Source organism: Myiozetetes cayanensis, unplaced genomic scaffold, assembly GCF_022539395.1.
Source record: "Myiozetetes cayanensis isolate MyiCay16 unplaced genomic scaffold, myiCay2020 scf1, whole genome shotgun sequence".
Lineage (NCBI taxonomy): Eukaryota > Metazoa > Chordata > Aves > Passeriformes > Tyrannidae > Myiozetetes > Myiozetetes cayanensis.
This window is the reverse complement of record NW_026086604.1, coordinates 110,057,979-110,161,648: the sequence shown is the minus strand read 5'-3', so window position 1 is coordinate 110,161,648 and position 103,670 is coordinate 110,057,979. Positions and strand designations below refer to the sequence as shown.

Below are 103,670 nucleotides of genomic sequence, written 5' to 3'. Positions count from 1 at the left end.
TGGTCACCTGACTGAGGTGGCATGATTAAGCCCTCCCTGCTGAAATGTCTCTTTCGCAAGTACGCTGCTATGTGAAACGAGGAGCAAAGATCCTTGGCATTTCTTCCAGGGTTAACCATCTCATGTGTGTCACAGGAGAGAGCACTCACAGCTGAAAACACTTCCCCTTTTTTCTCCTTTACAGCAAGGCCTTGCTATGGAAGAGCAATTCACCTTGCATTCTTTTTTCACCCATCCATAGTTTCAAGCCCAGGGTGTCAGCATCCCTGCCCAGCCACTCCTTTTCCTCAGCACCTTTAGATGCCCAAACGGAGAATGCAGTGACTTCCCTCCTGCCTCTGCTTTTGGACTGGGGTGCTGGTCTTTCTCTCATTGTCTCTGTGTCTCCGAACAAGACCTGCAGCAGATATTCGGGTTTAAAAGCTGAACTTGCCTTGCACGACCTCCCAAAGGGCACCTCACCATTGCTTTTGCTCAGGCTTGGAACCGTGCCCTTCCACCTGCCCTCCTCTGCCCCCCAGCCTCATCTTTATCCCAGCAGGGACCACCCTGATCACCAGGGTCTGTTCTTCTCTAGAAACAGCATTTGAGTAAACAAACCCATTGCATACACCCATTTAACACACTGCCACTCTGCTTATTTAGGGCAGGAGCAATGCAGAGGAAGGTAAGCCCAAAAGAACTACACATCAGATGTGTTTCTAACCAGCTTTCATGGAGATGGTGGTCACATTTCCAGCCAGGCTTGCTGTCTTTCTGCTCCACGAGTGGTTGTGTGAGGCTCCTCAGACCATAGTTGTCTCCTTATCTTTCTGGAGAATAGGATGACCACACTGTTCCCTCCTGGCACCCTTGAAGTGAAGCTTCCATCAGTTTGTTATCCTCATGAGCAACTCATGTTAGCCCCACCAACTTCAACTCTCTACTCCCCCTCCCCGTGAATCCCACCCACTGAGCCAGGAATGAAAACACTCCTTTAATATTTCCAGCCCTGTGTGAGCAGGCGTTTCTGTATTGTACAGCTCATTCACCCACCACTGTAACATAGGAACCTTTGAAGTGTCTTGGTTTTTGCAGAGTGCTTCAGCCCCAGCTGTCTGTGTGTGAGGTATAGGGAAGTGCTTTATTTTGAATGAGATAAACTGACTTGGGATGCAGGTCCTGTTATCAGAGCTGTATGGTGAGCTGTAGAAATGGAGCTCTCCCCCTCCCTCAACAAAGCCCAAACATGCTGCTTTCCATACCTCACAAAGAGCTCCAGAAATAGATTTCCTTCTGTTAGAAATATGCCAGGGTCCTCATGATTCCACCTTTCGGGAGACCATTTAAGGTTAGAAAATGTTTTACAGAAGCTATGGGTTGCATCTAATTCCTGCTTTCACTTGAAGGTGAAAACTGTCTTTCTAGTTCTCAAACAGAAGCCAGTATAAACTTCTCCTTAGATAAACATCTGTCTGCCTGTGGCTGCAAATGCTTGGCTCTTAAGGCTGGTCTTTATCTGACTTCCTTATACATGTATGTGAATGCTGAGAGGATCACTGCACTTATCTAGCAAGGCTGTCTATGCTATGACTACCCAGTAAAATAAGATTATAAAGATATCTGTATTAAATTGAGAATACATTGTTTGGCAATGCATAAGAAATGCCTCCCGAGACCCAGAAGTGCCACGGGTTTTTGCCTGAGAGATTGAGATGGAAATACAAAGGCTACTCTGGGCTCTTTCAGTGCATTATCACAGTGATTTTTTGGGCATCATTTAAAGTTAAACACTATTTTTTGAAAGAGTAAAGCTTTTTACACAGGGCCTGGAATGACAAAAAGAGTGTTTCATCTTTGATCCAACAAAACTGAACTAAAGGCTGTCAGAGAAAGAATCCAGTGAAAGAAAACACAAAGCCCATCTGCTCACACCACCAAGAAAACAGCTATGCGGTGCTGCCACCAAGGAGAATTATAATTTGCAGCACATGGTTTAGCAGGCAACATATTCAGGTGCAGCCCGCCCACAAGAGTTCTTCCACTCAGCAAGTGAAAGATGATAGCTTTTAGTATTTGAATCCAGACTTATTTCTGGAAAGGTGAGGTTTCCTCCTTTGGTGAAATGATTGCCAAGGTACTGATTCTCTTCAACTAAGATACTTGCTTTCCATAAACCAACCAGTGCTTCTGGAGGCAAAAAAAAGTAGGTCATACCTATAATTAGCTAAAAGGTTTTGACAGAACATAAATCTCATACCGACACTTTCAATTTTCCAGTTGTTAAGCCTTGTACACTTTTACACAGATTTGCTCATGTGCTTTGGCTATCATCTCTGTTGCTCAACTAATCCCCATGTGAGAAGCAGGAGCAGTCTTTTTCTGACATGACAACACCTCAGCCTCACCACTGAGGAGGAGCCTGCAGAAGCAACTTGTAGGGGATTAGACCATTTCTTGTAATGCTTTGAATGGCATAGAGGAATGATCCCATGTTTTAAGCAAAAGGACCTCTCCCATTAAGCAGCAGGTTGTTTAGCTTCTGGAAAGAACATGTAAGCCTTCTTAAATAATGGGGGAGGGAAAAAACATAATTTCACTTAAATGTAAGAATGTTAACATTAACTTGCTTGCCTTGAAATAATTTCTGGGATAGCTGCTTTAAGAACCTAACCTGAAAAAAGCCATAGGAAATGGAGGAAAGAATTTAAATTAACTTGTTTCAACATTTCTGAATTGTTTAGGTTAATCACAGTAAACCAAACAGGATTCAGTCATACTTAAACACAGCCTTTGCCCAAGTATAAACTGTTTACTATAGCCATGACACGCAACTAGACCAAATTCATTCCTGATCTGGGGAAGAATCTAATTTGGTTTTATTATTTGGAAGAGCAAGGTTCACTTTTCAATGTAAAACAGTCTCAAAATCTTCCAAGAGCAAGTAAGCAATTCAGTAGAGTCTCACCATCTTCACCACATCAACAGCTTGGTCTAAAGTTGGCTCATACAGCCAGGTGAGAGCGGGGCTGCCCAGGGAGCCAGGAGGGAGCCTGAGTATGGGCAGCAAATGGTCAGACAGCTGGAGCTGGGAGGGAAGAAGCCTACTCCATGTGCTTTCATGGGTTTGCATTAGGACCATCCCTTTGCCCCACTGTAACACTGCTGATGTCACTAGATTTGACTTCTAAAATTTGACCTATTATTGTAGGCAGATTTTTAGTAGAGACAATGTGCTTTTCCCACTAACATATGGAGAGGGCTCACAGACCAGCCTAAAGACTGGTTGTTCTTTTCTTTACGTGCCTTCACATTGGTGCTAGTAACACAAAGTATTTGGTTCAAAAGTCCGAGCAAGAAATACAATGGATTTTTACAAAGAAATTTTTGCCTTTCAATTTTCAAATGAGCTTGTTGACAATCCTTGCTGAGGCCTGATTGCCACACATGATGGCTAGGCTGGAGCTCTCTATTTTTGCACTACTTGCCCTGATGTGCAAAATCAATCATGTTAGCTCCTAGAGGAGATGGAAATTTATTTCATGCACAAATGCATGAAATAAGTCTTGGATACACGGTCAGACAGGTCAAACAATGACATTCATCTTTTTCATCTCTTTTTCTGTACGTGTGGCCATTGGAATGTATGAATGCTACCGAGAGAATGTCTCCTCTCACCTTCAGAGCAGCACACTTCTTACTTGAGACACATATCTTGGCAATAATAAAATTATTAACTTGAGGATATCAAATGCTCTGAAGAATAACTTGCATGTGCTTGTGACTCCATTTTGCTATACTTCATTGAAAGAGTTGCATTTTTAAATAACTACTTTAATTGTCTTTCAGAAGTAATTAAAATGAAATCATAAGTATTATGAGCCACATCTTGTGCTTTCATTAAGACAATAATTATGGGGGAAGGGTTCTTAATCAGACAGGGGAAAGTAGTTCTTTTTTTTTAATGTCGTATCTCCTACATGATTATCTCATCAGGCTCAACACTCTGGGGCCAGAGCACTATCTTTGCCTTCCAGTTCTAAAGAAACCTGGCAAACTAAAGGTATGTTTTATGAAGAAAAATATAAAAAAAGAACAAAAACCAAACCAAAACCAAACAAACAAACAAAAACCAAAACAAAACAAAGCAATAAAACCGAGAAAGTAAAACCCATCAGGAAAAACTTCTCTTTAGCTACAATCAAACAATAAAAGCCTAATTAATGAAATAGCACAGGATAAGAAAAGGATGGAAAATGCTTAGTATATTGAATTGTTTCAGCCTGACCAATATGGGTGAAATTCATCCTCACAATTTCAGATCTATTCATGCTTCTCTTTGACTACTCTGACTTTCCTGCATAAAATGAGAGTATATGTCTGGTTCCAAATCTAAATGCATGTTCCAGCAACACTGTGACTCTGTACCACAGCAAGACTTGGTGCTCCCCCACCTTCCCCTCCCCAAACCCTTTCTTTCCCACAGAGTCAGCAGCCAGGCACATGGCCTCAACAGGTCTTCCAGCACTCTCTAGCCTCAGCTCCATCCACAGCCAACCTGAGGTTCAGCCGCTTAAGGGCCAAATCCTCTGAGCTGGAACATGACCCAGTGAGGATTTCCAAGGATGTACAGCTTGCTCCTGTGTTGTCAAAGGAGCAGAGATGGCACTTACCATTTGAAAGGGTGCAAAAGGAGCTGGAGAATCCATTCAGTTTCCTGTGTCTCAGAAAATTACAAGGGGTGGGAAGAATCAAACTCTTTGAAGATGACTGGAAAACAATGAGAAAAGAGCAGGAGTCAAAATGGATTCATTATGATTTTTTTTGCTAGAGAGTAGTAGCTCTTGTAAAATGAAGAAGATACAATAGACATTCTATGTCTTGAGCTTAGGAAGGCTTTTGACACCATATCAAGTGTTGTTCACAAACTAGGGAAATCCTGTCTAAATTCAAGCACTGGTGCTGGCTTGAAAGATATAACAGTTACTATATAGACCCTTAGGCAGCATTGAGTGTGGTTCTAGAGCTACTCAAGTCTAGTTCCTATTCAGCATTTTAAGTAATGGTCTAGGTGATGGACAAAAATATATGCTTTGAACAAAATGCATCATGCTGTGAGAGGCTGCAAGTGTGCTGCACGATGGACTGACAATTCAAATTGTTCTAGATAGACTGAACAAATTCTTAAAAAAATATATTATCCTCTTTAGTGGGAGCACTTAAAAAGGAGTAATTAAAGGTACAAATATCTGATGGGGAAAAGCCACTTAGAGCAGTTGGCCAAAGAAGCACTAGTGCTCAGAGCGGATCACAAACCTGACAAGAGTCAATCGCATCTTGCTGTTACAAAAGAAGGCAAACAACACACTGTGATGTATAAAGAGATGTACAAAGCGATCCTGTGACTCCTTTAAAACCTGGTAAGACTACAGAGGACTGCTCTGTCTTGTGTTGGGCAGCAGAATAATCATCAGATTTTCAAATATGGCCTCCGAGGTAACATGGGAGGAATGACTGCAATTCAGGACTAGAAAAGAAGACAAAGGGTAATAAGATTGCAATCTTTGAATACGTAGAAGTCACAAAGAAGAAAAATATGTGTTGGCCCTAATCATGGTGGAGATCAAACATAGTAGGGAAACATTTAGATTATCCACTATGAAATAATGGGAAGGCTGCAGGTTGTCCAGAATTTTTGGTCATGAATTATAGACTAGGCAAAGGTTAGACACTAGTTCTCTAGTGCATCACTGATCCTATCTCAGGATGGAGGTCATATCTTCTCAATGACATCTTGAGATCTTTTTCTGCTGCAGGAGTTGCAGGTCTCTGTTCAGTCTGTGCCTCCCAAGGTCTGATTTCAGAGTGGTCAAGAAGCCGGAAATTTTGTTGTATGAGAAATTCCAAAATATGCTGGAGCACGAAGGCAGGACATCCTCTTTCGCAACTCCATGTAGAACACTGATATCTCTAATGGAAAGGAAAATATAACAAAAAAACCCAACAGTTGGATTGCTTCAGAATAAAGGTCCCACTTTACTCTGCACTGGTGCAGACTCACATTGAGTGCTGTGTGTACTTTTGGGCACCACAACATAAAAAAGACATTAAGCTATTAAAAAGCATCCAAAGAGGGCAATGAAGCTGGTAAAGGGCCTTGAGGGGAAGCCATTTGAGGAGCAGCTGAGGGCACTTTGTCTCTTCAGACTGGAGAAGAGGAGACTGAGGGGAAACGTCATTGCAGAGTACAACTTCATCGTGAGGGGAAGAGGAGTGGCAGGTACCAGTCTCTTCATTCTCATGACCAGTGACAGGAAAGAGTGCAAAGTAGAGTTGAGGAAGGTTTAGGTTGGATATCAGGACAAATTTTTTCACCCAGAGGGTGGCTGGGTACTGGAAAAGGCTCCCCAGGGAAGTTATGACAGCACCAAGCCAGTTTGAATTCAGGAAATGTTTGGGCAATGCTTTCAGGCACATGGTGTGATTCTTGGGGTGTCCTGTGTGGGGTCAGGACTTGGTGATTCTGATGGGTCCCTTCCCATTCAGTATATTGATTCTATGATAAAATCAAGCCTGGAAACTGAGCACTCAGAGGCCATACGATTTACAAGAGGCTTGTACGATCCTGACTCCATTTTTAGCCTTGGTAAAAAGAAAGGGTAAGGAATTACTGCTCAACTGAGAGGCTCAAAATAGGGAAAGTGATTTTTTCACATTGGCCTGAGTTCTTCACTGCTCAGCTTGGATGCCCCACACACACCAATGTTATCACTGAAATGTCAGCATGGAAATACATTCTGGTCACTATTTAGGCAGGATGACAAGAAATAATCACGTCTGCATATATTTACCCAAAGCTCATTGAAATTCAATGTTTTCACAGGAGGCTGCCTAAATCAAAGCAACATTTTCTGACATTGCGGTCATTTTTTCCTGAAAAATCCCAAGACATTTTACTTCTAATTCCCTCCTCTGCCACATGTGAGACACCCAGGAGTGCTCTTTGGAAGAGACATCCTAAGTGTGGAACAAGTTAGTTACCAGAGGACACACCAGTAGATGGAGCACACAACTCTGCAATGCTCTGCTTTGGCTCTGTGGCACCAATTAAAATTCTCACTGTTCACTGCTCACAGCTTGAGATAACAGAGCTGGACCAGCCACTGAGCCTGCTGCCCACCTAGTGTTTCCTTCCTGCTATCTTCCTGCTAGCTTCCTCCAGATGAGAGGCTAGATCTGCTTTGATGTTTACCACTGAATTTCTTTGGATGGCTGACTTTATTTACATATCATTTAGGCTTAGCTTATACACTGCTATTTATGCTATCATTATACTTATCTCCACAATTTTCTCTTTTGCAAGTGTTTAACATGATCTACCTCTAACCAAGAAGTTCTTGCAGCTTTTTGCAAGTCTCCAAAGATTTTGCACTTTGTTTGACTTCATCTCCCTTGCCACTTGTTCTTAAAAATCACCTAGTTATTCATGAATGTCAAACTCTAAAATTTTCAGCATAGCTTCATCAGCAAATTTCATGAACATATGTCTGATCTTTCTGGAAGGGCTAGTGATGAAAGTATGAAGTTAGATTAGCTCAGAATCAATACCAAGGTATCTTCCTTTCTCAGTTATTTGTTTTCATCTTTCACTAGTCAGTCATACCCACCTTACATTTTCAGTCCTGCTTCCCATCTTATGTAGGTTTTCCCAAATGATACAACAGCAAATACTTTAAGAGTCGAGTCTATAAAATCAATTTTTCTATTCCCAGAAATCTCTCTGGCTAGTGTAGTAGCATTTCCATCTGCTAAGCCTGTATCACAGTATGTCCCATTTTTCACTCACTACTGTCTCCTAGTAGTCACTCGTTCAACAATTTTTCTAAAGCCGTGGTGCAAGTTTTCACAAAAATAGAAGTTTTAAGTTCCTTGTGTATCATTCATCTGTAAAACAGAACAACTAACATTTCTTTCTCCCACTCTTTGTCTTACTCAGTTTCACGAGGCCAAACTGGTCTCCCACGTGAAGTCATGATTTTGGTGTTACCATAGTTCTGACAGAAGTGAGTGATCATCATGTGAGCATCTAGACAAATCCATTGCTGAGAAAAGGAAGGCAAAACATCACATCAGTATACCAACCTGAGAGCTGCTTTTGTTTCAGCTTTCAATCTTACTCCTTTTGCTACTCTGACACTTTCTCTGTAGCTCCAAATACTGAAAATATCCCTTTGAAAAAACGTACAGGCATGAGAGAGGGCACAGAAACAGAGGAAGAATAAAATCTGTATCACCTGGCATGAAAGGGGAGTATGGATAAAGCTGCCAGTATCAGTGCCTGCCAGATTTAAGGAGTCACTTCCCAGAATGACAAGCTGGGTAAAAGTCTCTAGGAAAAACAGTGTTTGGCAGAAGACAATATTGACTGCACAGTCCCAAAGGCAGATGTTACGTTCCATGGGCCTGTGCTATTTCATAGCAAGTATTTCAACACTTGCCATGAAATACTTTCTATTTTTAAATAGTTTTGCATAAGCTACTTACATGAAAGAAATTACTTCATTGAAACAGAACATCTATGTTTGATAGAATTATTAAGTCTATGTCCTTCACTTTCTATTATTTGCCTTCATCCTTGATAAAACAAAAATTTTGCTGGTTTTCTTTAAAAGATTTTAAAAATGTGATCAATTGTTCTTCAGTTGTACATGAGCTACCAACCCTTAAAGTGATCATCTTTGTTGGACCTTTTAAAGATTACCTCTTCAATTCACTTTTATTACTGAGATTGCTTTAAAACAAACTTTCCCTGACATGTACAAAAATCGTTAATGTACTACAAAGTGTCCAGCCTTCTGAAAGGACAGTGGATGGACATGGCATGCTGGGGCAGATTGCTGCAGCGCCAGGGTATGTGCAAATCCTTTGCTTGGTACGGTTTCCGCACTCCACTCCTGCAGCACAGCCACACGGTACAGCCACGTACAACGGATTTAGCTGAGGTTAATCCTTCTGTTGGTTTGCCTTGAAACCTTTGACACCCCCCCATTGTACCTCTTGCAGTGCAAATTTCCTTGTTTTGCTTTGTTTCTCGAAGTAATTTTTGGTTGATTATTGTGTAGTTACAGAATTAGATTAATAACATCTAATTGTACATCTGAAGCAAAACCATGTAATTGTGGGAGACTAGATTCAATTTAAAGAAAGAAAACCCCTCCACCAGGGCTTCTTGTGCTCACAGTGCATTTGCCAGGCAGTGCTGCTGTGATTGCATCTAACCTGCAATTAGCACGAGCAATTAAGACAAAATTAACATGTGCAATTGCATTATTTCAGGATGTAACAGTAGTAATATTTAGCAGTTACTGAACTAGACACAGTGCTTATAAGTTCAAATAATTATCAGTATGTACTAGTTACACCACAGAAAGGAGGACAGGCATGAGTCGGCCCTACCTACAGCAACTGATTTCCAGGATGAACAAGCTTTATTCGCCTGTTAAAGCCCATGGAAGTAGCCAATGGGGAAGAGAGGATGCGCAGTTTTGGCACTGTTGAAAGAGTGGGACTCAAACACCACTTTCAGCTTACTTTTGGATTGTCACAGAGCTCATGTGTGACATAATAGAGAACAAACTTAATATTGAGTATTTCTGAATTATTCTCCTCTGCCTTCAACATTTCATATCAGTTTTGTAAGTCCTATAAAGGTACCCAAGGATTTAAAAGTAAAAATTACTTGAGCATGAATTAATGCTGTGATCTGTGTGCATGAGGAAGCCCCAGGCACACAACAGGCTTTTATATACTCCTACCATTTTGGGAATGCAACTCTACCAGTTCTACCATGCCTTTCTCAAAGGACATTTCTTGTCCTTTATGGACAAGATCAAATGCTATTTGAAAAGCATCTTAATGAACCATTGAAGGATACAAATGAAAATACATTTCAATTCAGTCTCACAGAAATAAAGATGAATCTGAACCTGTAGGCACAAACTTCAACTAGAAAAACCGAGATGTTCAGAGTGCAAAACTGCTGGTATCAAAATGAAAGATCCCAGTCATAAAACTCAGGGCCCAATCCAGGAAGGGTTTCCAGTTACACCTGTGGGAGTTAGAAGCACTAAAATCACATATAACCACACTCTAATGATTAGTACTAATCTAACACAGAAAGTCACAGTACTCAGATGGGGTCTACTGACTCTAGGCATACTGATTTATGTGAGTGATTTTTGCACATGGACCCATCACAGAATGCCCAAAGGTCTCCCAAGATGCAGCCACATAACTAAGAGCAAAAGCTGCCTCAGCATCCCTTCTGTCTAAATAGTTCTTTCCTTTTCTTTTGAAAAAATTGTTGGGGGTAGACAAGAAATTACGGTCAACTCAACCAATGGATCAGGTTCCATACTGATTTATCCATGTACCTCACTACTTCCAGAATTTGGTTTAGCATCCTGAGAGATGGTGCTTGCCAGTAATTAGGAGAGGGAGTTCATGAGCCAATCTCAACTAGCTAGAACAGACAAAAAAAAAATCAAATGCATTTCTGCACAGACAACTTATCCCCTGCAAGAGTAAGATAAATTGTGACATGTTTTCATCCACAACATTTATTAAAGATGATATGGGCGCAGCACACAGATAAACCACATCCTGAAGCAGGGTTAAACCAGGTTTCACATTTTAAAGCCGAAGTGCTATCTGGAGTGTTCATAGGTACCTTTTTTTATATATATGCCCCTGCGGTTTGAGATTGACAAATGACAAACACAGACTATATTTATAAGGGTGTAATTTACTTCACTTTTTATTAAAATCATCAGCTACAAAATAGACATCTTGTACATACTAATCTTAAATAAGCAACAATAAGAAAATCGTGTTAGTCATGAAATATTGTGCACCTGGGACACGATAAAGGGTCAGAAATAATAGAAATTATATGGAGATCAGATAAGGTACTCACATCACACTGGAAGGTAAATCTATAGCTTTGAAGAAACCAGGGTACATATTGATCAGAGACCTATTTTCTGCAAAAGTGAAAAAAATTCCAGTTTGCTCTCATTTAAACATTCTCTAGCCACTACTGCTACAGAAAGGAACTTTGTTACTTCAGTCTGACATGTGCCATAAGTGTCACAGTATATGGAAACAGAGAAATGCACTAAAAACACAAAGAGAAATGAGACAGTAACACTCTGATAGTGGTGGTGTCACAAGACACCATGGACCAAAATCTTAGCTGATGAAAGGTGTCATAACTTCTTCACAAATCATAGATCAAGTACTCACCATAAACAATCCTGACACTGTATTGTCTTTTCCTTCAAGGTCAAAAAAAAAAAAAAAAAAAAAAAGAAGGAGAAGGGATAACAATCCTGTCTATCTCAGGAAGCAAAGTCATCCCATCCATCCAGCACTCCTTGTGTACTTTGCACTCCACCCAGAGTGACTGGGAGGCAAAATAAGCCTTACAGGCCCTGTAAGGTATGGGCTTTCCAAGATCCTGGTAGCTGGTACAGCCAGAAGACAAGTCAATTAATGATTGAGTGATTTGTGAGTATTAAAAGGCAAAATCCAGGGGTCACATTGTGATACTCATTTTTATATTACTATCAACATGGATTTGGTTTAAAGTTCAGTGGATCAATATGATAAGCACAACCGTATTCACCTCCAGGACACTGTTATAGGCATCTGTCAGGGGCTGCAGGATGGCTCTCGCTCCTAACTACTGCTCTGATACTATGACCTCCTTGGTTATCATGACCTTGCTAAACTTTTCACACCATCATCTTGAAGATTGGAAGTAGGAATTTCATGCAATGTTAGATCCTAGTACAGTGTAGAAAATGAAAATAAGGAAGCATTGTGTTTAAAGACAGCTTCCAGGACAGAAAATATTATAGCAGAAAGGTTCTTATTGGTCAGTGCTACCTCAAATACAGAACAAGGAATAAACATTAAAACATTAAAGTTAAGTAGATGTTGATTACAAGGTGAAAGACATGGCTATTTCCATTAGTTTGCTGAAAGAACTTCATCCCAAGAAATACATTTCTATCTTTATAAAACAGATACTTTTTATAGAATAAAATTAACTCTTAACACAAACACAAAGTGCAGAACTTAGTTTTCTAACCTAAAATTGACCAAAAATGTTCAAGCTGTTCATATCCTACAGTCACAGGAAGACCTTCTCTGATTACTACTAATGTAATTTCAGAGTCAACTTACAAATTATACACTGACAACATAAGATCAAGTCATCTCAAATCTGTAGGAAAATACAAACAAATAATGTAATAAGTAATTCTGCTATATTATTAATATATAGTCACCATGCATAAAAATATGCATCTTTTGGGTAAATATTGTTTTTCTCTGTTACAATTTTAAAGTGCATCTAAAAGCTTCTAAGTAAGTCTTTACACTTTAAAAATAGAAGGTGAACAGCAGTTCAGAAATGATAGGCAACTCTTGTTAACAAAGACTTAAGAAATTCTAAGGGTTATTCCAATATTCTCAGCTGTGCTAAAGATGTGGTGATATTTTGGGTACACAACACTGCAAACACTGACTGGACCCAATGACTGTGTTTCGTAGAATCACAAAATCCTGTAGGCTGGCAGGGTCGATATTGGTTACTCAGGACTTTGTGCAAGAGGTTCCTGCAAACCTCCCAGTGTGGTGACTGTGCTGAGCCTCGTTCTAGTCTGCCTGTGCTCACAGTAGAAAACCTGGGCAATCCACTTAGTTAGGGCCCTTGAGGAAAGCTTCATGTAAGTCCAAAATTTCCAGTCTTATCAGTTTCATTACCAACCAAGCTAAAATATTGACAGAGTAGATAATTAACTAGCATCTTTAGGCTCACTGAGCTAAACCACTCCTCACAGCAACTTCAGAGGAATATTGCCTGCATACATGAGTGACCAATTTGAGCTATACTGTGCACAGGCACCCAGTAAATAGCTGCCTTCCCTGGGACATAGACAACATTTGCAGAAGCACTCCCTTCTTGAGGAAACACTCCTTAAAATGGTAGCAATGGTGCTGCAAGTACCAGCTTGTCCCAGCCCCCATCAACAAGTACTTTCCAGTGAAGGGGTGTTCTACCTGCAAAGTTCTCAACATCAATCTATAAAATGACAGTTACCAAACTATATGTCAAGCTTTTTACTACCTTCACAGAATAACACCAGAATGCTGCTGCCACTCTTTCTCCAAAAATATCACACGTGAGCAGCACCTGGCTCTCTGGATCTACAGCTACAAGTCCTTAGCAAGAAGTTCAATTTCATCCAGCAAGAAGTCCATGTCCTCCCGGCTAACTTGTGGGCTGATCACCACCTGACGGAAGAAGTTGACTTTGCCCCGGTGAGGCTGGTACCCAAGCATCATGCTGCCCTTCTTCATCATCCTCTCTTTAATTATAGGAGCAACCTGAAAGTAGACACAAAAAAAGGTTGATGTCACTCTCGGAAATAGAGCATTTTTGGGCAGGAACTGTATTTTGTGACCTAAAAAGTTTTTTTGAAGTGTCTGAGTTTTGCACCTCTTGCCTGTCTTCCCACTGCCTGCTCCAAGTAACAGAAAAGCTCAGGCCTGCAGGTTTAGAGGCAGACTGCACTGAGACCCTCAGGTTCTGGGACTCCTGAAAGTATTAGAACAAGATCTAAACCCCTCAAAAGCCTGCTGTTTGAGGCATTCATCTGTGGCATGGGAAAGACTGGGTTAAGGTCCCTAGTCTTCCTAATTTAGATCAAAGGTTTGAACCCAGGAAGAGCATCAGTCTCAGCTAGTTAAAGGGAAGGTCTGTCTCCTTGTACTAATTAGGCTAAAAATTAATTCTCCCCCTTTATGGCCCTTCTCCCACCACATCTGCAAAGCAGCTGCCCTTAGAGGACATTCTCAATTGAATCCTTGTGAAACTTAATCTGCCAAAGGAGTCCATTAAGGGAGAAGACCTGATCCTGAAACTTAAGATTTCATCTCTTAGATTTTGGCATAAATAGCATTTGTCTATACCACTCTTGCATGGGATGAAATCTCACAGGTGTCTTGCTGCAGACAAAAGCATGAGTGAGATTGGTAGAATCAGGTCCTTACAGCTGAGCACTTGATCTCATCCCAGCAGGGCTGTTAACTTTGGGAACTAATCTTGTGCTTAACTTTAGGTATGTGAGTAGTTCTGTGTTCTCATGCTTGAAATAGGTCATAAGTTCAAATGAATTGCTGGACTAAGTACTCTATTCTTTGGAAAACAGAATTCGACAAATTCAACAAATAAGTAATTTGACAGAAGTAGTATTTTTAAAAAGGTCTTGCATTTTAATACATTATTAAAATATTTAATCTATTATATATTTAGTATATTCTATATACATTTAATACATTAGTAATAACACCAAGGTATTTCAGAACAGTGAAGGTATTCTTTTTCTTCTTTCCATGATGGTTTGACTTTGAATCAAGAAAACAGGCATGTGACCTAAAAAGTTTGTGCCAAATACTACCACCTGATTTGCAAAAGAAAAACGATGATGCCAACCTTACCTTAATAGATTTGTTTTTATGGTCTATATTAGTAGGTAAGTCCCGTACAATTTGCTTAGGTAGAAATAGGTAAAGTTTTCAACACTAACAGCCTAGCTTTCCCATATTTCTTTAGTGGTACATGTCTAAACTACAGCTGTTTCAAAATGTGTATCCAATTCAGAGGTGGAGTGTTTATGGCTCCAACTTGATTTGTCTCTCTGGCAGATAAACGTAGGTTGTTTATTTAGAGTTTGTTTTTTTAAACTACGAGAGTGGTAGAGTCACAATTCTAACTGAAGTCCAGTGTGCAACATCAGTATAAATTGTTCTGCCTCAGGGTCATCGTGAGCAGGTCACATCCTTGGTGCCACAAGGGGTAACCCCAGCAGTTGTGGCCTGAAATAACCATGACACTGTGACATTGTGCCCAGGAGACGTTGTGCTGAACACCACATACATACAGAAAAGAAAGAATTCCTCCACCTCTGTACTTGACAAGAACCCCCAAGTGACTTCTGCTCAAGGAATAAAGACACTACAAGTGCAAGGGGAGAAGTGAATTCTTCTTAATACACTTTCTCGGGCTCTTCTTTAAGATTCAAATCCCTGTGGCAACTTTTAGCCTTTATTGATGTTCCATCTGAGTTATTTCATCTTTTGTATCACACTATTGATTCTCTTCATCTCAACACCTGGTGCTCCACAACCCATCATCCTAAAATGTGCAGTAGCAAAAATGGAGACCGTGAAAGCAAAAACATTTATGGCTTCAGTAATTTGAGGACTTTAAATATACTGCATTCCAATAGGTCTTCTCTCATGAAAAGGAAAGGTAGAGAAACCTCATTTTCTTGATTTCATCTATTATCTCATTCATCCTTCATGCTAATGAAGCTCTCCTCTTAATCTGAAGTTTGTCCATCCCTTTTTGAATCCAAAACAAACACTTCCTACATAAAGAAATAAACCAAACCAAAACAAAATCTTATGAGCTTTTGACAGAATTACTTTTGGAAAGATTTTCCATCAAGTATTTTGCATGTGCTATTTGCTAAAGTTGTGCAGTCAGTGTAACAAAACTGTCAGGGATTGTATCCGCAGAGTGCAGTAAGGAACAGAATCTGTGTCCAAATGCTTAAGTACATGTCTCACAAAAGAACGATTAAATGATACATGCATGCTAAGGCAGGAGCACAGGGTCTGACTGCTAACAGAAGGGAAAAGCAACTACCACTTTGCAGCAGAAAAATTAGACCTATAAGAAACTAATTGCCTAGTGAGGAGTTCAATGACTTTAATTCCCAGGAAAGTCAATGAGACCTGGGGATGCTCAGATATCAGAAAGAGCTGCACAGGTCCATTCAGGATAGGCTTCTCGGAAAGCAATTTAGTGAGAGTGAGATTGTTTCACCAGTCCAATTATTTTACTACAGAACTTAATTCAAATTGTAAATCTAATTCTTTTTGTGGCCCACCAGTGGAGCAGTCTCAGAATTTCAAGTGTAATATATCCTAAACCCAAAGTTCTCTTCTCTCCTTTGCTCCCTTTACCTTTTCCTTCCCACTGCTAGTCTTCCCTGTCAATCCATCCTGGAGATTATCATTTCAAATGCTCACTACAGCAGCATAACACCTATCAGGCAGGTCCTTCTTCCACCTAGGAAGGTGGGGAGAAGGTGCCATGTGTGGGAGGCCATCCTGTAGCGGAGCTGCTCACATTGCTCTGTGCAGCCAAAGGTCCATGGAACTGCTTTGTCTGAGAACTGATGGGTGCACCACACTCTACCTGTGGAGACTCACACAGAGGCTGTAACAGCTCTACTTCCCTTACTAATAATAGTAAAGTTTTTTTTTTTAAATAGACCAGAAATTACAGAGCAGTTTAGCTCCTTCTCTACCTACTCGAGTGACAGGATAATCTGGTCTCTCACTCTCGGTCAGCACTTAGCTAGACTAAAAGCAATAGAAAGTCTGAGCCCTAAAGTTTAAGCTGTTTCTATCAAGAGTCCAGACTACAGCTGATCCTCCTATATATTTATAACAAAGATACCAGTGTTACTTCCCAGCACATATACACACACAGAGCAGTGCAATAAGTAGCCAGGACCAGCCTGGGCACTACAGATGAAATCCTAGTGCACCAGGAGGATCAGGACAGCAACGTATCTCCCTCTCCATATCCCAAGTATCCTTGAGAAAAGTGATTCTGCACAGTCATACCACAGGGTAATATCTTAAAACCACTGGGTCCCACTGATTGACTGATCAGTGGCATTTAATCCAAGTTTCTCCAACACTTTAAGAATTTCCATCAGGCTCAGGTCACGACAGCGTAACGCACTTCAGCAACCACCCTTAAAAACTGACTCAAAAAAAGAGCTGAGCACATTCTCAGGCGAGGAATCACATACCTAGTGTCTTGTAGAGCTAGTTCCCAAGTTTGGACAATAAAAATCTTTTCAGAGGACTTAATAAAATACCTATTTGAGATAATTTCATCTTCTTCTTCCAGATAGTAAGACCTCAAAAACAATTCTCAAAGTGGTGAAACTATGTAAGCCTGGTTCTTAAACTAAAAACAACCTCCTAGCACATGGGTTTCTTGTGTAAAGTGAAATCTACAGAGCAGCTCTGTTAAATAGGTGGTGTTCTCACTCCATTAGTCACAGCACAGTATTATGGTTTGGTATTCATTCACTATTATCTACCTCTTATTGAACAGCATGGACATTTGTGAGAAGAACTGGTTTGTACATTTTATTGTAATAACAAAAACAAAACAAAACAAAAAATCATAAGGTAACCAAGTGCCTAATTTTTCAAATCACATAATCCCATTAACTTCTAAAATACACACCCCACCTGCACTAGTGCTGCTGGGTATGGATAGCCAAATAAGTTGTCCTAAAGAGAAGGTGAATTTCCCAACAAATATGCTACCTTGTTCATTTTGCTGAAATAAAGAAATCAGCACCTACTGGTTTTAATTAGCCTCTTATTTTTCTGCACTAATGTCGTCTCTGACAACTGCAATTAACAGATATGCTGAAAATGCAAGAAAGCTCAGGTTGAACAACTGCAGAATAGCTTGTTGATAATGGAAGACCACGTCAACCTTGATTATAAATTTCTTTCTTGATGCCCTCCTTTAATCTGCAGTGATTTCATTTTAGACCTAATTCAATATTTTCAAACTGAGTCCCACTAATATCATCAAAAATTATATTCTACATCCCTGACACCATATCTCTGCTACCTGAATGCTACCTGTACTGTCATCCTTCTCACATCATCCTCACAGTTGGATAGTCTAGTCATACCTGATGCTGCATATCACAACAGTTTATTCAAACCGTAGGCTACAGGTGATAAGCTTTATATAACATTCTATAATTTTTTTATTTAAACATTAAGTCAAAAGGAATGTTGCAAAACACTAAGGCAAAAGGAGTTGCAAAATTGCTAAAAATGCTGGGAAAAAATATTCTGCTTAAGCAACGAATTTATGAGAATACATGACTTCAGAGAAAAAAAAAAAAAGTCATGAATTTGACAAATATCCCAAGACAGCATTAGCCAAAAAAACCCACCACCAAACAAGTAAAGCCTAAAGCTTTTCTAAACTTTGGAAATGAAAATATTTTGAGTATTTGTTTCAAAATAGTGTTTTCAATTAAAACTTAAATTCAATTGGAAATTGACCCATTTTTATTGCAGCCAGTAGGAAAGAACTGAGGATATTGAAACTAAGCAAATTGCTTCATTTCAGCTTGCCTGAAAACAAAAATCCTTTCTGATCAACTAAAACCAAGAATTGCTTCCAGTTTCTCAATTCAATGGCCAAACCAAAAAATCCATTATTTGTACAACCATAAATATGTGGGATCAAAAGTGCTGACACTGCTTGACTGAAACAGCTGTAGAATTTTTGTCCCTCAGAAAAGACAGAAAGTATGAGAAAACTCATGGGACTGTCTGTTCTTTTGGCAAAACCTGTCTGGACATCCCAAGTGAACCGCTTTGAGTAGTGTGGATGACTAAATGTGCCAGCCCAGCAAGTATTACAAAGACAGAATGCTTACAAAAACTAGTGTTAATACTGACAACTGCTATTCAGAAACATTTTTCCAAATCTGTAGAACAATTCCCAGGTCACTGTGCATCCATGCAACATAAAGCTAAAGAGCTATTCCAGCTGCTGGCAGCAGCAACTCCCAGTCACCAGACCCCATTCTGCTTCTGATATTAATTTCCAAATTGCCATGGACTTCAGTAGAAGCAGAATGCAATTATCTAAATTTCCTTCTTATGTGTCTGCTTCAGGTGGCAGTTTGCAAACAGCCTTCAGCTTTTACTACAGAAAGCCACACTCGCAGCAAATCAATAACCTTTCTAGGGATCAACAAAAGCAGGCCAGACAGTGTTGGAAGGACAGGAGCATATTAGCAGCTCAAACTATTTCTCTTCTTCAAACACAGCCCTGATTAAATTTTCCAAGGTACAGAGCACTGCACTAGAAACTGGCTGAAGAATTGAAGCTAGAAGACAAAAAAGCTGCCCTTTTGACAAAATGGAAAGATCACATTCTCACGATTTCAGATATGGAAAACACATTTTGTGTTCTTGTCTCAATTATTCCTTGCAATGGAAGACAAGCTTATGCAGAGCAGTCCCTCTCATCTGACCCCAAAAAATCTATCTTGGCTCCCCCAGAAGGAGCACTGTCATTTAGAAGTTCATGATTGTTACTTAAAAGGCAACTTATTGACTATTAAAAGTCTGACAAGTTATGCTTCCTGCTAGAAATGAGCAGTTTGGAGCCATGCATATTCATAAGAAAACAACTATTGTACAACAATTGCCACCAAAACAAAATGTAAATAAAACCCCAGTTCATGAAGTATTCAGACACAATTTAAAACTTTTACATATGGGCTATTAATTACAGTGGGTCTTCACAATATTGTTTCTTATCTTGCTTAAATGACAGAATGATGGTTTGAAGTTCTGGATACAGACTCAACAAACAAGACTAGTCCCAAACCCTCCCAGAGGCTGTTTGGACAAATAATACATCTCCTTTGGGTAATACGTTTCTTTTTTCCTTCAGGGCAGTGAAGTCTTTGTGTGTTCCTACATCATATATTTGTGGGAATTGATCTCTTCTCCCAAATAACAAGCAATAGGACAAGAGGAAATGGTCTCAAGTTGCACCAGAGGAGGCTTAGACAGGACACTGGGGAAAATTTCTGTACTGAAAGGGTGATCAAGCATAGGAAGAGGCTGCCCAGGGAAGTGGTTGAATCACTATGCCTAAGGATATTTAAAAGCTATATGGATGCGGCACTTAGGGACACGGTTTAGTGGTAGACTTGACAGCGCTGGGTTACTGGTTGGACTCAATGACCTAAACAGTCTTTTCCAGCCTAAATGGTTCTGTGATTCTATCTACTGCAATTGGCCCTGATACAACGGTACAGAGCACCCACAAGGAATGATATATGTATTAAAAAATTTCTGTGTCAAATAGGTCTCACAAGCATACCACAATATGTCACAACACATCTGCTGCGTTTCCCAGAATGGTTAGAGAAGATAAGTTTGACATCAACGATACCGGTAATTACTAAGTAAGAACAATAGCTGGCATCTTAATATTGATTACTGAATGTGATACAAATTAACAAAACACTTTTGCTTGGGTCTAATTACAAAACTAGCTAAATACTATAAATATTTGGAAAGTAATAGTGCTTTCAATATATTTTACACCGAGAAATTATATTCCCCACTGTTAAATATATTTTCTTGCTTTTTGCTGCAACATCAGTTGCTGGCTTTAAAACAACAGGCTTTTTCCCTTTTGGTGATAATTAAAAAGAAACTCAGACCATTTGTCAGCTGTCACAGCAACTGGGACAATTGAAATACCAAATATTTGCACATCCAATCACAGCTTCACTGATGTAGCCAAGGCGCTCAGTAAAACCCAAACATGTTTTTCTTTTGTCTAGAATTTGTTCTGGGCCCACATCCCTAAACCACTAATAAATTATTGCCGTGCACTATTGCGCCAGTGCTCCCTTTGTGCCACGCCAGGCAACAAAAGCAGAAATAAGTGCATTTGTCAAAATAGCAGTAACCACTTCCACATTCTTCAGAGCCACTAACATACCGAAGGAGAATTGATGCTCTTGTATTTTTGTCCCAGTACCGACATTCTCTGTGCACCTTCAACTCACACACAGGGCTGCACAGTATGTCTCCACTGCAATATATTGCACATCATCTTCCCATCCATTGCTTTTTGCCAGAAGACACGTTAATGAACCTCACAAAGCACTGAAAATGGTCTGAATAATAAGAGCTGGTGGGCTGGCTTTGTATTTTGATCGTCTTAAGTGACTTCTTTAGTTGTTCATTTATGTAAGAAAAAATAGCCTTCAGACAAAGGCTTTTACACTAATGGTATTGACCTCTGAAAAGGAAGAGCCAGGACAGAATAGTCCCCAGAACAGAATCAGCACTTAAACAAGTTTGTATGCATTTTTATTTACAGTTAAAAAGTATATTGGTGAACAACACAATTTTCCTGTTGCACAGTCCCATATCTTTTTCTGTCTGAGCACATGCGGCTTTTCAAGACAATTCACATGGAATTCCTATTACCAAGGTCTTATTAACAAGCCATGTGGAAAGTGTAGGCATTAAGAAAATATCAGAGGCTAGTAGACAACAATATGAATCCAGAATTCTGTTCTGTTTAAAAGATAATTGAGTGTTACTAGTTTTATAAAAATAACTACTTTGAAAGCTTTCATAGCATACGCAAGGCTCTTCTGTGCACCATTTTATTAAGTTCCCATTTTAGTGTCTAGGTTTTCCGGTCTTTTAACCCTGCCAAAACTCCCCTTCTCCATTCAGGATGAAAGCGTAGCATGCCATCTTGAAAGCCAAAGTAACCACCAAAAACCCCTATCCTTTTTGGTTTGTATACACAGGAATGAGCTTCAGTTCTACTCCACTGAGGGAACAATAAATCACAGTGCAATGAGAATGTCTGGGGCTGGGAGGAACACTTTTTGATAGGAAACGACTGCATTATGTGGTGACACGAGTTCAAACACTCAACATGCTTCTAAGGTAGAAAAAGGAATGTCACTTTAGAAACTGGGAATGATTCCCAACTGTTAAGATCTTATTTAGTACTTGCACAAGTCAGCTGCTAGCATAAGGTAGCAGCATCTTCTGTATTTGCATTACAGTAAGAATTAAAGAACAGTAATGCATATTTGTTTATATTCTATAAGCAGAACTAAAGAAAAATTAATATTTCAACAAAACTAGATACCTTTGTCTTGTTTTTTTTCCCCCTTAAAAACATCCTACTGACTTTCTCAGAGGCTTCTTACAATGTCTTGGGGAGTATAAGGGGACAGTGTCTACCATGACGCAGACTGCTAACACAAAAAGAAGGCAGTTGCCTAACCTGTTCACCCAATTTAACAAAGAAAATTATCTCATTTGCCCCTCCACACAGTGAAATATGAGACCAGTAACTGTCAATTATTAAAATTGTTTTCTTACCTGAGACTCATTTATGTAATTCCCAATATGGCTATGAAATAAAGACCACAAACCCTATGACATGGAGCCCTGTCAAAGTCAACACAACACTTTTCTCATGTACATCTTGCCCCAGGACAATGTTCACTCCAGCTCAGCCTTGCTCCTCTCCTCTTTCCCAGTGAGAATGTTTTCCTTTTTTTTATTATCCCCAACTTAAATTCAAAGTGTTACAAACCATTAACAAAACATGTTAATGCATGGACAACTAGGAAACTGAAAGAACAAAGCAGGATATCTAGGGTTTCAAAATCTGCAAATTTTATTGCAGTCTGAAAGGGTGAAAAATGAAAGGAAAATAATGACTTGCACCTACAAGTATTTGCAAACTGAAGACAGAAAATATCCGTAATTATGATTAATAACAGTCTTCGGTAAATAGAATTAGACTGCAGTCAATTCCTTCGATGATTTAAATTCAGTTGAAAGGGCAACAACAGACTGGGCACAAAATTTAGAATCCATTTTGCAAGAATATGTAGCCTCAAAGGAATACATGGAATTAAAAATTTGCTAACCTCGGGCCTATGCTGCAGACCTATAGATATGGCTCAGTATTCAGAGGCACAGATAAAATCCTCTAATCCTGTACACCAAATTGCTTTGAGAACCTTATTTTTTCTCCAGTCTGACCAGGTATTCACCCTGGACCATAGCAAAAGCCACAATTTCCCTTAGTGCCACATATACCTATAAATAACATGCAATTAGAAAGAAAATTAAAGCAGGATGAAATACTGGCACATTTTTGTCAGGCTTCTGCACCAACATCTATATTCTTATGAAAGAAAGAGAGAGAAAATAAGGACAATCTTTAGATCTTTGAAAGCAATTATGATCTGCTATATAAAATTTATCCACGAAAGTCTTCTATATTTCACCTCCTTTGATGAAAAAAAATTTTGCAGAACTTGATAAATACAAATCATCTTCCTACAAAAATTTATAAACTCTCTGATTGGTCAGTGGGTCTGGAAAAAATTCTCTACATTAATCAACGTTCACCTACAGACGCCTGCCATTGAAGTACAGGGAGTTTTATAACTAAATTCACCTGTGGTAGAGTTAGACTAATCCATATTTTCTTATAACTCTATTAAATTTGAAAGGAAGGTCTAAATATCTGCTGAATGGATATCAGTCTCAAGGATTTTCTACTGCTTTTAGAGAAACCCATCTCGGTTAAAAGAAATTTTGTAAGACTTGGAAATATTTCTGACCACACTGACCCCTTAGGAGAGTAACAAGAAATCCCTCCCTTGTAGGCATGAAAAAGAAACATATCCCATCTCATTTCTCTTGAAACGCCTACAGTGAGAAAGGAATCTGTTCTAAATATCTAAAGCAAAAAATGAAAGTGAAGTCTTAGAAAGTACTTTGTATCTCACTACACATGAAGGAGATGGATTTCTTCCCACTCATCCCTACAGATATTTTTGACACCACTCACAACATCACACAAATATAAAGACTGTTTAATTGAGCAGATGATGCAAGCTATAGACTTTTTCTGTGGCATTAGTAGTAATTGATTTTTTCTGAAATATTTTCTGAAAATTTTTCTAAAGCAACAGCAAGGAACGATAGTTTAGGGTCCTATCCTTTATTCAACTGTCTGTAAATTCAGTGTTTACCTTCAGTTTCTTAAAGAAGTGTTTGATGCGGCAGGAGGGAAGTGCAACTCATCTCTCCTCCTACTGAAGTTGGTGATAGGAAACAGAAGAGTGTTAATGTAAAAAGTGGATACTCATTCAAGTAGAGGTAAGCTTAAGATTTATTGACCTGAGAGCAAGAGGTCAATATTTATTCAGAGAACAATAAATCTTGATACTTCATGCTAACAGATGTTAATCCAATGTATTATTAAATCCACCCTATTAAAGCTAATTAGATTGTGTGTCCTCGTGGGCCTTGTTGCCAATAGTCATTAGTATTGCCATGGATCATAATTACTGTGCTTTGATAATTAAATCATATAATATCCAATAAAATTGAATATACGGGGATAGAAATAATTATTTTTCTCCACCATGATTATATTATTGTATATTTCATTGGGTTCTTCCTTCATGGTGTTGTAGACTTTCCTTACATTCTTCTGCCAGGATCAGCACAGCTAAGGAATCAAAAGTTCTCTGTCAACTATACCATTTTTTAAACTTTCTCATTTGTCTTAAAAACATGACACTATCAAAGCCACATCCATCTACTATTCATGTACTAGGCAGGTAAGGAGTAGTATAAGCAGTAAGTAACTGCTGTTAGGGAAAAGAAAAAGGAAGAAGTCATACTCCTAAGTATAAGTGAAAAATTCCTTCTAATTTGGAGTTTTACACTGCTTTCCATCCTCACATTTCAATGTACTTCATAGATAAGAGGAAATACTATTATCCCCACCTTAATCTCTGAAAGGAACTGAGGCGCACAGAAAGGAAATAATGACCAAATTCTTAATCACAACTCTGTGCCAAAGATAGACATCATTCAGGTACATTAGTGAATTAGTGAGCAGGACAGGGTATTTATAGTGCAAATTTGCCTTGTAAACACTCTTGTAAAATACACACAAGCTCATCCCATTTGGACCAAAGAGGTTTCCTTCCTGAAGGAACCACGCCTGAACTGCAGCATCATGATGCAATGCAGAGTGCCCCACTTGCAGCACAGGTGTCAACTCCTCCAGTGGTCAGCATTCCACAGACTCACAGAGCACACCTAGGGCTGCTTCACGGGTGGTGAAGACTTAGTGAGGACACGAGGGATCACAGAAAATCAAACCCTGGTCAATCCATCTTCTTTATACCACGCACATCAGTAACACAATTTCCCAAGTTCCAGCTCTGTATATTGACTTATATTGATCCTTGATGGTATTTTTCCTTCAGGACCTGCACTGTTTACAGACTGTAGTTGCTTATTTCTGTAAGAGTCTCACACATAAGGGGAGTAACAGCTTGAGAGGAAGTGTTAGGTGCATTGAACTGTACAACATATGTTTACCAGAGACAGCCTCCAGCACTGGAGATAAAATGTGGAAAGTAGGATTCAACTCCCATCATTTTGGCAGTCTAAAAGTTATCTAAAAGCCTAAGATGGTCATCTAGGCTTTGCCTTAATTAACAGAGAAAAAGAGGCACCTCTATGGAGTGATTCATTTCATCCTGGAGTAAGATAGGCCCTGAAACAGATGGACTCAATTTGGGAAAGCTTCTCTCCTACTCCAGGGTCTTCAGTGGAAGACCTCTGCCTAAGTTTTAGATGGGTAAAGCAAGGTAAGATGAAGTTCATGCAGACAGTTTATCTTGAATCAAAGGTACCTAAAATCCATATTCCTCTGGTGTTTCTAGGCTATGGAACTGCTGAACAGACCCAAAAGTTGCACTGGATAGAGTGCAGAAGGAGGATATCCAGAGTACAAGTAGAATGAAGGGGAACCAAGCATTTCTCCATGACTAACATGGTGAATGTGCATTAGGTGATGTGATTAAAGACTAACCACAGAAAACACAAAGACTCAGCCAAGACCACAGAAACAACAACACACAGAGGAACCCTAATAACCTGATCAGTGAAAATGGAGAACATCACATTGACTACTCCTCTGACTATCAGAAAAGGACATTTGTCCCTAGCATGAAACACACAAAGAGAAATAAATGAAAAACTCTCTCAGGGGTGCTAGGCAAGGGGTACAGTACTTCCTAGGGCATGCAGATGGAAGAAAATTATGGGACTGAAAAAAACATATTATGTGACACTTAGGTGAAGGACCAAAGGTGCAGAAAGAGAGATGTCAGGAGGATGGGGGAGGAACAAGATGGGGCAAACTGCAAGCAGCACTACAGGCTGGGGGAAGTGCCTGGGTCCCAAGGTCAGCCACCTTCTGACATGGTACTGAAATGCCACTGCTCTGAAGTCTTTTCTGTCACTGGTAATCTGACCCAAACCATTCTATGATTCAGTGATTTTCACTGAAATGCTAGGGACATGTGCTTTGAATTATTTTCTATGTATAAGAAATCATTTGCCTTTGAACCCAAGAGCATCCCATTAGTCCAACAAATGCATACTGATCATTAGAAAACTCTCTTTGGGGTGGAGGTTCATCTGCAGTGAACTTGAAATGGAACTTCAGACTAGGATTAAATGCACATCTGTTTTTACCTCATTATCCTATCGCACAGAATGAGGCAATATGAGGCTTGTGTTTCTGATATTGTTTGAGGAAGAGCCATCTTTAACCAAGAACAGTTGTGAGAATACGTGCTAACACCATACTGAGGGTGTGCCTCAGCTCTCTTGACGCTATTTCCCTTCTATGTTCAGAGCCAGTTTTTACAAATTTAGCAAATTCTTCTCATGCACTGCTGCCAAGCTGGCCATGTGTACGTGCAAAGGTCAATTCTTCATGCAAGCACAGATTATTTGCATGCATATGTTACATCCATGCAAGTGTATATGCGTAACTGTGTAGGACCAATTTAGAACAAAAGGCAGGGCTGCAGTGGACTCCTTCAAAAATTACAAACATGAAAAACAAGCCAAAGAAAAAACTCCATCTTGTTATATGGCACAACTTCCAGCTCTCCAACATGCTACAGAACAAATGGTTCTCTGCATCGAACATGACTATAAGCTACTGCCCTCCTACAAGCTTCAAACTGTTATTTTACTTCCCTCAGATGATTCCCATTATAACTGGGATGAGTGCTGAGTTAAAAAGTCAGTGTATGAATCATATCATCAACTCAGTTGTCTGGAATCTTGCTTTTCCATGCATTTCCTCATTGCTACACGAATCACCAGTGTAAAACATGTCGTAGCTGCATCAAATTTCCTTTTGCTCTTTTAACCCTAAAATTGCCTGTGAGCAGACACTTATTTACTGTTATCCAGCTTCCTAACCACTGATGACCTGTGCTTTCACTGCCTGCCTCACAGTAGTCACAGAGTTACTAATATTTACATTGAGGTTAAATCCGAGGGGTATCTCTTTACCCAGCTTCTGGGATAAGTCCTCAGCATTGAGTGCCTGTGTTCTGCTCAGAAACAAGAAAACCAACCCAGCATCTCACAGTTTAAGCCTAATTTAAGCCATGCCATTGCTCCATTCACCATCAGATCTCATCCATCTTTCCATACGTGAGGGTGGGTCCACAGCGCTGTAACTTTTGCCATAACCATCACCCACGGGACCTACTCCCACACTGGAGCAGCATGAGGGTTGTTTCCACCAGCTTTTAACCTTGCCAGAGGAAGGAAGAAAGCACGTAAGTGGCTCTGAGCACTAGTCATGAGACAGGCTTCTGATGCCTTACATACAGATGTACATAGAGGACAAAAAAAATTGCCAACTATCAGCATTTACTGCTCATGTGATACTCTCCTTCTTTCAGCTGTTTATTTGAACTGTGCTGTTGTTCTACAATCTAGTGTATTGTACAATGACATCTCACAGTCCTGTGAGATCTACATTTCCCTTCTACTATCTAAACACTGCACCATTGATATTTTCTCCCTACAGTCACTCTGCACAGTACTGTACTAGATTTCTCCATGTCCCTAATCTCTCTGTCTATCAGACTCCATTCCCAAATATTATACTTTGGTTTTTTAGTGAAAGGAATAACTTTGACTAATTCTGTTCAGTGGAATGCATTTTTCCAGTTACAGAAACCAAAGTACATCTTGCAGTCTTTCCCTTTGAAGCCAGTAGTATTCTCAAGGAACAGGATTAGAGCAGGTTTTATAATTTCAGGGTGGGCAGTACAGAAATGGTTTCTCCTTGGTTTGTTTTTAATCTTACAAAAATCTGTAATCATGTTTTCAGTGTAGTGCTCTCCCTTTTTCATTACTACCTTGTATTAACCAATGGTAATCAATCTGTACATTCAGAGACTTGAGTTTCAGTCCACAGCAACTATTTTAAGAACTAATATATATTAATTCCTATGCTGTGGAAACAGCACTAGCCCCAGCTTGAAGTTACAGGATATTTGATGAATATGTCATGATCACACAGACAGAAACATTTCCTGGGTGTTTATCAAACAACTGATTTAAAAATCACAGTTCCAACATGATACATGAATTTAGCAGAATCTCTACCTTAATCTTTAAGATGATTTTACTAACTAGATTAATCATTCACGGACAGCTTAAAAAAGGTTACAAGCTTGACAGGAAAAATGGTCAGTCTCGTGCTTTCATTTTCCACTGTCAGCTGTGACTTTGGGAAGCAGAAGCAACTTGGGCTGCTTTTGATCACCATCTAGTGTGTGAATTGAAGAATTGCACCGGTTTAAGAAGTGAGTTACCTATTTAGAGTTAAGCAGCAGTAGGATTAACAGGTTTTTTTCATAATTTCTAGAAGAGCTCAAACAGGCTTAGGAAACTTGAAAAAACAGGAATTTCCAGATGCCTCTAGCTGCCTGATGAAAGTCAGATGGTTTGTGATGACACTGTGTCTAGTAGTCTATGACTATGATTGTCTAGGGATATAAAGAAAGCAAGACCTGCACAGTGAAGCAGTATCTTTTTCAGGAGAAGTTACCTAGTGAGAAAAAGTGACATGCTTTTAGGTAAGGAATCTTTTCATTATGTCTCTGTGGCTTTCCCAGGTGTCCAAGTGCTACATTGGTTTCATTGTTTTCTGATTTTTTTTGGTCAAGATAGTCAGAAATAATATTTGCAAAATTCTTCACTTACAAAAATTAATTGCGTGCGTTGTTATAACTAAAGCCCACATTCTAACTGTAATTCAACATTTATCCATGCAATTGAGACTGCAAGGCTGGTAAATCAGCAAGACAGCTGGACAGAGGAGGAGCACCAGTACCACTGGAGGTGAAAGTCTCTAGCAGCTTTAGGTTTTGAACATTACAGATGACTCAGGACAGCTTGGACTACGCTTTCCAACATCACTGGCCAAACAATGCTAAATCTTAGCTAGTAGCCTTGCTTTTCAGAAAGCACGCTGTGACTCAACACACACAAACTCAATATCTTCACACTGATGAACTTACTTAAAAAGACCAGAACAAAACAGAAAACACATCTTTACTAAAACAGGCTCATACCTTCAATATTAAATAATAATACTATGAATTTTCAACAAAGATTAGCAGGAGGAGTTTCAGGAGACACTTGGATGAAGCCTTTGCCTGTAGACAGCAGAAGAACAGTCTTCTTTTTTAATGGGAAAAACATAACTTTCCCCTCATTTTATTATGAGGCCAAGTCAAGAAGCACTCAAAGATACTTTGACACCATGACTTACCACTAGCCTATGGTCCCTTTTGTACAATATCCACCCATGCCTCTAAGTACCCTTTTACATTAAAAAATTCATACTATCAGCTGAATTGCCACTCAGGGAAAACAAACAAACAAACAACGATGCTCAACTACTGTTAAAACTGCATACTAACTCCTCAAATATTACTGGGTTCAGACCCTATATAGGACACTCAAATGCTAGAAAGAACTGTAAAATCTTTGCAAGAAGTTTCATATTTTATTAGACACTGATCTCTCAATTATAATGAGTCAATATATCTTATTCCAAACAACATTTCAGTTTAAACCTTGTAGGCAGTACATAATTTTATACAAAGGATTGCAGGGCCGGGGAGAGAAAATAAAAGAGAGAAAAAGCTAGTGTTGCCTGGAAAGTAGGAGATAGCTCGTGCTTGCTCTAGTTTATGCTTTAACAACTCGTGCCTTCGAAACAGAGCTGGCAGTATTACTGAGGAACTTATGCTGATTTAAGAACTGGAAAAAATTACCTTCCCTCCTCAAACACGGGGTTTTTTTCCCTGAGAGCGCCAAATAGCCATTAACAGCCTGAGCTCTAATTAGCAGTTCCAACACATTATTGTTGTTCTGGTGCCCCCCAATGGTCACCTGGCTTTACTACCAGCTGCGGCTTAAAAACCTCTCGGAAAAGCTGTGCTCCAAGATGTGACCCCCAAGCGTATGAGTAATTCTTCAGCCAGCTGGGCCCGAGCCTTGAGCCCTGACACAGCTACCAACAGTGCAGAGCTCCCATTCGTGGCATCCAGAGCTGGGTATCCAGGGCAGGTCCTCCAGCCAGGTACCAACCACCATCCCTAACCACTTCCAAAGAACACTTCAGCAGCTTCAGCACTGAGCCCTCCAGGTCAACACAAGTGCATCATAGCCCCTGTTGACTGCAAAAATTAACCTGATTCACAAGCATAGATGCTACATAGAATCACAGAATTGTTTGGGTTGATCTTGCAAGGTCATCTTGTTCAATGCCCCTGCAATGAGTAGGGATATCTTCAACTCTGTGAGGTTGCTCAGAGCCCCATCTAACCTGATCTTCAATGTTTCCAAGGATGGAACATGTCTAGATTTCTACATTGTATTAATCAAACTGGGACATTGTTCAAGCAGCTAAGACACATTGATACCCAGCACTGGCTGCGTTTTCCCTCCCTTCCCCAGTCACCGCATCCCTTTACACAAACACTGACCTAGTGTATCTACAGTCTCCAACTCATACAACAATCAGTTTTGCACATCCTGTCCCAACTCACTGGCAGTTGTGGCGTAGCCCCAGTATAATGTTACATCTTCATTTCCAACCATACTGTGACACAGAGAAATTACTCATTGGTCTATAAATCAGCACTTCCTCCTGAGTACCGATCCCAACCTGACTGCACTCACTGCAGCCTAAGCAAAAGCATAGTCACGATCACAAAGAGTGTTTCAAAAGACCTTATTTTCAGAAAAACTTCGGGTGGAAAAGATAGATGAAAGCTTAAAACTCTTTAAGAAGAGCTTAGATAGCCAAAAGCTGCAATCCTTCAATCAAGAAAGAAGACAGCTTTATCTAAAAGCCCATCCCGGTTTATTGGCAAAGGGAAGATAGCAAAGCAGTATTTAACAGGTTGAAAGAGGGAAGAAGATCAAATAGCAATCAATACAAACATGACATGAAGAAAATTTATCAGAAGAAAAAGAAAACCTTGACTGACAGGATCAGGAAAAGAAGAAACAGTTTAGTATGTACATTAGGGATGACTGAAACCTTACCCATGGTTAAATCATTAAAAATGTAGGCAAGGCAGAAGTGCTCAATAAGCTTTCAAATTCTGCTGTGAGGGATTCCTACCACAAATCTGATGAACTTTCCAAGCCATCAGCAGCTATTGGAATGTTAAAGATCTATTGAAGGTAAACTTATAGGTACAATCGATCCAGGTCTGTAGACCTAAGATTACAAATGACTCACTGAATCTGTGGATAATTTTTTAGGATACTATGGAAATTACAGAAAATAAGCACTACTATTAGAAGTGGTAAGCAGATAGACCTAGTGAAATAAGGATGCTTAAGTCAATATGAAGATAAAGTTAAAAAAAAGAAACACTCATACTGGATTTAATTTATAATGACTTAAAAGGTAAGAATACATAGAAATTCTAATATTGATAGAAACAGATTCAGAATGTAGTCTTTTGTGTTCAGTTACATTTATATCTTTGCCAAATACCATTTTTTGGGTCAGCCCATCGTCATTATTTTGCTGATATTACAAGTTTTCTTGATGATTTACTTGCACTTAGAGCATTAACAAGAAAGCCTTACACAAGCCATTTAGATGAAAAATAGCAGGAACAATTCACACAGGAACAGCAGAAAAAAAAATTAGACCACACAACAGCAATACAGTAGAACTAAGCAAGATTTGAATAACTAGCATATCTCCACATGTAGGGAAAATAGGATGTCAATCAAACATTGCTGCTAGTTAGGCTCCACAGAGACCAGGATTAACCTGGACGCTGATCCTCACTGTTGGTTTTCTGAAAGTCAATAAATGACAGCTAACACCATTTGCAAGTGCAGACTCACAAAGGAAAAAAAAAAAAAAAAAAAAACACAAAAAACCAGGAAGACAATCCATTGCACAGACCTGAAGTGCCCAATGACTTCCATGAAGTCAAAAGGTAGGTTGTGCATGTAGGAAAAAACTACAGACAGCTCAAAATGGATAGCTATCCAAAAAAAAGTGACTCTGAAAAACAGTTGACAATAAAATAAAATTCACATGAGCTTCCAGGTCAAATATCAGAAACCACAAATCTTTCCTGGCAAGCAACTGACTTCCCTACAGTTGTTTTCACTCTACACCTGGGCCAAAATCAGCTTTAAAAATTTCTCTCAAGAGGCACAAGTTTTGCAATTAGGTCATTTATGTAGGTGTTTTAAAACAGTCAGGGCTGCTCTTAAACACAGATCCCCAGATCCTAGGACCACTGGTTAACCTGGGATGTCAGTCTGTTTTCCATAGGACAACAGGAAAAACAAAACCCACCCAAGATGTCTTGACAATTTATTGTACTCGAAATAGTAATTTATACACACAAGTAAACTTTTCATTTCAGCATTCATCATTGCAATATATATATTTTACCAAGCTTCCCAAAGAAATACAGTTGAAGCAAAAAGTTAATATGATCCACGATTTTATAAACAAGTGCTCAGGCATTAAGGAGGCAATTTTATCTCCACATAGAGTAGAGAAAACACAGGTGCTGGCAAGCAATACATAGTTCAGATGTTCTTTTTTTTTAACAATAATGAAAAATGGGAAGAATGATGATGACAGCCACAGAAATGAGTCAATGGCTAATGAAGACTTAAAGATGTGAATCTATTTAGTTTATAAATAAAAGAATGAGAGGTGACTTGATGATAGCTTATGAGTATGTGAAAAGGCAAAAATAAATTAGAGAAGGTTATTTTAGTGTGGAAAGGCATTTTTTCATCATAATTTTTCCTTCCTTCCTTCCTAATCAATGCGGACAGAGTGATTGCAGTGCAGCCAGGCAGAAAGGGATCTGGGAGTTTGGATTGACCGGAAGCTGAACATGAGCCAGCAGTGTGCCCAGGTGGTCAAGAAGGCCAATGGCATCCTGGCCTGCATCAAGAACAGTGTGGCCAGCAGGAGCAGGGAAGTGATCCTTCCCCTGTACTCAGTGCCGGTGAGGCCACACCTGGACTATTGTGTTCGGTTCTGGGCCCCTCAGGTGCTGGAGCAGGTCCAGGCTGGTGAAGGGACTTGAGCACAAGTCCTATGAGGAGAGGCTGAGGGAGCTGGGGTTGTTTAGCCTGGAGAAGAGGAGGCTCAGGGGTGACCTCATCACTCTCTACAACTACCTGAAAGGAGGCTGTAGCCAGGTGGGCATCGGTCTCCTCTCCCAGGCAACCAGCAGTAGGACAAGAGGGCACTTTCTTAAGTTGTATCAGGGGAGATTTAGGTTGAATATTAGGAAAAAAATTGTTTACAGAGAGAGTAATCAGGCCTTGGAATAGGCTGCCCAGGGAAGTGGTGGATTCACCGTCCCTGGAGGTTTTTAAGATGAGACTGAATGTAGCACTGAGTGCCATGGTCTAGTAATCATGGCTGTGTTGGATGAAGGGTTGGACTTGATGATCTCAGAGGTCTTTTCCAACCCAGTTGATTCTATGATGAAGTATTATGAGTTAATATATTGCCTTAATATATTGCTTTGCAGTCTCATTTACTACAGAAGGCTAGTTAGCCACAGACAGAAGGTGCCAAGGAAAATGGTAGTTTTGCCATTCCATTATGCTTTCCAGTTAAAAATAGGTGCCTTTATAGAAGATATGCTTATACAAAAGTCACTGGGCTACCCAGAGAAGAGTCTCCAAAATACAGAGCTGGACAGTTAATTTCTTCTGTGCTTAAGCTCTTTTTAATTACAGGCTTCAGTTTTATGACTAGCTGCAAACCAGATGCAAACATGTAAATTAGTTTATTCACTTGTTTTCATAAGTCCCACGCAGCAACCTGAAGTTGTTAAAGAATGGGTAATACTTTCCTGTCTGGGAGACACAGTTCAGTTGAAGTGTACTTTCAAGAGAAAAAGGTCAAGCCAGCCTTCCCACAGATCTCTGGAGTGACTGCAGCTGGCTCATCTGGTTTGCCCAAAAAAGGGAAATAGGAGAGGAACTGCATCCCCCGTTCAGACACATCTCTCCCAGCACACCCGGTCTGTTCAGCAAGCGAGAGCACAAACACTGTATGGGTAAAGAGTTAGAGGATGCAGGGGAAAAGGGCAAAAAAAAGAGGGGAATAGTAGGAAAAGTACAACAGCTTCATTGCTCTTTGACAGAGTGCGCTCTTATTCCAGTGCCAAAAAAAAAAAAAAAAAAAAGCATCTTTTGGACTGCCAGAAGCAAAGTAGGGATGCTTCTGTAAACTACTGCCATAAATGTTTCATTTGTACCCTAAAGCAACTACTAAAAAATTCTCTGATCAAATATTTGTAACCCAGGTATGTTTTTAATTCTTTTCTAGAAATGCTGCATTTGCCAAATTACCCACATCCTCTGCAATTCCTCCCAACATGAGAGTTCCCCATTTATGCCTGATACGACAAATACAATTAAATATTTCCCCAGATAGGCTCTAACTCCATGTTGAAATTGTCACTCATGTTTCAGATAGACTACAGTGGAAGTTTACCTTTCCTGTGAGGTAAAATAAAGGCTTATACTTTCAGCAGCTGCTGTTTTCTGTCTGATAAGGCAGAAAAAATATCTTATTTTCTATCAAATACATAGTAACTCTTGCTGTAGCAGTCTATTAATTAAGGGTGAAACTCAAAGATTTTATTTTCCTTTTGTCCAACTCCCCATAAAATGACCCCAAAAAAATCACTGGGCTATTTAACTTGTAATAACTATTAGTGCACTACAGTCAGTTCATTGCTGTTACTTACTAAACACGCCAAACCCAACAGACTGGTAGAAGGCAGCTGACTCATTCAGAAGGCACAGCAGGTACCAGCTGGCAGGGCAGAACAATCACCATGATGCCACCAGAAAGATTTGCAACTGAATGAAACTTTACTGTGTAGTTAAGAAATGGTTCATTTAAAAAGCCATTACCAGCAGACCACACTACCACTCATTATTCATTCATGAGATTGTCATTTAGTCCACCTGCAATTTCTGATGTTCAAATACCTTTATAAGATATCTAAAGCATTCAGAGAAGGTTCTGTTATGACACCCTTGCAGAGGGAGAGGCAGCACTCAAAAGGCGCCAAGAGGGTGGTGACTTCTGTTACACATTGCAGTTCAGCTATGTGCAAAAGCAAGAAACATCATGCATTAACAATTAAACAACTGCTAAGAATAATTTTTGTTCAGCCATGCTCTTTGCTTTCACTCTCAATGAGATTTATCCTATGCAAAGGACCAATGGGAGGGGCAGGCATTACTGTTATCCTGTATGTGCCCTTCAGCATTAAAATACCAATTATTAGCAAGGTTAAGGAATATATATAGCCATCATGTAACAAGCCAGTGGTTCTGCTGGGCAGTCCCTTCATTGATCCCTAGTGTACCCTAAAATGTTCACTGCAAATGCTCACCTAAAAATCAACTGTTATTCCCTCATTTGTATTCCTCAGTCATCAACCCCATTCAGTTCAAACTCCCACTGTTAAAACAGATTCTCTGAACTGCATACCAAAATCCTCACATGGACAAAGAGCCACAGTTTGGGCAGCTGCAGGGAGGCAGATCTAGGAACAGTTTACAAGCCAAGTTGAAACAAGGTGGTGAAACCACCATGGTCCTCAAGGAGCAGCACTGACCACTTTGAGATGGGATTGATCTGGGCTGCAGGGCTGCCTTGCTACTCTAACCCTGAGGGTTCCTAATCAAACAGAATGCCCCCCACTAGTCCAGCTCTGCTACAGTCACACAGCGCAGCCCTGGCACAAGAGCCCCATGATACTCACTCAAAGGTCCAAGGGTCTCAACTTGGCCAGGCTTCACACAGTTTCATTACAAGTCTTTTTCTCTGTCAGGATGCTGTGAAAGTCAACCCTTTTTCCACCACCTTCACATAGGAAAAAAAAAATTATGCCCTGTGCAAACACAGAGCAGCAAGTCCACAAAACTCCTCTGTGGCTGTTGCTTTTCTGAGACAAACCCATACAGTCTCCCCCTACCCACACAATAGCACTTGTGCAGCTCCAGGGTTGCAAATTATTGCTTTCCCTTCACCAGGAGACCAGTTAGGATCCTTCAGAGAGCCCCTGAGTCTTCTCATATGAAAGGAGTAAATTCAGAGCTGGCAGGAAGATCAGCTTCACAGACCCAGAGAACATGTTCAGGGCCCCTGTGGGACCATTCTGCAGACACCCAGCACAGAGGGTAGATAGCTGTGAGTCAAGTGTACTGGAGATACTCTGAAATGCTAATGTCTCTGATTGTTTTCCTCATTTACAGAAAATTAGGAGGTGGAAGGGGTAGAAAAGGGAGTTTATTGTTCCCCCAGATGTCAGATAAAATAATCTAAGTCAGTGCATTAAAATATGATTACTATTTTTTATAAGAAGAAAAGATGATAGGGGAAAGAGACAGCTTTTTTTTTCAGGTAAAAACTGAGCACAGAATGAAGCTTCTAGTGACCTCAGGACTCCAGTACTTAGACATTCCCAGAATGCTTCAATTATTGAGCTCCCCTGTGATATATACTGGGTTTCATTTTGATCCACAGGCTATTAAACATGATCTATGATACTTCCAGAAAAGCTCTCTTTTGGAGTTCAACCTGTAACTCGAACTTTTTTTTCTTCCATCATTGATTATTAATGTGCATACAGCACTGAGAGAGCAGAATGAAGGGGTGCACAGATATGCAGAAGCACAGTGCTGCTTTATAAGAACACAGTCTATAGGGTCAAACAGAACTAAATTAAATGTGTAGAGTAGCTTTAAATTCTACTTTCTTATTAAAAGCAGTCCTCTTCACAGGCAGGCACAAAAGGCCATTTGCAATAATAGTCAATATGCTCTAACTCCAAAATTAATCAAAGGAAGAGTAATTAGTCCTATTTAAGTAGAGGAAAATACATGTTGTTTGGGCAAACAAGTACTAAGTAGCAAGGAATCTGGATGCAGTAGCTGAAACTAACAAAATATATCAAGAGTATAGTAATTTGCCGTAGCTCAGACTGAAAACATTTGACTGTAAATAGTGCTAAGAATGCATACTGTATTTTTGTCAAAGAATAAATCATATATTTTGAGGTTACCATTTCTTGGAGAGCATATGTTTTTGAGGAATAAGGTCCTTTGCTTTTGTAGGGTTGTGGGTTTGGTTGAGCTGAGAGCTGGGACTGTTCAGTCTAGAGAAGAGAAGGCATGTGGGGATCTTACGAATGTATTTAAGCAGCTGAAGAGGGTGCAGAGAAGACAGATCCAGACTCTTTTCATTGGTGCCCAGTGAGAGGACCAGAGGCAACGGGCACAACCTGAAATATTGGAAGTTCCCACTGAACACCAGGAAACACTTTTTCACTGTAAGGGTGATCAAACACTGGCACAGAGTGTCCATCCTTGGAGATATTCAAAAGCCACCTCAACGTGGTCCTGGACAAACAAACCTAGGTGTCCCTGTTTGAGAGGGAACTTGGACAAGATGACCTCCAGAGGTCCTTTCTACACTCAGGTGTTCTCTGATTCTGTTAATAAGTTTTTTTTAAGAATGTAGCTACTTCAGTAATACTGTGCATTATTCTATCCTCTCCCTTTTCAATAATAATTTTCTTTTATATGATCCCAATATGAAAATACATATTCATATACATGTGTATGCATAGGCACACACACACGTTTATATTCAAATACTGCATAAGAACAATTCTAAAAAGTTTCACAGTGTTGCATTACAAAATACAGATTTTTTCCTTTCTACAGCAGTAATGAACAAAAATGCAATACTGTTCTTTCTGGCAACAGGACTCCAAGTAAAAAGTGCTTATTTTTCTTATGCTATTTGGAAATGAAAGGATGATGTTGAAGTGCCCTTAATGGGAAAAAAAAAAAAGACAAAAGAAAAAAGAGAGATGATAAACTCTTACATTCATTATAAATTCCCTTTGGCTTCCTATAATCAGCAAATAGCTTAATATTTACTCTTTAAAAATGTCATAAAGTTGACATAGTTTTCAGATTAGATTTTTCAATTCTACACAAACACAGAGAAAAATTTTCTGAGGTATGTCACCAACTGCTTGCTTAATTTATTTGAATTGCACCACTTTCACTTATTCCTCCCAAAAATTCACTTTTCTGGAAAAGAAATGGAGTTGTTTCACTCTCTTCATCCTTCTACAGTCTGAGAGACACTTAACAAGGGATGCAAAGTTTCCACTGCTTGGGGTAACAGGCTGTATCTGTTTGAAAGCCATACAAATTAAATAGTACTGTCTTTGTTCACAGAGACAAGCAAGAAGCATTTATGCACTGCTTAAGTACCCTTTAGTCAATTGAATCCATGGCAATAAAGCAGAGAATGCAATCCCACTGAATCCCCACAGCCTCCGCTGATCTTTCAGTTAGAAAATAAGACTTTTTAGAAGCTTCCTCTACATAAATAGAAAGATTTATTATGTATGAAGCTTTTAACAATGCAAAGGTTTGAAACCAGGTTGTTTGTTTTCTATATCTAAACTGAGAGCTAGAATGACCATCAGGTATAGTGAGGCAGCATGCCAAAATTTTAAGATATTGGACAAGTGGAAGCCATGCTTCCCCTGTAAGAAGGGAGTACACCTACAGAAAATATACTCTACTATTATAGGTGATTTGCTTAGGTCCTGAAAGAACAGTCATGTTAACTAACTAGTCCTTGTGAGATCATTTTTAGCCCAAATCAAGTACAACACTTAACCTGTGGCCGTATAGCTCCTAGTTCCAAAGCTAGATAAGGTATCTTCACAGAGCATTACACACTGTGATGAAAACACATCTTGCATTGATCTCCCTGGAAGGTTCCGCCCTTTACTTTGAATCTGTGAATCTCTTGTGATTTTATTTCCTAACAGTATTGCTCTCCACCTTCTCTATCGCCCCCAGCTTCATTTCATGCCATTATGTGTATTACCACATGGAGAAAAGATTGGACCCTCCATTATCCTTAAAAGGATTTAAAGCAAGAAACAACTAGTGTGAAACCTACTTCATCTCTGGAGATCTGAGCAATCTTGCTCTGCAGGTGGCTTGGGGAAGATGAAATCCTTGTTCAGCTTGAGTGCAACATATGGAGCTGCAGCAGGCTCCCTCCCTACAGCTTTGATCATTTCCGTAGGCTGAGCACCAGGGATCAATAGACCTTTAGTCCCCAGTGGGCCTTGAACATGCACAGCTCAGTGTTAAGTCCGTGACAAAAGCTGCCCTGCATTCTCATCTAGTAAACCATACAGTGTAAAAGTCATTGGGGCTTCTTCTCTTTGTTCCCAAGAACTGAGGTGTAGTTTCAGCAGCTGTGCAACAGTGCTCTTAATACAGAGAGGTTTTGCTGCCAGATGTGTTATTACTGCTGGATGGGATGTAAATGTTATCACTTCAAGATATCACCAAGTCCGGAAAGGGACTGAGGGGGTAGAATAGAAATAGCCACCTATCCAAAGGACAGTTAAAATTAAGTGGAAGGTAATTTAAAGGTAATTTAATGATGTTGACTGTTGCCTATTTGCCTCAGTTGAAACAGTACCACTGACCTAAAATATGTAAATATTTCTACATGAATAGGACTGCTTTTAACTGGATCCAAGTGGTACTACACAACCCTAAAAAGTCAGCCTGGATAAGGGACAAAGTAGAGAGCTAGAACAGAGTATCTAAAATGGCCATATTGCAAATTCCTACAATAACACTCAAGACTATTACAGAAAGCATGGGTTGGAAGCAGTTCACACCTTTGCCTTGTCTTATTCCATCTACTGTAGGTCACAGTACAGTTATACAAACATAGCTCCACTCTAGCCCCTTAAATATATCTGATATGCCAGTCATCCCATGAAAGAGCAATGTGAAATCAGGTCGCTTACACACACTAGTATATGTGGCTGAAAGTTACATAGACATACAACTTCACCAATGTAAAATATATACTGAGGTGTTCCTAACACCTGGTTCTAGTGTTAAGGTGAAATGGACACTGTCAAGGTAAAATGCATTGACTCCTACTTCTCCTGATGAAGATCAGTCAATTTGGCCCCTTAGCCTACCACTACTACTTCAGCATTCATGCAAGAATAAATATAACAGAGAACAAAGACATAAATTGCAGATATGTGCAGATATGCAGTCAGAAACCAAAGCATTCTATGTTGAATTGATTTTTTTTCAGAAAGCATGTTATTTTTGAGGGTTTATAACTCAGTTCTCTAGAGGATACCTTTAAAACAAAGTCACGTTAAATATCTTGTTTAATTAACAGCTACAGTCACTTTTGTACTGAGTTATATAAAACTGCAAAAAAAGCCACATACTAAAAGAGAAAGTGTGCAAATCCCTCATTAACAAGGTACTGAAACACCACTATAATTTCTCTCTGCTATTACATTATACTGTACTGTTCCTTCTTATTTATCAAAGCTCAGACTTCTTAACAACAGCCATTTATATGCAGCTAAACTACAAAATTTTTATTCATCTGCTGCTGTATATTATGTAGTATTAGCTGCAAAATAAAAGATGTTGTTACTTTAAAACATGAATGCTTATTTTAATTTATAAATCTCTGAACATCACCTTCTGCTGAGGAATGGTCACACTGCAATGTAAGTGTTGGTTATTATCGTATTACTCATTTTGTGGCTTCAGTGCTGGTTGTACCTCTCTCCCCTAACGTCCTTGTTTGCAGCCCTGCCTCCACTGGGCCTCCTCATCTCACCTCTCCAAGAATGCTGCATTTCTGCCCCTCTTGAGCACAATACTGAGAATTCAGCTAGGTCCATTGAATGAGGAGATCTTGCAGCTCTTCTCTCCAGAAGCCTGTGAAACAGAGGTCTAAAACAGCACAGAGCATGCTGAGGATTTAATGTTAAGTTTTTTTTACTTGTATTTATAAATCCCAGCCAAGCAAGGATTCTGGCACCCCTTAGGTTCCCCTTCTGAATAATGACATCTTTTCCAAGGGTACTTCTTACTTCAGGTTGCCTAAGTCATTATTTGGGAGCTCCTTTTCTTGTTCTCCATGTTAAAGACAGAGAAAAACTGTGCCAATTCCTCAAGCAGTTTGCTTGGTTAACCCCCTCATGTCACATAGGATGAATCTGAAGCTTCTCCTGACCTTGAAGATTTCCCTGACAAACTAAATTTCTTCAAACAACCCCTTTGGAAGTCCCCATCTGATATACTGAAATGACAATCACTCCTCTGGAGGTTCTTTCATTTAGAACTGCCAAAGCAATCTCTTCCCTTTGCAGATTTTATTTTTTTGCAGTCCATAACAGATTGATAGGGTGCTTTAAAAGAAAACAAAAAGATTAAGGGATGGCACTACCAAAGTCTAGTCAGATGTGGTGGGTTGACCTTGGCTGGACATCAGGTGCTCACTCAGCCGCTCTATCGCTCCCCTCCCAGACGGACAGGGGAGAAAGTAAGATGGAAAACAACTCCTGGGTTGGGATAAGGTAGTGGGTAGCGCACAAGCCAGGCAAAAGTTTGTGCGCGCAAAAGCGGTTTATTCTCTACTTCCATGAGCAGCCATGGTCGGCCACCTCTGAGAAGCAGGGCTTCAGCACATATAACAGTTCCTCAGCAGGCAGCCATTGAAGACAAGGAATGCCTGCCTTCCTGCTCCTTGCCTCAGCTTTTATATCTGAGTTGGCGTCATACAGTATGGAATATCCCTTTGGTCAGTTTGGGTCAGCTGGCCTACTTGTGTCCCTTCCCAGGATCTTACCCTTGATTGAGGAAGGAATGTCACAGTGATGGTGCTGTGCTCAGCAGTAGACAAAACACCAGTGTGTCATCAACACCTTTCGGGCTACCAAGGTAAAGCACAGCACTACAAGGGCTACTGTGGGGAAATGAACTCCAGTTCAGCCAGACCCAGTACAGCACACAACATCCACAACCCTCCCCTCATCCACTAAGTGGGTCACCCTGTCATAGAAGCCAATGATTTAGCCAGCCAATGATTTAGCCAATCTAACTCCCATCTACTTCTGTGTAAATCTTACCATTGATTTTCCTGTCATTTGATGTGGCCCTCCAGTGGAACTCATGTCAAAGAGAGCTAGATGCTAAAGGCAACAGGCTACTTGCTGTACCATAAAAATCACTCATGTAAGAACAGTTCACAGAAACATGCCTCTCTCATTACTCTTCAAACACACACATAAAAATATTGTTTAATTGTTTTCTTGTTCAAGTGTAAGAAAAACTCAAAGTGTAGAACACAGGGATGCCACCAAATCAAACAACCTTTTGCACACAAATTCCAAGTGGAAATACACTTGCAGTGATATACCTGGGACCTTCCTTATGCATAAACCTGGGCTCACTGCATTTAGTATCATGGTTATAAGCTATGTTATTTTTCCTCTGGTTCTTCCAAAATGTGGGAAACTTTACTAATATAACCAATTGGAGGTCTTATTTTTCCTTCCCATTCAAACCTCGTACCCTGATCAATAGGTATTTTGAATGCCTAAATACTACTGAATCAGGTCCTTGATTAGTTTTTTATTTATACCACAAAGACCACAAGATTCAGAAGTTGCCAAGGCAACACCTGTTCACCCTCTATACATTTATGCTTTGATATGAAACCTCTCATTATATAAATGTATCACAACACCACTCAGCATGACAGCTATTTTACAAATATGCCTTCACATAACAGACAGATTTCTCTTAAGTGGGAGGGAAAGGCCGGAGTAAGGTTACCTTTTACTAAGGGAGAGGGAGGAGGGGTAAAAGTGGCATTCCAAGCTATCTATGATTTAGTATGACATTGTATCCTGAGCCTTCTATTACAGCCAATAAATTTTGTATTACATGGGAAAAAATCCTCAAAAGGGCAGGAAAGAAACAAAATAAAAAACACCAACCACACCACAAAAGTAGAGTCTAAGACTGAGGTGCTCGAATTTTAAGTAACTGAAACTAACAACTGCATATAAAAGCTTTACTGAACCACTGGAAATCTGATACTCCAGCATATTTTTTTTAGAACTAAAGACAAGGCAAAATTTAGTAAATCACAAAAGACTTACTAGGAACCTACTGACGCTTTTCAACCGTGATCTTGAGGTCTTCTAATATGGTACTTGGCAAAATACAAGTAGCCTTCTTTACTGAGCAGTACTCAATATGTAGTACTCTACCTACAGTTATGCTCCAAGATCCTTTATAGTTTTTCCTATTGTTTTTCCAAAATATAGAAGGTAAACTTTACTAATGTAACCAATTGGAGGTCTTGTTTTTCCCTCCCATTCAAAACTTGGTCAATAGGTATTGTATAGGTACTGTACCCTGGGGTCCAGGCTACTGCAGGAGGAGGGATCTGTTAAAGGTGGTTACTCCTACGTCTCCTAGACCCACTGAGTTTGAGCAGACTATAAACTGATACCGAATGCTCAAGACACGGCTGGCTGGCTGGCTTAGCAACAGGATGGCAATAGAACAGTCTCAGATGTACCCCTCCAAACTCTTCCTTGTGCCATAGCACCCTCTGTGCTGCCAGGAGTCTTTCCAGAGGCAGTATTACTAACAATCAGCTAATTCTACATCATCTGCAGACATTCCAGCATAAGCTGAGAAAGCTGACTTTCCTAAAGAGAAGATTATTACAAGAAAGAATATGCACGGATACCTATAAGTATGAAAGAAATATGAAAATCAGAATGCTATCTGCTTGCATTTTCTTACTTCTTCCCTCACTTCCATTTCTGGCTTGTAATTTCCAGTTCCACTCTTCTCACCGTGACTCTGCAACACACTGACCATTCTCAGCAGTAAACCAAGTAAATCCTTCAGCGTCACCAGAGGAAGAGGAGCGAAACTCCCACTGGGGGGCGCATCCAGCACTAGCAAAGCCATCGCTCCTTCATCCAGTCAGCTGTGCCAGTTCTAGGTCAGAGACAACCGCCCCCAGACTGCAATGACAAAATAACATCACTTACAGATATTTCTAATTGGATCTAACAGCAACTCCTCAGTAACCACAGAGGGCCCGTTTGTACAGTTTCTACAAGGAGAAATCCCTCCTCACTTGTGAGGAACGGCACTGAAAAACACCTTACATGGTCAGATCGTTTATGCGTTATTTTATCTGCTGTGCCCTCAGTGGACTGCTAAAAGCTCAGAGTGTGGACTGTCTTGGACCACTAAACTGCATCCAAAGCCTTGCTGTACTGTTTATTTAACTAGTTTCACTAAACAGTCACTTCCTGCTGTAATCTTAAAAGGTCAAAGTGGTATCAGATGTTCTGTGGATGCGCACAGAATTCCCAGTTTCACTGTTCTTTAGTTTTCCCACCCCCATGTTAATTCGTTTTCCATTAAGTGTTCAGGTGATAAGTCAAATAACCAGCTAGTGGCTGTTTCAAATCCTTCAGACCCCTATTTCCTACCACCTTTCTGTTTGGAATGTAGGAGACTTGGAAGAGTGAAAATTTTATGCCTAAAGTTCAAGGCCAGGTCACAGAATTAAACATAAACAGCCCACCAGAGAAAAAAAAAAAAAAAAACCAAACAAACAAAAAAACCCAAAAAACAAAACCAACCAAACAACACCAACACCACACAAAAAAACCCCACAAAACAAAACACCACCACCACCAAAAACCCTACACTTTTTATGTAGGATAGCAAGACTGACATCAGAATTAGGTATCACGCCCCGATCCAGTCAGCCCTGACACATCTTACACATTTCCACATAAAGTGGGCATGGAAACTGCAGAAGAGCTAGTACAGCAGAAAACATTCAGAGTTATTTTGCATAGGACTATGCAAATTCTTCATGAAGCTGAGGAGTTGAAATCAGAACAATTTGCTTATCAACTTCCACCAGCACTAGCTCACAACTAACCTTAGAAGACAGCATGTTATCCTGAACAATATTGCTGAACAAGTAGTAGAATAAAATCAATTACTTGCTGTAGGGACTTTTAAGACTTATATTTCCTTAATTATTGTCAGATATGCAGATCAACAAAAAGGAAGATTGATTTATGGATAAATAGAATAACTGTGACATTAAAATGTGGTGTGAAAAGACAAATTGTGAATAGTTCATTTTAGTGAAATGAAGGGAATATTCAGGAAGTGCTTGCAACCTAGAAACTGTCACACGCCCATCTGTCCATCAATGGCATCATGTAACAACCACTCCAGCCTTAATCCTCTTATCATTTACACCTTGCTGATCAGGATACATTCCCTCTTGTCCAGCTGTATATCTGTATTGATTAATGTAATATAAAGCCTATGTTGTTTGCATCAGCAATGTTATAACAAATTGATGTTAGCTGGAGAAGCCAAGTCAGTCTTTTTTTTTGTGACCCAGTGCTGCCTTCTCATCTGCTCATTGATATATCTTGTGGCCCAAACTGGCCCTCAACATTCAAAAAGCAAGGTAAACCCCAGACCTATCCCTGTAGAGAATCAGGAAGGTGAAATAACATGTTTTAGTTGCAAAACAGGCTCACTTCTGCAGTGTCAAACTACTTCCCAGCAGTGTCTACAATAACACAACTAACAATCATCATTTGTTGTTTCCCTGGGAGAGAAATTTGTGCCATTCAGTACCCTGCTTTGCTACGGAGTTTTGGTCTGTTTCATGGTAGATTTTTTTTTCCTAGGCTTTTGTGGGGAAGAGTGAAATAGGTTATGTTTCAGGAATTGAGGTTTCTCCGTGTTTCATCAGCAGAGATAAAAGAATCAAGAAATGTCACTTTGCCAAAAACAGTGGTTGAGATCTGCAGCAGTGTTCAGTCCTTCAGAGACATTGCACTCAAGTTTGTTTCCCTCCAAGTTCTCTTCCACAAAACACTGATAGGAAACCTGCATTTCCAGCATGAGTCTATCTATATTAGTACATAAAATAAAGCCAGGCATCTATTGCCTATCCTGACTGGAAGAACCATAGAGCAACAGAGTAAAGAACCAGTAAGTTACACTCAATAAACTACTCAAATATACATGCTCAAAGCCATTTGTTGTGCTTCATCCCTTCCCTCTTTGGTCCCCTCTGTAGCATACATAAATCAAACAGTGACTGCTGCAGCATTATTTCTTCTATGATTTACCATTACTCCTTTCCAAATCCACACTCCTCCACAGGTAGAAGAGCTATTATCCAGCTCTGTGTGTGTATGTAGACATAGGCCTTCCACTCTAACGAGAGGAAGGGAAGCCCCATATGAAAGGATCATAACCCGTCCGTGCTTTGCAAAAGCATGGCAAATGCAAAGCCCTTGCATCCACACTGCAGCCATGCACGGCTTTGTACTCCAAAAGTATACTTTCCAAAACAATACAGACAGGGTTAAGGAAGACCTCTCCCTTAAAAGACACCAGCCTCCAGCACAAACTGAAAGCAATCCCGGTGTAAGCTGCTGAGAGCAGATGTTACAGGAAGCATGCATGTATATATAGTATGTATAGCTTGTATGCATAGTAGGCATACCATATGCAAGCATGCATAAGGTATACACATCTGTGTTCTAGTAAAAATTTCTAGGAGCAAATTCTAGGAAAAAAATAAATGCAGAACATCAAAGCTCTTCCAGAGATAAGCAAACAATGAATTAAATTCAATTCCTCACAGGATAGCTTATTCAGTAAAACATAACACCACAATGTCTGGTGGCTTCTTAATTAAGTCTTAACTAATGAGTTCCCCACTAGTAACTTCAAAATTTTATTGCTGCTTTTTTTCAAGATGTTCAGGATTCCCTATCAGGATGGCAAAGAGTTACCAAAACACTCATTAGTGAAGTTTTTCCCACTGTATTTTCCCACTGTATTCCTATTGTCATTTAGGTTTAACATCAGAAATATATTCTTAAGCACTTCCTTGCTTGCATTATCATAGATTATCATGGATAATGCAAGCCAAGTTCCAAGGAGAGTGCTAAGTATATGAAACAGGTAATGAATAATCTGTCTAGACAAGAGATGCAGACACAATGCTGTTCCTCTTCTCTCAGTTCTGCCAGCTGCTAACAGCTTTGATAGTGAGTTGAATACTTGTTAATGCCTACACTTCTTACATTAAGAAAAAAAAATAATTAGCTTTGTCTAAAAGGAGAAAAAACTTAAATCCTACGAATATCTAGTTAGGGATTAAATCCCCATTCTACTAATAGGTTATAAAGGTGAGCAAAGCCAAAGGCTATTTCACATACTTCTCTGGCACACAGATAAATCAGTAAGTCTCAGGTAACACATGACACTCACCTGGTGCAGCTTTTGCCAAAACTCAGGTCCATCCTCCATTTGTCTTAAGCTTGGTGGAATGTACCAAAAGCAGACGTTTGCATACTCTGGCTAAACAAGAGAACAAGTGATTGCTTATGAGATGTAACAAATGGGACAGGGATATGTACTACAGCTTGTCAAAGAGTTCTGCTTTATTTTTTGGGGGAGGAGGTGGGGGGAGAAGCCTTTGAGTTTATATCCTTTTCATTAGAGCCTCCTTCTCCAGATCATCTTTTGTTTCCTTTTTTTAAAACTAGGAATAGTTTTAGTATCATCTATTTCTGTTCCTGCTGCCAGAAAAAGGATACCTTGTTGGGGTTTTAATTTTATCTTCCTTCATCCACATTTAACTCTGTTTTGCTCACAAAAAAAATTTGGTTTGGAAAAGTATAAGAGAGGCATGGAAGGGTAACTTACAGAATTCAAATTTGAAGCAACCTTTAATACATTTTTTTTTAGTGTTTTGGGCTTTTTTGATGGAAATTTCCTATTATGCCTTTTACACAAAACACACAAGTTTAATTTTTGTCACCATTTAACACTTGCACACCTAGTCATTTTTCTAATGAACAATGCCAATCTCCTTTTATATCATAGAGCACATTATACAGTGCTAGAGTGAATGATTTTCTCTATTTCCACATTTTATAAGACTCTCAGGACACTTCGCAGGGTATGTGCCATATCCTGAATGTATCTTGTCCGATATCTAAGCAGGTCTTAGGCTGAGACTCCGCATTTCTGTTTCCCTCTAGAGAAGTTTTGCCTTTAAACTCAGCAGAGAGTTATCTGCAAGGCTCATAACAAAAGCATCTCCTCACCTTGCATTATAAAATAAGGCATTTTGTGCTTATGAGATTTCTGTGTCATATATGATAGAGACATCATTCCCAGCAGACTAGATCCTGCTAATATGGAAAAAAAATTATTATTTTATGTGTACAGAGAGCAATAGTATGAGGAATAGATATGCCTTCTAATCCCATTCAATACAACTCATAAAACCACTACATCAATCTTGACCTACACTATTTGTAACTCAGTATTCAACTGGCATCTAAATTATAACATGGATTATGATCTCACACACCCCTCTCCTCTCCCACATGCCATTCTCATTGGTACTAGTTGAAAGAAAAAAAAACAAACAGTTAAAAGAGAGCTTGGTAGCTGAGTCACACCATCTCTTTACCCCACTGTGAATGTGGCTGCTATTATAATCCCAGGCAGTCTCCTGAACAAGTAGAGCCCACCAGCTGAGACATGTTCTTTCATGAAAGGGCACTGAGAGCTGCTCATATCATTTTCCACTTCACTTCAAAGAATTCATTAAATACAATTTAATCATCAAGAAGAATATCATTGTCAGCAGGAACAGAGCTGCAAACCTGCCGTGTGTTGCCACTGAATGGAATAAAGCTCAGCTCTTAAAGTTCCATTTCTTTCCCCAAAGAGCATGCATTGAGTACACACATAAACACAGACACTGAAAAGGCAGTGCCTTCCTCAGAAGCACTAGCACTAGCTTGCTGTTACAGGGTTTATTTTAAAACTACTTAAAATCAGATGGCAGGAGTAGACAGATGGCATATATTACCATATTGCCATCGCCTATATTGCCTTCTTGATTATCTCAGTTTCCTTTCACACATCAAATACATCATCCCCCTCTGAAAATACCATTCATCCTAAAAAAAATACCCCCAGCCATGCTTCACACTCTATTTCTACTTATCTTGTCACAGCTCTTATCCAAGCAGCTAAGCACTCACACCACAAAAGAGTTCAAGATGACTCAAGCACAAGTGGCATTTCCAGGGCATAGAGCAATTCTCATTACAGGTTTTTCCTCACTGTGTGTATCAGAGAATCATCTTTCTAAGCTTTTTGTCTGAAAACCAACTTACTTTCAGGAAAAGGGCTCACAGAACTGGGCATAGGTCCCTGGCAGCAGTCTTTCTTTGACTTCTTATTGCTTGTTCGCCTGCACTACCGAAAACTTTTTCTTAATCCTTGCTCAACTTCCTTCTCAGGAAGTGCTATTGTCCATACTACAGCACTACCTTCAATCCCACTTTTAATCCAGACGTCCCATTCCTGCAGGAACTAAACAACAGCCTCTGCTCTCAACAGCTTTCACATCTGGGTATTCTACAATAGCAAAAAAATGGACAGCTTTTAACAGACTTGCCACTTTACTAACCTCATCATGTGCTGTTGGCCTAAAATTCTTCAATCAATTAGCAATTTTCAAAGTCAAAGAGAAAATTTACACTGTATGAACAGTGTAAAATATTTTTTTTGTTTTGTATTTCATCTGTCCTAACAGGGAATACAGAGCATGTTATGTGTGTTCAGTCATATCTGTGGACGCCTACACTTATTAAATTACATACTTCAAATACAAATTGGTAATTGACTAAAGAGAACAAAAATCAAAAAACACTCTCTACCAATAACAACCACAGTTCAGTTCCCCTTTCACTTACCTCCAAAAGAAGCTGAAATCCCTCTCTTTTCTTAATTTCCTCCACTAGATATCTGTAATTAAAAATGCAGGGGTTTAAAGCATAGAACAAAACAATACAAACAGAAAACAACAAAAAAAGTCTTTAACTTTTTTTTGTTTTCATTTTTCTTTTTTTTACACTAAAGAAACTACAGAGTTAAACCTCATTTCTACCTGCTGTGAAAATGCGATAGCTATCAGTTTCTGGAAAAAAATGAAGGCTACAGCCAGCCAAGGAACATTGAGGAGAAGCCAAAATCTGTTCTCAGGCACAGATTTTCAATGGAGCCACAGAGCACACATTGATCCTATTTGCATCAGGTTGTGAACTTTCCCAATGCAAATTTCCATTGATGTCGCTCTTTACAAATTAATCCCTCCTTCTCTTGTTCTCAAGGGCTGATGCTGTGCTGCAATGTTATTTCATAGTCACCCTGACACCTGTTGCAATTACTGCTATCACCAGAACCTCCTAGTTTAGCCCAGAATTTAAAAGTTTGAGCATACTTGAAGCTCAGCAATTTTCCCAGTACTGCCCTAGTTCCACACTGTACACAACAGAGTACATTTCCATTCAGTGAGCCACTGCTTATGCACAATAATCCCTGGACATCCTATGCTAACATACTGAGATGAGAATTTCTTTTCTCTCTCTCCCGACAAGCATGAAAAACCCAGAAGTCTTCAATGGGGAGATGGGTTTGAATCAAAACTTTGGATACAAACAGCTTCAATTTATAGAATTTTTTCAAAAACGTGACCTCAACTTTGCCATGGCACAATCACACAGGAATTCTGAAGCAAAGAGGACACAGTTGGGACTTCTTGCTTTATTCTCCTCCCCTCAAAGCCTTCCAAAGAAAAACTCCAAAGAATTCACCTCAAATTCACATAGATTTTCCATGTCAACAGAATTTTAGTCTTCTACATGAAAATTCTGCTGTCTAACAGTAATAAAACTGACACGGTTAACTACTGATTTTGCACAAATCTGTTCTTCTTATTTACTATTTGGCATTTTTCTGCCTGCAGCTGCATTACGGGCCATCACTAGTAATTCTTTTATCCACTAGTTGAGGAAGAAAAATATTGCCAAAATAACCCCCATTGGTCCTATCCACATACCTGAAACTTGTCCCCACAGGGACACCTCTAGCCCAGTTCTATCTGCAATGCCTGCTATTTGGCAGACATGCTGCAGAAACAGGTTGTCTAGGGAAGCAATAAACAATACCCTAGATGGCACACGTTTTTCAAAGCTGTGCATAGGGAGTTGTCGCACTGTTTCTCATTAACAGGTGCTGTGCCTGTGACTCATTACCTCAGCACACAACCCAGCAAAGCAATTGCTGTGGTGAAGCACCAGTTCCCACAGTACGCAGCCCCAGGAGCTGTGGTGGGCACTGTTGAGATGTTTCTTCTCACTGTAACAAGTCAAGGTTCTGGGTCGTTTCTCTCATGACCGTTTAGATCCTACTTGGTGCAGTTGTTTGTTATCCGGCTGTTTTAATGCCCAGGCTACCACTTAGGTTGAAAGAGAAGCATGATGAAAGGCAGGTAGAAGGGTAGATACCATGTGAGCATGTTGGGGGAAACCTGTTTCTGTTGGGGAAATGCCTTAAGTAAAACAAGCTCGGTGCTTTTGACCTGTTTATTAGAAGATACTTGTCTGTGCTATAAAACCAGTATTCAGCAACATCAGCTGGCTATTCATAAGACAGTGGCCCTCAATTTATTTTTTCTCTAATAAATCACAAAGAGAAATCTATGCATGATCACTTTTTTTTTTTGAGGTCTATTATCGTTAGAGCTATTTCACAATATTTGATACTGTTCCCTCCTATCACAAGTGCCTTTTTTTTTTTCTTATATACCACCATCTGACATAGGCTATTCTAATGTCGGTCAAGTTCACAACACTGTTAATCATGTTCTTAACTACACTGCCAATAGCCTAAGAAGGCAGCCATTAGAAAATCCATCGTCCGTGATTTATCTTGCCAGGATCATTTGACGGCAGTGGAGCAATTTACTCTGTGCATCTTTCTACAGTTGACAGTGAAGTTTTATTATCATGTCACAGTTGCAGAACATCAGAAAGGCTTGAGTCTTGGTGAGGACTGAAGTACACAGACAAGTGGCATTTGCTGTGATTAAGCCTTGCAGAAAATAAGGGGTGGAGATCTGCTGTGAAAGTAGACATATGTCTGCTAAGAGTGAGTGTCAGAAGAGGAAACGCAGAAAAATTGCAAAGAAGCTGAAGCATAAAATGCAGAGATGCTTACAGTAGTTGTATTCAAAAAGCAGTTTACTTCTATACTTTTTTTAGTGTACTTCATAAGCAACAACCCTGCATTAAAAATAATTGGGTAGAAAAAAATAATCCAAAAAAAATCTGAAGCAATCAGCTGGATGCTCTACTTTAGCTATTTTAAAAGTAAGCCTTTCCAAATAGGTAGCACCATGATATTCCTGGGATATTTAATACCTGGAAAGCATGATACAACTCCAGAACAAAAGGATATTACTGGAATAGCCAATAAGCAAAGTTTGATCTATCAAAAATACATGACTGCAATTACCCTAGAACCTTTTCAGGTCTGCTTGGCTACAGGGAACAGAAAACAAACAAACAAACAAAAAAAAACCCCACCAAACCAAAAAGCAATATTGCCCTTAAGTTCTATAGTCAGTAGACTAGTTCCAGAAAGTTTAAAAATTAAATTTCTTCTTATGAAAAAAAACCAAAACAAACAATCAAGAAGGAGACAAGCCAGTCACTCTTTAGAAGTGCTACCAACTGGATCCTAATATTAAATAGAAATATTGATCCCATAAAGGTCATTAGTCACTACACAGTCAGTCAATCTTGGCCAATGACCTTGATAAGGCTGAATTCCCCTACTGATAATGGAATTAATTGCTTACTCTATACAGACAAAGAACAGTACAATGCTTCAGAACAACTTAACCAGAAGATATTAAAAAAACATATAATCAGTCAAAAAATGAGTGGCTTTAAACAAAAATAAAATAAAGGTCACAGCTCATTTGAGCTTTTCTGGTTTTGATTCTTTCTTTTAATTCCTTTTAAATCCACTCAGGATTTAGATCAGGGGTATTTTTACCTTTTATTTAAGTAACTTCATTATAGTGAGACTATTCCTTTAATTTTCATTCAGTTCTTTTTGTCCTGCTAGTTCATAAAAAAATAAAATGTCAATATCAATTATTTGACTTATGGCAATGTGTAGCTAGTCTGGTGAAATTTTCATTGTGGTTTATCTTGTATAAATCCTGAACAATCATGATACTTAAAGTTAACTCTTTTTAATGGGACATTATCTACCTTATTTCAAAATAATTTCTTCTACGAGAAGAGAAAACCAGCTGGGTATGGAAGCTTCTTCCCAGAAACCAAGACATAACCATCACTTTAGAGAAACACCTTCTAGCAATCACTCTGCTGAATTCACTTGTGAAAATCATTTCTGCAAGACCAAAAACTTAGTGAAACTGAAGAGGACGTGTGGGGAAGATTACAAGAAGAAGGCGTTTCTGTCCCTAACAGAACACACTGTAGACATTAAGAACTTCAACAGACTTGTGGAGAAAAACCAAGCATGTCAGAACAATATGCCTTCATACACCTCTACTACATCCTAAAATGAATAGTGTTGTATGAATTTCCCTGCATCATCAGCTTTCTGCATTCCCTTAGTCATGACGAATGCAGTGACAGGATAATGCCAATTCACTTATTGCTAGACACAGACAAGATCCTGGCACATGAGGCTGTTTTTACATTGACACCAGAACACACAGTTGAATTAGAAGAAGGTGTATTGGCAAGTCTATCCTATGCCTGGTTCAGATAATATAAATGTTGGACAACACAGTTTACCAACATCTACGCTTATTGCTAAAAGCAGTAATTACTACTAAATATTATAGCAAATGCAATAACACTAATTATTATTGTTATTACTTCCTCCTATTATACACAAACAAAAGGAGAGGGGAAAGAAGTAACAAGGTGGTCTGTTCCAGGATACGGAGTATCAGCAATGTCAACATTTCAGCGAATTAGACAAGAGTAGATGTATTCAAAACTGAGAGGCAGTACCTTGCCAAAGCCAGTGCCCTGTTTACTCTCTCCTCCAGGCCTGTTGTTCCCAATGCTTTCCACATCAGCCAGAATTTGAATGCATCCGGACGTCTGCTGCACTGAATGGACTTGTCACCAGTGTCATAGCTGACATCATAGAACTTGTCCTGCTGGAACAGGTATGCAGCCTCAGCAGAGTAACATTTCTTCAGAAGGCCCTATTAGAAACAAAACAGAGACTTAGATTTCTGATTACCTGATCAAACCTCTTCACAAGCCAAAGCCTATTTTTTCCTGTCTGTACCAACAGCTTATTAAAACAGATTTGGATGTGCAGGATACTCTCCAAAGCTAATGGTGTGGTTTAAGAATCCTGGATGAACTTAAACCCAGTGAGGTCAGCACTGACAACAAGTAAACTTTTTTATTATTATTATTTTCTCCATAATGCCACTGAAGAGTGGCAGGTTGAAGAGAAATTTTGACTCAGAATCTCAAGAAACCATGGAAGTGTGTATCACAGAAAGAGTTGCCCAAAGACATATATGAATCGGAAAGAGGGAGAAGAAGTAGACACCTACTTCAACTGCTCCAGTCTTTACATGGAAGGATGGCCCCTGAGGAGCTTTCTGCATGTTCACAAATGGCTCAATCTATTATTTCTTTGGTTAGTTGCAAGGAAGATTTTAGCCCCCAAAAAATGAATGTTTAGCCCTTACCAGCAAATAATCACTGCAGATTTAGCATAGGCTATCTGGCTCTTTGAGCAGAATCACCACAAGGAGATTAGTACAACAGCAATTTTTGTCTCATTTCACAGTTCAGACAAATTTACCATTTGAAAATAGACCTGAGAAAAGTACTTTCACATACCCTAACCATGGTTTGTTAATAAAATTATTTTTATTCTGCGATCGCCAGCCTTCAGCTTCTGAGAGGTTGCCTGGGCAGGGGTAAGCAGCAGAAAACAGATAATGAGTAATGTAGCAAGTTCCAGCAAAGAACAAGGTTGTGAAACAAAAAGCACAGAGGTTGTTATAGGTTTAAAGGTACAGAGGAAGAGAAGTGGCATAGTACTGGCCATTGGTTGAAGAATGAAACACTAAAATATATTCTGTAATACTGTAAGATAGAGAGAAAGGCTGGCAGAAAACAGGTTACAAAATCAAAGATGAGAGTGGCTCTACAAGGGGCCCAGAAGAAAGAGAAGGTTGTGGATTTGTTAGTGAGGTGGATAAGAAAAATAAACCACAACCTATAAATACTAGAATAAAAATTCAGATGAGTTTAAAAGCATGGCTAGAGCATCTGATTCAGATCTGGAAATATGTATTTAAGTGACAGCTGAACCAGAAGTCTTCCATTCAGAAGAGACAAGGAACGGAAGTGGACAGCAAGACAGAGGTTGCTAAACAGAAGACCACAATTCATTTTCCAGTTCAACATCACTCTTCAGTTTGAACCAATAGAAGAAGTATTTCACATTTCATTCTTTTCTCTGCATCTGCTGCAAGTCTGATTTTGAAAAGGCAGATAGTGTCTGACATCACTCTTAATCAAAGTTTCATATTCCCGTAACAGAGGTATGATTCTTGATCTACATTACAATACACTACTGATAACTTTGTGTCTGCCAATAAAATAGAGAAAAAAGGTCAAGATCAAAAAAACCCAAAAGATAATTAACCCACTGGCATACACAGAATAACTCTGCCTCTCTCCTAGACTTTTCAATTCCCTCCACCTACGCACCTATTTGTAAAAGCACAAAAGGAGAACACCACCAAAGGTTCCTCCAAGAGCTTCTGTAAGGGTTTGACAATCCCAATGTAATATTGCAGAATTGCTAAAAGTACAGCAAATTCAGTCTGGATTCTTCAGTCCAGCACATTCAGCCTTATGAAAAGACAGTTTATGTGAAAATTTGGGGAAAAAAAGAACCAGCATCTGCTCTCCCTTTGCAATCATCAGTGATAATGTGCAGTTGCAGCACAGGGTAGCCATAGCTGGAAAGACAGTGCTGGGTGCAGTGTTTTGTAAGATTCTCTCACCTACTTTCCAACTTTCTCAAAAAGGGAATGGCAGGAAAAGGACATTAGAAACCAAAGAATAGTCAAACACTGAAGCATCCATACTTTACAGGTTTTTTACAGCTTTGTGTTCTCTGGCTAGCAGCTGCTCAAAAAGGAACAGGAGTCATTCTGTGAAGCCATTGTGCTTAATTCATTTAAATATATATATATTGATTTTCAAGGAATAAACAAGTTTACTAGACATGGTCTTTTAAAAACAAAACAAAAAACAAACAAACAAACAAAAAGGCAGCATCCTCTATCCACAAATTTAAGTTAATTTCTTTGTCTCTTGCTGACTTAAATTTTTGCATAGTGTTTCTTCATGAGTGTACAACAGGGTTGATCAATGTGGGACTACCTTCTGTCTTATCCGAATGCAATGCAGCTACACAATAGAGGCCATCATAGAATATTAGTTCCCCTCACACCTGTCATCTGAGAAATAATAACTGTTGTTTGTCACAAGAAACCTAAACCCAGTTGGTAATACACAAAGACTGGGAAGTTCACTTAAGATCACAATACAGCTGCAGAGTTTAAAAGTTTAAACTCGAGAGTGACAACGCAACAAGAACAAATAGTTCAATGGCCCTGAGTGAATACTATTCACGGGAATGTATTTCATTTTTAAAAAAAATTAAAAAAAAAAAAAAAAAAGGCAAGTATTGTCCTACTCTCCTGGTGCATCTGAAGCTGACAAGACATGCTGGCTGATGATCCTTTTCCATCTGCTTATCTGACTAATAATGCAACATGCTCAAAAATCCTGTTGAAGACACTGCCTACTATCAATCTACAGAGGCAAGTACAGTGACATCCTCACTCATGTTAGCAGAGCAGACAGAAAAAGAAAGTAAAATCATTCTTTTGAATGAAAGAAATGTTACAGAAGAAAAGTAGAGGAGAAAAAGAAGGGAAAAGAAAGGGAACATTGCAGAACAGAGTTTGGGCAGGGAGGACAGCAGAAAAGAAAAAAAATCCAAAAGAAATGTTATGCTTAAGAAAGCAATTACTCTTTGATTGCTGCTGTCTCAAAATTAATAGATTTAAACATGCTACATGCTCAAGACATAAAAAGTCGTCTCAATTTTCCTAGTCAAATGATGGAAAAGCAGAAGAGGGAAAAAAAAAAAAAGGAGAGAAATATGGTTTAAATATATTTTCTAACTCAGTGCTCTCAGTCCCAAGAAGACCCCAACAGTTTTCCACACAGTAACTGAGCTGCTCCATCTGTTTAGAAGAATTGCACAAATTTCATTAGAAGCGCCCCATTTGACAAGTTTTGAGTATCTTTCTTCAGCATTTTATCTTTCTACCCTTTTCACAGTGACTTATAGTCAGTTTGCTAAAGTTTAGATAATGGAAATACTATTTTCGTGGAGGCCCCAGTCTACTGTGAAGTCTCAAAGAGCCTTTGATTTTTATGAAGTCTATGGATAGTTGCTGTGTGTTCTAATTAATGGGAAATTAATGAATAATTATTGATACTGAAACCTAGAGCTCCAGTTTCATAATTCAACATATTTTTCTCATTGAACAGAGTTACCTATAGCAAGTCTTCTGATCTCTTTCCATTTCCATTGCTAGTTAAAAGTGAATTTCAATTTCATTAACAAAATATCTTCCAAGACAAACATCTCCCTGATTTGCCTTATCTGAAGCAGTACGAACATCATACTTGAAAATTCTCAAAAGCAGTGCAGTGTGAAAGGCCATTCTAGGAATTCACTTTAAGAAGTGAGAAGAACTCTCAGTCGTACTAACCCCAAGTGAAAAGCAATGAGAATAGGGTATTTCTTGCAGGTGCCCTGGAAAGGAATCGGGGAGGTAGATATCTCTATGATATTGCTAATGATGAGGGAGAGATTACACTGTAGATGGCTACCATCACCTTAATCAATTAAATTCATGCTAAACTGAGATTTAACTAGCTACACTGAGACTTTATTCTTAAGTAATAAGTGAAAATTCTGCTCATTGCTTAGAACTGTTTCTTAATTACCTAACCAAGTGCTTCACTCTAACGAGTCACTGGCAGTGATGGTAAACAATAGTTCTCTATTTATATGGTGATAATATTTACACTGATATGGATTACAGCAAGGACAAATTCTAGTAGCTCTGTGGTTTTAAGGGAATATGTACAACCCAAGACTGATTCATAGCATTTTAAGAACATATGAGACCAAAACTGACTTCACTAATGTTTTGAGATTATTGCTCTATCTAACTTTGTGTTTAAACAGTCACTGCAATTCATGCCTCAGCAATAAAAGTGTTTTCTGAGTAAGACTATCTTATTAGAGAAGTGATGAAAGTTACTCAGGGCATGGCAGTGAAAAAGGAATAACTGTGCACCTCTTGAGTCCTTTAAGTACTGAAGAACTACTGTCATTGATCTGAGCTTTTACAGATGATTAACTAATATCTCTTTCCTTTGGTGAAAATGCTTCTCCCATCTAATCAAGTCAAACACATATTTTTCTTTTCTATCTCTACCTTCTTTGGAAATATTCCAGTTTTGTTTCACTAAGGCTGGAAGATACTCTTTTATCAGCATTTCACTGCAGTTAATTAAGTCTATTAATAATGCTAAACCATACTGGGGCTAAGTGGAAAAAAACCCCAAACCAAACCAAACTAGTCACTATTACTTTTCCTAATGGGAAATTACAGCATTACCACCACAACTGAAATGTGATGACATCTTCTAAAGGTTATCTTTTCATATAGAAAGTATGAGAGAGAGAAAGAAAAACTGAAGGGGATTAATTTGTTTAAATACAATTAACTAAGCCTAATTCTGAGGTATTCCACAGTTTCAAAATGGACCTCAAAGCAAATGGGAAGACAGAGTAACAGAACTTCCTTAATCAGTCTTTCAAAGGGAGATAAGACCTGATTCATGAACATGACTTAACATTCACAATTAACATTTTGTTGCTCTGATTTCTTGCAGAATTCAGCACTTCAGCAACTACCTGAGGTTCACTGAACATTCACCAGCAGAGCAATGTGTGCAAAACTCTTCCAGCTCCCACTGAGGCATCCTAACTACAGTGCAAAGAATTACGTTCATATGTAAATGTGTGCTTCATCTGCAGCCATAGGTATTTATGTACTTTAAGAGCAGAGGAACAAGCTCTCAAGTGAGAAAATGATACATGTTCTCTTTCCTTCTCTTACTGATGTGAAAATAGCATTTTTAATGGAAAACTGGATTCAGCTGCCTATTCTGGTATGGAGAGGATCAAAGTGAAGCAACGCTTTTCTGTCAAAGTGTCTTAAATATGCATTTGATCTTTTCTTCTTATGGATTTATATTTCAGCTAGTTAATAAGAAAGTACTCAAATTTGTACATGTGTCTCTATGCATATAAAGACTGCACTGGCACATACACAAAATGAGTAAGTGCCAATTTTCCAGGAATTAAACACAGAGTAAAATGCCCTTTCTACCCGATGCAGAGAAATCTACTTTCCACAACACGTCTTGCTGAACAACAGGATCTATGATCAGTGATACTTGTGTTTTCATCCCTCAGTGACCTAGGCTTCATATTTACAAATATTTCCAACACAACATCGCCCAGCTGTGGTTTAGAAGTGGAATAGGAGTGCTCTAAGAGACATTACACTGCATAGAAGGAGAACACAACACGGCTGCTAGAGCCCTGAAGTTGCAACAGTGTTTATAAAGTGACTCTAAATGCTCAAGCAGGTAGAACATTTCAAACCTCTTCATTTCTTTCCTTTTCCTTCCTTCCTGAGAAATTTCTGCTATGCAGTCCAATTACCTGGGGCTATATCTATATACTGAGGCTAATTAGTTAAAAATACAGCAATGAAATCTCCCCAAGCCTGCAATTAAGACACTATATTAATCTTAATAACTTCATTATGTTTGTTTTTCATCCTGGAATAAAGATAAAGTGATGGACAGTAATCTCGAGGTCTAATCCTCTTTAATCCTACAGACTCTAGTCTAAGGAAATGAGGAGGCACACTTCTCCTTGCTGTCCTGCCATGCCTCACCTCTGACTTAGAGCAATCAGCTCCAAGACAGTGCCAGTTAGCAACTATGGTCTTTGGTCCTCATCACTTCTTGCTGCTAAAAGTTGGTAACAAATTACATGGACAGCTGGCTCTAGCAGTTGAATAGAAAATATCAGCAGTTTTGACGGAGATTTATAAAAGTAATTTACAAGCCATGGCCACAAAATAGTGATGCAAACCTCCAGGGCTCCATATCTTCATGATGTTCAGTCATTAAGAACCTACATAAGGTGAAACTCAACCCTGATGGTGGAAAATGGGCATAAGTTCTAGCAGTTCTGAGTTTGAAATGGAGCTTGAAATAATTGACCTCTTACTAGTTTCTTTATAAAGATAAAAGAATTCCACAAAGATAAAAGCAGGGATTTTTACTATATTACAGACTCATCTTGAGATCAAAGCTCTGTTGTTTGCTTGCTAGACCTTTAAATTAGTCATGGCTTTTGAAAAGTCTAAATCCATCCGGTGATGAGGAAGAAATGGTAGAACGAGCAAAGAAGGTTCAGGACCTTTTCCTGCACGTGCTCTGCCTCCTATCCCTCTCCCACTTCGGTGCACCTGTATAAGGGGATGGGAAGACAAGCTCTGCCTACTTTAAACAGAGACGCAGTACTGCTGCAGTCTCGATGGATGACAGCTATTCTGAGGACTTTGACGAGCTCTGTGTTTAAGTGTTGCAGGCCCAGGCGACAGAACACTCAATCCTGAATGTAAATCATGTACAGAAGTTAACTAGCTAAGGTACCAGCTGCGAAATTTGACCACTTGTGAATACAATTACTTGGATCATTTTCACCCTGCTCTCTTATTCACCCTTTATTAAAATTAATTTAGTGGTGAAATTCAAAATAATATAATTTAGCCTTTGCACTGTGGTATAGTAAAAATTACTTGTAGCTGTTTTCTAATTATTTCCACTTCCATATAACAGCAGTGACAGCCTATTGCAATAAAAAAAAAAAAAAAAAAGGACAGGAGGACTTACAGAGTTGTCTTTCACCAGAAGAGCACAGCACTGGATTCCTGCCAGCAACATTTTATGGGGATTCCAGGCAACAGAATCAGCCCTGTGAAAATTTTAAATTGCACTTATAATCATTTGTACTAAAGAATCAAAAATGGCCAAACAATCCAAGCAGACAAATCAGATTTCCCATCCCCCCACTCCCACCACAGGTTCACAAATCTCTCCAAGTAATTTCTATGTATGGAAGCCAATAGGCCACACAACTACCACCTCAATCCCTGGTAAGTAAGACCATGAACTAAACTGACTTACCTGTGGATGCCATGCAGAAGTCTGCAGTGCTTCCTTGATATCAAAGCCGAGCCACCCCAAGAAGCCTGTTGGAATATTTATAGAGCCAAGACAATATTATTTGCATAAAGTTCTTTTCATAATACTTCAACTAATAATTTCTAAAGATGTCTTATTTAAAACTTAGTTTACTACATGGTCAGTGGGCTAAATTTTGCTTTTAGCATCATCTACTGAAATAAAAGTTGGCAGCCTGGGGCTGTGCCTAAAACAGAGGTGTTGATGGTTTATGCCTCTGCATAAGCCATGAACTAGACTGGCCCATCTGTGTAAGCAAGGCAATTAACTGAAATGTCCTTGTATAGCCAGACTCGTCACTGATACCGAATAGAGTTGCTTCCTTTCCCCTAGCCTGAACCTCAGCAGTGAGAGCAGAAAGCCTCATTTTGTGTATCTTCTTCCTGCTTGCCATTTCCTTTTTGAGAAATTCACAAGGAAACAGCAGAGAATGAAAATCTCTGCTAGTTGCAAAGTCCAGGCTTGGATTTTCCACAGATATGAAAAGCAAAGTCAGGGAGTGGGCAACAGCAGCATTTCTGTTACCAGCAACCCAACTGACCTTAAAATGGTTTAAGACTTATCACATCTCCCTCAGGTCAGTTAACAATTAATTGTGTACTCTGAGAGTCATTTAGGCCTTCTCTGTAGAGAAGAACTCTCTACGGCATCTCCTTATTGAGTGTCATCTACTCTAGACACCCACCTTTGGGTGACACCTTTTGCAGGTATACCTCTCCATGGACTATAGAAGGAACTCAGACAGCAAGCTTTAATGACACAATTTTAATTTCTGGACAACCAGAGTCAGGGAATGTGATCCTTACGCATGAACTCTGCAAGGATCAGATTTCACCCATCAGGTGCTGTGAATCTTCAGTTCTCAGACAACAATACTTATCCACAGGGGAAAGTTGGAGAGATCATGCAAACAGCAGACATGTCATACAGTGCATTTGAGAAATTACTGATAAATAAATAAATAAGAGGATTTTTAATGCTCATGCAGGTAGAATACACTTAAACAAACTACTGTGAAGTAAGCAAGGCTTTTCAGAGATGCACAGAAGGCATCAGTCCCCAAAACATCTGGACTCAGCTTATTTTAAAAAAAAGATTCATACATTTTGTGCTAATGAAGAGGGAGGGGGGGGAAATCCTTGAGGTAAAGGTTCCTGACCTAAGCATGGAAAATATATGCTTGTTTAGCTTCTATTATTTTTCTTTTCCTTGAAAAAAACAGATGTGATAGATGACATACAAATTTAGCATCAGTATTTGCTTCATAGGCCATACATTAGGAATAAGATCTGCTATGTCTGGGAGACAGGAATGGTAAAGGCTCACAAGGGAAATGAAAGGTTATTAACTTGTCTTAACACATCGTTCTCATTAATGCAGTACATTAATGCACCACATCATATTTTACATTGTCATGCTCACAACATCCTTGCCAAGACAAGGGCTGCCACTCAATCTACAGCTGGGACCTAAGGTAGGAAATGATTCTACCTGCAGAACCACAACTTAAAGCTGTGTTTCTCCAGCTGGTCTAAATTTGCCACGTTATGGGAAGACAATCAAACTGAACTTCCTATTCATAGACAAATTTTTCTCTTTTCATTCTATAATTCAATAAAGTCAAAACAATCACTAAGTTATACTCTGACTTTCATAATTTGTAAACAACCCATTGAAAGATAATAAATTTAATGAAATCTGCATCTAAAGGTGTCTGTGTTTTAAAAAGTTGAAATTTTCACACTGTCTCTGAAAAACAGGATTAGAAAGGCACTCCAGAGGTCATCTCAACAGTGTGCCACTCCCAAAGGCAGGATCAACATACTCATCTAATTTCTGTCAAACGTTTGTCTTTTTCTAGAGGTTATTAATCAATGAATACACAGTTTGTAATTAGTATGAAAATGAAGAATAAGATGCAGAGAGGCACCAGCAATTTCTGCCTCCACAGCACTACTTGCACTACGTTCTGTCTTTGTTTTAAAAACTACTGCTGGAGATTTAGAAGAGAGGAATGATAATCCAGGCATCTCCACCACCTTTCAATCTCTCCTTGAGCCACAAGGAGAGGACAAGATGAATTTGTGATCCATGTTTCTTCACCCAATTTAAAGATCAAGTGATTAGGGATCCAGGGCTGGCAAAAAGAAAAAAAAAAAACCACAAACAAAAAAAAAAAAAAAAAAGGAAACCCCCCCAAAAAAACCCACACCTAAAAAAAACAACAACAACAACAAAACCCACAAAAACAAACCACAAATGAGAAGACACTTGAGACACCTGAAAATCACTGTCTTTGGTTTTCAAGACTTATAATGATGGAGGCTGTACAATTTAGCCACTTAATTTGTGTTCAATGGTAACAAACTGCTTTCAATTTAAAGTGTCAGACCTAAACAGTATCACCTCCAGTCACACCTCCAGTGGTCAGGGGAATATATTATTCCTTTCTTTTTTAAAGCAACTATAGACTATTACGTATTGTCTCTTTGTCCTTTCTGGTTTAAATAACATCAGTGCTTTCCATCTTTCCTCATTGGTCATGATTTCCAGATATGGTTCTGTTTATCTGCATCGCCTTCTCATTTTCTAATCTTTCTCCTGTAGGTCCTTAACCTTCTTGAAATGCTTCTTTTTATTTGGACACAATCTTGATAAAGCAGATGGAGTACATACCAGAAAGAATCATTTTATGTATCTTCTTTATTCAATTCAGAAAGACATTTAACTTTGTTTGAAAATATCAGTGATTTGTGGAGTACTGCAAAGCCCAGATCTTTTTCTAAATATCTGCTGTCTAGCCAACAATGCCCAGCCTGTATTTGTGCACTTGATTATTACAGCTTAGAATACTATCTTTATTGAACTGTAGCCTAGTTTTTCCACTTTTTTCTCCAAATAGTCAAAATCTCTTTGATTTCTAATCCTGTCCTCCCACTGCCTCTTGCAGCAGTTTTATATCATTTTCAGATTGTCAGTGTATTCTTTTTCATCCAAGTCATTTAATGAAAATAACAGATAACTTCTAACCTAGGACAGACCTTTGTAAAATCCTGCTAGAAAAAAATTTTCCCCTTTCAGTGAACCGCTGGTAATTGTTCTCTGGGTATGATTTGCCCACCAGTTTTTCACTCACTACCAGAGCTGCAGCTTGGCATGTTTCTCTGGCTTTTTGATTAGATATTGCAAATACAGGATAAAGTTAACTGCTTCTCCTCCATCCATGAGACTACAGAAAGAAGGCAGATGGATCAAACATGACTGGCACGTTTTGTTGATGACAAATCCAGCTGAGAGCAATGCAGGGTAGGTCAAAACATGAATATTATCACCTGTGTCCCACGTAATGTAATTGATAACAAGGCATGAGAAAATTACTGTGTTTCATATGAGGCAAATCACTTTCAGCTGAATGATGGAAATCAGAGTGTTCACAGTGTGATTAAACTAATTACCCAAGCAGAGGCTAATAAGTCAAACCTGATTTTCTGTACTGGCCTCTAATAGGGGGGGGAAAAAAAGAGGAGTCAAAGTAAAGACCATCAGGGAAGAAATACTCATATATAGTATTTAAAGCCACGTGAAGACAATACATGACATACATAAGCGCTGGAACTTGAGTGCATATTGATGATAAAACCACGTTAATAAGAAAGGCATCATAGATGTAGATGAGAATACAATAAGCAACTGGAATGCTTGTATAAATACTATAATGTGAATCAATTAAGCTTGTTATAGCTCTGCACTTAGGCTGTTGAACAGCTTGACTGCTAGGACAGTTTGGACTTACTAGTATTATCTTCTTAAATAATATTTTCCGTAACTCCCTTTACCTCTTCTGTTTTATCTCCATGCGAGAGCTTATCTACTATTTCTGACCTTTGTGAAATTTATCTTCCTGAAGCTCACTGATTCTATGTTGATGTTCTCCCTTTTGCCCTCCCTAAGAATCACCAGCTTTATCATTCCATATTTAATGAAAATAGTTTCCCTAAGGCAAACACATCAATTTTTGGGATCAGAAAATATTCTGAAATGAGATAAATCATTGTAAATCTGGAAATAACACTAGTGACATTTATATAGGTTATTCTTAGTAACAGCTCATGAGAGCATTTACAGGAGACAATCCTGATGCCCATTAATGATACATGAAAAGTCCTTAATTAGACAGAACTTGACTTGGTTCTGTCTGTATTGTACCTTTTTTCCTTCACAGTTACAGCAGGCCCAAACGGCAGTATCACTTTTTATAACTGAGACTGTATAATGTGTAAATCACTCAACAAGAAGCCAAGCCTTCCAGAGGACTGCAAATTCTCAAAGCTTTCAAAAATATCATATTCTTGCCTATAAGGCTAGAAGGAGGTACGCCTGCTTAAAATCAAAGATAAAAATCCAGTTCTTCCCTGTGTTTCTTGTACAGTCTTTCTGAACAGCAGAAACTTAGTCTCACTGTACCTGTTCACATACTATGTTAGTAAATCCATTTCCAGTAGTACTGAGTGAAAAAATATCACACTATGAACTACAGTCTGCTCATTTTACCCCAATACACATGTACGTGTATGTTACCACAAACACATGTATGACTGATATCACTTATGTGGGAAGCTTTCAGTCTTTCCCCATATCCTGTTGTCTTACTAATACAGCTAGAAACTTTTAATAAAAAATAAAGAAACAGCCATCCACTCCACTCTCCATAGAATGTGAAAAGTAGAAAAAATACTGATAGAACTTCTGAGAACCACTGAGAGGTTCATAACACGAATCACATTTTAACAGAATGATAGGTCTTCTGGACCATAAACCCAATTTATTACTGGACATTTGTCCTTCTACTGGGAATCCATTAACATCTGACACCTGCAGTCATTTTTCAAAGAGAAAATTGACTTAAAGATGTTCACAGACATTTTTACCTTAGTTTAACATGAGGCAAAATTGGAAGAAGAAAGTTAACTCTTTTCAAACATTATCAACTGTCCATGGTTCAGAATACGGCCCAGGCTTATCCCACCCAGTTTTAGTTCAACTATAGGGAGACTACTTATTGTGCTCCTACAGCCATTGGAGATGGGTCCAGCCACATCTGTTCAACTCACTTAAGGTTCAATACAGATTCCAAACACATCCTTCTTTCCCTCAGCTGTACACAGACACACGAGAGACTGGCATGCAGTGTGAGTGCTGTGCTTCTGCTGAAAATCTGAGTGGTTGTTCTCAGCAGCACACAGCCATGAGGGGGCTTTGGAGACATTTTAAATACTAGGCATAGATTCTGCGTCTTTACCTCCAAGTCAATAAGAAAACACTTTTGACTCACTCACACAGTGACCTTATTTAACAATGTCTGTGAGACATTTATTTGAAACACACATCACTGCCTACGTGATTTTTCTTTAGATACCCAATTTTACTTTAAACACACTCAACTTTAAACAAACATTTAAAAAATTTAAAGCAGGTCTAAAAAAATCTTCATTAACATTGCTTCAGATTTTCTTGTTGCTCCACAACTCCTAATGTAGCAATTCTGGATTTGTGGCATTGCAATTAGAAAAGATGAAGACCTATCTTTATTTACTCTTTCAGGTGATAAAAAGGCTCAAGGATTATTCCAAAAAGATTCATGAATAGATTTTATTATCCAAACCTAAAATTACAAAGAAATTAAAAAAAAAAAAAAAAAGTAAGGAAACTCAAACCTTAAACATGAAACAGAATAATTTATGAATGGTTGAGCCAGAAACATATCTTTATTTTAACCTGTATGAACTGCACACCACAATTCTAATGTGTCTATTCTCCAACCAAACATGGAAATAATTCAAATTTATACTTGTATATAATCACCCTTCAAGCATTTTTAGGAGGTAGCAAGAAGAAATTGATTACAAAATAATTTTGAAATATAACCTGACAATAAAAAAATTGCTTTGACTGTTTGTCAAAACCAAGTTATTTTCTGGTTTGCAGCACATATAACAGAGACAAGCCAGAATGTACTTCTGGTCCCTATTAAAAAGAAAAGTTATTAGAACCCAACTTACTTCTAAAAAGAAATATTAACAGTCAAAGCAAAATAGCAATTATGAAAAAGCAGTGCTAAACAAAACCATGCAGTATACAAACTCACATCAACATGAAGCCAGAGGCCATGTTTTTCACAGATATCAGCAATTTTATCCAGAGGATCAAATGCTCCCAGCACTGTTGTGCCTGCTGTTGCACAGACAAGAAATGGTGCTGACCCCTGCAACAGAATTCAAAACAAAAAAGAAATTATCATTTGCACTGCTCATTGGCTCCAGTATACTTGCAGAGAATAAAGTATAAAAAGGTCTAGGAATATAGGACAAAGATGTGACAGTCTACATTTTAGTTTCCCAACAGAAGGTACTGCATTTAAAAGTGCTGACTCTTTTTAGTTTTTCCCATTGAAAAAAAAAAGAAAATTAATTTTCCATTTCTAGTTAACACCATCCCAGGGCATACTTCACCAGCTTCAGACTGTTTTGACAGATGCTAGTTTTGTCAAAATCAAAACACACCAGATATTTGACATCTCTCTTTATACACTGATTTTCATTTTCTCAGTCTTCACATTTCACTAGCATATTTGCTGTCATTCTGATGGATAAAATAAAGCTACTAGCTCAGACAGCAGACTACCCATGCAAGGAAAGGGCTCATCCCTCTAGGGTTTCCACCTGCACTATCTCTACAACACCCCTATTCTCTGCCTGGTGAAGAAGAAACTCCAGTCAGACAACACGATTTGCCTTCAGCAGCATTGGCACATCCCATGACAGGGGCAGGCACCGCTGCCTGATCCCAGGCCTGACCTACAGCACAGCGCTATTCCCTTGCTCCTACTCCTGTCTAGAAAACAGAAGGGCTGTAAGATGGTAACTGAACGTTAGGAGAGATCACTGGAAATCTCAAACAGTTTTAAGGTCAGGCAGCTGGGATAAGGAAAACTTTCATCAGGTTGCAGTCTCAGGCAACCACTGTAAGCCATCCATTTTTGTTCCAGTGGTTTTGCTCATTGTTTTCCATTCAACTAATAGCAGGGGTGCAATTACCTAGCAGGCTAGGTCACATACCCTTGCAGATCTGTGTAGCTGTGCCTACTTAGGAGCAGAAACTGAAACAATGAGAAGAACTGGTGGAGTCTGTAACAACCCCTTGAAATTGAGGGTACAAATCCCTGCTGAAGGAACTGGTCTGCACGTTTCAGCATCTGGCCTACAGCAGGACAACACAGTTATTGGTAAGAGACACTGAAGTTGCTGTCTGGAATCACTGAAGCTCATTTGCAGTGAATTAAATCTTTCAGATGATGTAAGGCTGTCTGCTCATGTAACTCAATGTGGCTTAGTGAAAACAGACATCAGCTGAAAAAAAATCAAACTCTACACAAGTCTTTCATATATCTTCCCTCAACTGAAATCTGGTCTCTCTCTCTTTTTTTTTTTTTTAAAAAAAAAAAAAGTTTTTTTGAAAAAAATTTTTTTGAAGAAAAAAAAAGTGTTGCCACTTTCAAACATCTACAGAGACAGATAGGCTTGATTCACATTTGCACTCTGACAGTTTTATACTTCTTTACAGTGTAGAAGACTATTAGATTGGTACTTAATTATGAGTTATTTGTATTTTAAAATTTCTTTACAAATTACTAAAGCAGTGACAAGTAACACTGCAAAGAATTTAAATTAATCCCATACATTAACAAAGAATTACCAGCCTACAATTCACGTCTTGGTCATTTATTCCTAGTACAAGCTACTGCAATAGTCAAATTTACAAGCCAGCCTGAAGCTTAAGTACGAAACACTTGCAAGTGAGGCAAAGGTGTATCTGATGCATCTAGTTTCTCTTAATGCTCCCACCAGTTTTCTCCCAGAGCTACATCAAAGTCAGAGGTCCTCAAGCAGCAAGTTGATAGCATGACTGAATATGGGGACAAGTCTAAGATCTCTTTGAATTCCAGTAATTTTTACCATTGCACATTTTCCTTGAAGAAGAGAACTCAATTTTTATTATTATTGACAATAGAGTGTAACAAATCTTCCTGACTAAATCTCTAAAAAGAGCTCTAAGACTCTTGCTATTCATATTCAGCAATCATTTTGTGGTTTTGTCACTAGCAAATACATCCTCTCTTGTCTAGAGTCATTAGAATATTTACTGCAATTCACTGAAGTGTCCTTCTGTAAAAGTTGTAAAGTAGCACTTTATCAAGGACAGACACACTTACTGAAGCTCTGATGAAATGAAAACCTTCCAATACACCTGTAACTTCCATTAAAATGCAAGTGAAATCGTGTTTTCCTGTAAGCAGAGCATTTCAATATAGAACATTTGTTTTTCAATTGCAGAGCACCATACTGAGATTGACCTTTTTTAAAAAATCGTAAATGCAAGATGATTTCTTTCAAATAACCACTACATTTAGTAGTACATGAACAAACAAGAATTCTGTTTTTACAAGAGCAAGGAGTTCATTCTCCTATGAGCCTGCTTCCTCTTGCTCCATTTTATTTCAGCCATTTTTTCCCCCGTCTTCTCAACTGAGTAAGTACAGGTTGTCTTCCTCAGATAATGCAAAGTACAGAGAGAGGGAAGCAAGAGAGTTTCTTAGGTCATTAGGGCCATTATGTATCAACAGCTATTCTATCTAGCATGAAACTCAGAGATGACTGCCAGGCAGAAAATTTATCTAAATCAGATCTTAGTGAAAGCTGCTGTGGCCATGCCAGTCCATGACAGGACAGCACTACCTTGGCTTTTCCACCAGCCACAAAAGTAGGTTTCCCAAGATAGGATTCAATGGAAGGTATTATCTATGCCACTGACATTCCACTAATTACTTTGCATTCACAGGTCATGGCTGAGCTCTGAATCCTACTGTTCTGATACACAAACTAGGAATGAAAATTAAGGTGAGCTAACCAAGCCAAAAGAAGATGCTCTTGGAATTCACATTCAGTCCTCCAAGCCCTCTAAAATAAATTATGTTGACTATAGTTAAACACTGTCTTACAGATTATAGGAATGTATGCTACTGCCCAAATATACACATCAGTACCTTTCTAAATGCTGGCCTTTGATTTCCTACATGGCAAGGTCCCTAAGGAAAAAGAGGTACATCTCTGTACTCTTGCTACAGTAATAGAAAGGACTGAATTTACCATTTGTAGCTTGTATGATGATTCTAGAGACTAAGACACCTTACAGTTCTTGCTTACTGCAGAGGATAGAGGAATAGCTGCTGTAATCACCTGAAAAACCTTTTTAGGAAAACAAATATTGCATCCATTTAAAAAAAAAAAAAAAAAAAAAAGGATTGAGGGCAAAAGAAATCCTGTAAGAAATGTGCTAAATACTGAAGAGCAGCATTTACTCAGGACTTTCATTAGCAGTAAACACCCTGTGGAATTTTCCCCCCTTCTAAGGGTGTAGAACCCATAAGCCTTGACTTGTTATACAAGTTTGTGGCAGAAATTCCTCCTGTAAGAAAGCCATTGTTACATTAACTGCCCTATTTTTAAGATTTTGCTCGCTCTTAGTTTTCCTTCCTTTCACTCAGACACAAGCACACAGTCTGCATACATTCCTCTCTCCTTCATGCTCTCTCTCCCCCTCTCACCTCTTTCCTGGCCCGCTGGACTTGTTTCTCCAGTTCCTCAGGTATCATCTTACCTCTAAGGGACACAGATTTAAAACTTTTTCAGTTACATTCAAATAGGTTGTTATGTACAGCACTACTGCATTTTACAAAGGCTCAGAGATCACAGTCATGGCTCTTGCTTTCTTACCTTTCATCTGTTCTGATGAAGTAAACATTCTCTGTACCGATACCCAGAAAGGAGGCTGCTTTCTTCATGGAGTAATGACACTGTAAGTGAAAAACATGGGGAGAAAAAAAGTATATATACAATTAAAACAAAAGAAATAAATTCCTCATAGGGAATTCCTACATAGGGAACAGTGACACTAAAATTAATTCAACTGCACCTAACAGCCATGAAAACAGCATATTCTAACACAAAAATCAAACGGATGAACTATATATCACAAAGTCCATCTTGTATTTAACAAAAACATACACTGAAAACTGGGGGAAATAAGGCAAAAAAAAACCCCATGTGTGCCATGTTTAAAATGTGGACTTAAAAAAACTAAGAAGCTCTATTACATACAAAGTTTTTTTAAAGCTGGTTCTGCATTAGAATGAAAAGTAGAAATTTTGAAGTGTCATCAGGGAAGAATTATTAATTGTTTCAAAAGGTTTTGCTAGACCTGAGTCAAAAGCATGAATGACTGTAAGAGTTAGGAAAGGCATGAGAAGAAAGTTCTAAAGGCTATTCAACTCAAAAGCCTAAAAGCAATGAAAAGCAAAGATGTGTGTTATGATATATCTAAAACCCCTATCACTTTATTCTTGTAACTTTTTTGGTGTTTTCTCTAATCCTCAGTTGCTGGCTACTGCCAGAGACAGGATACTATCATAAACTGACCCTTGGCCTAATTCAGCAACTCTTGTTCACACCATCAAAGAGCTACCCAAAGCCTTTCCAAGACCTACCAAAGCCTTCAGATGTGGTATGACTGGGACTCACAAGCCTTTTAAAGTCCTATCTCCGCAAAAGGATCTGAAAATCATGGTGTTGTGAAAGCATTACGAAAGCAAGCAGACTTGATACAGAACTCAGCACATCTTCAAAAGTTAATGTGGATTTTGCAAAAGGTTCAGTCTGGACCAGTCTGCATTTTTCAGAAAGTGAAGTTACTATTTTAGCAAAGAATTTTATCTAGGTCTCATCATAGAGACATTTTTGAATTAGTGCAGACTCATGCAGCCCACTTCTCACCTAGTGTTGAATAAAGGGCATCAGTCTACAAAGCCTGTGAAGTGAGTGTAAAAGAGGATGTTCAAAATGGGTGTTTATTTAATCAGAATGTGGTAAAATGACTTTGGTGAGAAGGATACTCAAGCCTACAGACCACTCCGTATTTTTCACAAGTTTTTTTTAGTGTTGAGCAAACATTCGTGAAGTATCTTACCACATTTCCAATATTCACCCCCATAAGGACCTGCTTTACTGTGAGTACTGTTATTCCAGCACAAGAATATTTTGTCTTATGCCAGAATAAGAGTACATTGATCTCTGCTTAATTCATCTTCATAATTAGCCTGGGAATTTAAGATACAGTAACCTTCTTAACCTGAAGATATTTAGATGTCGAAACCACTCTGACGAACCTGCCACATGCCAAATGCCTACCCACTCAAAGCAGTGGGGTCAGTTTTGAGAGTGCACAGCCTCCCATAGGACTAGAAAGTTCTTCTCAGAACAAAGATCATTCAACTCTTGGATTGTCACTGCCCTTCTTAGAAAGAATAAAGTTGGCTCTCTTACACATTATTACTGAAGAGTTAAAATAATGTGTACTGCAGCAACCGTGAAGATGTCTAGAATTGTTACTTCTCATACAGGAGGTGAAGCCAGGTGGTTAATTAATTCCATTGTCTTCAAGAGAGTTCACACAAATGCAGTTACTGCAGAACATAATTATGAAAAATGTACAACATTTTAATGTGGGGGCATGAATATATTAAGAGTAATAAAGCCTGTCATGCTTATTTTGATGAGATAGATGATCTCAAAGGGCTGTCTTTCTTTTCGACAAAAACATTTCCCCCACCATCACCCACCTTTTAAATAAAAGCACCTGATACTAGAAAGTAGTTTTAAGAAAGCTTAATTTTGTAACATGACACATCCAAAAAGCTTTTAAGACTCATTCATTTAGACTGTTACAAGAATAATAATGTACATAGCTGGATAATTAGTCTTACATTACATCAAATTACATCAATAATGGTAATAACGATTGTAAGTGGTTGTGTGTTGTTTAGTAGAAGTTTGGAGATATTTTTGACTGATTAGTGAATCACTTAAAATACAAGTTATCTCCATTGCTGATTTCTATCCATGACATTCAAATGAAAGGATGAATCACCAAGAATAATCAAATTGCTCCAAATTGAGAAAGCAGTAGACCTGCAAATTCAGCATACTAGTAAGCAGACAATCACTAAATCATGTATTTTATTATAAAAAATGGTGTGGGAGCATGGGAGAAAGATAAAACACTTGAGCACCTCAAAGATTATACCAAAAAGCAGAGGAAAAGAGAAGTACGAAGGGAACACCAAAATAAAACAGGCTGCAAGATACATTATTTTTTTTCTAGAAAAAGTATTTCTGCACCTCATGGAAAATTTTGTCCTTCAGTAGGACAGAAAAGGAACAAGACTCATACTACCATACTTTCTTTGATGAAAAAAGTAGTCTTTCAGTTATATTGATTGAAAACATGTAAGAATTTCTCCCCTCTCCCACCATCATTACTAGAAACCATTAAGCTAAATTGCAGTGCATCATTTTAAGAAAAAAAACATACCAGACAACATTTAGTGGCTCCAGTCACAACAGTGTCAACTAATTCACTTGTTCATAGAAAAAAAAAAAAAGGAGAAAGAAATATCCAGACAAAGGGTGAACTCAGGTAACTCTTGCCATGGCTATTGTAGTTTTGTTTCTTGGGAAAAGTTATTAAATCTGTAGCCATTTGCAGTAAGAAATTAAAACCTTTGATCACAAGATCAAATTGGAACAGTGGTTTTAAGATGTGCTGTTGTACTATTTACCTATACTAGGATGCAGTTTTTGTTTCCTAATAATGTTTGCAAAGACAAGGAACTTTCCGTCCTGTGCTCATTAAAACAAAAGATAAATTTGTATTTTCTTGATTTTGAAAAGTTTCCTAGAAACATGATTGCATAAAGCAATTACATTATTATGAGATTGTTTTATTACTCATTTTTGTCTGTTTTAATTTCAACAGGGGACAACATGATGAGTTAATGTTGTGTTCTCTCACTTTATTACTTTCATGATCAAGTTGCACTGGGGAGGAATTTAGAAGTTTCATTGCATCTAAAAAACTGCTCATATCAGCATGCACATTTCAGTTGTTTACACATCCTTTTCTACCCTCAGTTACCTCAAATTTAGCAGATTTCTACCTTTCATATCAATGCAATACATATTTGTGTCAGAATAAAAGTTCAGATGGGACTCAAACAGCAAAAAGTGGGAAAAAGGTGGGCTGATATCTCTAACTACAACTGTATTCAGCTCCTACAGAGCCAAAAATCATGCCACAAGAAAGTGGGATATAACAATTACTCTTCAACAGCTACTGTCTCAAGAAGAATCACTCTGTAATGGTCCAGCAAACGAACTCCACAGTAGCAGCATAGATAGCATTCACTGTGTATCACCACCATTTTAAGCAGCTAAGCATTTTACTTGCAGGAACAAGGAGCCTTTTTATCCTTGAAGGCCAAACAGAGCATATGAGGACCTTGGGTGGGCCATGCATTAAACATACATCTTCATGTTATCCAAGAGCATACAAAAAAATTTATAGCCCCATATCACGTAAAACCGAGTCATTGACAAATCTGTGCCTTCCTGTGCTCTGCAGCATGGCAACTCTTTCAATCCATGGAATGCCAAACTGAAACTTTGGGACTTGGCATCTCAAGGCAAAAATCATTTCATTTGAACACAGCATTGTAGCCAAGCCCTAAAATGACAGGAGGGCCTTGAGTAGCCATGTGTTTTGACTCCTTATCAATACTCAGTTCATTAAAGTCTCAAGACTTCTCCATGCCAGTGCTGCTGCCTGATTCATGAGTAAGATAAACACAGGTTGTTAACTTCTCCAGGATTTGTTTTTTAAACAATTTGCTTCTCCAGGTACCTCTTCATTTAAAACAAAACAACAACAACAACAAACACACACACACAACACAACAAAAACAAAGGATGTTTGGATGATGAAATTGAGTGTATCCTCAGTAAGTTCACAGACAGCATTAATTTAGGTGGGAGATTGATCTGCTGGAGGGTAGGAAAGCTCTGCAGAGGGATCTGGACAGGCTGGATCAAAGGGCTAAGGCCAAAGGTGTGAGGTTCAACAAGTCCAAGTGCAGGGTCCTGCATTTGGGTCACAACAATAGTATGCAGTGCTATAGGCCTGGGGAAGAATGACTGGAAAGCTGCCCAGTGGAAAAGGACCTGGGGGTGCTGGTCAACAGGCAGGTGAACATGAGCCAGCAGCGTGCCCAGTGTGCCCAGGCGGCAAGAAGGACAATGGCATCCTGGCTTGTGCCAGAAATAGCATGGCCAGCAGGACCAGGGCAGTGATTGTCCCCCTATACTTGGCACTGGTCAGGCCACACCTTGAATCCTGTGTCCTGGTCCCCTCACTACAAGAAAGTCAATGAGGTGCTGGACCATGTCCAGGGAAGAGCAAAGAAGTTGATAAAGGATCTGGAGAATAAGTTTATGGACTCTGGAGAGTAAGGAATGGCTAAGGGTGCTGGCATTGTTCAGCCTGGAAAATAGGAAGTCCAGGAGAGACCTTATTGCTCTCTGCAACTACCTGAAAGGAGGTTGTAGCAAGGTGAGGATTTGCCTCTTCTCCCAGGCAGCCAGCGACAGGACAAGAGGACAGAGCCTGAAGCTGTGCCAGGAGAGGTTCAGGTTGGACATCAGGGAGAATTTCTCCAATGAAAGGGTTGTTAAGCATTGGAATGGTCTGCCCAGGGAGGTGGTAGAGTCACCCTGGAGGTGTTCAAGAAACAACTGGGTGTGTTATTTAGTGCCATGGTCTAGTAGAATGGGGGTAATCAGTCAAAGGTTGGACTTGATGATCTTAGAGGTCTTTTCAAACCTAAATGATTCCACGATTCAAAGGCGTAAAATGCTAAATTAAAAAAAACCTCATAATATTGTATGACACAAACAGTTATGTATTTATCTACAGTGAGGACCATTTGTTACATATATTCTGAATATGACATATCTGAAAAGTTTCCAAAAGGCCATGTACCTTGGACTCAGTACAGGTGGATTCAAAATAAATATGTATGAATATGCCCACCTCTTCCCTCATAACCATAAATAAACACTTAGAAAATAGTCACAAAATCTAACTACTGAAAGCATCTGTTTTACAGCAAGCGATTACTGAGTACTGAAGACAATGTGGTTTTGTGAATCAAGAAAAGTATTAGAGATCAAAATCATGGCCTTGCAAATAATTTACCAATTTATTTTTGCTCATCAGCTATATATTTTGTGGTATTGGTCTTTCTGTTGAAGCAAAGGCATAAAAATAAATTTACTCTGGGGGCCAATTAAAATCTGACATGAAATTAAATGTTTGCTTATTTTGAGTACAAGAATATACATTTTATTTAAACCTTGCAATGAAATAAAACATTACTTATTAATAAAAAATCTACGTGCTTCACTTCAAAAGCAGTAATGGAACTTACTTCAACCTCATTTTTACCTCCTTAACTATTTTGAAGATGTGACATTGTGGATTAAGTATGAACTGGCACGTCACTTCTTAGACACACTTTTCAGAAAGAAACAAAACAAACCTAAATGTATTTTGCTTGGGGAAAATGCCCAAACAAACCACCTTTATTTAGGACATTAGGACTCAGTTCCAAAATATATGTGCTGTCTTGGACAACTTACGCAACGCCTTCATCCCTCCGGCTTCTCCAAAATAAGCCTCTTGTCTATTTACACTGCAAACTGTTTGCAGTATAAACTTCTGAGCTAAAATTATTCCATTAAGTAGATGTTTTCTAATACAACAAGGTTCTTGCTTCCACTGGGGCCTTTATATAGTGGAGTCAGAATTAATAACAACTCTGCACTAATCAAACAATAAACTCTTAAAACTGAAGGGACAGGGAAAAGAAAAAAGCCACAAAAACTACCTTCAGAATAAATGTATGAATGTAACTCAGTTTCCCACTGGCACTTTGGACAGATATTATTCAAAAACTTTAAAACTAGCCACATATTTTCAATCGTTTAAAGAACTGTCTAAAGGTTCAGGGTTGTTTTTTTAAGAGGCATATGGCAGTTTGGTTCTGTACCACAACCAGTATGTATTCAGACACAGGGCAGAGTGGGAGCTGCAGAGAGCCACCTCACAGGTCCACAAGTGCTCAGTTTAGTACAAATTAAAACACGCAGAAAAAAACCTTTGACATCCAAAACTTACCTACACTTCCTGCTAGACTTTATGTTGTGGGAAATCAAATGCTGCAGACCTCCACAACACACCGCAAGCCTTCTGCTTCAGGTTTGCCCCATGTACAACCTATTCTTATATCAGCAATTTTCAAAGCAGGAACATCTGTGTGTGTTTTCTGAAAGCAAGGAAGCTTTTGCAAGAAAATTTACTATCAGACTTCTCCACCTAGTTCCAGTATTTCACATCATAAACTGACGTAAAAATCACTGTACCAGTGCTCCATCAGATATGCAAATGATATAATTTTGCAGCTGTGGAAAAAGTTCAAAAAACTTTTTTTCAATTTTGTTTTTACCTCTTCTGAAGTGAACAGGACTAGTCTTGGCAGGCCTGAAAGCCCTTTTTCCTTTATCTCAGGACAAAATTTGTATCTTGCTAAGTTCATAGCATACATATTAGAAACAGAGCCACCTACAGAAAGAGACATACAAATATCACATTAGGCGCAGTCCTAGCACCTATCCTAAGTACTTGACCTATTAGGGAAAAAACAAACCATACAGTTAGCCTAGTTACACATCCATCACAATTTATTTCCTCCCGTCAAGGCTACAGACAGAAAATGAACTCTGGGCTCTGCAGCACACATGAAAACAAAGCATATTTGAATTTTTTTTTTTATATTTCCTGAGAAGTAAGAGCTGTGTTCAAGCAGTCCTTCCCATCTATATTGAAGCAATGTGAGTTTAGGTGTCTGCACAGAGCTCACCTGTGGCTGCACTATACAGAGCCCAGAGATCTCTTGGGCAACCAGGCCTCAGAGTACTATGGGGAGAAAACCATTAGAAAAAAACAACAGTGAGTGGAAACGGGAAGATCTGCAAGGTAAGATCTGGATGGGTTTTATTCACTTAAAGTTAAAAAAAAAAATAATAATAAAAACGCTTACGTAACATTAGCACCAAGAAGTACAGTTAATTGATCTGTTGACAGTAGCCCACTGTTTTAAGCAAGAAATTCTGCTATAAAAGCAAGGCTTCTACTAAGAATACACATCAAACTTGATGTGAAAGAAATTCCATATCATTAATGTATTTTAAAAAGTCTAAGGGATTTTAGTTTATTTATTTTCCTACTACTCATGTCTAGGTTAGAATTACTGACTTTAGTTTGGTTTTGGAGGGGAGTTTAAATTCATTTACTCATTTTGTTCCTCTTCTTCCCTCCAAAATAGATAGAAAATCTTCACATATAGCCTAATAATTTGTTATCTGAATAATCTGTGAAGTATCACCACTCTGCTTCATTGATTCAATACAGTGGGCTGGAACACTGCCTTATAGAACATTCGAAAACCATGGCTTATCAAGCAACTTAAGAAATATCTGTTTGGCTTTACCATTACATTTAATAAAATTTCAAAAACTCCAAGGAGTTAAGCTCAAGAAGTCCTCAAGAAGGACATCAGTTACGAACAATTAATTTCCATATAATTATATTTAATGTAGAACTGGTTTCATTCATTTACTGATCAGAATCACCAAATTATTACACCAAGTTATTACTAGAAACACATACGATAAGCCTACATTAAATAGCTCTGTTGGCATATCACAAGACTTGTGCATGCATTTTCAAATATTTTATATTACTCCAATGTTCATAGAGTTAATGGTATTGGGTGGTTTACAGTGACTCAGTTTGAGGTCTGAACTGTTCTTACCTGGATTAAATATACCATCACCTTCTTCCCAGCCTATGAACTCAATCATTTTCTTGATGACTGCTTCTTCCACCAAAAGAAACACAGGGGATACTTCGTACGTATATCTGAACAAAAAGAAAAGCATCACCATTGGTATTAAAACTACAGAACTCATGCCAAAGAGTACTGCTAAAACTAGATAAAGGCTTCTTGCACCTCTCTTTAATCTACCAGCAGCTGACCACCAGCAGCAGTAGAACTCTAAAGTAAAAACATTATGCATCTGACCCAGTAGAGCAATTGCTTTGTTCCTGACAGCATCACATTGACACTTCCACTCTCAAAGTAATACATCAGAGATTGCTCTTAATGTAGGTCACATGCTTAAATTTCAGCTTTACATTTGCAAGTAAACAGTAGACAGGTAACCATTTGCATTCAACTCTGTGCAGAATGTCTCAAAGGATATGAACAACTAAGTCTGATTAATTCATTTCTATGTACTAAGTAAGATAAAAATCTACGTTTAAAAGCACTGGGAAAAGAAAAACTCTCCTCTGAAACCCCAACTCACAAACAATGAAAAAAGGCCCCATCAGATTAGTCAACCTTCTGGTGAGCTATTAATTCAATGTGAATCAGACTTTTCTCTCCCCAAGTCTTGCAAAATTCCTATCTCTTCTGTAATACTGAAAACAGAAATTAGAAGCAAGGAAGCAAAAAAAGCTGTTGTTCCAAAAATCATGGTAATTCATCATCAAGAGGACAAAAAAACCACACTTACACACTTGGGTTTAGTGCTTCTGTAATAAAACGAGCCACTAACGAGTAATAATCTATTCCAGCGTAGAGCTGATTGAAAAATCTTGGGTGACCTGAAAATACAGATGAAAAGCAAGTGACAGGATATACAAGAAAAGAGAATACATCACAGTCCCTATGAGTTGAATGGCAATCACTGCAACCCACAATTCATCCCATTCTCTCAGTATTCTCTGGATTCATTGTCCTTTTCTTAGGTTAGACAATCCTTTGAAAGCAAATTTAATAAGAACGTTCAAACCTCAAAACGAGTCTTGAGAGATGCAAGTGGTACACAGAATGAATGTGAGTCATTCCCAAGTTTTAAAAATCAAAAAAAAAGGGACTGACAACTGAGTGTACGTAGTTGCTTTAAACAGTGGTTTTGAGAGGTCACTATGCATACTCAGCCAAATTTTGGTAAGCAGTACAATGTAGGAACCTGCTGATTCCAGGCAGCTGTGCCTGTGCTCCCACTAAAGTCTTTTATACAGGGAGAGAGAAGGAACATAACAGCTTGGGAAAATTTACTGCACCCTTAAAATGAGAAGTTAAGAGAATTTGTTTACCTGGCTTGAAACGCTGAGATATAACTAATTATGACATAATTTTATACTATTGCTGACTACAGAGACAAGTCAGTTCAACAGTGGGATCACCACCTAAATTTTAATCCACAGCATACTACTTTTACATGCAAAACCAAGTAAACTGTATGGCTCCCTTTATATTATATCTGGGGCCTCAATAAATGTCTCTGCTTATATTAAAGACTATTTGCACAACGTACTTTTATATACAACATCCTTTCTAAGGTAACATAGTGCAACAAATTATAATCCAAAGGCAATTTGGGGAAGGGAGATAAACAGAACATTTTCCAGTATCTCAGTACTTATATCTGTATATTATTAGTGCATTCCTTCTGCAGATCAGTAGTGCTTCTCTTCTATGGTTTTCAAAGGCAAGAGTTCACTCTCAAAATTATTTTACCGTTTTACTTTGTAGCAACAGTGACTGGAGCAGGGACTATAACATGGAAAGGCACAACTAACTGTATCAAATGTTCTTCTCCCTTTCTAAAAGATAGCTTAAGCCATAACACATATGAAATCCTGTTTCCTAAACAGATGTTGTTTGTTCCTTTTTGCTAAGATTGAATTATCCTACGCGTGCTACAGAAAAGTTAGAGAGAGAACTAAAGGTTCTGTAGAGGAGTAATCCTGCAGAGATGTGGCATACTGTCTCTGAAACACTGCAATCTCTCTTCTCATAGGGTCTGGATCAGGAATTACTGCCTATCAGCAAATGAACATCCTACAAGACTATTGCTCAAAAAGAACAGTAATAAATGGAAGGTAATCATCACTAAGAACATACAAGGGCAGTGATGGCAAATACAAATATCATCACTCAAACAGCAGGAAATGACATACAAAGGCCCTTCTCCTGCCTATTTTGCCAGACTGTTATATCATACTTGTCTAAGGTGACTTTCATAAGACTTTAAAATGACAAAATCTACCATTAATGCCAATGGCATCACAGTAATTAGTTTTTTATAGGCTTGCCATTATTACACATTTTAGTCAAACCTATGGTGACCAGCATTCAGTCAAACAACAGAAACATGACCAAGTGTTTGCATACTTGTATAGGCAAGCAGCAAACAAACATTCACACCCTCAGTTCTCTGAAAGGTGAACTGAGCTTTGTAAACATTATCCTGTCTTCCAAAGTTAGAATACAAAATAACCCCACTAGAAATCACATTCCTACTGGTTTTGACGCTGTATTGTATAACATCTCGGCAGAGTTGCAGGAGTTTCTGATGACATTCTCCAGTGTCCCTCATTTCCAGGTCAAGAATCTGCTTAAGAGTTTCGGGGGCTTGCCATTCACAGACCTAGTGATGGGGAGGGGGCAGACACCATCAGTGAACAGGTTTGTCAGGAGGAAGAGGTTGTAAAAGTACAAGGTAAGAACCACATTCAGCACTTTTGTGCTTTCACAAAACTTCCCTTTGCAGGGCAGCACACCACCAGAACATATATATATGGGAAACTGGTCTCATGGGATGCTGGTTTTATTGTGTCCCAGGCATTGCTTAACCATAAAAATGAGAATGGAGAACGCTGGAAGGCAGAACAGATAGAGGCCTGCAGCTTAAGTTCTATCCTTTAGCTAAGGATTTGTAATCACAGCATTTTCAGATGCTGTGCTACCAAAGGGTGGGAGCAACCAGTACATGCCCAAAGGCAAGGATGGTTTATTTGCAGGTCCTCTTCCCATACAGCCCCTTAAGCAGGGTTCTACAAAACCCAGAGCACTTTCATAATGTTGTCCTTTTGAAGTGGTACAAATTTCACTGTTTCTTCTTCTCCAACACCATTGCCCCTGAGGAGCAAACAATAACTCACCCCCACCTCAAAAAAGAAAAATCACTACAGCCATTTGTGATCTCACAGAAGATGACCACTCCACTCTGAGATAAAAAAAACCTCATTACTTTCTGGCAGATATGTGTGCTAATTATATTATTGAAAGGTTTTATAATATATTCTTTTTTCATTTCTAAGGCTGTCGTTTTATTTCAGAGCCAGGCATAGACTAGAAGCAATTTTGAGGCTACTTGAAGTGCAATAAAATATAGCTTATAAAAAAAATTGATTTATTGTTCATTATCTCCATTACAAATCTCCAACAACACCTTATTGCTTTACCTTTTCTGTTACATCATCAGCTTTCTGGATAACTTCTTCCATTATAATCTTACAGGCCTCTTCCATAAACTTCTCTCCTGCTTTAGAGTCCATTATTGGACCATTTAGGATGACCCCATCCACCAAAACAGCATTCTTCTTCTGGAGCATCTCCTGTTTGCAAACACCAACTGTAAGGTAAACAACTCACCATTAGAGCAAGGCCTGGATAAGCAAATAATAAACAAACAACAAAAGAATTTTTTCATTGCTGAAGATTTAGTAAACTTAACAAAAAACTCACATGGACTTTTTACATGTGCAAAAATCGTTGATTTTAGTGGAAGAATCTTTGCAGGCAAAAGAAAAAAATTATGCGTTACTTCAAAACTAGACCATTATTCTGTAGGTAATAATAATCTACTGTATTGTATCTACTGCTTTCTGTAGCATACAAAATCATGCAAGAGACCTTCCAAACAGAGATGAAAGTACAGTTCTGGCTTAGAACATGTTACAGCTGGATAAACAGAAATACAGTGAAAGGTAATGGGCATTTTTCTTAGCTGAAAATGTTTCCCTCCACATGCCATCCCTTCTGCTCCCCTTTTTCAATGAAATAATTCCAGCTTCATTTCCTATATCTTTGTGCTACTCCTTCTCACCAGCCAGTTCTCTTGCTCCAAGTCTTCTGCATTCTTTGCAAAGTGCTTCACTGACCCACGCTCCATGAAAATAAAACCTTTTGAGATTGCTGTCAATATCCCATACCTGTACTCCTTTCTGCCCTTATCCTATTAAGAGCCCTCAGTCACTAAATTACAGTAGTCTGCTAGGCAGATTATCTTGTTCATTTGCTTCTCCAAGGATGATCCCTTCCCTTTCCCTCCCCTCCCCTTTGCCCACAAGACATACTCTGCTGATGTGTTTCACATGCGCATTGCTACTGCCTCCTTTACATTACTTCTGAAAGCACATCCAAGATGCTTATAAGACACTGGCCAGTAGTCACAGCTACGTATCTATTTCATGTATTGATTTCATATGGCAAGATCAGGACTCCAGTTTTCATCAACACGAGTATGAAGACGAAAGTGAGACATTTGGAGATATCAAGGGAACAGACATTTGAAACAGTATAGCGCCAAAAGGAGAAGCGGTAACTGCCACCACAGCCAAATTATCTGGGTTGCAGACAGTATCTGTCCACTGATCTTGCCTTGGAATAGCTAAGATCTATAAAGCCAGGCAGCACTGCCATGAAAAGTTGCCTTCATCTACAGTGAGGATGGTGGAAGGCTGTGATGTACAGAGAAAGCTCTGTGCCCAAAACAACTTTATCTTCTGCTTTACTTTTTGCTGCAGTTACAAAGTACAAAAGGCTGGTGCCTCTTTCACAGGTCTAAATAAACAGCCATCTTTCCAGAAGACTGCCAGATACTGCAGTCTGACACATTCATCATTTGTATCATAATTACAGCTCCTCATGCACAAGAGGATATAGAAGAACAATAATGTTACTTAGAAAAGTTCATCATTTCAAGGTCCATTGATTGAAAGAAACCCTGTCAATCCCACGATTTTTTATTTTTTGAGAACTCAGAGAAGCTATTCAGTTCACTTTGACTTAACAGGAGAGAGATGACAAACAAGACAAAACTCTAACATGAGGTGGGACCTCAAGCTTCCCACGGTACTGCCAACAAAAATGAGACACATGCACACACATTTCTGAAATTATTTCTATTTTTAATCCAAACTGGCAATATACTAAATTTTGTTGAACAGAATAGCCTTCAGCACATTGTTATAGGATAGACATAAATGTTCTTATGGGACAGATAGTGAACAAGCAGGTAAACAGTATTAAATCTTTAATAGGCAAAGAGGGAAAATCACAGACATCAAAAATGTCAATTCTCATCATGCTTCCCAGAACACCACAGCAGAGGCACTGTAAAGAAACTGCAACTCTGAAAAAGCCTTAGAGGTTTCTCTCTGAAAACACAAGCTAGTAGGTCAACTTTGCAAGACTTGAAACACCAAGTACTACCAAAGAATTGAAAGGCATGAGGTCTTTGGGCAGACAGAGCAGAGACCATTCGTGAATTGAGAGTTAGTTATTTGATGCAAAAATAGGTGCCTAAGTACCATCCAGGTTTAACATAAACACTAGAAAGAATTTCAGCCTTAACATCACCTGGAAATGCTATCATCTCTATTTATGCCAAAGGTGTTCTGTTGCTATGAAACAATGACCAAAAAAAAAAAAAAAAAGAAAAGAAAAGAAAAAAAAAGAAAAGAATCTAAAAAAACCTATATGGAAGATGAATATCTACTGAAAAGCCCAGAAGTTGATACTTCCTTTAGTTATAAGAACAGTAGATGGTGGAACAAGAGAACTCACTAACTCCTTAACTTCTTTTTGTTCTGCTCCATGTCTCAGGTCTCTGGTAGAACCAAAGCTGTGCGAAAGGTTTCTGTTAGTAATTCCATCAGCCCTGTTCCCGTCATTTTTGCACAGAGGTACAAGACAAGTACTTCAACAACTTTACAGTGATCTTTTTCCAGGAATTATGTGAAAAGCAGAAGCAGAATTTTACATTAGTTTTTCTACCATGTCTTTAGGGGGCTGGGTGATAGGTCAGGTAGACTATCACCCTAGTCCCCATATCTATGTTGATACTCGGACACAGTCCATGAAAGAGAAAGGCAAAGCAGAAAGGTTAGAAGGAAGGGCTAGAAGAGAGCCTTCATTTCAACAGCATTTTACCCGTGCAAAGCTCCAGCAAAGAGTTCAGGACTTAGCCCATATTTTATTTCCTGGAATAATACTCCTTGCAATTATTTACCACTTTCTCAATAATTTTTTTGTTATCACTTATTTCAGTCTGAACTTGCTGAGGTAAATTCTGCCCTGGAACATACTGTAAGACCTTTAGTTGAAATTAACAGAAAACTATTTCACAATCAGCACTTAAATCAAGCCCCAAACATATGCATTTTTTTGAGGTAAAGGCCCTTCAGGTTTTGTAAAGCACTCCTGGATGTATACAGTATTCCCATATCATGATTTTTCTGCAAATGCCATGATACTTAATCATCTACTTATAACTGTCTGACTTATGAGATTTCCAAACTATTATTTCCCAAAAAATAGACGTGTTTCCTCTTGGTTGCAGTGAAACCCTGAAGAGGAAAACCAAGTAATGATGAATACCTGGAATTTCATAACATTTTTTCTTTTTATTACATTTTTTAAAAGAGTCAATGGCCAATTTATTGTTTAGACAGGTGAACCTCCAAAAAGGTTCTAGGTTCACTTTTTATGTCACTGTACCCAAGTTAAATAGCAAGCCTTTAACAACTTCTCAGAGCTCAGCTCCCAAGCTAAGAAACACACACTATTTTTATGAGGTAATAATACATGTTGCCATCATCAAATGCTCAAAATATTATTTTCCAAGAATTTTGTGCCTTTTATAGTTCTGTCTCAAACACACCTGATTGCACTAAAGGAACACATTTCACATAAAGCCCACTTCACAGAAACAGCATCTCATCACATATACTTCTTTTGTTTTCAAACATTTTAGGGAAACAATCTAGAGATGGGGCTGCAATAAATATGTTCTTTTCTACTTGAGAATACAGCAACAGACTCCTAAGCAGACTCAGAAAACAGATTTCCAGAAAATACATCAAATACAATTTCAGCCAAATGGCTCCAGGCTTGAAGCAGAACTAAAACTTTACCAAATGGAAGTGCTTTAAACCAGAGATTAAGGATTATTGACTGTTCAAGATATCCTTCTGCAAAACAGAAGACTCAATCCTGCTTCAATTGAAGGCAATTGGGCGTTCAGCCACTGGTTTCAGCAGCAGGAAAATCAAGCTCATGATTCCCACATTTCATCCTGAAAGAAATATTCTATTACAGAAGCCTAAGAATATCCAACCAGCATTTCATTTTTATGATCAATACTATTTTCCCCAACAAAAAAACATAAACTAATTGGAATAATGTTTAGAAAAAATAAACATTTTTTCAGATGTTTCTGTATCTTTATGTAAGCACTACCAAGTATTTTAAAAGCTGCATCTGTGTTTCCATATTTGACTGCTAAATCCTTGCACTACAAAAAGAAACTGAAGCATTGTACTTGGCCCATTTTAACAACATATTGTAACAACATTTGGGAGGGTAGTATGAAATGACCAGAAAGATTTATTGCGCACAAGGAAAATGAGGAAACAGAAGCGGTTGTTGTAAAAGAGTAGCTTGTGCTTGAATGCCAGCGCCAAATCCTGTCAGTTTACACCGTATTAGCACCACTGACTATTCAAGGGAATGCAAAAAGCTGGCTTTGATCGAAGGCTTAATTCTGTTTTGTAACAAGTGCAGTAATAACTGCAAGAATTAATCAGAAACTAATTTTAAATATCACATTCTGTATGATATAGTCATGGGTAATCTTTCAGAAGACTTCAGTATTTTCTTTCAGTGTGTCCAGCAAAAGAAAAGAAGTGAATTCATTGTTAAGGCTCCATACTACCATGTTTAATGAATTATTATGGTGCCATATTGTGCATCAAAGCAATAAAACACAAACCTATGCACCTATGTCTCACACTATGCAGCAATTTCAGTACCTTGGTATTTATAATCTTTAAAGACACTTCTGTTTCTCTAATCACTGCTTTCTGTACATATGAATGAAGTAAAGCCACTAGAGTCTTAACACAAAAATACATTGCTTCTTAGTCAAGGAGATGGAGGTTTCTTATAATCCAACATACAAAATGACTTAGTGTCCTGGTAAAGCTATCCATCAGGGGAAAAAACAAACAAACAAACAAACAAACAAAAAATAGGCACAGGTATAGTAGGGCTCTTGCAATTCCCCCTGTATTATATAATCCTGTTTGAAGGTTTATGGACCAGCCCTGTGTGCAGCGAACAAGTTGGGTGTTCCCCTCAGAAGGGCTGCAACAGCCCCCTCCCACAGGAACCCTATGACCATGAAAAGGCAGATGTGACCTTTGTAGAGCAGGACCCAAGGAAAACAGAAGTGCTTCTGTACGGGCTCAAAAGCCCCTGAATAGACTCATTGAGAACACTGCTAGCACTGAACAGCAACAGCACAACAAATGGGTCCTGTTCTCCATCCCACACCTGAATTTCCCCTTCTGAAAGGAAAGGTTGGGAGGAGAGTGAAATTTGGAGAGGAAACCCAGTAACGAATATCTGACAGGGAACACAAGGTCCACACTGGGACAGAGGTCCTCCTTTCAGAGGTATTCCCAGAGTTCTGAGGGAGCACTCTTATTAGCTCAATGCTCATGTCATGATGTGCCCATTTGCTGTGTGCCAAGCACTTGTTATACACAAAAGTCCTAGGCAGGATTTCTTTTTAAAATAAAACAAAAGCAAAAAACCAAACAAGCAAAAAATAAACGAAGACACAACAACATAAAACCAAAAACAGGAGAAAAAATTAAGAAAAAAGAATGAGAAATTTTTATGCAGCCAAAGCTCAGGAACTGATGTTAATATTTCATAAAAATTTCACAATGTCCTAACCAAGCAACTGCGGGAATGATTCATGCTGTAACATTTCCAATTAGGAAGAAAGGCTGTGGAGAATCAGAATTCACCTTGATGCAAAACTGAGAAATGGCAAATGCCAGCTATGAAATGGAAATCCCAACTCTCTGAACCCAATGAGATTCTCTCAGCTCACATGTTTCAATTTTTAACACCTGTTAACAGTGAAGGAAGCATATGAGAAACAAAATTGGGTTTATTTTAACTAAAAGTTGCACATCGATAATGAACATTCAATGAATGTTCCTTTCTCTGTGGGAAAGTGACTGAATCCACAACATCTAAGTCAATGAAAGGCACAGTGCATGGAATGGCAGTTAACTTCAGGAGTCTGAGTTGAGACAGAAGTGATGAATAAATGTGTGACCCACATAGAATATATGGAATCCCTCTGATCTTCCTGGTTCCCACTGCAAAAAAAATAAATAATGAAGACACAAACAGGATTTTTTTCCAAATTAAAGTTCTGCAACATGATTTCAAAGAGTTAATGACAGTCTGTAATTTCATGCAAGAATTATATTTTTAGTCATAATATAAAATAAATTTTTATCTCCAGTCTTTCAAAATCAACTAAGAAAGTAGTAATTTACTAAAACTGAGTTTTATGGGATTCAATGCAAGCTAAAATGTAGAAATAGATGAAAAGTCTAAATTTCATTTTAGGAAGTTTAACCTCTACACTCAATTGACAGTCAAAACAACTCCTTCCCTTTGCTTTTTCTTAATATCATACACACTTTCATATTTTCTGCTTCCTACAAAGGATTTCCAGTTGCTGTTCACTAACTCATATCTCTGAGATACACCCTTATTTGCTAACACAGGGAAGCTAGTGCATAGTAAATCAGGATGTAACTTTCCAGCCCACTAGGTCCTCTGAACTAGTTTTTATGTAGATATTCATAAATTATTATCCTATTAATTCAATGTAAAAGTAGTTCAAAGTAACCCAACGTACTTTCAAAATAGAGCAAGCTGCTTTGCACAGACTAATATAACATTGCTAATCAGATCAGCAGAGACCAGTTGCACAGGTGAGGGACCCAAGCAGTGCTCAGGACACACCACTTCAGATTGTGCCTGCTATGGGTTTAACCATGTGATTTTGGGAAACCCCTCCTGAGCTGCAAGAGGCCAAGCTGCTGGGTGACACAGACAAGTGCCAGCAGAAGACACTAACAGTCCTTTTCTAGAGCATCAGCCTGGATGAGGCCTGGTAGAAGCACAGATCTGATCACACTATGCATGCTGCGACTCACCAATAAGACCGTACGATCCCTATCACAGCAAGGCAGCTGAAAGAGGCCCAAACAGAGCCACCACACTGTCAGTAGTCTGACTACACCCATGTATTCCATTTTTCCTCTAAAAAAGGCAGAAGACGGAAAACTTATTTTGTTCAGGGTTTTGTTTGACCATGCTTGACCATGCCAAAACTTGAATCAGTCATTTGACATTAGCATCGCAACCAAATACCAGGCACGTACAGCAATTGTTGCTTGCTCTTTCCCCTTCAGGCTGGTATAACAGCTTTGAAACATGATATAGTGGCCCAAAAGGGGAGTCAATAATCCCTTAACAATGGAGTAGGTCGGCTTGAAAAAAATTAGTTTAAGCAGCTCAGTGAGACACTGCAACCTTTCTTGCTGAAACCTTGACATTTGCCAATGCATAAGATCATACTTATGAGGCTTTTCAGCTTACATGAGACATGACAAAGGGCAGAGACATCCAAGCTTTAGAGCCACAAGCTCTTTCAGATTATCTAGGTTTGACCAACTACTTTGTAGAGTTATTGCTACTTTGCTGACAAAATGCCTTGGTGTCTAAGAACCACTTTCCTCATCATAGTCATGATGTGGAAGAACTTCAATTCTATTTACTGACACTTGACAAGTTTTTCATTTAAAAAAACCCAAAACCATACATCTGAATCAGGTCAAAGACAGCTTTTATTGCCCTTAGACTAGACCTGACAACAATCAACAGAAACAACCTCTGACATGCCACAGAGCAACAATCATTTGCCTTTTCAATTAATTATTCCCTCATTGCACATGTATAAGCCCCATTAATGCTAAAATAAGATAACTTGTGTGCACAGATAGGTGAATAAAAAAGGGGATGAATGGTCCCAATTTAGCCATGTCTTGCTGAGTATCCTTGACTCATCAATGCTTTACAAAAATAACTACTTCCAGCAACCTCTGCCATTTATGACATGAGGCAAAGCAAAAGAAAAGATAAGAAATTTAACTTCTGATTTTTGCAAAACTTAAAGAGTTAGTTTCTGTAAACATCTGGGATGAACACAAAAAACTATCCCAAATCTCTCCACAGGTTGGGGGAAGTCACAGAAATACAAAGACATGTACTTCAATGTGTCCATTTTTTCTGCCTTGAATGTGTAATAAATGCTTATGCAAATATCAATGATCTTTAAAGAAGCAGCCAGCTTAAAATAGATAAGGGCTGGGAAATTAAGGCACATGAAATCTAAACTGTTTAATAGGCAATTAATAGCTGAATCAGTATGCAACAAGATCTCTTATTGCATTAAAAAGTGACAACTCTTGGTTGTACAAGTGACAGCTTAAAAGATGCCTTAATCAAGAAAGAAAAATTATTTATTGAACTTTTCAAATGTCAAATTAAGCTTCTTCACTAAATGTTCATTAACTGCCAAGAAAATTCTTATTAATTTTAAAGCACCATGAATGCACTCTCACGCAATGACCTTATTTGATGCAAGCTTCATTTCTTGCAAACCTATGCTTCCCTTCTTCTGATGAAGTGATATTAGCAAAGATCCTACGACCTCTCTTATCAGATAAGATTTTAAGACACAGGAGAGATCCTATTCCTCTGCTCTGACCAAAATACTAACCTGAGTGTCACATTACCAGAGCCTTAAAGTCACACTAACTTCCAGTATGCTTCACCATGCTTCACATTACAGCAGTCTGAGGCAGCAACATAGCAACATCTTACACAAAATATTTGCTGACTCGCCTCCCCAATCTGCTGGTGACATAAACCACATAAGACCCCAAACATACCATATACACACAGAGTAGATAGCAATTCAGAAGTTAAAAAGCAGCATATTGCATAAATGCTGGCTGCGCCCTTCCCCTTGTGGTTTCCAGCTCTGACTCTGTTCGTTGTTCTTCATGAGCTAGCATGTTGTCTGAGAATCTGCTTAATACATTCATCCCTTATTCCCCACAAGGGAACAGCCCACCTATTTTTTTTTTCTCCTAGTACAGAATTTGCCAGGCTTTCTCCATGCCAAAACAACCTTGGAAAACTACCCTGATGCCAAAGGACTGAAGGATATGTCAAGATCCCTTTCTGCAGCTAGGAGTAGGAATTTACAACTTGGCCTCCTCTCATTAATGGGATTTTGCTGTCTTTTGTGTTAGTGGAATCTAGCCCTCCAAAAAAATCCTCTTACTCATTCCTGCATAGTCATTAAGGCTTCCCTTGTGGACAGTGGTGAGAGAAATTAGGCTCAATTAGCAACCAGCAAGATGAAACTCCAGTGCACACTTTCAGATACAGTAACAGCATTAAAAAAAAGGGAAAAACAAACAAACAAACAAGAAAACCAACCCACAGCGTCCCCCCACAAGATTGCTCCTACTGCAATCACCACAGCAGCCACTGCAAGGTGTTAACTCTACGCACATACAAGTCTCCAGTGCAACTGCGTCCACTTTGCCAGCTGCTCCGGCTGCGCAAAGCAAACACAATGCTAGTGCTGCAACGGGCAGGTGCCTTCAGACTTTGTCTCCTAGGTGTTTTCCAGTATAACCTTAAAAGCTAAGAGCCCATAAAATCAGTATTAGAAAAAAAATCTCCACATATCAGCCCAAAAGGTCTGGTTTTAACAATGGATTCACATTTGCTTGGGGGAAGGTGGAGGGGGACACCTGACAGTAAACATGGTAAATCACCAAAGGTAAAGGAAAAAGAAGACTGGGAGAGTAAAGGATTCTCTATGAGAGAGAAAGTGCATAGAAATTACAGATGCTACTCATGAATAAGCAAGAGAGACTGGAAAGCCTTCAGCAACAAGGGTGGGTATCATATTACCACCAGACACTTTCTGTCTTACCAGCGCAAGCCAATGATTTTGGAACAAAATTAGACTGTGGGTAGCATACATCGGGCAATATTTGAACAAGAACATACTACCCAGCTAAACCACCAGTCTTAGTGACTACTGACAGCATATCTTTGGTGTTGTCCTGGTAGAGGATATAAATACAAGCTGCATCTGAAGCAAATCACTTCTGGAGCTGCTGTCACAGCACTGCTCCTGCTACTCACATAGTACAGCTGTCGCTACAGTATAGCCTTAGACTACTATGCGGATCAGATCATGTTATATCACATATATCTGGTGATATTACACTAGAATTGTCATGTACCTTTACAATGCTCATTAAATTTACATCAAGTAAAGCAAAAGGGAGTAATGGTTTTCAAAATATTAAGTCTCTGAAGTCTTCTTTCAAATACATTCTTTTGTTTGGTGATTTGTCTGCCAAAATAGTGCTAATAACTTGGATCACCCATGAATGCCAGACACTGAACCTCTGGGAGACAAGCTAGGAGCCTTCTCAACCTGGGGATAAAAAATTTTCTGCTGTTTCACCCATGCTTAGGGTAAAAAAAAAAAAAGAAACGTACTCGATCTCAAACCTTTTTTGATTGTTTTCATAAGATTCTCAATTTGAGATAAGTAGAGAAATTCTTATCAAGAATATTGATCTTGTGGCAGAGGAGGAAGCCATCTGCAAACACTTTTACTATTTTCTGACTTAGCAACCAGCTTCCACTCACAAGACCAAAGAATTCCTTGCCTCTCAACCTTGCAAATAATGTTTTGAATCCTAGGTGTACGGCAATTTAATCTCTGCATTTGCTAAGCTCCTCCAGCAGTCTCATTATTGTATTAGCCACAAGTCATCCACATTCTCAGTTTTCATAAACATATGGCCAACACTTACTTTTCATCATTTTATGAAGCAAGGCCTTCCTCTTAACACAGGTAGGAAAAGCTTGACAATACATTTATAAAACAGGATTAACTTCTCCCTTACTGAGACCTTTTGTTCCGAAGTGAAACACTGTTACTACCATGCCTATTTTATTCTGGTGCCAGCAGGGGAAAAAAAAAATAAAATAAAAGGCACCCCTCTTTAAAGATAATTTATTTCAACAAAAAAAATACTGGTCTGCAATGCTTTCATGATAACTGTTGCAAAGCCTGTACGTTATTAAACCATTCTGGCTACGCTGCTGCTGCTGCGCTGTAACAAGTGGAGGTTACAGGTCGACACCCAACAGGCAGCTACGCCTCCCGTATCTGGGCTGCGAGCCGACCCTGCCTCCCTGCTCTGCCCGGAGGACCCTATCCTCGCCAGGCCCGGCGACACCAGTGGTGGGGAGGCTGCTGGAGCCCCCGCCGGCCGGAAAACGAGTTCAAAGCCCCGAGCGGGGCACAGAGCGAGGTTCTCCCCTCCTCCCGGCCCTCTCCAGCCCCTCCGCCCGGCCCAGAGGGCGCCGCCCCGGCGGCCGCAGCGCGGCTGTAGCGGGGAGAGAGTGGGGAGAAGGCGGCTGTGCCCCGCCGGCGTTTACCCTCCATCTCGCCGTCGAGGTGGGACCGGAGGCGAGGGGAGGCACCTCCCCGGCGTGGCTCCCGCGCCGAGAGAAGCCGAGCCCGCAGCCTTCGCCCCGCACACCCGCAGCCGCCTGGCCGCTCCTCCGGGCCGCCTATTAATACCCTCGTCGCCGCTGGCCCGCCGCCATCCGCCTCCCCCGGCGGGGGCGGGCGACGGGGCACAGCCCGAGCGGTGCCGCCCGCAGGCAGCCTGGCTGCCTCCGAGGGCTGCGCTAAAGGCGGGGATGGTGGGTGGTTTAATGACCGGGGGTGGCCTGTCTTGCGAACTCGGGGGGCTGTCGCTGCTTGTGACAGAGTTTGTTTTGGTGCCTCTGAAGCCTGGCCCGGTGCCTCAAAACTGTGCCCGGGGCTGCGTGGTGCTCCTGGCGACAGGCAGTCGGCAGCCGGGCTGGTCCAGCCCAGCCCAGCCCAGCCCGCTGCCATCCGCCTGGCCGGGCACGACAGCCCGCCGAGGGCAGTTTTCACAGAATCAACCGAATGTTCTGAGTTGGAAGGGACCGACAGGGATCATCGAGTCCGACTCCTGGCTCTGCACAGGACCATCCCCAAGAATCGCACCATGTGCCTGAGAGTATGGTCCTAACGCTTCTTGAACTCTGTCAGGCTTGGTGCTGTGACCACTTCCCCGGGGAGCCTGTTCCAGTGCCCAAGCACCCTCTGCGTGAAGAACCGTTTTCTAATATCCAACCTAAACCTCGCCGACGCAGTTTCAGGTCATTCCCTCTGGTCCTGTCACTGGTCACCACAGAGAAGAGATCAGTGTCTGTCCCTCCACACTCCTCACAAGAAAGTTGTAGACTGCATTTAGCCCCCCACTAAGCCTACCCTTCTCCAAGCTGAATAGAGCTCTTGATGAGTTGTGGCTGACATCCCTGTTGCAGTTCATTCCAGGACACCAGTTCTAGTCAATAGAACACAGGCCTTCTTAATTCTCATCCCTTTATTTTCTCTTAATTACTATTTCTTAAAATAAATTTCTTCCTAATTACTACCTCTTAAAAAAGTAAACAAGCTTTCTTTTGGACATAATGCATTAGTCACAAAAAGGTCTGAAAGTGTCCAAAAATTAAGTACCAATGCCCCCAAAAGTTTGTCTTCCCTTAAAATTTGGGCCTGATTGAAATCTGACAAATATTTTCAAAAGTCAGTTAAATATTCGCACATGAATTAAATGTTTATTCACATGTAGTATCCTAATTTTCCTTGTTTGTGGGGAAATAAGCATAGCTCTTTTTTCACTTAACAGCAGACTTTACCTAGTCATTAAAGACTTCTATAATTAGAGAAGGTAATTTTGTAGCCCAGTAGATATCCTGCTCTGGGATAAATATTAGAGCCTCATTGTGAGAGATAAAAGTGGTGGATGTCACCAAATTAAAAAGTTGGTAGTTGCCTGGGAACAAGCTGATTGTATTCATCATGGGGAAATGAAAGACAGCTGCAGTCAAAACTATGCATTTCTGATGCTTCAAGAGAGCTAATTTCCTCAAACTGAGAAAAACAGTAAAGGGAACCGACAAGGCAAAACGTGTTTAGTATGAACATCAAAAGAGGAGCTCTCTTAAAGCCTCTATTAAATGGCCAAAAGACTATGACTTTGCATTCACAGAAGGCAGTAACTTTACCATAAAAACTCAAACGTGGCAGTTAGAAAGAAAATGGAAAACAAAGAGAAATCGCATAAATTACAGTTACAATAACAGAAATAAGTTCATAGGCAAGCAAAGAATCCATGGTTTAGGAGCCAAAGATAAAGAGGACATTTAAAGTGTGTTAGGAGCAAAAGGAAACCCAGGGATGGTACCGGTCCATTACTAAGTGTGGTATTTTGTTGGTGTGGAAAGTGTAAATATGTTCAGTAAGTACTTTTGTGCTACAAAAGGAACAAGTAGGTGGATGTCAAGGGAATTGTGAAGAACTGGTCCAGCCTGCTAGTTATCAAGAAAGATAGGAATCATGAACACTCTTCTACAAGAAAACTTAGACAACTTTTAGTCCCAGATCCAGATATGTAGGCTTTTTCACCTGTGCTAGTAAACACTGGAATACCTGTGAATTTCCAAAGGTGTGCTAATGTTATACCAGTAGTCAAAAAGGGGCAAGTGCAATGAGAGAAAAATACAGGCCAACATAAGCACCCTAAATAGTAATGGGAATAAAATTTAATTTTAAAATATTTCAAAGAAATAACAGAAATAATTCCAGTCTTTTTTAGGAAGATCAAGTCTAATCAAACTTCTCTAAATTCATTCTTTGATGAGATTGCTCATTTGGCTATGTGCATAGTGACAATTCAGACTTTTAAGCAAGTCTGGAAGAAAATGTAGTATCCCGTGAGATCATTAAAGCAGATGCTAAATTGGCTAATTACTAATGACTAATCAGCCTAAATGACTGATGACAAAAAGTAATGAACACTAAAGGAATTGTATGTTTTTGTGAAAAAGGATCACATTTGAAAATGACGCAAAAAGGAGAGAAATGGCAAAGGTATCAGGCAACCATGTGAAGTAGTCTGAATTGAATTGAGTGGCAAACTGGACCTTGTCAAACAAAATACATTTACTATAACTAAAGCATAATTACTATAATTAAATCCCAGTAAACAAGCTTGAAGGACTGTAGGTGTGTACTGAGAAGGAAATGGCACTTGTTGGAAATGATTTTGGGGTTGTAGTCACCAACACATCATAAACACTCTCTCTGATGTTGGTAAAAGGAAGGATTAACCTGCATCAGGGGAGTAGGAAGTAGGGGAGATAGTTTCATCTCTGGATATATCACTGATGAGACCAATCTTGTATACTGTGTTCCTCACCATGTTTTAAAAAGAACATCAAAAAATTGTAGAGGGCGCTCATTAAGATCTGAAAATGTGACTTGAAAATTGAAGAAAAATTCTGCTAAGTGAGACTTAAAGAGCACAATCTGTTTATCGTATCAAAAAGATTGACTTGATTACAGCACGTAAGTACCTCTATGGAGAAAAAAATACTGCATTCTGAAGGGCACTTTAGTCTAGCAGAGAATGGCATAACAAGAACCTGTAGTAGAAACTAAAGTGAGACAAATTCGAATAAAGCACACAATTTTTCTTCTTAAGGTGACAATACGTCACTGAAACAAGCTAACAAAGGCACCAAGAAATTTTTAATGGTTACATGTCCCCCAGCCAGGACAAGATGTCTTTCTGGAAGACAAGTTTTAGCCAAATGCAGGTTACTGCCCTCATACTGCTTGTACATGTGTGAAATTTAATGACACAGGATACAGAGGAAATCAGACCATATGACTAAATAGTCCTTTGTGTCTTAATTTTTTTTTCTTAGACTAGGTATTTATAAGAAGGGGTGGCAGCTGATGAGCATCTGCTCAAGATGATATTCTTTGTCAACCGACTGCAATCAGTCTGACAAACATGACTACCCTAAGTGTGTAGGATTCTAAACAATCACAGTACATGAGACATTCTTGGCAAGCAGAGTATGAAATATGAAAGACAATCAACATTAGTCACCTATTTTCATTTGTCAGTGCACTAAGCTGACAGTATTTCAATTCCTCTGGGTCATAAAGGAGCTCAGACGAGCTTAAGGAGAAGCTGAAGGAAAGGGCGGAAGAATGAATCTATTAAAAACACTGACCATCAGACTTAGGTAATGTGATAATTAAACCCAAGGTTTGAAATGCTGGCAGGCAATCCAGAGAACTAATTCAATATGCAATATTACACTAGTAAATATACATCAGCTTTAAATATTTATGAAATTCTTGCCCAGCTTGTGCATAAATGAATCAAGTTACCTCACCTGAAGCTATGATCCCCCATAATGAGCTGTGGTATGCAATGAGGACTAAAAGGTTTGACACAACAAGTAATGCCTACCTCTCTGAAGGCAGCCAGGACCACACAACTGAATTGTGTTGCACATAAACTATTGAGAACTGCATTTAAACATTGATGAACTAACATTCTTCTTAAATTGTTGTATTTACCAGGATGTGAACTTGCATCTTCTCTCCTCTGTTTCCAAAGCTGACATGGTAATGTTGACCTCAGTGGCCTTTCTGTTTTCATCATCCTTCCTTCTCCCTGAAGTTTATTCTATGAAGACAAAACCTCTTCAACAAGTAAGGAACCTTCTCTAAATTATGCAGAACCCCAAAGGCTGTAAACAAATAGTTAGAACAGTAGAATAACAATACATTCCTTACTTAAGAGAGAAAGAATTATGTTGAAGAAAATTCATTTTAGAGATAGCATGTAATTTTTTTTTCAAATCCACTACTCCAAAATTCAAAACAAGGATATTTTCCAAAAAAACACTCAATTTTATTTAAGAGGCTCAAAAATTTTGACATACCTAATATTAATATGCAAACTCTAACACCCTGTGGTTGGCTCTGACTTTTAGAAATTATTTAGAAAAATGCAGGCCCTTTAGATGGTCTTAAAGATGAAAGCTTTTAAAGTTACCTTATACTTTACAAATCTAACCTGGAACGTACATAAAATAGAGTTTCGGGTCTTTTTCTGCATTTTCTCCAGGGGAAGCTGTGGGCTCAATTTTTAGAATGACAAGGAATTCACAACTCCAAATGGAGTGGGGAAAGAAAGCTGCTTATGAAAATCAGACCCTGGAGCATTAATAATTGAAGTGTTGTGGTTGCTTCCATTGGTATCAACATCACCTATGGTACTCAAACATTAGTAGTCTGGTGTAGGTAACCAAGACAGTGAAGAAAAAGCATTGAGAGGTGGAAGGGCATTCATTACCTATTTGATGCCTAGAGGAATAATGTTGCTGTGCTACTAGAGACCCACCAAAGGTGAAGACTGATCAGTCTATACAGTAAAGTGAAGAAGTAGTTAGGTTCTCAAGTTGCAGCATCTGATGCCTTCAAAGGAACAATATGGCATTGGATGGCTGACAAAACACATTGTTCAGAACATCAAGGCTCAAAATGACATAACATACTTAGTGAGGCTTGGACCCTAGAGGCATCAGCAAAGACAACAAAGCCAGCAGTAATTTAGTCAACTTGCTGGCAAATCTTTTCTGGCTTCACAGACCCAGCTTAGATATCCATGTTGTGTATTTAAATATGTTAAATCACTTTTTTTTTTGGGGGGGGGGAGGGAAGTAGGGTAATCCAAACAGGGCAATTTATAACCCTTGAGCATGCAAACTTTCAAGACTGAGTGTTGTTCATTCAAGTCAATAATGATAATTACAGATCTGTTATTATTCCCATGTTTAATAAAAGAAGTCATGCAACATACATTATTAAACAGTAGACTACCTAAGGTGCCTGATCTTGAAATTGCAATACTATTTTTGAGTAACTGGTATGTGTTGTATATTCTCCTTAAATCAATGTTGGTAAACCAGGTCATGTCATATCCCTTCTCTGAGGCTGATTTTGGTGGGAGGTGAACCTCATGGGAGGAGGACCCTCTCAAGGTTTGGGATCAGCATACTGTTTCACCCATTATGTTTTAATCAAATTTTTTTCTGGGGAAAATATGTGCTCTAGAAAAGATCCTTATGATAAAATAATGCTTAAGAAATCTTATTACTCAGATTTATGAAGTTGCTTGCCCCTTCTGTATTCAGTGGGATTGAATCACTCCTGCAAATTAAAAATAGGATGGTCAACAAGTTTAGAGAAGGGCTTCTGTTTGCTATTTGAATCACACAAAAGAGGGAGCAGGCACAAGAAGGAAATCACATTCAAGAACTGTAAAAAAGAAAAAAGGAGGATATTTCAAATCTCAGACTCTAATTTTAACTTAAGATCTCATTGACTACAAAGAAGAAGATTATACAAGCTTCATTCTTATGGTTTACAACATTACCAAAATCTTTTGATAGTTATATAACTCACATTTACCCATTTCATTTTGTTCTAAACAGAGAAACTTAGGGAGAAATGGCTAATAAAACCAAGGTGTTTTCATCTTTATTATGTGTCTGTGTTTGATTTTTTTAATAAACAAAATATACTAGAAGTGCACATAGCTTTTTTCTTTCTGTTTTTTGTGGGGGTTTTGTTGTGGTTTTTTTTTTTTTTTAATGCAAGAATCATAACCTATTTTAAGCCAAGGGGATTAGAGAGGAGGAATAGAAAAAAATTAAAGTAACAGCAGATACCACACTGCTGCAATCACTGCACCTAGTGTTGGCATGTATGAGCTATCTTTAAATTAGCAGGCTTAGATATTGCTAAAGAAGTAACAAAAGTAACACAATGCTCAGGACAAGCTGCAGACTCTTCCTCAAAGCTGGATATTTGGCCTGTGGCCCCCTTGGAGTGACGCTGCTGCAGCCAGAGTGCTGCCATGCACAGGGGGATAACAAATGATCATGTGTGCTGGCTGAACAGATCACAGATCAGTCCTTGGTTTATCTTTGATGTTATATGAAGAATACAAAAGTAGAAGATGCAATTAGTAAAAAGACAGGTTTTCACTCGTTGGTTAGCTGCATCAGTTAGACTCACCCACGTTGTCTCTTCAACAAAATTGTTTACAGATACTGTTGAATCAGGCTTCACTAGATATTCTTGAGACAATGAATTTTAAAGAGGGTGAGACCAGAGCTGACAAAACAGAGAAGGGGAAAACCCTCCACTTTGACATTTTGTAGTGTCAGGAATCTTAAGAAAACCCTGTATAACTAGTTTTCCCCATAAAGTATCTTGCATGTTCATTCCCCATCTAAAAAAAATAATCCCTTGAGGTTTTCAAAAAAAATAAAAGCTAGGAAATTTTGAGCAGGGTAAGTATGTCATCCTGAAATACCTTCCTGACAAAAGCTCTAACTGTCTTATTAGCAAGCCATAAAATAAAAGGCATGAATATTGTTTCTAGAATCAGGATTTATGTCCTTCATAACATGCAGGCCCCAGAAGGTAACATGAGTCCAAGAAATGAACTCAAACTCTCTGCTATCTGTGTTTGCTTCTGAGAGGTACCACACAGTGACCTCCGTTGGATGGAGTGCTAGACCTGTTTAAGTGAAACACATCTACGATGTCTTCCAGAACATGTAGTTCTGTTAAGTAAGGAGGCCTAATGCTTCAGCTTCCCACCTCTGTAAACTTCAGGAAAGAATGAAATTTATATCAATTCAAGACAAATTTTATGTGAATTCATTCCAATTGCAAAAAAAGAGTCACAGACCACATAACATTTAAGAAGGATGCAAAGCAGCAGGCGATTTCAGAACCACGCTGAGCAATGTTATTTAGCAAAAAACTAGCCTGTGGGTTCTGCAAATGAAATTACTTCCAACACTCACTTCCATAGTAAATGTAGAATTCTGTGTACAAACAATGCACATCAAGCAGCCAGAAATCACGTTTGAGGGGAAAAAAAAGGTTCTTTGAGCCATCTTTATATCTGATGTGACTTTGGACAATTTCACTGCAATAAGTTTGATTTCTTATGTTTGTGTGAAGACCTGTTACGGATAGAGAAGTCTGAAGTAAAATGAAATTGCTGCATGCAGAGATTGTAACACTTGATGTCATGGCTAGGATACAGAGACTAGCAACAGGCAAGAAGAAAACAGATGTCACCATACCACAACCAGAACAAAGTGGTTTTTTAATGGTAACATTTTAAATAAGGTAAAGACTTCATGTAAATTAGAGAGCTCATTTCAGTTTGGTGGCTTATTACTTCTCTTTCTTCCAGAAGAAACGGAGCAGCAATAGGGAAGGATTAATTTCTTCAAGATAGCGTTAGCTGTATGAAACCAGAAGGCACTTTTGGCTTATGTCTGCTCTCTCATGCTAGCACAGACAGAAATTATGTATTTCAATGACCCTTTTGTCCAAGTGTACACTGTTGCTTTAAAGGGACAGCTATGCCAAACATCGTGATTGTGATAAGTGGAAGTTGTTTTAATATCTAGGTTCCTTTGCAGAAAGTTCAGTGAACTGGACACTCAGACTGGACACACATTCAACTAAAATTCCAGTCTGTCCCGATACATCTGGTTTTCATACAGCTTTCACAACACTGAACTATATCACTGGCTACAAACAGGTAGCATATATGACAAGCTGACCTTACAAATTCAAGCTTAAGGCCAAGAAAGAGATTACTGGGAGTTGGGCACAGTATAGTGCATATCACTAATGTCTGCAAAATTTTTTCTGTTTTTGGTAGTTATTTCTCCAGCAACTATTTTCCAGCAAAGAAAAAGGTTAGGCTATGACAAAGCATCTTTTCTGAGATCAAAGGAGATAAACAAGAAATAAAAGCACTTCTCAGGACAAGAATTATGCTAAGCAGCTCACTGCTCTTAGCGTTCTCAGCTCTTACGAAACTTTAAAAGTCCCCTTTGTTGGATTAAAGAAAACAGCTTGCAGCCAGTATGGGGTACAGAAAGGTCAAGGGAACACCAATGTATTGCTGAAAGTTAACTACTATACTCCTGAGAGAGCAAGGATCTGAACTCTCATCTCCTACATCCAGCATAGTGCTCTGCACATGGGGTACATTTTACATTTTGAGTTTGGGAATGAGCCAGTGATTTTAAATTATGACAGGGCAAAGAAAAAGAAGTGTAAGTCCCAGCCCCTTCCTGGAAGAAAAGGCTATTCTTGTTGCTGAAACACTATAACCCCTGTTTTGCCTTCCTAAGTACTCAGAAGACCACTTTCTCCAAAGAAAACACCCATGAAAAGTGCCAGATGTTTCTGCTGATAGAGCTGAGGCAAACCTAGGACAGGTTTCCAAACCTGAGGAAGGCGTTGATAAAAGAGGTGGCACTTAATGATTGTACCACAATCTGGAATGTCTTTTGACATGAACACCTACAGACCTTTTGTAATATCATCATTATATAAATATAAAAAGAAACCGGAGTATCTAGTGCAGAAATGTCAGTGTGTAAACATATGAGGGAATAGAAGAGTTTTGAATAAAAGGTTGTTTTAACTGTTTTCATCATTTTCACTTTGGCAAAGACATTCACAGCTGAAGAGCTAAACTGGAGCCCGTATACTGCTATTTCATTCACCATCAAATGCTTTAAGAACAGTATTAGATATTAGGATTGTGTGAACTGGTCTCTTGAAAACAGCAATTCCCACAGTATTTTTGAGAACTTTAAGAAGAAAATTACAGAAAAAGTTAGCTGCAAATCAACAGTTGTAACTTGAGATAAGTGTTTCAAAATCCTGGATCTTTCAGTTATGTAAGACTCTTCCATGAGATGTGCTGGTATTGGGCTACTCAGGCAGGAAGGAGTCATTATTTTCAAATTTTTCCCCTTTTTTTTTTTTTTTATTTAATCAGTCAGAACTGATTTTCTCTTGAGACATCCTCCATTCAAACTAATGGCATTCTTTGCCAAGGCATCTTTTCTCTTGGGGTCTCTCTGGATTTCAGAGGTAAAGAAATGCAGATTGTGATTGCTCACTCAACCAGTTGTATTAAAAA

At 38.9% G+C, this 103,670-nt stretch overlaps 1 protein-coding gene across 1 annotated transcript; it reads right to left on the bottom strand.

Annotated features, from left to right (window-relative positions):
* Window positions 1-10,767: 10,767 nt before the first annotated feature.
* GADL1 (glutamate decarboxylase like 1) lies at window positions 10,768-94,270 on the bottom strand. The gene is made up of 15 exons (XM_050322076.1): window positions 94,171-94,270; window positions 82,932-83,101; window positions 81,988-82,114; window positions 80,192-80,282; window positions 79,426-79,532; window positions 78,058-78,173; window positions 71,378-71,457; window positions 71,209-71,263; window positions 67,693-67,809; window positions 61,491-61,555; window positions 61,197-61,278; window positions 54,099-54,298; window positions 49,953-50,004; window positions 47,443-47,532; window positions 10,768-13,434 (listed from the first exon to the last, which is right to left on the bottom strand). Exons 1-15 carry the CDS (start codon window positions 94,175-94,177, stop codon window positions 13,261-13,263), a joined length of 1,533 nt encoding a protein of 510 aa, XP_050178033.1. The 5' UTR covers window positions 94,178-94,270; the 3' UTR covers window positions 10,768-13,260.
* Between the last annotated feature and the right edge of the window lie 9,400 nt (window positions 94,271-103,670).

What these genes read in the sequence shown, in the direction of transcription:
- GADL1 (XM_050322076.1), bottom strand. An exon ending in TGATGGTATATTTAATCCAG is followed by an intron (nt 78,174 to 79,425) that starts GTAAGAACAGTT and finishes CTCTTTCTGTAG; the next exon opens with GTGGCTCTGTTTCTAATATG. An exon ending in TTCATCAGAACAGATGAAAG is followed by an intron (nt 71,264 to 71,377) that starts GTAAGAAAGCAA and finishes TGTGTCCCTTAG; the next exon opens with AGGTAAGATGATACCTGAGG.